This window comes from Manis javanica, chromosome 15, assembly GCF_040802235.1.
Source record: "Manis javanica isolate MJ-LG chromosome 15, MJ_LKY, whole genome shotgun sequence".
NCBI lineage: Eukaryota > Metazoa > Chordata > Mammalia > Pholidota > Manidae > Manis > Manis javanica.
Genome location: NC_133170.1, coordinates 50092059 through 50236237, shown reverse-complemented (window position 1 = coordinate 50236237; position 144179 = coordinate 50092059).

Below are 144179 nucleotides of genomic sequence, written 5' to 3'. Positions count from 1 at the left end.
TGTTTGTGAGCCTTTTTGTTTTCTTTGTAGAATTTATTTCTAGTTTTATACCTTTGTGGTCTGAAAAATTGGTTGGTAGAATTTCAATATTTTGGAATTTACTGAGGCTCTTTTTGTGAGCTAGTATGTGGTCTATTCTGGAGAATGTTCCATGTGCACTTGAGAAGAATGTATATCCTGTTGATTTTGGATATAGTGTTCTATAGATGTCTGTTAGGTCCATCTGTTCTAGTGTGTTGTTCAATGCCTGTGTGTCCTTACTTATTTTCTGCCCGGTGGATCTATCCTTTGGGGTGAGTGGTGTGTTGAAGTCTCCTAAGATGAATGCAGTGCAGGCTATTTCCCTCTTTAGTTCTGTTAGTATTTGTTTCACAAATGCTGGTGCTCCTGTATTGGGTGCATATATATTTAGAATGGTTATATCCTCTTGTTTGACTGAGCCCTTTATCATTATGTAGTGTCCTTCTTTATTTCTTGTTACTTTCTTTGTTTTGAAGTCTATTTTGTTTGATATTAGTACTGCAACCCCTGCTTTCTTCTCACTGTTGTTTGCCTGAAATATGTTTTTCCATCCTTTGAGTTTTAGTCTGTGCTTGTCTTTGAGTTTGAGGTGAGTTTCTTGTAAGCAGCATATAGATGGGTCTTGCCTTTTTATCCATTCTATTAGTCTGTGTCTTTTGATTGGTACATTAAGTCCATTTATATTTAGGGTGACTATTGAGAGATATGTACTTATTGCCATTGCAGGCTTTAGATTCATGGTTACCAAAGGTTCAAGGTTAGCTTATTTAGTATCTTACTGCCTAACTCAGCTGACTTATTGAGCTGTTATATATACTGTCTGGAGATTCTTTTCTTCTCTCCCTTCTTATTCCTCTTCCTCCATTCTTCATATGTTGTATGTTTTGTTCTGTGCTCCTTTTAGGAGTGCTCCCATCTAGAGCAGTCCCTGTAAGATGCCCTGTAGAGGTGGTTTGTGGGAAGCAAATTCCTTCAGCTTTTGCATGTCTGGGAATTGTTTAATCCTGCCATCATATTTAAATGATAATCATGCTGGATACAGTATCCTTGGTTCAAGGCCCTTATGTTTCATTGCATTAAATATATCATGCCATTCTCTTCTGGCCTGTAGGGTTTCTGTCGAGAAGTCTGATGTTAGCCTGATGGGTTTTCCTTTATATGTGACCTTTTTCTCTCTAGCTGCCTTTAAAACTCTTTCCTTGTCCTTGATCCTTGCCATTTTAATTATTATGTGTCTTGGTGTTGTCCTCCTTGGATCCTTTCTGTTGGGGGTTCTGTGTATTTCCATGGTCTGTTCGATTATTTCCTCCCCCAGTTTGGGGAAGTTTTCAGCAATTATTTCTTCAAAGAGTCTTCTATCCCTTTTACTCTTTCTTCTTCTTCTGGTACCCCTATAATACGAATATTATTCATTTTGGATTGGTCACATAGTTCTCTTAGTGTTGTTTCGTTCCTGGAGATCCTTTTATCTCTCTCTATGTCAGCTTCTATACGTTCCTGTTCTCTGGTTTCTATTCCTTCAATGGCCTCTTGCATCTTATCCATTCTGCTTATAAATTCTTCCATGGATTGTTTCACTTCTGTGATCTCCTTCCTGACATCTGTGATCTCCCTCTGGACTTCATCCCATTGCTCTTGCATTTTTCTCTGCATCTCTGTCAGCATGTTCATGATTTTTATTTTGAATTCTTTTTCAGGAGGACTGGTTAGGTCGGTCTCCTTCTCAGGTGTTGTCTCTGTGATCTTTGTCTGCCTGTACTTTTGCCTTTTCATGGTGATAGAGATAGTTTGCAGAGCTGGTATGAGTGACAGCTGGAAGAGCTTTCCTTCTTGTTGGTTTGTGGCCTTCCTCTCCTGGGAGAATAGCGACCTCTAGTGGCTTATGCTTGGCAGTTGTGCACAGCAGGGCTTCTGATACCTCCCCGGTTGGTTTGGAGTTTATCTCCGCTGTTGCAGTGGGCGTGACCTGGCTGGGGCTGCTCCTCCAAAATGGTGGAGCCCCGTTGGAGGGGGAGTGGCCGGGAGGCTATTTATTTCTGTAATTGGCCTCTGTGCTCCCTGTTACCCAGAGGGTTAGAGTGCCCAGAGATCCCCAGATTCCCTGCCTCTGGGCTAAGTGTCCTGTCCTGCCCCTTTAAGACTTTCAAAAAGCACTCTCCAAATGAAAACAACAACAGCAACAACGAAAGAGGAAAAAAAAAAAAGGGAGAAACATGCGATATTGTTTGTCCTCAGGCGCCAGTCTCAGGCACCCACTCACCAGTCTTGCTGCCCTGTTTCCCTAGTATTGGGGTCCCTGTCCCTTTAAGGCTTCTAAAAAGCACTCACCAAAAAAAGGGAAAAACACGTGATTTTCTTTGTCCTCAGGCACCGGTCTCAGGCACCCGCTCACAGGCCTTACTGCCCTCTTTCCCTGGTATTGGGGTCCCTGTCCCTTTAAGGCTTCCAAAAAGCACTCACCAAAAAAAAGAAAAAAATCTCCTCCGGTTTCTTTCCACCTGCCGGGAGCCGGGGGGAGGGGCACTCGGATCCCGCCGGTCGGGGCCTTGTATCTTACCCCCTTTGCGAGGCGCTGGGTTCTCGCAGGTGTGGATGTGGTCTGGATGTTGTCCTGTGTCCTCTGGTCTCTATTTTAGGAAGTTGTCTTTGTTATATTTTCATAATTCTATGTGGTTTTGGGAGGAGAGTTCCTCTGCTCTATTCACACCGCCGTCCTGGCTCTGCCTAAATTCAGTTTTGATGCAAGACATAATCAGAACTTGACAAATAATTTTCTAGATGCTTGGAGAAGCAGTATCAGACCTGGAAAAACATAGAAAAGTGTTACTATGATTTGAGACCTGCCAGGAGAGCATTCAGAACACGTGGGGCATCCTTTTCGTGACCCATTGCACCTGGAATCACTTGATGCAGCCCTTCAGATACACGCCTCCAGTTCCATTGTGGGGAGATATCTCCTATGGTATTTGAAGGATGGGTGGTGGGTCCTAAAATATAATTTTCCTTCCAAGATCTTTTTGGAGTTGACAAGAGGCCATCTTGAACACAATTTCCAAATTGTTTAGTTCTTTCTTTATTCCTTTTTATCTCTCCCTACTCAGCCTTCCAGACAGCTCTATTTTCCGCCTTGCATCTGCAGAGTGAACCAGAGGTCTCTGGAGGCCAGCAGTCATACTCTGTTTTGTGTGAGCAAGGGCCAATTGTACATCTGAATATGGTTCTCATGGGACATTTGCTTCTGGTTTTAATTATAAAGCTTGGAGTGATTACAGGGCCTGAACAAAGGCAAATTTCTCTCAGATTGCCCCTCAAATACCATTGTTTTGAAAGTAGTTATGCTTTAGATAAAAGCATTTTTATGCCTCTCACTCTTGTCATTCCTTTGTGTGTCCAAGAAAACAAGGAAGTAATACAGGGGCCAATCTGTGATGAATTACTTTTCTGATGGTATCACCAAGGGACTTTTGTGGGATAGTGTGGCTAATGTTTGTAACAAATATCTCAGGCTCTCCATACACCTCCAGACCTCTGATTTGAAGTTGATAATGACTTATGGTTCTCATACCCCTGAATTTATCTAAGCTTCTTTGTTTTCAGCTCATGCCAAATTTGGGGAAATGAATTTATTTATTAAGTTCCTACTTTCATCTTTCAGTATAATTTAGGATTTCCTTTACTTATCCTCTAAGGACTTCTGTTGTTTCTCCATTTAAAAAGTTTTCTTTCTTTTTATGGAAGGGAAAGTATCTCTTATTTTAGTTACTTCTCTGTCTCTTGAAAAGCAATCCACCCTTTCCCTAGTAAATGTGAGGTTTGGGGATTGTTAGGCAACTTTCTGGAAAGCTCTCATCAGCAAGTAGAGAATCTCTCTTGGGGCCCAGTTTTATAGTTATCTTCTCCACATTTAGTGTGAAACTCTCAAAATCAAACTTTGAAACAATTTTCTTACAGCTTGAGCAAAGAGTATGCTTTTTGGCCATCCTTTTCCTGGACGATGTAACTCAAACAAGAATTTTTGAAAACTTTTTAAAAGTGCCAAGCAAGGTTCCCATTTTTTGACTTTAAAAGAACTATATCTGGTCTCTGAAAGTAGCTCATGACAGTGTCTGAAAAAAACTAGTTTTAATAGTGAAAAGGGAAAGAATAGCAGGGACAAGTGAAAGAATGGGGAAAAATTCCCATTTTTGTTCCTTGATCTAGATGACCCATTAGGAATGTGTTATTAACCTCTGTCATGTCCATCCTCTTTGCATTGGTCCTTTTGCTACTGAAGCAAGAAGCAGTGGAAATAGCAGAAGGGGTAGAGGAGACTGCCTCTTCCTACTGGGTTGGGAGTGGGACACTGCCCTCTTCTGCAGACCTGTACCGCTGTTGCATTCTGCTCCCAATTCCACAATGTCAAATGTGCCTAGTAAACTTTTCCAGTTTTCTGAACAATCTCCTGGGAGGGATCATACAGGAGCCAAAAATAAATAAATTGTCTCTAATGCAATCAAGCAAAGACTTGTAACAAAAGCAACAGCCACCACTGTTGCCATTTTTGAGTCATAACTATTTAAGCCCTGTGTTTAATGAAACCCGTTATACCCACTGGCTCCTATAATAAACTCACCCCCAAACACTGCAGGGTTGAAGAGTTTTATTATTCCCATTTAATAGATGAGGAAACTGAGGTTCAGCAAGAGTGATAAATGACTTGGCCAAAGATCCACGGTTGATAAGCAGTAGAGCCAGAATTTAACCTGAGGTCAGACTAAACTCAAACTGCATTCCCTTAATTTTTATGCTGATGTGGCCACCATGCTGAGAGCCTACAATCATGGAGATTGGAAGGGACCTTCTCTACTCAGCTCATTTCACAAATGGGAGGCCTGTGGCCAAGAGATGGGAAGAATAAGCCTTAAGGCATTTAGTTTTGTAATAGCAAAGAGGTGGGTAATAGGCCTTTCCTGAGTTAAAAATAAATATATTTAAAGTGCTCCTGTTTGAGAAATTATAACTTAAATTTCCAATATGTATCTATTTACGTATTCACTTTAGTTATTTAAAAATCTTAATTCTGCATTTTATTTTTCAGGTTCACAAGTCCCAGTTTTCTCAAACACATACCTCAGACCTTTCTAGAAGACACCATTGTCTTCTAGATGTTCTGAATACAAGCACATCCTTTGGAGCATGTATTAGTTTTCCATCACTGTGTAACAAATTACCACAAATTAAGCAACTTACACAATGTACATCGATTCTCCCTCAGTTTCTGTGGGTCAGGAAACTGGTCATAGATCGTAGGTCTTCTGCTCAGCGTCCCACGAGGCTTAGATTTCGACGTGGGCTGTTTTGTTTCTGATAGTTTGAGTCCTCTTCCAAGCTTACATGGTTTGAAGCAGAATTCAGCTCTTTGTAGCTGTAGGATCAAGGTTCCTGCTTTCTGGCAGGTTGTCAGCGAGAGGGCCCCCATCAGCTCCCAGAGGCTTAGAGCGGTTCCTCGCCGTGTGGCTCTCTCAGAGATGGTTTTACCCAGTTTGGGCTTCCATAATGAAGTACTATAGCCTGGCTGGCTTATGAACAGAAATGTATTTCCTACAGTTCTGGAGGCTGGAAGTCTAAAATCAAGATGTCAGTATAGCTGGGTGAGTGCCCTCTTCTGGACTGCAGGCTGCTGACTTCTCCTTACATCCTCTCATGATGGATGTACCTTGGCCTCTTCATGTGAGGACACTAACCCCACTCACGAGGGCTCCACCCTCATGACCTAGTCACCTCCCAAAGCCACCTCCAAATACTGTCACACTGGGGAATAGATTTCAACATATGAATTTTTGTGGGGGCACAAATATTCAGTGCATAACAGACCTTCTCGCATGTGACAGTTTGCTTCTTCAAAGCCCACAGGAGTATCTCCCAGTCCACGCCGCTGTGTATAACGTGACACAGTCATGGGAGTGGTTATCTCGTCACCATCTTTTGGGCAGAAGCTGCAGGTTCCACCTGTATTCAAAGGGGCTTGATACAAGAGTGTGACTCACTGAAGTCATTGCAGGAGGGAATTGTCTTCTACAGGAGAGAAAGTACAGAGCTGATGTGACACAAAAAGGGACAGAATGTCTGAACAGTGTGACTTCAGGAATAATCTGGCCCCACAGGTCTGGGCTCTGGTTGAACATCAGAATCTCCTGAGGAACTTTAAATAAATAGCCTCCCTTGTGGAAAGGCTGATTTAATTAGTCCAGGGTAAGGCATGGGAATCACATTTTCAAAATTCTTCGCAAGTGATTCGAATGTGTTCAATTGAACATTTTATTTCATAGAGGAGGGAATTGAAGTCTAGAAAAGTTGTGTCTTCTTTAAATACATGCACCCAGTTAGAGGTAGGGCAACCCAGGACTCCAAAGTTACCGTCAGGCCTTCCTAACCCTAGATGAATATACGTTACCTGTGGAAATTGTCTACTTTGTCCAACTTGTCAAGAAGTCCTGAAATTGTAGGCAGATCTGACCAAAGCCAGGTCAGATTCTCTCTGTTCTATGTAGCCAACTTTTTTGTACCACAATAGATTTCCCAGACTGAGCTCTCTGCCACTGGTTTAACGAGTGAAAACTTAACATAAAATTCACTTATTTTTTGGAAAGTTGGTGTAAAAACAATGCCTGGTGTTTGAGGAAATGTATTTTCCATTATGGCTTAAATCATAACTTATTTGATGCTTATGTAGGATACAATTAATTTTCCAGACATGGTGAAATGGATACATAGGCTAACTGAGAAAGGTGATTGAGCCCCTTTGGCAAGATCCCATACATCTGAAAGGGCACACTATACCACTCAACGGGCTGATAGGTCCTGGTCTGATCAGTAGACGAGGCCTTTTCCTGGGCTTGGCCAGGCCTTTTTCAAAATGAGTTTTTCATTCTGTCTCACCATTCCCTCAGTTTCTGCTACAGTAGGGTCTTGTCATTCAGGTCCAATGTTCTCCGAGTTTGCGGAGTAAAGTCCCAGTCAATACAGAAAGAAACGGACCCTACAGAATCAGGAGCTGTCCTATTCCTCTGCTCCTCACTTGGCTTCTGGAAGACTAATATCTCCTTTTTGAAGGGGGTGTAGGGGCACCAAAGACCTGGACAGGAGATCCTCCTGCTTCTCAGACTTGTCGGGGATTATCTGTCCCTTTACTTGGCAGGTCTGGCTGTGTTGTATCCCAAGAAGATAATGAGAACCAGGAGGAGTCTGGCATTAGCTTCAAGTTACTCTAGAAGGATTTAGCCTGGTCTCTGTGCCATTTCCTCACTGGACACGTCTGTTCCTGAAGGTCAAGACCTAGACCAAGGGATCCCACAAAGTTTTCCCATTGCAGCCGGTGAGGACAGGATATCCATCCAAAATTCCCCCTGAAAAGGGCAAAGATGTGATCATGCCTTTAAGATGAACATAACCATATTGAGTTTAATACCAAGTAAGGGAGAGTGTGTTAACTCAGACTGAGAACTCCTCTAGCTAAGCTGAAATGCAGTTTCTGTAGAGACCTAAATGAACGATTAAATAGCATGTAATCATGATCATCGCCATGGAAAGACAGCAGGAGTTCCCAGGATCCTAAGGGCAAACGTAATTAATGCTCTTGCAATTCATGCAGGTTTTTTTTAAAGTGGTAATTTGCTCCTCTTCATTAAAAGAAATGGTTACCAGTTACTGAGAAATGCGGTCCTAACTCTAAAAAAACCACGGCAGCAGCTGCCTGAGTCTGAGAAGAAACTACTTCACGAAACCAGCTCTCTGGCCTGATATAGGACACTAGGCATAGGATATAGATCAGGCAATTGTACAAATGCCACATTCTTTCCTCCTGCCTGTCCTGTAACCAGCATTGGCCCTTGATGTTTCACGTTATCATCAATTGTAAGACCTGGAGGGAATCAGTGACCATTCTCCTGCCTTCAAGCTGCTTCTTACAGATTCTCTAACATAGAAGAAAATTTGTTCAGATGTGATGACCTTGCAAGAAGGAAAATCCATAACCTTCTGGTTGACAGATCAGTAATAATATTCACAATAGCAACTCCAGGGAGCACAGGTAGTGTGATGTTTAGCAAACAATAACTGCTCGGTAAATTGTGTCTTTGCTGATTTGCAGTTGGTGATAATGACTGAGGATGACTTCTTCCTCTGAGTTTCAGGTCCTGTCTTGTTTTACACACCTTTTCACATTTTACTCTTATGACAGTCTTAACAGATGAGTATCATTTTCCTAAGTATACAAGGAATGAGGGCAAGGCTAGGAATGTACAAGTAACAGGCCAAAGTGCCCCAGTAAGTGAGTGAAAGTGGCCAGGTTTGCATCTATGTCTCTATGGTTCTGCAGATATTCTTGGTGCTTCCGTGATAATTTTATTTGCTTGTCTGAAGTATCTCAGTTGGTAGCCTCTTCCATCATTCTCTTTGGTCCTTTCTTGCCCTACAGTCCAACATCAATAACACCAAGTTTATTTTTTTTCAACTGTTTTCATTTGAACCTAGTCCAATTTTTATGCCACCCTCCTCACGTCCCTGTGAAGAGACTGGTCCCTGTTTTGGAAAGATCTTTGGAGTCCTGTGACTTTGAACCTTAAGATCAAGTTTCTGTCTCGTGGCCAAGTGCTGTTCCAAATGGGAGTGTGAGGCTTTGCCTTTCAGTGCCTTTGCCCCTGTCAAGAACTCTGGTCTCATGCAGCACTGGGGCCCTGTGATTCTCTGACTTCCACTCACAGTGCTGTGAAGTAGAGCATTGAGTGAGAGATAGGTAGGTGAAATAGTTTTTCGATTTCTTCCAAATTTAATGTCATAAGTCTATGATCACCTTCTACCTTGGAGACACAGAAGGATCCTTTGTCATATCATGAATGGTCAACACTCTGGAAAGACTGTACGTTTGTTATGGTGCCATATCTATGTCTTTTTGCAGAGCGTATGGGTTCTTTCCTGAGTAGCCTCGATCACCTTTCTTTGGGCCCAAGAGTTGCTAAAGCAACTGCAACCCTGTTCTTCATCCTTCTCTTGTTATTCCCATGGCTGGTATTTGCTTTCTCTTTTTCTCATCTTACTCATGTTTCCAACTTTTTAATGGTGTTTCTATCCCCTTTTTTTTATCCTTTACTCATTACTTAAGCAAATATTAATTGCATAGCTCTTACTTGCCACATATAAAATCAGCTGTGGAGGGAAATGAGATAAATGCCATTGTCCCAGACCTCAAGAGTTCACAGTCTAATGATAGAGTAGTATGACAAATGCTACAGACAACCAAGGAAAGACACCCCGGGGCAGAGAGAGAATCAAGGAAGGCCTTAGGAGGGGACAGTGCCAGAGCCAGTGCTCCGAACAATGAGAACTGAGAACTTTTCACTGTTGTTGATTCAGAGAAATCCCCAGTTCTTCTTCCCCTTGCTTTGCACAAGATTTGGGAAGAAAATCCAATCCAAGTCCAATGGGAGATACTTAGAGGCTCTCCTGGAAGTGACCATATAATGCCTGGCTAGACATGAATGTTCTTACAGGACACAGGGAACAGTTAACTGACTTGGAATTACACTGTTATAAAAGCCAAAGTGTAGCAAGCCCAAGTTTGCATCTGCAGTGCAATATCACTGGGAATTGTGAACCTAGATGCACCGGAATTGAACCAAAGCCTCCTTTCTCTTACAGGAAGCACTCTTCTCCCTATATATGTCAGGTGATTTGGGGATCAGGAACCAAGAGAAATGAGCCATACTCTTGATTCTATCTCTAATTAGCTGAGTCCTTGGACAATCCGTTTGGCCTGCCATTCCATTTCTAAACAAATGAGAAAACTCCTGAGGTTGCTAATAGTTGTTATATTCTATGATTTTATAATTTAATTCTCCAGTGATATGAAATGAAAAGCAGAAGAATCATTCATTGTGTGGGAAGGTTTGAGAAGTGGGGTAAATAAGAGTTTCTTTCCAAAACGTTGAACTTCATTATTTACCCCAAACTCCAATTGCCATTAAACATATAAAGACATAAATAAGAATCTTGGATCCCAAGAAGAAATACAGACAGTGAAAAGAGACCAGATCATAGACTTATGACATTAAAATTGGAAGAAATTGAATTGTAATAACTCTATTACAAATGTATGAAACTACCTCATCAAAGAGGATAGGGTAAATACTTAAGTATTTTTGGAAATGAGTGGAGTTTGTAAGACTAAAGGCAAAAGGAACTACACATAGACCTGTACCCTAGTTGATAAAGTCATGTCCCATGGGGGTATAGGTTAACATAACAATTCTCATCTGCCATACATGTATAGTAGAATAGAAACATTAATTAAGTGAATAGCAGATGATAGGAGCCAATTTTCTCACTTTTGGAGTGGGAGGGACCAGATCAGCAAGGAGATGTAGCTAGAATGGTTCATAAGGCAATGGATTAGAGTCGGAAACATCAGTATGAACTATGTTTAGCTTCATATGGATATAGATGTTGACATACAGAAATATTGACATATATGTATATATCCATGGGTTAGGATAAAAACATATTTTTTGCTCTGTCAGTTGAGAGGTCCTAAAAGAGATGAAACTCTAATATCAATGAACACACCTAGAACCCGGATCTTGGTTTCTAATGCCATTCTCAATAAAAATAACCAGGGTTCCTTGGAGAATTGACTGATTGCATGAATGGAAGAGAAAATAATTAAGATGGGCCTGTATCATTTTTTAGCATAAGAAAGTACTCAAAAAAACAAACGACCTCCCATACCCCAGGCCCCCCGCACAAGTGGTAGGGATCTGCTAAAGGGAAACAGGAGCCAAATAAAAGAGCTGTCAGTGGCCAAAAGTGTATCTTTATGATGGAGAAACCTGATAAATGCTACTTCACCCAGTTGCTCAAGGCCAGCGTCAATGGTTTTAAATCATGTTGATAGTATGTGAGGAAAACGGCACTTTGTCTCTCTGGCCTTCTTCCCTGTAATCTGTAAGCCCAGTCTTATGATAAAAATACCAGACAAATTCTAATAGTGGGGTACCCATCAAAATATCTAACCAGTCCTCCATAAAATTCTCAAAGTTTTCTAAACAAAGTCTGTGAAATGGCCACAGCCAAGTGATGCCTAAAGGGATATAACATAAGTGTAATGTGGCATCCTAGAATAGAAAAATACAATTAGGTAAAAAACAAGGACATTTAAATAAACTATGAGCTTTAGTTTATAATGATGGATCAGTACTGGCCCATTATTTGTAACAGATGTTAATAAGTGGGGAAGCTAATGTGAAGTAAATGAGAACTCTATAAAAGAAAAAAATGTATGTATATAAGAAAAAAAGATCATCTCCCAGCTTCCCACCCATGATGTAACAGAACTATGGTGCTCCATCCTTTCCTGGCACCTGACATGTTTCAGAGTATAGTAAATGGAGCTTCCAAGCCTCTGGTTTGAAGGGCACCAACGGCAGGCAGGTTATCTTCCACCAGTTGCATAAGAAAGTGTAGTGATGGGAGGAGGGAGAGGAAGTACACTCAGATGTGAAAGCAGCCAGACTTAAGTATTGGACCAAGGTGTCTGTAGGCTGCCGAGAGCACCTGGGACAGAGGGAACCAAACCGCCATCACCCTTGCAGCAGACGGCTTTTGGTTACTGAAATAACCACATTCAGTCCTTATTCTCATTGAAAGGGGATGGAGTGAGGATGCATTGCTCTGAATCTTTCCAAATCTTCATTAATTGAATTTCTGATCAGTACACATATTATGTATAATGAGAGTCCAAGTAGCAGCTGCAAATGCAGCTCAGTTGAACATTCTGTGCCCGTGATATTTCTGTGTAGGTGGGATGGACAGAGAGTCATGGAAACTAGTACTGGCCTATATGCCCTCTTCCTGCATGCAGTTTCTTTCAGGTAATGAGATTAATTATTGTTCAGTGGAAGGTTTAAAATCAACCACAGCACTTATGCTTCCTTAATTCACTTTTCATGTGTCTCTCCATTTGTGGAAGAAATGAATGCATTTCTTTCTGTTAATACTTAGAATCACAAGATGTAGGATTCTGTGAGAAGACTGAGGCCTAGAGAAGTGATGTGACTTGCTCATGTCAGACAATGCCACAGATGGGTTAGCGTCTTGCTGTTCAACATGTAATGCACACTATCTGCAGAGTGAGGGCATTAGCATCACCTTCCTGTTAGAAATGCAGAGTATTAGACCCCATTCTAGACCTACTGCTTCCAAAATCTGCATTTCCAACAAAGTTCCCTGGTGATTCATAGGCACATAAATTGCCTATTGCTGGTTTAGAATATGCAATTGTTTCTATTACATCATTGTATTGTATGGGATGTTTTGGGGTACAAGTGATAGCATCAGATAAAAATAACATAAATAAACAGGGTTCTTATTGTTTCCCATAATAGGAAGTCAGAAAAAGGTGGTCCCATGGTTAATTTAATCAATGACTAAAATTCTTGATCATCCTTCTATTCCATCATTTTCAGTGAATTGAGATTGTTGCCTCATTGGTCCAAAATGGCTGCTACAGCTCATACATCTGTGTCCAGAGACAGGAGTGACTGAATGTGGAGAGAGGGTAGGAGAGGAGCCAGAAGACTTCTTACACATTCTTCTTATAATCTGGTGAAATATCTTTCCCTGGGTCTCCTTGGCCAACTTTTTGTCACATGGTCATATTCTAGCCAGAAGAGAGGCTTAGAAAACCTCACAAGGTTTCACTGTGACAGCTGGTCTCTGTCAGTAAAGAACTCAGGTAGGAAATAGCTGTTGGGCAAGTGACCAACGGTATCTACCCCAATCATGCTGTGTTAAGTATCCTGGATGTAGACAATCATAGAATAATAGAGATAGTTTATTTCATTATTCCATTTTTTTAAATGGGAAAACTGGTGTCCTGGAGGTTAAAGGGTATCTTCATTATTAGATACCTCATTAGATTAGAGGATTATATAGAGGCTACTCCTGACTCCTGGTTTGCTCCAAGGCAGACACTGTTCTTTTACAACCAAACATTATTCACAGTCCCCTTTCTTTTCCTTCCTCTAGCTGTATTGGAAAGCTAAAATATCACTTTGATTTGTTGTGTCTATGTGACAAAGCTCTGGCTTAATAAGATGTAGGCAGAAGTCACTGAGAAGTTTCCCTTGTGTCATACAAAGACAAAGCTTCATAAGGAGAAGGCTTTTGATGCTTCCCTCTTTTCTAATCTGGAATGTGAATGTGACAACCAAAGCAGCAGCAGCCATCTTGCAACCATGAGAATAAAGACTACATGCTAGCATTGGTGGAGTTGAAAAGACAGAAGAAAACTGAATCTTTGATGAAACCATTATAGTGAGTGTTCTGGCAATCTTTGGATTTTTATTATATGAGAGAAAAACAATGATTATTTAAGTCATTATGAATTAGATTTGTGATTATGTGCTGTAGAATGTAATCTAAACTGATATTAATACATCTAAATATATTTTTTCAAGAAAAAGTAATTTTCCTAAAATGCTGCATGGAGGAGACTGTAGTATCAGAATAATTCTTATGCAATAGGCATCTTCAAAGAAATTATTACATCACTTTTTTTCCTTCTGGAAAACTGATAGATATAGAACATGAAATGGAAGTGTGAGGCAGAGAATTTTTCCAGGAGGATTTTGACATTGCTATAGCAGTTACAGAATTTTGCTTCTCATCTTGATGCCCTTTCTGGGTCTGACATTCTTATCTTGTTGGCTAATCCCTTACTCCATACTGAAATAATGGAACTCCTCTGTCTTCAAAAAGACCATTAAATGATGCTGTCCAAGCCTCAGGGGTCTTGCCCATGTATTTTTCATCTAGGCATTATTGAGGATGTATCTTTTTTCTTGGAGTATGTAAGACTCCCTTCTCCCTTACTCTTCTCAGGTTCCATTATAAGGAGGAGAATCCTTCATCAAAGACTGTGACCACTGTCCTGCCTTTTGATATTCCCTTCATTTCCTGTTATACCATTCTCTGCAGTCCAGTAGAGAGTGGGCCTAAGTATTACTTACTTCTAAATCCGAGTGAGAGAACAAACGGCCTTCTAAAGAAGGTAGAAGTTCAGGCTCCTGGGGCTAGAGCCCCTGTGTTCTGACTGGCAGTGGAAATAGGATCTAGGAGAAAACAGAACCTTTCTGCATCATAGAGGGAGACAAATTTTGAGCTGTAAGGGGAGAAGGCAGTGAAGAGCTAGGACAGGAAAGGAAGAGAAGACAGTGGCCAACCAAATGATGGCATTATCCCTTTCTAGCAATTCAGACTTTCCAAAAATAACCACAAAAATGATTCTGGCCCCACATGCTCTTTTAGAACCTTGCCACTCCGTCAACAAGAGGGAGAAGCCTGCTTCTTCCCTTTGAAACTGTGGGACATTGCGACTTCCTTGACAAATAGGATATAGTAAAAGCAATGGTGGGTGACTTCCAAGGCCAGGTTAGAAAAGGTAATATCACTTCTATCCAGCTCCCTTTCTGCGGAAACTTGCATCAGAGACTTGCACTGCCATGTGAGAAGTCTGGTTACCCTTAAGCACGATGCTCAAGAAAAGACTGTGTGGACAGACCACCAAGAGAACGGCAGCACTGAGGAGCTCCAGTCCCCAACCATTTGAGTCTTCCCACCCAGGGCACCAGACATGTGAGTGAGAAAGCCTTCAGGCAGCTCCAGCCCCAGCCTGTGTAACTGCAGGACAGACTGAATGAGAAACACCCAGAAGAACCTCACCACAGTCAATACCATCACCATGAGGGGCTGTAACAATAATAATAATAATAATAATAATAATAATAATAATAATAATAATTGTTGTTGTTATTTTATATCACTAAATTTTGGGGTGATTTATTTCAGACAGGCCTTTCTTACAGAGATGGAACACATTTTTGCCATTCTTAAATTTCAGTATTCTCTCATACTCAGAAAATATGAGTAGGTGTGAAAAAGAGAGGACAAGGTATATTGCCTTCCGGTTGATGACTGTCATTAGGATAAAACAGAGAGAGCCTACTCATGGATACGAGCAGGAAGCCGAGGGAGCCGGGAATAAACTTGGTGCAGAAATTGTGTGCAGTGGGGTTTCAGCCAAAGGGCAGGGTCTGCCCCATTAACCTTTAGGGTACATTTGATGATGATGTATGCAAACTGTAAGTGAGGTATGCATGAAATTAACTGCATGTTCTTCAGTTCTTTGGTATCATTGAGAGCTCTAAACAGCTTCTGTAGACATTCTTTGGGTGCTCCCAATATTTAATCAAAGCAAGATCATTTGAATATTTGGGTCAAAGGGGTGGCCTCTTGAAATATATTGCCATGAGGTAGGCTAATCAATCTATTGAACCTTAACAACCAGATGAGGCTTAAATGCAAAGCTTTTTATATCATAACCAAGTGCACTGAATGCATTTCTGTAACTTATTTACTAGTTACTATGCACCAGGTCCTATGTTAAAATCTTTAGGTATAGTATTTCATCCTCAGTGCTACTATAATAAAATTTATATAATAAAATATCATAAAATAAAAATTTTTAGACATAACAGATATGTAATATGTTATATATCAAATATAATATTACATAAGTTATATACATATCTATACTTTGAAATAAATTCTTCATAGAAATATGTGAATGTAACTTTTATTTTTAAAGTTTAAATGTCCTTACTGACTTAGATTATTAAAAACATATGTTCCTGTGAAAAGCTTAAATTAAAATCACAGACATGTTTAGAGATATGTATTAAATTATTCAGTGTCCAGGTGATGAGAAATAAATGGTAATAAAAATGTGTCATAAACAAAACTGTGTTCCTTATGGAGGAAGAACTCTGACTCATACAAGGCATTAGTTAGGATTATAACTTCCTGAGAAGACAACATAGATGTTTGAAGACCTGGTTCTTTAAATAATATCTTTAGAGAGGTGGTCTATCAGTCAGACCCAGGAAGCCTAGGGAGGGGGAGTCTCAGAATCTTTTCAGACAAGGAGATTTGACTTTTTTAGTGTTTCCTTGTGCAAAATACTGAACAAAGTTTAGCCTCATTTAGCCCATGTTTGCTGAAGGTAGTTGTTTCTGCTGGTGCTTTGGGGGGCTGGATCTTAGCTTATCAAGGCCTGGGTCATTTTCATGACTATAACTCATTTTCTGGCTTTCTAATCAAGAAACTTCACCCGAGGACATCTTTTTCTATTGTGTTCCTTCAGTAGTAACTTGCTTTGAGGCAGAGTATTTAGGATGTCCTGACTTATTAATTGTATCCTGGGGTAGATTGAATTCATGGCACCAACACTTCTCTCTCCTCCATGAAGGATGGGGGCAATCAGTGCAAACCATCCATGTTTTTGGCACGTGTCCTTGCAGTTCTGCCCACCAAGAAGGGGACCGTGTTTCTCTAATTCATGATTCTAGGTTCAACCATGTGACTTGCTTCAGGCCAGTGGAATGTTAACAGATCTGATTCAAGTAGAGGCTTGAGAAAGTACTTGTGCAATGGTGTTTACACCTTTGAGTGTGTGCCATGGACGTGAGAAGGATATGCCCAGGTCAACATGTTGGACCCAGGAGGAGGAGGATGGACACCTAGAGCAGAGCCATTTCCAGTCATGCCCAACCTAGATCAGTCCACCCCTGGCCAATGCAAAGACTTAAGTGAAATAATAAGTAATTGTTATTTTAAGTCAATGAATTATGGGGTGGTTTGTAACATAGCAGTATCTAACCATTACATTCCCTTTTTGTTTTATAAATCCATCCCAGTTTGGATGATATATAATTGCACTAGGAATGAAGCATCCCTTGCAAGGATTTTTCTCCTTGACCTTTCTGTTAGCATCTTCTGGTTTCTTGGCACGGTATCTTCAGATATAACTTAAAACTAAGCATTACATTTGATCACTTGCTTTACTAAATCGTTTATGCTCACTCTTCATTGACTCTCAAGTCCATGAAAGGGACAGCAAAGTTTAGGACAGTGATAATTGTATCTAGTGAATTTTTCAAATGAAATTTCCCAGGAGGGTGATTAGAAATAGAAGGGACATGTTTATTTGAATATCACCAGTATTTGCATATGTGGAACTTCTGCCTGGACGACAGTGAGGTTAATCAACAGAACAGTTCTTAAGTACTCTTAGCAAGTAGTCTTATTTCCAATCAGTTGTTATTTCCCCAATGCATTATTCATCGTATTAATGCTTAGTTTGGGGAAAGCCAGGAAGGAGCTAGCAGATTAATGCATTCACTTTCTGCATAGCTTCCTCCTTCTCCCTAGGAACTGTCTATTTTATCTTTTTATATAAGTAAAATATTTTGGGGAGGCAGAAATGAACATTTGGAAGGCAATTCATCATTACCGATAAACTCCAGATGCAAACTGATAATGCCCTTTACTCTGTAGAGTAGAGCCAGCATAATTTCCTTACCCTTTTTTGAGCTGTTGTGAGCTGTGTTCTGTTTTGATAGGCTATTTTTTTTCCCAGGGTTTGTTCCTAGTCGCTGGAGACAAATTCATCTTTAGGGAACTGTTAAAAAGTTACAGGGGAACTGGCTACTTGTTTTCTGGTATTCTGATCATTAGCCTACCTTTGAATGGGGCTATGTTTTATTTACCCATCACCAATATTTAAACACACCCACTTATTGCTGAGCACTGCTTGAATGTACATTAAGATAATAGGGGTATTGCCAAAGGCATAAGTAGGGAAATTTTCCATAAAAATTGAAGGACCAGAAGGAAACTTTAAAACATTTTGGTCCATTATTTCCTAAAATATAAATAGCTGCCATGGGGGACCACAGTGAATGCTCTTCAGTGGTGTATGATGGCTTGAGTTAGTTTGTGGATAAGGCATTACATGACATTAAATCACCTACTGAATCGTCTTCCCTTTTCAGTGCTATGAAATCGTTTTGATTAGGTTAAGTAGTAAGTTTCTGGTTGTCTTGCCAATGGGTTTCAGCCCTGGACAAGTTCACTATGGATTCAATGAGATCAAAAAATGACAATGGAACATTCTTGGGGTGAAAGGGTTATACCCAACTTTATTCCCATGGTGGCAGGTCAGTCACTAGAATCCCATCCACTCAGAGCGAGTCTGCATGCAGCAAGCCGGTCTCTGCCTCTGGCCTCTCTGCTCCACAGACATCTCAGTCTCCATCCTCAGCACTAACACCACTCCAGCCTCTCGTCTCCTGCAGTCTGGCAGCCTGGCAGATGTGCAGCCCAGAGTACTGGGCGGAGCTCTATGAAGAGTCAGTAACAATGTATTACCCACATGTGGGTAGTGAGCAAGCCAACCAGGGCCAGATGAGACTCCTGACCATAGGAACTTTCACTTTCTCCACACGGGTTCTTACTAGTATGTGTTTACCCCTCTTGAATGCTTATTAATCTCCATTTTCACCAAAAGAGAGGAAGCAGTATGTAGCTGGGGTCTAATGTCACTGTTCGATTTTCTTTGTATATATTTCTATGAATGCCTTCTATTTATGGCAGGCCACACAAAACAGGCCCCTTACAGCTTTATGTGGAAACAGCAAAGGTCATCAAGGTGACACACACATGACTGGAAATTGGGAAGCACTAATCTAGTCCCATACATATGAAGAGTCTGCTGCCTAGTAAGGGGAACTCATTTGTTATGACAATACATCCAGCGGAGGAATCTTAAGTAGATATTAGGATTCATAGTTAGCAATCATTTACACTAATGGTAAAAAACAGAAGGTTACCTGTTTCTAAAATAGTGCATAATCCATATTTACCATTATACATGGAGTCTGCAATATCTACTGGAACAGCTGGACTTTTAAACTCAAACTGACCTGGGTTTGAATCCCAGTCCTTCTAATGTAAAACATGGGCAAACCTAAATACGGGTTAGGATTAGGGTTAGGGTAGGTAAGGTCAAGTCCAAGAGGACCTGGATGGTAATTCTGCCTCCAGATTTCTATTTCCCGGAAAACCTATTTCTCTACAGTCTACCCCTAACTCTGAATTTTGGCTATTTCAGTGGTTCTGATAGTGATGAAACTGGTATGTGGAACATGCAGAACTTGTGAAGTTCAAGTTCACAAATCAAAGTACATATTTATTTTCATTTTTAAATTTATTCAGGGGAGATAATTTCCTTTATGAATGAAAACTTTGGCAGGTCTATAACTTTTCTGTTCACTTTAATAGGTGAAATAAATGTCTGTTTTTAGTAAGTAAAGCGTCCAGTCTAAGATACTATTGGAAACACTATACCGAGCGCAGTAACAGCTCTGCTCGCCTGCCCTAGCTCTTGTCTGCTTCAGGAGGCAAGTCTGTGAGTGAGCAAGTGAGGTGTCCTGCCCTCCCCTATACTTCTCTGCTCTGAGCTTCCCGTTTTTCTCCAGCTGCTGTTTGGAAATCCAGTGGGCTGGTGGAATCAGGAGGAAGGAGGTGGGAGGGGATTAAGAGGATAGAATGGTTCTTACTTGAACCAGTACCTCCATCACCTTCTGTCCTCCTCAGGTTTGATTCACTTACTAGAGCTGCTCACAGAACTGAGGGAAACACATTTACCAGTTTATTAAGACATGATAAAAGATACAGATGAGCACCCAGATGAAGAGATACATCGGAGGAGGCCCCCAGGCCAGGAATTGCTGTCCCCGTGGAGTTGAGGTGTGTCACTCCACTGGTGTGCACATGCTCGCCAACCTGGAAGCTCTCCAAACCCTCTAGTATTGAGATTTTAGGGAGGCTTCTTTACTTAACCATGATCAATTTTTAACTCCATTTCCACTCCTCTCCTTTCTCTGGAGGATGGAGAGTGAGGCTGAAAATTCCAAGCTCTAATCATGGCTTGGTTTTTCTGTTTCTTCAGGCACCCACCCAGAATAAGAACAAGAATATTCCCAGTACTCTTTTCACTTAGGAAATTACAAGGGTTTTAGGAGAACTGTGACAAGGATGGGTCAAAGACCAAATATTAGAAAAGGGATGCTTCCTAGGGTTCTTAGGAATTTATAGAGGTTTTAAGGGCTCTGTGCCAGAAATTAGAGATAGCGACATATATGTGTGTGTGTGTGTGTGTGTGTGTGTGTGTGTGTGTATTATTTCACATAGTTCAACTGTAAAAGTTTATTTATCATGCATGCAACCATTTCAGATAGGTGTTACTGATCACTGGGCAGCTGGCCTCCATGTGGTGATTCAGGGACCCAGAATCTTGCCATATGATGGCCTTACCAATCCCAGAGCCCTGTGATGTGCATGCAGCTGGTGAAACGAAAAAGAAAACAAGGAGAAGGCTGTGGACCACAGAGTAATCCATTAATTTTGCTTGCTTTCCATTGACCAGACTATGTCACCTGGCCCTACCTGGGTAAAAGGAGCTCTGCAAAATCAATTTTTTTCTGGATACCTGCCTCCAAGCTATACTCTATGCTAATGAAAATCAAGATAGCATGGTGATCTGTTAGCCACCCCTTCATGTCATGAATTAACTTTGTTACTAAGGTGCTTAGATGAATTTAGATGATGGAGAGCCACCAAAGAATTCTAAGCAGTAAAGTGACCCGTGATATTTACATTTTAAAGATCATGAGGTTATCAGTGTGTCAGGAGGTTGGCTGTGGAGACTGGTTGGCTATAAAAGAATGTTCTTAACCATTTTACCAAACTACCTGGGGAAAGGTCTGTGATTCCAAATACACTTTGGAATCTTAGTGTATTTTTTTGTGTTTCCAGGACAATGAGATAACCAATGAGACATATACTTTTAACTTTGAACACAAGCCAGACAGCTGCAGCCAAATGGGTTACAACCATTTCTGAGGTTACCAGCTTGGCTCATTTACAGATTATATGCCTATTAAATGCCTAATTAGATAGCCTATTAGCTCAGGTGAGCTGAAGCAGGATAGATGGTTATAGTGGCTGCCCGATGGCTGTGTGGAGGGTGCAGTAAGGTGCCAAAATTCTCAGCAAAGCAGCTGTAACCGTGTCATTGATTCAAAGAATCCAGGGAGCAGTAGAAAGTCCATTTTCATGGAAATGCAAGGTTACTATGAAGCCTTTCGTGTCTGCTGCCTTCCCTTCTGATGTGGCTCTGAGAGGACAGTGCCAGGCTGGTGACGAGTTCTCAGTTGCTACTACTCCTCTGACAGCAGGTGGAATGACCCCAATTAAATGGTGTGAAGGTGTGGATGTCACTGGTCAGTGGTCCTGCCTTTGGCTCCCTCCCCAATGCAATGTTGGCATTGACGCCTGTGGGAGAGGCCGTGGGGAGGAAATCTTATACTCAGTTTCTTTCACTCACTTATACAGTTGCCTGAGGCTCAGAATGTTGGGACAAATGAGTTGTGACTTTGTTTTTCCTTCTCTTGTACTCTTTAAATACAAAGTGACCCCAAGTTCTGTTGCTAAACCCTTTTCTTATACTTGGTACAATATATCCGATGTCCAAACAGTGTATTAGGGTGAAAAAGAGCATTGTTTGAATAGCTGGCAGCAGAGTTTCTCTTAGGGTTGGAACAATATCAATTTAGACAAGTGCCTTGATCAAACACACAGGATGTAGAAGATAAAATCCAGAAGAGATGACTAGGAAGGCAATAGTATCATGAAGGAAAATATTCTTTTGTAAATATTTTGCACAAGAAATAAACCAGAATTTGGGAAAGGCCAGGGGTGAGGAGAGAGGAAGCTGGACAATATGGTGGGAAGAGAGTCTTGGAGGAAGACGGTGGCCAGTGGGAACTTGAGGGTATCTGAGGACTGAGAGAAAGTTAAAATTGGAGGTCTAACATCCAATTTTAATTTTCTCTCTCCCTCTCTTTCATTGCAATGTAAACATACATCATTGGCCCTTAGAATGTGTGAAACATACAAACCATCATGTGACTGGTTTGGACTGAAATTAATGAAAGGAAGTGAGTCTGTCGGGGTAAACCTGGGGCAAGAAAAAGTGAGTACCCCTACAGAGGAGAAGTGAAAATGAGACCAAGCATAAAACAGAAACAGAAATTTATCTCAGAGAACACTCTTGATTTCCCACAAGATGTGTGACCCTGGTATGGAGCCATTTTCTTCAAATCAAAGGATGGCTTCAGCAGACACCTGAGTGACGCAAGGGAAAAGTAGGCTGAACTCAGACCTGCAGGGAGTTCTCATTGATCTCTACAGAAAACCCCTCTTAGCTTATAGCTACTATTTCATGTCTCCCTCTATTTTCTTGGTGAGGTATAATTTGGGGATGTTTAGCTCAGTTTCTTACAGCACTAGATGCCATGAAGGACAAAACACAGGCTGTGGGTTAGAAACATAGATTGGAAGACTGCCTCAACTCCTTGTCAACCATGCACACTGAGGTTATTTATTTTTTAAGCACTTACCATAATTTGCAGTTATTTTTTTACTTGGTTTACTTATTTATTCTCTATTTACTCAGTAGAGAACAGACTGCAAGGTCCATGATGGAGGGACCATATCTGTTGTGTCATTATTTCACCTTCTGCATCCCATTTTACCAAATTGTCATGGAGGAGAAATTAGAGAGACAGGTTCAGGCAATCAGAAAAAGGGGTAGGAAAGGAAACAGACCTCATAAACGCAAAGCGACTCAGGGGGAAGGACCCACTGTTTGAGCACGGTACCTGGCCTTCCAAATGGAAGAGTGAAATGGCAGGCCCTAACTTCAAATTTACAAATAGGTGAGTGTCACCTCAGAGAGAGACTGATGTGCTCTGTGGATGGATTCTAAGATTAAGGACCAAGTGGCCCGAGAACCCTGGCTTCTGGTCAGTGTGAAGGAGGAGAATTCACCCAGTTTCACGAGAGAGAGAGTCAAATGTTTCCAGAGAGTCTGTCCCCCAAGAAATCACTTAAACTTTGGAATTACCTTCCCTGACTTTTAGGTTATTTCCTGTTTGTTAAAATATATATACTGCCAGTTACAACAATTTTGTGTATGTGTCTTATGCTCAGTGACCAAAGCCCTGAGAACCATGGCCCCGTGGCAAAAACGCAGAGCAGAGTGCAGGCTAGAACCCTGCTGGAACCTAGGATTCAGGACCAGGGTATCTGCCCCGGCAGCTGATGTGGCAAAGGAGAGAGCTTAGCAGCTTGGATCCTAGGTGTGGCTCTGTCTTCACCAAATTCTGTGATGGGAGAAAGTTGTAAGAGCCTCCCTGAACCCTTGTTCTTTCTCATATATAAATAAAGCATTAATGAAGTAAATGTGTCCCATTTGTCACAAGGGACCTTGAGATTTTCTTTCCGGCCCCTTCCATGTATAGGGTTCCATCCCTTTTTGTGAGTTCCCAGGTTCCTGGTGTATCACAGAGAGTACCCACTAGGAGTTGTCAGAAGTGGGCTGTGGTTCATGATTGAATATCACACCTGACGGCCAATCTTTGGGGCAGTGACGCATCCTGGTGAAGTTGAGTTCTCACTGGGCACCCGTGTGGAGGCACAGTTTGTAAAGGCACCCCAGATGGTTGAGGTTCACTTTCAAGGGAAGCCTTGGTCATGGGAAGTGATAGATGAGCTCCCAGGGAGTTCTTAAATGCTTGAATTACACGGTGCAATTCTCCCCTCAATTCCTATGTAGCTGGCCTCTCCTTCTCTCTATGGAAACGTCCTTAGGATCTTCCTCTTTCCCAATAAAGCTTGATGAGGTATGTAACTCGGGCCTAGAAGCATTACAATTGCACAATGTGTTACTGTGTTCTCAGTGGGGAGGGAAAACTTAATTTTAAAATCTTTCTTAGAGGAGTAGGGAGCATGAGCCTTGCATTCTGCAAAGAAATGGAAGAAAGCAGAGCAGGTAAGTCTCCATATTAAAACTCTCTGAACTAGCAACAATCTCAAGGCTAGACTGGGTCATCTCTAAATGCTCACCCAGCTCTAACAGACCATGAATTTGAAGCCAAGAGCAACAGAATGCTGTTCTTCCTTTTGGCGCCACTAAGTACAGTGAGAAAATCTTAGCCTCTATAGAATCTGGACCTATTAAAACTTTTTAACTCCAAAACACAAAAGGGAATGAAGCAGCATATAACTATGAGGTTCAGTGGATTTTTTTATACCAAATTGAGGTGGTGCAGCTATTTAGAAAGACAGGCATGGTCTTGGAGAGCCAATCTTTAAATAAAGTACTTAGGGATTTAATGGTTATCTAAATTAATTAGCATGCTAATTCCTTACTAGGAGAAATCCCAGGATTGTTTGAAGGGATTTATACTGGCAGGTGGGTTAGAGGAAAATGACAGAGAGACCACAATCAATTGCTACCCTCTGGGGTGGTCATAGCAAACATCTAAGACCTTCCTCCTGTGTAAACTGACATTTTCCTTCATAGCTCAGTCTGTTTAATTAAGTTTCATGATCCTGCTTGAACCATGACAAGCATTGCCCTTCTGAGTTTGTTTAGTCAGCTAAAATATTCCAGAAGCATCTGTGAGTCATTCCAAGATACCAAGAGGCTAGAACCTGGAACTACAGTACCTGCCCCGGTGCTTTATGCCTGACTCGAGGAGGAAGAGAACTTAGTTTTTCATTCATTTATTCATAAATCCATTCATTCATTAATCCATCTGTCCATCTGTCCACAGTTATTGGGCATTAATTATGCATCAGGCACCAGGATAGGCAAGAAAAGAATCTTACATACTTCTCTTTGGAAATACAGGTCAGGAAACAGGAAAGGGACATGTTTTTCATTTTAGGGTCAGGTGGTGCTGACCATCAGAGTGAATGCATTTGCAGCTGATTTTTTTGAGGAGAAGTGACTGCTGTGAGTAATAAAATGGGATTAGGTTACCCTTTCTGCCACTATTCGATGAAAGGGTCTTGATGCTACTTCTGGGAAGAGGCAGGAACCCCCAGGGAAAAAGGAGAACCCCCCATGATCTCTTTCTATTTGAGGCTCCCAGAATGTGGTATTGAGGACTCCACATGGAGCTCTCATCTCCCCAGGCTCTCCTATGCTTCTACTCCCGCACTGTATATTCTTAAGGGAATTAGATGCTGTTCCCATGCAAGGCAACATTGGTTAATAATTGAGCACACACTCCCTCCAAGGGAGGCACCCAGATGAAACCACCTAAATGTGTCTAACATCAAGGCAATTAACCTAGAAAGCACACTTCCATCTCTGATTTATTTTCATCCACAGAAGGGATTTATGAAGTTTCTATTTTGATTCAGGGTACTATTCATTCTTACTTCTCTTCCCCAAAGGTCAAATAATCCTTTGCTGGCCCAGTGGGAGAGCTATATTCAGTCTTTCTGAATGGATATTCTGTGAAAAGTCTTAGAACATTTTCAAAAATAAGGTAAGAACTCAAGTGTCCTGGTCAGAGAAAGCCCATGCGCCTTACTGGAATTTAATAGGTCCAGATCCTAAAGAGGCTAAGATTTTCTCACTGTACTTAGTGGTGCCAAAAGGAAGAGCAGCGTTCTGTTGATGGAAATCACAGACCTGCATGGGCTGTTGTAAGGAGTAGATGAGAAGACCTGCAGATGATACTTGAAGGGTGGCCCATAGGGAGTGCTCAGCAGTTGCTATCGCCCTTGAGGAAAACTTCATTCTCTGGGTTCTGGGGAAAGGCCAGTAATAACGAAATGCTTCTGTCGGATCAGCAGATAGGTTGTCTAACTCAGCCTGGGCTTCAAGAATGCTAATTAGATGTTCACTCAGAGCATAAAGGCTGGGGATGGTGAAGAAGGAGGAAGCAGCCTTCTAGGTGATGTTGGGCTTGCTGAGACAGACAGCTGAGAAACAAGGAACATCACTTGGGACTCACCCTTCTCTAGGGGCACAGGTGACATTACTAGTGAATTCACCTCTCCGCGGCCATCAGGAGGTCGTTCCAGGCTCCTGTGGTTTCCAGGATGGTGAAGCTGCAGGATACAAGATTCCAAGAGGGGCCAGCGGAGCGGAAGCCCCCCCCTCTCCATCCCCAGGGGGTCTCTGTCCCGTAGAGGGAGCCCTGCGGCTGGCGCACTCCGCCACCTCCAGGACTTTCTGCCTTACCAGGTTTTCAGACTTCTGTCTTCTCAGCACTGACAGCCCCTGAGGGCAGCCCGTTCCTCTGACCAGGGACATGGGAAGAGAACAACTGAAAAGAGGTCTAAACCCACTTGTTCCAACACAGCTCAGCCTAATACGACGTTAAGAATGTTTTCTCTGGATTATAACTAACTGGATTGAGTCCCAGGTCTGCTCTTTACTTAACCTTCTTAAAGCCTTGGTTTCCTTGTCTTATTCTGGAAATAGTAGCACCTCATTAGCAGTGCTGTTAAAGGATAGTGGTGCGTATAGAGCAGTAAGGTTGACTCACGGTAAGGACCCCATAGATGGGAGCTGTTACACAGGTGGTCTGCCTCTTCCTTTCATCTTTCTTCTGTGCACAAAACCTTGGAGGTTAAACAGCTCCGTGGATTTCGTGGGAAACAATGTTTGCAGCATCACCTGAAGAGGTGATGTTTGGAAGGGAGCCTATAGTTTCCTCAATGTGTCCTCAACTGGGAATCTCCTTTGCAGTCAGATGGGGGCTCCGGCAAGTCTGCAACTGCCGGGAGCTAAGGAAGGACAGCCTCACCATTAGAGGGCTGCTGCTGTCTGTGCTCGGCTCCTGTCCCTTGGGCCGCTCCACTGCAGCGCTCTTCAATTGAATTTCATCTGTCAACATCTGCATCTCTTGCCCTACCGCTTTCTCAGAGGCTGGAGAAGATCCATTTGCAAGGCAGGCTGGCAGTGCTAGGAATTATCACTGCCAAGGAAGCTGGTGTATAAGAGCCTCAGATTCATTCTGTCAGGTGGGTAACCCTGGCACGTGTATTTAACAGTTTCCCCCAAGATTTCCCACGGGATGAAGCTCCAGTCTATCCACTGTGGAGTGGGATTGACAACACATTCTACACTTGCTGCGTCTCCCCATGGACAGCACGCCTCCACTCCCTCCCCGGCGTTTCCTGTGCCTCCCAAATAAACTACGTACACTGGAATCTTTGATTCTGGGTCTCTTTTTGGAGGAACCCAACCTGAGACAGTAGGATTAAGCTCAGGGCAAACAGATCACTAGCAAGTGGTGCTTCTTGAGGGTTGACCATGTCTCATTTGGTTAGTCACTGTGCACTTCACTAAGGGAATGAGACAGAGCGGACACTATAGTTCTTGAGGGAGCAAAGTGGAAAACCATTTAAGCATTCCTTAAAGAATGAACTAGCATTCCTCTTTATAGCAGTTAACCATTTAGAATTTTAGAACTCACTTTCATATGTATTACCTGCAGATGTTAACAATTCCATTTTACAGATGAGGAAACCGAGTTGCAGAGCATTCCAGCAGCTTGCCCAAGGCCACGCTGCGGGTGGTAGTGCTGGTCCCCAACACAGTGTCAGGCCCTTATTTTCGCCGTCAGTGCCTCAGCTCGCCAGCAGCATGATGCCTCTGCCTGTGTGGGACAGGAAATCATGTTGGGTTGCTGTGATTCAGCAACAAGCAGCACGCTGAGCATGACCCAGGTTGCTTCCTTGCTATTGAATTCCTCTGACTCAGGGGCTCTGAACCTGGGGTCCATGGGTGGACTCTCAGGATTTAGTCTTTATATTCGTACGTGCTGTATTGGAAGGGGATCTTTAGTTTCCATCATATTCTCAGAGAAGTTTGTGACCGAAATAAAGAGCCGCTCTTCACGCCTCTGCTGCAAATAATGCCTCGCTCTTTAGGTACGTTTCTAATGGCAAAGGGCTCTCACCATTCCACTTGCCCTGCCTGGCAATTGCCCAGGCTTCCTTAATGAATTCGACAATTATCAGCAGGATTTCTTCTTTTCTTTAAAAAAAGAAGTGGGACAAATCACTCTGTGTCCTTACTATGCATATAAATACTCTTTTCCCTACACCTGCGTGTCGCTCAAGCCTCAGTTTGAATTCAGAACCCTCTGATACGGGGCAGCGACCAACTTTCCCATCTTATCCCCTCTTAATTCTCTCCATCTTCCCAAAATATCCAGAGAAGATGGGAATGACCAGTCTCATTTCCTGAGTCCTTCTCTTTAGCCTGTCATGCATCATGAATCCCACTTGAAATGCTACCCCTTAGACCTCTTGTTGGTTGAAATCCTACCAGTATGTCAAAGCCTAACTCAAATGCCCTTTCCTCAGCCAAGTCTTTCTGTCCTAATAATGAATGATATTTGTAATCATAGCTAACATTTATTGAGGGCTTGCTATGGACCAGGCACGATGCTAATAAGTTTTTGGTAAATATTTAAATCAAAACCTTTCAAGGTTTAGGAAGATTAAGTAATGTTAGCTTCTGTAACAAACTAAACAAAATAAACAAAAAATAATCTCAGTAGCTTAAGAGAATTGAAGTTCATTTTTTATGTATGTAAAGTCTAAGTGAGTGTTCCCGATAAGCAGAAAGACTGGGGATTTAAGAATTTGGCTTTTTATATCTTGCGGCTTTGCCATCTGAACAAGTCACTTTCCAAGCTTGCTGGCTTGCAGATAAAGAATAAATGATCTCATGTTGGGAAGCTTTTATAGGCCAGTCCTAGAATATGGGACATATCACTTCTACTCATATCCCAGTGTCTAAAATTTAGTCATACTGCTGGGAAATATAAAGTAGCCTATGCCCGGCGGGGAGAGGAAATCAATTTGGTGAAAGTTTAAATGTGTCTGCCACAAAGTGTACTGCTAGTAATTAGGAGAGCAGTGACAATGTTGAATTTGGCTCAGCCTTGTGCTCCAGGAAAACAGTAAAGATTAAGGAGTCCCCCTGATTCTTTTGTGTCCTGGGAAATGGCTTACTGCAAAGAAACACCTTTTCTTGTATGACTTACAAAAAACTCACAGATGCCCCCTTGTTTACCTGACAGGTCCAGAGACCCTTCAAATTCCCACTCATTGCCTCATGAATGATTAGCTGAGTTGTTGTGTCCCCAGTGATTAATCAGAACAAAATGCTTGTTAACCACACTTTGGTTAAATTCTCTCCTTCCCCAAGGTTCCTGAGCTTTGACCTACCCTCCACCTGAGCCAGCATACAATCCCTTCTTAACAGCCCCTCCTAGAAATGCGCTGATCTCACAGTAGAAGTTTGTACTGCCAGGTCACTGCCATGCCCAGTGATCCATCCTCTGCATCTGCCTTCTCACATCCACTGTTTTCAAGCCTGTTTATCCTCCCTGTGAAAGAGAAGCCTCTTCTGCTGGCTCAGACACTCACAGATCCCATGGCTGCAGCATTCTACCTGTTGCTGTGGTACCTTCCCTTTCTTGTAACAAGCCTTTAGAACAAAGTCTCTCCTGTTTGTTCTTATTCCACAGCAGGGATTTGAACCCAGGGGTTCTGACGTGGTCTCACTCCCATCCTGCTTCCCATGGACATGACCCTTGCCCCTCTCCACTGTGGATAGTTGTTTCACCCTCAGGCACTACAGTTTTCAGCCCCCTGCTTTAGAGGTGGGGACATGTGACTTATTATTTCTTTATGAAAAGAAGTTGGGGTGAATCACTCGGTTCCCTTCATATGCATATTACTATTCCCTATGCTTGGGTGTCGCTCAAACCTCAGTGGCGAAATGCAGAGACATGATGTGTCATTTCAGCAGACATGGTGGAGCAACTGCTGTACTTCACCCCAGTTTCAGTTCCCTCTATTCCAGGACACCTGGGAAGATGCCAGCATCACAAAATGCCAAGATGTGATGCCTGAGTCATTGTTAGGAAGGAGAGGCCCCCTAAGAGCCACCAAGCAGGACATCTGCATCGACCTTTTGAGATTTGGGGACATGGAACATACGACTCTGACTAAGACACGCAGAAATATTAATAGAACTTCGAGAGCAACATGTCCTATGATAGGGGGCTAAAAAAATCACTATTCCTCATCCAGATGCCTCTGTGTTTTGTACCCCCTTCACAGTCCTAATCACATCCTACTGCACTTGGTGATTAGGCATATTTGCTCTCTGTTCTTGTGGTCAAGAGCATAGACATAGAAACAATTATAGGATTTAGTGGTTTCTGGTACATATCAGGGTTTGAATGTTGGAAGAGTAAAAAATGAACTGTCTTACTCTATTTTCAAAACAGCATTTTTTCTGACAGGCAGGACAGGTATTTATTTTTATTATGAAAGTAACAAGACAAAACATTGGGAAAGTAAAGTTTAAAAAATCAATTTTGATCTCATCACTCTTCTCTGCTATCATCTTTGTTGACTATATTTTTTTCATATTTGCAACCAGGGTACCCATGCATTTTGGTAGTATTTTCAATTTAATTTTACAGCCTGGTTATTTTTGCATGCTGCTACTCTGCCTCCATAACCATTGTTTTTAATCCTTGTTCGTACAAGTGATAATTTATTTATCTGCTTTCAATATGTATTATGCAAATATAGCCTCAATAAAAAATACCCTTATGCATGGAGACTTTCCAAATAGTTATTTTTATAGTATTTCCTTAGAATAAATTTTCAAATGTAATCTGACCATGTCAAAAGGGTGTGAACATTGTATTATTGTTGATACATAATACCAAGAGCTTTCTAGAAGATTTGTATCTCTTTTCAGAGAATCACCATACCCTTGCTTGCATGATTAAAAATGAAACATATTTATTTGGATTTGTTATATAAAGTATCTCATTATTTTAAATCATACTAGGTTATTGCTCAGAAGAGGGAATGGTTTTGGATTGTTTTTTTTAGTTGTGTTTCTTCTTTTGTAAATGTCTGTTCCTAGCCAGTTTAATCATTTCTTTATATTAAAAAAGCACTTATTGTGCCATGCAATGTGCTGTGGGGTACAGTAGAAAATAAGAAGTCTTTTCCCTTAACATATATTTATCCCAGAAGAGATGGCGAAAATCACCAAGTAAATAAATAAAGAAGATAATTTGCATCGTAAGGTTTATAGAGGAAATTCATAGGATTGAGAACTTTACTTAAGGTGGCTGGAGAGTCCTCTCTGAAAAGGAGGTATTTTAGCTAGACCTGAAAAATGCGAAAAAGCCAATCTTCTAATGAAGTCACCATTCACATATCTGGAAGATGAGAATTATAGGCAAAGAAATGAGTAACTATAAAGCCATTGAGATGCAAAGAGTCTTAATACGTTCACAGAAGAAAGAAGGTGACAGGAGCTGGAATACAGTGAGGGGTGGGGAGTGCAATGAGGTGAGGTTGGGGGTTTGGGCTAGAACTAGAACATCAAGGACTGTACCAGCCATTGCTAGGAATTTATGTTTTTTCTAGGTGAAAAAGGAACCCCTGAAGGGTTTAAGCAGGGCAGGAGTATGATATGACTTGGAAAGATCATTCAGACTGCTGTGTGGAGAATACTGTTGAGGGAGATGAGGATTGAAAAGCATACAAAAGAGGCTAGATCGATGGAAAGAGGGATGGACACACAGATGGTTCTGCGCTAAACCTATAATAGCAAAATGTAAATAGAATCTATGTATCTAGTATAAAGGTATTTAGGGTATAATTCTTTCAATTTTTCTATATACTTGAACATTTTCATTAAACATAAGGCTGGAGAATGAAGAAGTCAGACCCAGGAGGCTCTGTAGTTGCACTGAGGAAACCCAATAGTAGGTGACTGTGTATGTAGTCTTTTGGTCTGTCTTCTTGTCTCTAGACATTTTCATATGCAAAGGAGACAAATTGATCATCCTCATGAAGGTATTTGAAAAAGTGAGCTTTTAGGCAGGGGCTTTTACTCCATCACTGTGATAAGCAGATTGATCCCCAGTACCCTGGAATCAGTGACTGGTACCTTACATGGCAGGAGGGACTCTGCAGATACGATTAGACCAAGGATTTTGCAACGAGGAGATAGCCTGGATTGCCTGAGTGGGTCCAGTGTAATCACAAGGGCCCTTATAAGTGACCGAGGAAGGCAAGGGAGTCTGAGCTCAGAGCCAGAGATGTGAGCGCAGAAGCAGAGTGTGGGGTGATGTGATTGTTGGCCAAAGGGTGAAGGGATGGGGTCAGAGCAGAGAAACCAGGCAGCCTGTGCAACAGGAAATGAAGGAATGCTTCTCTGGAGCCCCCAGCGGGAATGCAGTCCTGCCAACACCTGGCTTTTCAGCCTACAGTCAGATTTCTGTGACAGATTTTAACCAGTGTCAGGTTTCTGACCCATGAATCTGTAACATAATGTATTTGGGTTGCTATAGGTCACTAAGTTTGTGGGAGTTTGTTATGGCCACCATGGGAAACCACTTCAGTCACAGAAGGCAAGTTGTGTGTATTAGCATATTATTACAGAGGGAAAATGAGACTGAATGGTAGGTAAGCCCTTTCATGTTGATGATTATTTTAGGTAGATGCTGTAGATTGAAGGAACAGGCTAGCTCAGCATATCAGTTTTGGTGATTTATTTTAAGCATTATGTAAGAACAAGGAAAACAGGAGTCCCAGCCAAGCCTCATGGGAAGTACCTGAATCACAGAAGACCGGGGTTTCAAGAAGGGTGAACAGGAAGGTCACTTAGCAACCATACAAGCTTAGGGACCTCCTGGGTAAGACTTGTTGCACCATGAGCGGGGCTTAACTTTTTTTAGATCTTTGCTTCATTCTGAATCAGTCTGTATTTTTTCTTCCTGCCTGCAGCCAGAACCACCCTCCTCTGGTGGGTAGACTGACTCCTGAGCGGGCACAGCCTGGAAAGAAGAGTGCATCCTGGAGTTCCATCCTAAGTCCCCTCATCCGGGTACAAGGGGCGAGAGACACCTGCTTCACCTCATGTGTGGTCCAACCTGCTAGTTCCTCACCTTTCTGCATCTTTTCTGTTGCTGCAACTTTTTGCTTCTTAATAACTCTGCTACCTTCTAACTCTTGTTTATTTATATCCTCTGCTTACATGTTCCCCCCAAGTCCCCTGCAGGTCTTTCTGTGTGAATCCCTTTAATTTGGCTTTCATTGCTGACTGTTTGATTTTTCTTATTCATCCCCAATTTAATTCTTAGAAATGATATTCTGATTGATCAGACTGATCTCTCTTTGGTGGCAAGAGTTTTTCCCTCCAAGTGATCTTATAAGCCTAGAGGCTTGGCTGCTTTTGGATCATGATGTCATCCATGGTCTGGTTTAAAAAACATAAAAAAATCTTTGAATAGTGGCTGCAGCCATTTGGAACCCATGGTGGTTTTCCAAACCTGCTCCCTTGTAAGGAGCTTTGGGAAGGTAGGCCATCACTGACACGTCTAGTTCAGGTTTCAACTATAATGGATGCTATTTGTATTTATGTTTTGTCTCTCTTCATAGAGATTTTGGCAAAGCTGAAAGAAAAATTCAGCATGTATGATGATATGATCAAGCAGAAAAATAGAAGAAAAGAATCACGGAACTTTTTGTAGAAAAACACAAATGTTTTGAGAAGTGTGGTCAATATTGTTGCTCGATTGTGCTTCAGATTCGTTTCTGAGCTTCCTGGTCTCCAAGGAAGAAAGGGGAGTGGAGTAATGGTACAACTCTTATCACTGGAAAGGAAATACTTATATTTCTTAGTTTATTGGGTGGCAGAGGTCTGATGCTCCTTTAACATGTATCCCATCTAACAACAAGATAGGATTTGGGGAAAGAACTCTGTGGACAGATCTTGCAGGAAGGGAAATCTAAGCATACACAGATCATGGGTTTTTATTCCAAACTGAGTCTTAGTTCAGTGGACTCTACTTCTAGCGTGCTAGTCATTTGCTTCATTCCCTACAACTCAGAATAGAGCCCCTCAGGTAAGCAAATCCTCATGGGTACAAACTAGTATTTCCCCATGCTGAATATCTCCAAATGCTCACCACAAAACAGGTCTTAAACAAGTCAAGTACCACTATATGGAGTCACAGGGCAGTCCTGGATGGGCTGCCTCCACTGAGATCTTTGTTTTCAAGGTCTCAAGCATTTTCAGCTTATCCTGACCCTATGATCACTTATTTCTCTGAAAGGAGAGTTCAAGAACTTTTTGTTTTGGTTCATACTCTACAAATCGAGACTGTGGTCATGGAAACAGTATTGACCTGAATATCGAGAGAGCTGGATGTAAGTACAGATCCTGCCATCCATTTATCTGTGTGGCCTCAGTTTTTCCCCTTATGACTTAGAAAGGACTGGAGACTCCATCAGCATTTCTCAAGGTTGGGCCCAGGGTCAGTACTGGGGGGCTTGCTTATGAAAATGTGGATTCTAGATCATTGTCCAGACCTGTTGAATCAGAATCACTGGAGATGGGTCCTGATGTCTGCATTTTAACGACTCTCCAGGTGTCTGAGCTGCACATCCATGCTGGAGAATCACTCTGTTTGTTGATCTCCTACGTTCTTTCCAGTTCAATATCTATTTGATTCCATGTTTCTGAGGGTGGAATCATGTCCTTCCTCCTGGTGGAATTGTTTAGCCATCCAGGACTGGAAGTGGGTTCAAAAACAGATTAAACGCAATGCCAAGCTTTTCTCCCCATTTAGATGCACAGTAGACCACTTGACAGGATTATTTTCTCAAAGCCTCCAGGTAGTCTCTTCATTATTCTATTTAGTAGCATAAGCAGCAAGTTCCTCTTTGAAATATTGACACAAAGAATAGCTGGAGGCTTATGAGATGGCTGTAAGATGATTAAAAAAAATGAAGGTTCTGTCAAAAACATGTTCAATATGAAAATTAAAAATGAACTTCAAATATCTGTCTGAGGACCTGCGAGACAGAGTCAATTTGATCATTCACAGATAGTTAGCTTCCATGCCTATTAAGTTTCAGAGACCATTCTCCTTTCTGCTAGCTGGTGCTCATGTTCTACAGCACTTGTAGCTAATACTGCCTTCTGTACACAACCAGATGGGCATGGCTTTTCATTTTATCTTCTGGGGCACCACATGGTAAACTGGGGCTCAGCTCTCCTGGGTTTAGGCTAGAGTTTTGTGCCTGAGTGGTTGCACACACCTATGATGCTTAATAGGTACCAGGTCTCTTCTCAGCTTTACATATATTAGCTCATTTAGTCCTCATAGCTGCTTTATGAATCCATTCACCAGAAAGGAAAATCCAGACCCTGTGATCTTAGATAATGCGCCCAGGGTCACATAGCTAATTAAGCAGAGGAGTTGGAATGGGAGAATAATTTGATTTGCTTGTACTGTGAGAGTGTTCATAAGAAGAATGTGCTCATATAGGGCAGTTACAGGCTTAAGGAGTTAAACTGCCATTTTACTAAATGGTCAAGTCTCAACAATTAGTGGTGGTTTGCCATGAGCTCTCCATTGTCCTTACCTTGGCCTCCACCCAAAAGCCTGGGACACCTGTGAAGGAAGCATCACCTTCTCTGGCTTCCTTTTCCTTACCTGTAAGAAGAAATAAAATTCCTGGCCCTCCCAAACTCAGTTATGGTGAAGCTAAAATTCAGTCATCAAGGCACAAGCCAAAGAGGTAGTATTTTCAAGGGTCAGTTACTGTTATGACACAAACACCAAGCAGTGGTAAGTGATCTGCTATAGGGTCAAGAAGTGATGAGAAACTCCACTTCTAAGATGGTATAGGGAAAATGAAAGTTCCTATGACTAGGGTCCTCACTTGACCCTAAACTACTTGATGATGTAATTAGCCTACTGCATAGGCTAATACTCCCACACCCGTTGGCAATGTGCCATTATTATCTGTGCTACTATATAAAGAGCTCCAGCCAGCGTTGTGCCTGGAGGCAGAGACGGAGATGGATTGCAAACTCTCCGGAAGCAGATGAGATTCCAGCACTCAGACCTGGCATGGTGAGACTAAATCTTGGTATAAATACTTATACCCCTAATGTTCTGTTGTTATTCTGTCTCACCGAATCCAGAGTGAACTTGCCCTGGGGCCATCCTCTTTGGCGAGACAGGTGGGTTTGCACTATGTCCTTGTGAAAGATACAAAACCTCTCTGGTCCTTGGTCCCACCATTTTAAAAATAAGGGATTGAACTAGAATCAGTGTTTTTCACAAAGCATTTTGCTCTTCAAAAGAAAGTAGAATATGGTCAAATGAAATTGAGAAAATCCAAGTCATTTTTTGGGTGCATTAACTTATTAAATGCTTTGAGAAGCTCTGATGTGGTAAATATGACCTGTTTATTTTACTTTAATTAAGATCCCTAATTTTATTTGAATTTATGCTTTTCTACCCCTCCAAAGATGAGCAAATATTTGGAAAACAATTTGAGGAATGTTAGATTATTATGTGAGTTTTATGCTTTCAAACATAAAATGCTTTGATTTTTTTCACTTCCTATTATTGGTTCCATAGGGCTAAACGCATAGAAAGAAACCCTAACCCTGACCAATGGAAACCATTGCACATGGGAGTTCAAAAACAGGAAAAAATTGGAATGCCTCATTTATAGACAGATATTTTGAATTGAAATCTGTATCATGTTGCATTGAATGCTTACAGAGAATTTTTCTCACCTGAATACCTGCCTAACTGCGAGGCAAGAGTTAACACCTCCAGCTCCGTTTTGGAAAATAGAACTCATCAAACAATTAGCAAACCTCTGAGTGGGGCCAAACCTCTTAAAAATGCTATTGTAACAATTAGTCCAGCCAGTCAGTACCTGCATCCTTCCTCCTGCAATCAGAGAGGAGCCTCCACATCCACCGTGGTCTGTGTATTCCCTCTTCTTGTGGCTGAGCAGATTTAATGGCTAACTTTAAAAAACCCAGTTTATTGTCTAAGAGGACAGTGAATCAATTGCAATTTACTTGTAAAACAGTTGAGATTTCAGGCATAAAAACGACATGTGGCAAAGAGTCTGGAATTGAAAGTGTTTTGCAATTACCCACTGGAAATCTCTGCTACAGATTTGGATGTCAATTAGGAGCTGAGCTCTTGTAGGAACCAATGCAGACCCTCCGTGTCCATCACTGATCACCTGCAGAGGTGTACCTTTGACACTGTTACGGGCATTTTGTTTTGCCAGGCAGCTAATTTAACTTGTCCCTTGGTCCAAGAAAGCTGACTGCTATTGCCTTGCAGGTCAAATAAAAAAGCCAAATATGGTCTACTGGAAAAAGCTTTAAAGAAGGCTTTAGTGAATCTTTTTTATTGTCAAAGTTTTCATAACGTTTAACAACTCTGTATTTCCTCTCTTTACCTTGACCAGAAAGGTGATTTTTCCCAAATACTCAGGAGCTAAGCAGTCCTAATTGTATCTGTATGCCTGTTGTCTGCTTTTAAGACCATATTAAGCTTTTTTATTAAAAAACTTAAACACACATAAACAAAATAGGCCAATGGTACTATTTACCCATTTCCCACCTTTAACAATGATCAAATGTGGCCAATCTTACTCTTTCTATGTCTTCTCACTCTTCAAAGCTGGATTATTTTGAAGAAATTTCCAGACATCATATAATTTTATCCATTAATCCTTTAGTATATGCCACTAAAATACAAGATTCTCTCTTTTTTTTTAGGATTTCTTCAACACTGAACACTTATAAAAAGCTTCTCAGTAATTCCTTAACCTTAGCAAATTACTCATAAATATTTAAGTTTTTCTAGTTGTCTCATGACTTAATTTTTTTTTAATTTTACCAAAAGCAAAGTGCATGTATTGCGTTGAGCTGGTTTCTGAGTACTGTTTGCTCTGCAGCCTCACCAACATACAGAAGCAATCTTTTAAATGTGAGCCATTCAGGTGGGCCTATAGTGCAATCTCATTGTGGTTTTGACTTGCCTTTCCTTCATGACTAATGATACTGAGTGCTTTCCTTTGTGCTTAATTGCAGCAAAGGTTTTATTTCTCACTCTAGTTGTGGCTTGATACAGATAACAGGTTTTCCTAGGCAGGTCCCCTGAGGTTAATCAAGGATCTGAGCTGCTTTCTTTTTGGTACTTAGCCATTTTGGAGCACTCTGCTTCTATTCACTTTTGTTCTTAACCATCTTAGACCAAAGTGATACATTTCCATAGGCAAAAACTCAATTACAAGATCCCAACCTATTAGTGAGGCTAGATAGAATTTTCCTGAGTTTGCAGGAAGAAAAAACAGTGTAGTAAACACATTATTTCACTGCAATTATTGTTTGGCCTTATTTACAAACTTGGTTAATTAAACTCATTTGAATATTTTAAATTGCATCTATAAATTTAATTCTATTTCCTTTTAAGTACTTTGATTAAGTATTTAAGGGTTTCTTGTAGATCCTATAATTAAAATTTATATATATGGTGAATCTTAAGTTTTATTTAGTGTTCTAATACTATTCACAATAACTTAGAAAGATTTCAATTTAAAATCCTAAGTCTATGAATATATAAACAAAGTTTTAACATCATTTCCTCCAAGGGATGGACAAGGGTTGGAACAGAGAATACAGAAGAGGTAAGAGTTATGGGGATGTTCACTCTTTGTTCACCTACTTCTTTTGTGTTTTTTAAAGATATGACTTAACAGGTAAAGAATCAAAAGTATAACTAAGTTGCACATTAATTTTTGAATTAGAATTACAAGTCTACCCTTGCTTTAAAAGACCAAATTCTCCTGATCATTACATAAATAAATAATCAAACACCAAATATGCAGTATTTTATTTTATTTATTTTATTATATATTATATTGAAGAATAGTTGACATACAATATTATGTTAGTTTCAGGTGTACAGCACAGTGAGCCTACAATTACATTACAAAATGCTCACCACAGTAAGTGTAGTTACTATGTGTCACCATACAAAAATATTAATATTATTGACTATATTCCTTCTTTTGACTTTTCATCTTCATGACTTATAATTGGAAACTTGTACCTCTTTATCCCCTTCACCTAATTCACCCATACCCCCACCAACCCAACAACCACCACCAGTCTGTTTTCTGTATTTATGGGCCTATTTCTGTTTTGTTTGTTTCTCTTTGTTTTTAGATTCCACATATAAGTGAAATCATATGGTATTTTTCTTATCAGTATTAGGACTTAGATTCCCTTAAATATTTCTACACCCAATTCTGAATCTTCCCTGTGTTGAAAGATGCTACCCACTAATGAAGCGATTATGTAAACCAAAATGTTTTGGGCAACCTTTTCAAATAATTCTTGAAGTTGCATTCTCAGCTGGCTGAGGATTTTAATGACCTTAGAAGCTTCTGTCTGAGATGCTGACAGGATTCTCGCCCACAGTGCACATCTGCCAGGCTGAGCAATGTTTCTTACTTATCCAGGACTCATTTTCCACATCACCTATTAAGTACATCTTCACATGATTAGATTCAAATAATATACTTCCTGTGGATAAAATGAGAGTTCCTGTGGCCAGGATTCTCACCTGGCTGTGGTTGACTAGCTCACTGCACACCTGTAGGCAATACATGGCTGTTGACTTTATATAGAGAGCTCCGCCCAGTGCTCTGGGTGTGACACGGTGGCAGGGCTGCGAGGCTGCAGGAGAACAGAGCAGAGGCTGGAGTGGTGGCAGTGCCGAGGACAGAGGCCCAGGGCATGGCTGTGTGGGATGGCTGTGCAGAGAGGCCCAGAGGACAGCTGTGTGGACAGAGGGGCCCAGAGGCAGAGACTGGCTTGCTGCATGCAGACTGGCTCTGAGTGAATGGGATTTTAGTGACTGACCTGCCACCTGGAAATAAAGTTGGGTATAATCCTTTCACCCTGAAAACGTTTTGCTATCATTTTCTTTGGTCACATTGAATCCTTAGCAAACTTGCCCAGGACTGAAACCCATCAGCAAGACAATTGGCATGGTCGGCAGGATTCATTGTTGACCAAGGAAAAAGACAGTCTACCCTTATGGGAGGGGTGCTTCAGTGGGCTGCCCCTGTGAATGGGGAGACAGTGGATCATCCCCCAGTGGGTATGTGGTCTGAGGTGGCTTGCCTCCTAGAGGACTGGGCCCCACCCCAGGACTGGAGGCAAGTAGAGGTGATACCTGAGGCAGTAGGGGTGGCCCTTGGTAGAGTAAGCAGATCCTTGGAGAAGCAGAGTGCCCATGAGGCAGCAGGGACTGTGGGTTGGCTGCTTCTCACAGTATTAAAAAAGTCTACGGAGGACACCCAAGAAATGGCTGCACGAGAACATGAGCTGCAAACTTCTGTGGACTCCCTGAGGAAGGAGATGGCCTTGATGCAGGAGGAGGCAGCAGGAGAGCGCCAGCAGCAAGGTGCCATTAGAGACAAGACAGCAGTGCTGCCAGGTGTTCTGAAGGAGGAAGAGGCCATCAAGGAAAAAGATGAACTCCCAGGGGAAGCACAGGCGGAGGTGGCATGGGAATGTCAGCTGTGAAGCATTGAGCTGAAGGTAAGAGACCTTCTGAAGACTGAGCTGGCATCACTGCAAGGCACAGTAGCAGAGGAGGCACTTGGGGGAGTGGAGAGAAAGGTGCCATCAGCCCCAGAAATGGAGGAGCTGGAGGAGGATGAAGGGGTGGTGCTGGCAGCACTGGCCCCTCCTGTATTGAAAGCACGTCCAGTGGTTGTAAAGAATATGAAGACCCAACAGCTGAAAGTTCCCCAAGGAGAGGAGCAGCTCCCTCCCAGGGTCATGGAGCACTCTATGGTCCACCCCTACACTCAGGCTGAGCCAGTGGCTGTGGGACTTAGGGGTGGATGGAATTGTTCTGTCAGGATCAGAGATGGGAAAGCTGTCTTCCCTGACAGTGCAGCCCGCCTTGAGGCAGTGATTTCAAAATGCATGGTGACATGTACAGTGGCTGAAGCAATGAGAACCCGGAAAGAAATAAGACCTATTACTCACAGGAGGAATCTGAGGGGCCCCATGAGGGTTATGAGAACCCAGATGTGGGTTGATTTGATACAGGCAAGAGTAGATGGCAGGAAATTAGATGGGAAGCCAAATAGGATCTTACTGGAGCTATGGCAACAACTGAAACCAGAGCAGCAGTTCCAGCCATTAAGACCAAAGAGGCAGAGGTCAGAGACAGAGCCTCAAGTCCAGCCTGTGTGTCTGCAAGACTTTTTGCTGGAGAGGCTGGAGAACAATGTTTGAACTTCCTTGCACAGGGACCATTGCAGAGAACTAAGGGCACATAGATTGAGAGGACAGAATCCTGGAGGAGTGGAGTCTGGATAAAATGAGAGTTCCTGTGGCCAGGATTCTTACCTGGCTGTGGTTGACTAGCTCACTGCACACTTGTGGGCAATACATGGCTGTTGGTTCTATATAAAGAGCTCTGCCCAGTGCTCTAGGCACGACATGGTGGCAGGGCTGCAAGGCTTCAGGAATGCAGAGCAGAGTCTGGAGTGGTGGCAGCACTGAGGACAGAGGCCCAGAGGTTGGCTGTGTGGGATGACTGTGCAGAGAGGCCCAGAGGACAGCTGTGTAGGATGGCTGTGCAGACAGAGGGGCCCAGAGGCAGAGACCGGCTTGCTGCATGCAGACTTGCTCTGAGTGAATGGGATTTTAGTGACTCATCTGCCACCTGGAAATAAAGTTGGGTATAATCCTTTCACCCCGAGAATGTTTTGTTGTCATTTTTCTTTGGTCACATTGAATCCATAGCAAACTTGCCCAGGGCTGAAACCGATTGGCAAGATACTTCCTCTCCTCTAAATTCTATTTATATTCTTCCTATGTGTTTGTGCCACAATTTACATATATTTAAATGTTACTCAATTCTGTTGTTCATGTGACCTCAGAGTCAGGCAGTATAATGAGGTGGTTAAGAGCATAAATTCTTGCTCCAAACTATTTAGGTTCCAATCCCAGCTTGCTGTGTGACCATCACCCAGTTGCTGGACTGTCCTGTGTCTCAATATCATGTATAAAATGGAAATAACAATAGGGCCTACCTTATGGGGCTGTTGAACAGGTTAAGTGAGCTAGTAAATGAGGACTCAGAACAGTGTCTGGCACATATGTGAGCTCTTGTTATTATGCTTATTGCTAGTAACATTATTGTTACTTGTATGACTCTGAAGTTGCAGGTCTGAGGTCTTACCAATGACACCCAGAGGGAAGTGAGCAGACCTCACTTTCGGGAATCTGTCAGTGTTTATCCTCTCACTGAGTCTCTTTTTTTTTTCTCCCAAGGAATCCCTTTTGTTGTTTGGAGATCAGACATAGGAAGGAGAAATTACTCTTCTTGGGATGTGTTTGCCCTAATCTTTGTGTGGGTCCTGAGTTATTTTCCCCAAGGGTTCCATGTACAATTTCTATGTGCCCTTTGCATGCTTTGATGTGCTTTGCTCCCACACAGGTGGCTTACTCTCCATAGCCTGCTTCCAGGTCACAGGTGCTACTTTGCTCGCACAGCCAGAGAGCTGAACGCCCAGGAGCTTACCTCGTGGAGCAGCCCTTAGCCAGATGCTGACAGGTGTGGGAGTGAGAACGCCCTAGTACTTTGCCTCGGTTAGGGACGACTGCAGACTGACTGACACTCAGAGCTCCCTGCAGGACCGGGCTGAAGGCAACCTTCTCAGGACTGTCCCTTTGCTTGGCTTCTTCAGCTCCTCCTACCCTTACAACTGTTCCTGGGCACCCTTCCTTCAAAAATTCCATGCACAGGAATCTGTGCAAGGACAGAGCAAACCTCAAGTAAGGATACAGCTAACCTATCCTGTGTTGGGACAGAGCTAAGACAGAACAAACCTGAACTAGCAGTTTGAATGGGTAAAAGGGCCAAGGGGATAGAGAAATACCAGATTCAAATGATTATGTTAAAACAAACAAACAAACAAACAAACACTACCCATCACTCCTTTTACATGTTAACTTGTATAGTAAGGCTTCTTAAACTTCGGGGTACATCAGAACCACCTGCAGGACTTGGACAAAATGGATTACTGTGGTCCTTCTTTTGAGTTTGATTCAGTAAGTCTGAATCAGAATTCTTGGGGTCCCAGACTTTGCATTTCTATTGAGTTCCAGGTGCTGGTCCAGGGACCAGACCTTGAGTACCTCTGCTGTAAATGATGCCCAAAGGCCCAGTTGTCTCCCTACATTTGCATAGTAGTAGAAAACTGAGCCATGTTGTCAAATAATGAAGATCTACCAAGTTAGTGGGAAGTATTTTGGGGGAAGGATTCTGGGCATCCCTGAGATGACCCAAAGAGAAATAAAATTTTATACTTCCTTGTACTCTTTGATTTAGATCCATATCCATTTATTTTCTTTCTTTCTTTTATTTTTATTAAGGTATCATTGATATATAATCACATGAGCAACAGTGTGGTTACTGGATTCCTCCCATTATCAAGTCCCCACCACATACTATAGCACCATATGCTATTACAGTCACTGTCCATCAGGATAGTAAGATGCTATAGAGTCACTACTTGTCTTCTCTGTGCTATACTGCCTTCCCCAGGCCCCCCTATATTATGTGCGCTAATCATAATACCCCTTATTCCCTTTCCCTCCCTTACCACTCACCCTCCACAGTCCCTTTTCCATTTGGTAACTGTTAGTCCATTCTTGGGTTCTGTGAGTCTGCTGCTGTTTTGTTCCTTCAGTTTTTGCTTTGTTCTTATGCTCCCCAGGTGAGTGAAATAATTTGTTACTTGTCTTTCTCTGCCTGGCTTATTTCACTGAGCATAATACCCTCTAGTTCCATTCATGTTGTTGCAAATGGTAGGAATTGTTTTCTTCTTATGACTGAATAATATTCCATTGTGTATATGTACCACATCTTCTTTATCCATTCATATGCTGATGGACACTTAGGTTGCTTTCATTTCTTGGCTATTGTAAACAGTGCTACAATAAACATAGGGGTGCATATATCTTTTTGAATCTGGGATACTCTATTCTTAGGGTAAATTCCTGGGAGTGGAATTCCTGGGTCAAATGGTATTTCTCTTTTTAGTTTTTTGAGGAACTTCTATACTGCTTTTCACAATGGCTGAACTAATTTACATTCCCATCAGCAGTGTAGGAGGGTTCCCCTTTCTCCATATCCACACTAGCATTTGTTGTTGTTTGTCTTTGGATGTTGGCATATCCATTTATTTTCACTCACTTATATTGTCCTCAGGGTAAAAGCCCCTTAGCCATAAAAAAATACTGATATATGTAAGTCCCTTCTACTTAGTAGACACCCATAGATAGTATTTCCTCTTCTTGTGCTACCTCGCCGCCTTCTCATACTGGGCCACTCTGATTTCCTTGGGCCAGTTTATTGCTATATTTTGGAAACAAACATGGCAGGGAGGATGAGGTAATGATGAACTCTTACACACAGCTGTCTGTGACATGTTGTTACTGATGAAGTATTTGTCTGCTATGACATGAGATATAGTGGAAACATATTAGAGATGGAAATGCATCAATAAAATGTAATTTTTATTCCCTGTAGCATCTGTGCAGGAGTGTACTGTGCTTTTGGAACAAACATTTATTTTTAACCCTGGCTACCACCTGGAAAATATACTTGATCTGGAGGGAGATCTGTGGGAGGCTACGGAGGGCTCAGTCCTAATGCCTACTCACCTCTACAGTGAAGGCAACCCCTGAGCACCTGTGTTCTTGAAATGGGTCAGTGTCTCAGTCCTTAAGTGACAGAAAATGAAGAGTATGTGCTTCACTGAAATTTCACTTCCCCTTTTTTTCAGAAAGCAAAATGTATGATTGTTTAATTCAGATCATTTTAGGAACCTTAGTAAGTACCTGTTGAAAGAAGAAGTTAAGAATTTGAAAGATGTGGCTTATGTGTTTAGGAAAAATATTTCACAATTATTATCACTAAAGTAGAGGTTGTTTAAAATTTTTTTTAATCAAAGCAATTCAAGTGTGTTCTGGTTATTAAACTTAAAGCATTCTATTTGCAAAGATGCAGAAAAACTTTAAAATATAAGATGAATAATAAAAATTTCCTAAATTTCTAAGAGAACTACTGTTAAAATATGGCCAGATAGATTCCTCTTCACTTTTTAATATAACATATGCATTTATTATTTAATAGAAGTGGGACATGCATTAGTTGTCTACTGCAAATGTAACAAAGTGTCACCAACATAGTGGCTTAACCCAGTTTTATGAGTTTACAGCTCTGCAGGTCAGAAGTCTGACACAGGCTCACTGAGCTAAAATCATGACTTCAGCATGGCTGTATCCCTTCTGGAGCTTCAAGGGAAGAGCCCATTTCTTTCCTCTCCAGTTTCCAGGTGCTGCTTACATTCCATACTTCCTGTTTCCCATCCTCAGTCTTCAAAACTAGAAAATCTGACCTTCCTCCTGTTCTCACATCTCTTTTTGACAATAGCCAGGAATGGTTCTCTGTTTCGAACAAAGGGGTCATGCGATTAGATCTGGCCTACCTGGATCAAACAGAATAATTTCTCCACTGAAACGTTCTTTATCACATCTGCAAAGCCCTTACTGCCATAGAACTGAACACATTTACAGGTTCTGGGGGTAAGAGCATGGACATCTTTGGGTAGGGGAGGGGCATTGTTCTGCCTGCCCCAGGAAAATAGTCCATAGTGCACTTTGTAACTTATTTTTTCCCCACTCAACAGTAAATCTTGGACATTTTCTGGTTTCATTAAACATTTTCTTGAAATTACATTAAGAGTGGGATGAATACATTGATGGATGTGCCCACACAACATATAAGCAATTCTATTTTTTTGGCATATTCAAAATATTCTTAAATTCTTACATTAAAAATAACACCATGATAAAAATATTTTAAATGAAAGGGCACACTCTGATGACTTCATTAAATAAATTTCCAAAAATGGACTTCCTGAATCAGAGGACACACAAGGGTGCTTAAGGACTATGACACCCTTTGCCAAGTTCTCCCCTTCCCCAGGAGTTTTGCCAATTTAAACTCTCACCATCACTGTGCGAGACAATACATGCCCTGCCTCTTCACTGGTGCTCATATTGACATTGTAAAAATCTTTGTTTAGTGTTCATTGAAAGCTTTATTTTTCTCGTCGGTCTTTGGTTACATAATGAGGTAAAAAAAAGAGTGTTCATTCTGCAGCAGACTCACAGAACCCAAGAATGGACTAGCGGTTACCAAAGGGAAAGGGACTGGGGAGGGTAGGTGGGAAGGCAGGGAAGGGGAATAAGGGATATTATGATTAACACACATAACATGGAGGGGGGAGTGCTGGGAAGGCAGTATAGCACAGAGAAAACAAGTAGTGACTCTATAGGATCTTACTACACTGATGGACAGTGACTGTAATGGGGTATATGGTGGAGACTTGATAATAGGGGGAATCTAGTAACCACAATATTGCTCATATAATTGTATATTAATGGTACAAAAAGAGTGTTTATTGTTTAAGACAAACTGATTTTCATATTCATGGTTTCTTAGTTTCCCAACTTTTGTTACTTGCCAATTGCTTTTTCTTGAGACCAAAAAAAAAAAAAAACTGAATTTTTTTTCAATTTAACTAAAATTTACCCAACATACAATTGACATTTTGACAAAAAGTTACATTCATGGAACAACAGCCCACAATCAAGATACAGAACAATTGTATCACCCACCTGTCCCCCCTTCAGATCCCTTGGTAATCAGTCCTGGCTTCCACCCCAGATCTTGTCAACCACGGATCTCCTTTGTATTTATACAATAGCACCTTTCCCAGAAAGTTAGATGGGTTATATAACATATAACTTTCTAAAAAATCTGGCTTCTATTTGTTGAAATAATGCATTTGAGATCCATCCATGTTGTCATGCACATCAGTTCTGTCGCTGACTGGTATGCTATTCTATGGATGCACCATGTTTTGTTTCCAATTTTTGTAAATTATTAATGAAGTTTCTATAAACATCTGCTTGCATCTTTTTATGTGAATATAAATTTTCATATCTTTGTGTACCGAGAAGTGGAATTGCTGGGTCACATAACAAGTATAGGTTTAACTTTGTAAGAAAGTGTCAAACTAGTTCCAGGGTAGTAGTACCGTTTTATATTCTCATCAGTGATACATACAAGCTCTGGCTGGTATTGTCAGTTATTTATTTATTTTTAAGATTTTAGCCATTTTAATTGGTTTTAAAATGTTGAACAAGCCTTACATTCATGAAACAAATATCACTTGATCATGTTGTATTACCTTTTCTTATATATAGCTGGATTTCATTTGTTAATATTTGTAAGTTTTTTTCTTCTTGTAATTTACTTAGATTAAGCTTCAAGATGATGCTGACATCATAAAATGAATTGGGAAATGTTCACCTCTATTTTTTGGAAAAGTTAATTTAGAATTGGTATTATTTTTCCAGTGTATGGTAGAATTTACACAAGGGTATGGAGTTTTCTTTGTAGAATGGTTCTAACTATGAATTTGGTTTCTTTAATGCATCTATAGCTCTTCAGATTATCTATTTCATCTGTTTCAAATTGCTGGGCGTAAAGTCTTTTACAATATTTCATCATGACCTTTTTAAAGTCTGTCGGGTGAGTAGTGATGTAGTTTTTTGCATTCTTTCTCTTTTCTTCTTGTTACAACTGTTCTAAAGGAATGTCAAATTTCTCAATTTTTTCAAGAATCAGCCTTTGTTTTCATTGCCTTATCCTATTGTTTTTCTATTTTCAATTTCACTGATTTATACTTTTATTTGTATTATTTCCTTCTTCTATTTTCCCTGCATTTAATTTGCTCTACTTTTACTAGTTTGATAAGGTGGAAATTTAAATTATTAATTTGATTATCAGTTTGGAATTTGGTCAGTTTCTCTGTATTTTTAAGCTATAGTCCCCAAGTTCTACATGTGTGTCTCATTTGCTTTCAGTTAAAAATGTTTTATAATTTTCATGATGAATTCTTGTTTAAACACTGTCATTTAGAAGGCTTTAATTTCTAATTATTTGGGGGATTTTCTTGATATATTTCTGTATTGGTTTGTACTTTAATTCTGTTATGATTAGGAGACATAGTTTGTCTGATTTTAATTATTTTAAATGTGCTATGGTTTGTATTCTCACCCAGAATGTTGTCTATCATACTTATTGATTGCACTGGAAAAGACTTGCATATTCTGCATTTGTTGAATGCGTGGCATGTTACATAAATTTAATTACGTTAAGTTGGTTAAGTTGTTCAAATCCTCTATTATCATTACTGATTTTCTGTCTACATGTTATATTGATTGCTGAATCTCATTAGAATGCTTATTAGAGAGGAGAATGCTGAAATCTACAACTGTTATTGTATATTGATCTATTTCTCCTTTTAATTCTGTCAGATTCTGATTCAATAGTAAGATGTGTTGAGGTGCATACACATTAAGACTTAATTATACTTGTTTGGTTGCCCTTCTTTATCATAATATTTCTTCTTTTAACATCTACTTCATCTGATATTATGGCCAGTCCAGCTTTCTTTTGATTACAGTTTTTGTGCTATATAATATTTACTCTTTTAATTTTTGTGTATCTTTATATTATGTACATCAGAAAAGTAAATTTCCAATAGGCAGCATATAAAGGGTCTTCATTATTTCTTCAGTTAGATGATTTAGCTTTCAATTGTTCTGATTAGAAAATTTATGTCTAATTAATTTATGTTGGATTTAGATCTATCAGTGTACTATTTATTTCCTTTTTTTAAAATTTTTAATTAAGGTATTAATATACACTTTTAGAAGGTTTCACTTGAAAAAACAATGTAGTGAGAATATTGAGAAAAGGGGATTAAAGATGGCAGCCTAAGAGGTGAGACAGAGGCTTCCTCCTAAAACCACGTATAATATGAAAATATGACTAATACAACTAATCCTGAAAGAGTAACAGGAAAGAGGACTGCGCCAAACTGCATACACCTGGAGGAAAGAATAATCCTCAGGGAACAGGGCAACATACCAAAGCCATGGCCCGGCAGGACCCAAGCCCTTCCCCACACCAGTGCACTGGTGGGAGGAAGAGAAACAGACTAGGGAGGGAGTGAAGGCTGCAGATTGTGGAATACCTAACTCTGGAGATCTGCTCTGAGAGCACAAACCTACATTTCATGGTGCTTGCATAGTACTCTCATAATTTGGAGTTTGGAAAGTTAAGACAGGCAGAATTCCTGGAGAGACTGTGATTCCAGCTGCTTGTGGAAAGCAGGGATCCATATCCAGCTGCTCTGGGACAAAAGAAAGTGGGGCAGTCTGATAGACTTCCTAACAGCAAGAGGGCTGCTAAAGGGGCAAGGATTTCACAGAGCTTACTGCTCAGGAGAAAGGACAGGTAGACAAAATTGTCCAGGTGCACACTACCTAGAAGATTGGGAGCTTTCACAATCTTCAGGTGCTCCAGCTCCCTGGATGGTTACACAGCTCCAAGGACCCACTCCATGATATGCAGCCTACTGTGCTGTTCTCCCAGCCAGCCCCACCTGGCACACAAACCAGCAAACCCTATCCTGGCATTAGCCAGCCAGAGGGAATACCTGTCTAGAGGAACTACAAATGCAAAGCATAGAGGCTTATACCTGTGTGTTCGACCCACTGGTTCTGGCAGTGGAAACAGGCATAGCATCTGAGAAGCAGGAAACAGCTCTTTTCTCCCCCCAGGCACCAATAAGACTCCCCTGTGACCCCCGACATTGCTCCAGGGGCTGAGCAACTCCAGAGAGTAGAGCATGTGGGCACTAGAGGTCACCATATAAAAATATGAAATGCCAAAGGAACCTGGTTCAAAGTAAAATTATGAAAGACCTCCCAAAAAAGATTTAAATGACTGCAACTTCAAGAATCTTCCTGAAAGATATTTAAAAATAAAAATCATTAACATGCTCATGGAGGTATAGAGAAATATTCAAGAACTCAGGAATGTATTCCAGTCAGAGAACCAATCATTGAAGAGCACAATGGAGGGTATTAAAAGCAGATTAGATAAAGTGGAGGAGATGATAAATGAAATAGAAAATAGAGAAGAGGAATACTAAGAAGCTGAGGTACAGAGAGAAAAAAGGATCTCTAAGAATGAAAGAATATTGAGAGAACTGTGTGACCAATCCAAACAGAACAATATTCATATTACAGGGGTACCAGAAGAAGAAAAAGAGAGAAAAAGGGATAGAAAGTATCTTTGAAGAGGTAATTGCTGAAAACTTCCCAATCTGGGGAAGGAGATGGTTTCTCAGGCTATGGAGGTGCACAGATCTCCCAACACAAGGGACCCAAGGAAGACAACATCAAGACATATAGTAATAAAAATGGCATAGATCAAGGATAAGGAATGACTATTAAAAGCAGCCAGAGTGAGAAATAAGATCACATACAAAGGAAAGACCATCAGGCTATCATCAGACTTCTCAGCAGAAACCTTACAGGCCAGAAGGATGTGGCATGATGTATTTGATGTAATGAAGCAGAAGAGCCTTGAACCAAGATTATATTATCTGGCAAGATTATCATTTAAATTTGAAGAATGGATTAAACAATTTTGAAATAAGCAAAAACTGAGAGAATTTACTTCCAACAAACTGTCTCTACAGTGTATTTTGGAGGGACTGCTATAGATAGATGCAAGTGTTCCTCAGGTTTAATAGCTCTCACCAGAGGTAATAAAACCACAGTAAAGAAAGTACAACTAATTACTAAGAAAATGCAAAATTAAATTAACTACCCCCAAAGTAAATCAAGGGATAGACAAAGAGTACAGAATATAATATCTAATATATAAAGAATAGAGGAGGAAGAAAAAGGAGGAGAAAAAAAAGAACCTTTAGATTATGTTTATAACAGTATACTAAGTGAGTTAAGTTAGACCTCTTTGATAGAGTAATGACATTAACCTTGAACCTTTGGTAACATGAATCTAAAGCCTGCAATGGCAATAAATATATACCTATCATAATCATCCTAAATGTAAATGGACTGAATGCACCAATCAAAAGACATAGAGTCACTGAAAGGATAAACAAACAAGACCCATCTATATGCTGCCTACAAGAGACTCACTTCAAACCCAAAGACATACACAGACTAAAAGTAAAGGGATGGAAAAAGATATTATATGGAACTAATAGGGAGAAAAAAGCAGGAGTTGTACTACCTGTATCAGACAAAATAGACTTCAAAACAAAGAAAGTCACAAGAGAAAAGGAAGGACATTGCATAATGATAAAAGGGGTCAATTCAACAAGAAAATATAACCATTATAAATATCTATGCACCCAACAAGGAGCACCTACATATGTGAAACTAATACTAACAGAATTAAAGTGGGAAATAGAATGCAATGAATTCATTCTAGGAGACTTCAACACTCTACTCACTCTGAAGGACAGATAAACCAGACAGAAAATAAGTAAGAACACAGAGGCACTGAACAACACATTAGAACAAATGGAAGTAACAGACATCTACAGAACTCTACACCAAAAAGCAGCAGAATACACATTCTTCTCAAGTGCAAATGGAACATTTTCAAGAATAGATCATATATTAGGCCACAAAAAGAGCCTCGGTAAATTCAATAAGATTGAAATTGTACCAACCAGTTTCTAAGAGTACAAAGGTGTAAATCTTGAAGTAAATTACATAAAGAAAATGAAAAATCCCACAAACACATGCAGGCTTAAGAACATGCTCCTAAATAACCAATGGATCAATGACCAAATATAAAAAGAGATCAAATAATATATGGAGACAAATGACAACAATAATTCAACACTGCAAAATCTGGGGGATGCAGTGAAGGCCATGCTAAGAGGAAACTATATTGCAATACAGGCCTAACTCAGGAAAGAAGAACAATCCCATATGAGGAGTCTAAACTCACAGTTAATGAAACTATAAAAAAGAAGACCAAATGAGGCCCAAAGTCAGTAGAAGGAGGGTCATAATAAAGATTAGAGGATAAATGAATAAAATAGAGAAGAATAAAACAATAGAAACAATCAATGAAAGCAAGAGCTAGTTCTTCAAGAAAATAAACAAAATAGATAAACCCCTGGCCAGACATGTCAAGAAAAAAAGAGAGTCTATTCAAATAAACAGAATTAGAAATGAGAATGGAAAAATCATGATGGACACCACAGAAATACAAAGATTATTAGAGAATACTATCTAAAATTATATGCCAACAAACTGCGTAACCTAGAAGAAACGGACAACTTTCTAGTAAAATACAACCTTCCCTGGCTGACCCAGAAAGACACAGAAAATCTGAACAGACCAATTACCAGCAACGAAATTGAATTGGTAATCAAAAAACTACTTAAGAAAAAAATTCCTGGACCAGACAGCTTCACTGCTGAATTTTATCAAACCCTTAGTAAAGACCTAATACCCATCCTCCTTAAAGTTTTTCAAAGAGTAGAAGAGGGAGTACTTCCAAACTCATTCTATGAGGCCAGCATCACTCTAATACCAAAACCAGGCAAAGACACCACAAAAAATGCAAATTACAGATGAACAATATCCCTGATGAACATAGATGCAAAAATACTCAACAACATATTAGCAAACCAAATTCAAAAATACATCAAAAAGATCATCCATCATAATCAAGTAGGATTTACTCCATGGATGCAAGGATGTTACAACATTCAAAAATCCATCAACATCATCCACCACATCAACAAAACAAAGGACAAAAATGACATGATCATCTCCATAGATGCTGAAAAAGCATTTGAGAAAATTCAACATTCATTCATAATAAAAACTCTCAACAAAATGGGTATAGAGGGCAAGTATCTCAACATAATAAATGCCATATATGACAAACCCACAGCCAACATTATACTTAAGAGCAAGAAGCTGAAGCTTTTCCTTTAAGATCGGAAACAAGACATGGATGCCCACTCTCCCCACTTCTATTCAACATAGTACTGGAGGTCCTAGCCACAGCAATCAGACAACACAAAGAAATAGAAGGCATCCTGATTGGCAAGGAAGAAATTAAACTGTCCCTGTTTGTAGATGACATGATATTGTATATAAGAAAAACCCCAAAAATCCACCCCAAAACCACGGGATCTAATATCTGAATTCAGCAAAGTTGCCAGATACAAAATTAATACGCAGACATCTGTGGCATTCCTATACATTAATGATGAACTAGCAGAAAGATAAATCAGGAAAACAATTCCATTCACAATTTCATCAAAAAGAATAAAATACATAGGAATAAACCTAACCAAGGAAGTGAAAGACCTATACTCTGAAAACTACAAGACACTCATGAGAGAAATCAAAGAAGAAACCAATAAATGGAAACACATCCCATTCTCATGGATAGGAAGAATTAATATTGTCAAAATGGCCATTCTGCCTAAAGCAATCTACAGATTCAATGCAATTCCTATCAAAACACCAACAGCATTCTTCAATGAACTACAGCAAATGTTTGATAAAATTCAGTGGTGAAAACATCTGGTCCAATAATTTTGTTCTTAGGTAGGATTTTTATTACCAATTCAATTTCATTCCTGGTAATTGGTCTGTTCAGATTTTCTGTGTCTTTCTGGGTCAGCCAGGAAAGGTTGTATTTTTCTAGGAAGTTGTCCAGTTCTTCTAAGTTATCCAGTATTTTAGCATATAATTTTTCATAGTATTCTCTAATAATTTTTGTCTTTCTGTGGTGTCCATCATGATTTTTCCTTTCTCATTTATGATTCTGTTTCTGTGTGTAGACTCTCTTATTTTCTTGACAAGTCTGGCTAGGGGTTTTTCTATTTTGTTTATTTTATTGAAGAACCAGCTCTTGCTTTCATTTGTTCTTTCTATTGTTTTATTCTTCTTGATTTTATTTATTTCTACTCTAATCTTTATTATGTCCCTCCATCTACTGACTTTGGGCCTCATTTGGTCTTCTTTTTTATAGTTATGTTAATTTTGAGTTTAGACTGTTCATATGGGATTGTTCTTCTTTCCTGAGTTAGGCCTGTATTGCAATATAGTTTCCTCTTAGCATTGCCTTCGCTGCATCCCACAGATTTTGCAGTGTTGAATTATCTCCATATATTGCTTGATTTCTGTTTTTATTTGGTCATTGATCCATTGGATATTCAGGAGCATGTTTTGAAGCCTCCATGTGTTTGTGGGGTTTTTCATTTTCTTTGCATAATTTATTTCTAGTTTCATACCTTGGTGGTCTGAGAAACTGGTTAGCACAGTTTTAATCTTTTTTAATTTACTGAGGCTCTTTTTGTGGCCTAATATATGATCTATTCTTGAAAATGTTCCATTTGCACTTGAGAAGAATATGTATTCTACTGCTTTTGGATGTAGAGTTCTGTAGATGTCTGTTAGTTCCATTTGTTCTAATGTGTTGTTCAGTGCCTCTGTGTTCTTACTTATTTTCTGTCTGGTTGATCTGTCCTTCAGAGTGAGTGGAGTGTTGAAGTCTCCTAGAATGAATTCATTGCATTCTATTTCCCATTTTAATTCTGTTAGTATTAGTTTCACATATGTAGGTGCTCCTCTGTTAGGTGCATAGATATTTATAGTGCTTGTATCTACTTATTGGATCCACCTCCTTATCATTATATAATGTACTTCTTTGTTCTCCTGTGACTTTCTCTGTTTTGAAGTCTATTTTGTCTGATACAGGTAGTGCAACTCCTGCTTTTTTCTCCCTATTACTTGCATGAAATACCTTTTCCATCCCATCACTTTTAGTTGTCTGTGTATGTCTTTGGGTTTGAAGTGAGTCTCTTGTAGGCAGCATATAGATGGGTCTTGTTTTTTTATCCTTTCAGTGACTCTATGTATTTTTTTTTGAGAGGACATCTCTCATATTTATTGATCAAATGGTTGTTAATAACAATAAAATTCTGTATAGGGGACTCAATGCTCAATGTACAATCATTAACCCAACCCAAGCCTAATTCTCATCAGTCTCCAATCTTCTGAAGCATAATGAACAAGCTCTTACATGGTGAATAAGTTCTTACATGGTGAACAGTAAAAGGGCAGTCATCACAGAAACTTTCAGTTTTGATCACACATTATGAACTATAAACAATCAGGTCAAATATGAATATTTGTTTGATTTTTATACTTGATTTATATGTGAATCCCATATTTATCCCTTATTATTATTATTATTACTATTATTATTATTATTATTATTAATAAAATGCTGAAGTGGTAGGCAGATGCAAGGTACAGGTAGAAAACATAGTTTAGTGCTGTAAGAGAGCAAATTTAGATGATCAGGTGTGTGCCTGTAGACTAAGTGTTAATCCAAGCTAGAGAGGGGCAATAAAACATCCACAGATGCAGAAGATTTCTCTCAAAACAGGGGGAGGTGAGGTTCTAAGCCTCACCTCTGTTGATCCCCAATTTCTCACCTGAGGGCCCCCCTGTGACTGTGCCTGTCTTAGGTTGTTCCTCCCTTGAGGAATCTTACCTGTCTCTGGCTAACTGGTCATCTTCCAGGGCCATACAGGGAAATGTAAAGTTGGTAAGTGAGAGAGAGGCAATATTGTTTGAAAAGGTTAGCTTTTTACTTCTTTGCAGATTTATGCCCTGTGGCTTTTATGCCCAGTATTTGTCTTGAGGTATCTTTACCGCTTGAAAGAATTATGATACTCAGTAAATTCGACATGAGGCACGAATTCTATTTAAGGGTTGTAATTAGGAAGGAAGAAGAAAAGCTATAGGAGTAGCAGAAGGAAGATTGATTATTTCTTCGACATATCTTCTTGTAGAGTAACTTAAGCATGTATAGGTTTTAAATTACTAGTTAAATTGCGCACACACATGAACATAATAGGAATACAGTTACATAACCAAAGCAGATCTATAATTACCAGTCATCTCCAGTGAAACCAAGAAAACCAGTTAGGCACCCTAGGCATTTGTGAAAACTTATCTATGATATGGTGGATATTGTCCAAGTGAACTTGAACAGTCTGAGAGAAATCAGACAAATTAAAACAACCCATTCCTGTGGACTGTTCACATCCCATATGTTCTTTTAACAGTAGATAGTCTGTAGTCATAAGATTTTGGAGTGCTACAACTTGCACTCCTCCTAATTCTTGGTTGAGTTCCAACAGTACAGATCCAGCCAAATTTGTTGTTTTACTGTATTCACAGGCCAGCTTAGATATCTCCTTCTTCATTCCAATGGCAAGTCCAGGAACCAGTGGGATGAATGCAGCTACAACTGCAGCATCGCCTGGATCTTTGTTGAGGTTTTTTGGTGATCATCTTCTGGTATGACTCTTCCAGAGAGTGCTGATGTTGGAAGTTCTTCTTCATATCGTATCTTAGTTCATTTTCTGGGTAGCCAAATTAGGCTTTGATCCTTTGTATAAACACAAACAGACCCTTTGCCCACACTTTCATATGCCCTTTATACCATTGTGTAGAACTCATTGGAGGTCACCACACAGGAACTGCTTTTTTTTTAAGAGAAAGGAATATTATCAGAAAAGTGTACCACCATAGCCGATCATCTGACACCCTTTAAGTGATCAAAATTAAGGATATTTAAAGCATGCATTAACTGTTGATTTACAGTTAGTTTTACCCTATCAGGGAGTAATCCCCCTTCCCTTTCTTTCTTTCTTTTTTTTTGTTATCATTAATCTACACTTACATGAAGAATATTATGTTTACTAGGCTCTCCCCTATACCAGGTCCTCCCTATAAACCCCTTTAAAGTCACTGTCCATCAAGATACCATAATGTTATAGAATCACTACTTGTCTTCTCTGTGTTGTACAGCCCTCCCCTTTCTCCCACCCCCCACATGCATGCTAATCTTAATACCCCTCTTCTTCTTCCCCCCCATCTCTCCCTACCCACCCTCCCTCCCCTGTCCCTTTCCCTTTGGTACCTGTTAGTCCATTCTTGGGTTCTGTGATTCCACTGCTGTTTTGTTCCTTCAGTTTTTCCTTTGTTCTTATATTCCACGGATGAGTGAAATCATTTGGTATTTCTCTTTCTCCGCTTGGCTTATTTCACTGAGCATAATACCCTCAAGGTCCATCCATGTTGCTGCAAATGGTAAGATTTTCCCTCTTCTTATGGCTGAGTAGTATTCCATTGTGTATATGTACCACATCTTCTTTATCCATTCATCTACCGATGGGCATTTAGGTTGCTCCCAATTCTTGGCTATTGTAAATAGTGCTGCAATAAACATAGGGGTGCATCTGTCTTTCTCAAACTTGATTGCTGCGTTCTTAGGGTAAATTCCTAGGAGTGGAATTCCTGGGTCAAATGGTAAGTCTGTTTTAAGCATTGTGATGAACCTCCATACTGCTTTCCACAATGGTTGAGCTAATTTAGATTCCCACCAGCAGTGTAGGAGGGTTCCCCTTTCTCCACAGCCTCGCCATGGTTTTTTTTTTTTTTTTCTTGAACCTTATCTTCACCTTCCCCAGCTGCTAATGTCTATCTTTCTACCTAACATTCCTAACAGTTTTATCCAAAACTTCTAGTTATAATCAGCAGAAGAGATGCACCATAATAGGCTCATATACCTCCGTGTTGGAACTGGTAATTCTCAAGGAGTCTGTTTTTATGTCTGCAAGACAAGTAAGACTGCATGTAAAATAAGTAAACAAATACAATTAACAATTAAATCCTTTTACAGCATCAGAACTGAATTCCAGAGAACTGAAATAGATTGGACAAGTTGGCTCCACTAATTAGTGAAGACATACAATACAAAAAGCAATATATTTTATAACTATAAATATATAACTATAACTTTAACATCAGTGAAAGAACTATGGTCCCACCATTTATTAGAGTGTAATTAATAGATTTCTTTGAGCATCAGTTTCCTGCCCCCAAAAGTGAATGAAGTCAATAATGATAAGGTATTCTATACTCCACTCCCCACCAACCATCACTCCCTGACCCCCACCCCGTCTAACTTGGAGATGCTATTGACAGCTGAGTGCAGATATGGAATCAGCTTTGTGTTCAGGCCAGTGAGGCTTGCCTGTCTTTACTCAACTCCCTTGTCTGGTCCCATGCTCTGGAAGAAAGCTCAGCGCTGTTAGTTGGCTCTGGAGATAGCTTGTTTTCAGGGAGAGAGTGTTTCTGATAATACGGTATGAGCTCCCACACTGGCAATTGTAGTTTTGATTGCATTTTCTCAAATTGATATTCTGGTTTTCTACAGTTGTCTTGTAAGATTTGTCAGTTTGATTAAGCTTTATAGAGTTTGAGCAACTGGGAGGTACTGACAAGATCTGAATTTGTGAGTTTCTGAGCCAGGCAAAAGATCAGCTCTGGAATACACTGAATTTTCTAGGAAATTCACTTTTTGGAGAAATTGTTTAACAATTGGGGCTCTTGGTACAAAGTGTAGTATGAGATTTAAAAAAAATGTTTCATTTATAAACATTTTTAAATTTAATAGTTTTTATTTCTTTTAAGTATATTAGAAAAATATAACTGGTATAGGAAACCTCATTGTTTCCAAGTAGGAAAAAACTTGTCTTCCCTCTTTTTGTGGGAAAAAAACTGTCTCCCCTACTGTGTCTTTATTTCCTATGAGTTTTCTTTACTGTTTACACAGCACACTTCTGATGCTTCTAATCACCAAATTGGTGGAGGTTTCTCCCCACATCAAGTAATTCTCTAGGATACCAGCTGACTGTCTTACAATTTAACTCAATTCCTTCCTATCTACTTGGAAATAGTGTCAGGTCCCACAGGTTGAGGGCTCAGTCCCTGAAGACTGCTCCCAATCACACTTCAGATGCCAGTTGTAAGCCTTCAAGTTCCATCTATACTGTCTCCATGTTGCCTGCATTTATCTCTTGTCTTCCTGGTTATGGTCACTTGAACAGGCATGAGTTATATCTCATTGTAGTTTAATTCAGCAAAGCTAAAAGGAGAACACTACCTTAAGGGAGTCATGGAAAATTAAGACAGGGTATTTATAGAGTTTTAGGGTTTGAAGGGGTAGCTTTAAGGTGGGTCTTAGAGGCAGCGACTGTTTAGGGCTGCACAGGGTTTATGATGTAGTGGCTTTAGACTGGTGGTAATAGTGAGATGAAGGTCTTAACATAAGCCATTAGTTTTGATGAACCAGCTACTTGGTTGGCTAATAGCCTCAATTTCCAGGTGCTGGTATGTCTGGGAGTGACTAAGTTACCTTGGTTGATTCTAGTATTGTTTACTGAAGAGTTAAGACAGTATGTCCATTCCATCCTAGTGTGGTATATATAATACTTGCACCAATCACTTCTCTTATTATTAACTAGGCCTTACTTTTAACATATGAAATCTACATAGTTGTAAAAAAAGACCCTGCAGAAAGCGGTAAGGTGTTTTCTGAGAACAGCACTTTTCTTATTCTATGATAGTTGCCTATTTTCCCCTCAGTAAATGGACTGGCATTCCTTATATTTATTCTCGGAACTTTCTTATGAAAGAAAATGTCACCACAATCCTCTGGAAACCTACAACCAACTCTTAGTTCTGTCACTACTGTCTTCTATTGAAATATGGAGCCCACACCAACTTCAGAACTCCCTGGGTACAGAAAGCAGTAGTCTGTCACTGTCACTTAACACAGCCCAAATCTGTCAGCCTTTGCTTTTCTGATGCCATCACTGAAATCTGCGAGTCACTTGTGTAAGCCTTCCCATCTCAGGCACTCCTTCCAGGGCCCCCAAACCCAGGTGACCCATGGTAGTGAATGAATCCATATGTGAGGGGCATGGCTGTTCAGGTTATCAATGGGTTAAGAGTTTCTCATAAACTTAGAGACAGAAAGCTGATTGATAAATAAAGCAGGGCAGAAGTCATCCATGTGGAAAGAGACTCTGGAGCTCAAAATTGGTGGGAGAGGAGCTAGAAGTATATGTGCAAGTGTTGGGTTAGCAGGACGTTCCAATCTGGGGGAGCTGTGAGTTAGTGCTTCCACTGCCCCAACACGTGGCCCCCATTGTAGCACTGGGTTGTGTAGCATTTTGCCCCAGCCCCAAAACACAGAACTCATCCCCAAACAGAGAACCCAGTGGGAAATTAGGGTTGCCAATGCCATGGTAGAGCCCCATAAAAGTCCCCCTTGTTCCCCAGCATAACCCCCAACTGCCTGCCCACTTGTATATGCCAAACAGAAGAATTCCACATCCCCTGCCTGGATTAACCAACCGAGTCCTTTCCTTTTAAGTATGAGCATACAAAGATCACCAGGCATATGAAGGCCAAGGGCAACAAATATAAAAACTGACTCCAGAGGAAAAGGAACTGGAGCATAACAGACCTAAAGCAAAGCCAAACAACAAAATCGACAATCAGTGTGCATAGATACGAGAAGACATTGACTTTATTAAGTAAGAATTAGATAGCTTCTATCACTGTTTCCCTTAAAAATTAGAATAAGATATTTTGAGCAATTAAAAGTGATTTCAGGAATTAAAACATTCAATAGGAGGGTTAGAAGTTACAATTGAGGTGCTCTGCTACAATGTAGAAAATATGAAAGAAAAGATACATGCCATCAACTGCACTGTCAAATATGGTAGCCATTATGACATGGGGCTGTGGAGTGCTTGAAATGCAGTGAGTCTGAAGTGCTGTAATTATTAAATACACATCAGGTTTTCAAGGCTTAAGGCAAAATAAGGAATGCAAAATATTTCAGTAGTATCTTTATATTGGTTAAATTTTGAAATAATATGTTTGATATATAAACATAAATGTAAACTGCATACAATACTATAAATATTAATGTTCATTAATAAAAAAATACTATTAATATTAATCAAAATATCCCAAAGAAAATCTTGGTGGCCCTCAATAGAGGAAGCATGGGATCCAAATCTCTCTGTTTTGGGCACCTCCAGCATTCCTGTCCACTCTGGGCTTCTTGAGAACCCAGCCTGAAACCCACCAGTTTGGATAAAGTGCAAAGCATTCTTTTCACTACCAAAACACTGAGTTCCTATTTCTGATTTAAGTGCTCAGATGGGCCCCTTTCTCTGTTCTATGGACACAGACTTTAGACTCCCCATTCAGTCCCACATCCCTTTAAGACAACAGTGATTTACTGGCTGTGTCCACCCCCTGCTGCTTATTTTCCTTATTAGTGACTCCAACCATCATTTATGAGAAATCAAACTCAGGCTCCCAGTCCATTTGTGTGACTGCAGGTTATTGCTTTGCTTGTTAAATAGGAAACTGAGTTGTGTTTCAAAGTGTTGTTTCCCTCATTAGGCATTGTTGGTGAATCTGCTGCTTTGCATTTGTGAGCTCCTACCTCCTTTTCTCCAAGTGTCATACATTTTTCAGTGGCTGGACACCTAATGAGACACAGTCAGAAGATGTCTCCCAGCAGTCTGACTTCCCAGGCACAACAAGCCTGGCTTGGATATTCAATTAAAAGAAGGTTGAAAAGAGAAAGAAGAAAGCCAGCGAGTAATTAAGCAGTAACAGGGTCTTGGCAGAAGTTGTTAAATGAATTATTTAATGAAGCAGTTTGGAGCAAGGGGACCTGGCTCCCTCTGGCTCCTACTTCCTCCCCTCTTTGACATCCTCTGACAGAAGGGCCAGGTGATTCTCTGGGACTTGGGGAAGGAAAGTGGGGAACTGTGTGATCATCATTTTGCTGTGAGTTGTCAGCCTGAGTAAGGCCCTACCATTAGGATTGCTGGGAAGGGGCTTTGCTGTGGGTTCCCAGCACCCCCAGTGAGGATCCATATAGAAGAGCAGCTCTCTATGAAGCAGCCTGGTGGGACATCAGGGTTTCAAGGTCCAATACATCCTGGAGCGAAGCAAGTTGCAGTGATTGCAGAGGGAATCTGGAATTTTAGATTTTCATATTTAATCTTCATTTTTTTAGCAAGTAATCCAAAACACATTATTATACCCTTCTGGCCATCTACTGGCCAGATTTAACATCTGAGCCACCAGTGTAATTTGCAGCCTCTGGGTTCAGTGATGTGAGTGGGGGAGCATTGTAAGAGGCAGAGGGGTGGCTGTCAGAGTAGAAGGTGCTGAACCTTTCCTCCAGGCTGTTGGGCACCAGTGATGGAGTGTGTCAACCCCCCGAGTCCGGAGCACTTGGGTGTGTCCATCCCTGTTCTATGTCAGGGAAAAGGGGCCTTCTGTTCTGTATGCCTGGGCTTAGTCATGCTGACTTGAAACTCCTGGGATGGAAGCAAGCAGGGAGCTGATGTATGTCTCCACTTGCAGATTTCTCACCAGTGATACCTGTGTGTGTATACCACCTCGTGGTGTGTGTGTGTGCGTGTGTCTGTGTCTGTGTGTACCCATGCACAGCAGGCTCATGCAGAGGAGACAAAAATGTCTGAATAATGCAATGGAGTAATGGAATGTGGTATGAGTGGCTAAGAGGAAAAACAATTTTCCCTCTACCCTTTCCAGTTCTTGGCTGAGACATCCCTGTAATAAAAAGACAGATTAACAGAAGAAAATGAACAGAAATTTAATAACCTGTATACCTCCTCTGCACATGGGAGAGGCCAGGGAAAACTTAGTAACCCCCAAATGGCCCAAGTCATCACCTTAAATCCCGTCTTCAGATGAAGACAAAAGATGTTGGGAGTTGGAGAGGCCAATTAGGGAAGGTTTTCAGGAAAAGCACAGTAAATGAGGGTGAGTTACGCAAATTTAAGTTGCTGCCTTCTCCACTGATAAAAGCTTCCAGAGGGAGAGAGTCATCCCTCCCTTCCTGGGACAAAGAGGGAGACACCCTTACAAATGGACATTTCCTCAGTTTTCAGAGCTTTTCACACCTCTGATGTTTCTTAAAAATAGCAGTTCTCAAAATAATCAGTACGTCAAAGAGGCATATTTTGTGGTGGTATACTTTGCTCCCCTTCATTTTTTCCCCTTTCTTTTTGCTATTTAGTTTCCTTGCTCCATGAACTTTAACTAACTGATAATCTGCAAGGCTTGCAAAAAGCAATTCTTGGAAAATACTGTTCTCACCTTTTTCTTTCTTTCTTTCTTTCTTTCTTTCTTTCTTTCTTTCTTTCTTTCTTTCTTTCTTTCTTTCTTTCTTTTTTTTTTTTTTGGTTTAGGTGATTTTATTCCTATTGCATGGATTGATTTCATAAAATAACTGAATTAGAGAATTTAAATATTTGTGTTAGAATCAGTCAGTTCTAGATTTGGGTAAAAGCCAAATTGTCCTTATTGCCAACAAAAAGTCATACAAAACATGCTTAATATTCTTAGAATAAATGATGGGTTGAAACTAGAAAAGCTCTCTGAGATAATTTCCAACTTCTTAGACATGATTAGATTTAATATTTATTTAATTTTTTTTGTATCTTCTTTTTTTGTTGTTATTAAGGTATCATTGATATACAATCCTATGAAGGTTTCATATGAGCAACATTGTGGTTACTACATTCACCCCATTATCAAGTCTCCCCCACATACCTTACTGTAGTCACCACCCATCAGTGTAGTAAGATGCTATAGTCATTACTTGTCTTCTCCATGCTTATATACACTGCCTTCTCTGTGCCCCCCCTACATTATGTGTGCTGATCATAATACCCCTTAATCCCCTTCTCCCTCCCTCCCCACCCACCATTCCCACCCCCTCCCCTTTGGTAACCTGTAGTCCCTTCTCGGGGTCGGTGAGTATGCTGATGTTTTGTCCCTTCAGTTTTTGCTTTGTTGTTATATGCCACAAATATGTAAAATCATTTGGTACTTGTCTTTCTCTGCCTGGCTTCTTTCACTGAGCATAAAACACTCTAGCTCCATTCATGTTGTTGCAAATGGTAGGATTTGTTTTCTTCTTATGGCTGAATAATATTCCATTGTGTGTATATACCACATCTTCTTTATTCATTCATCTACTTATGATCATTTAGCTATTATAAATAGTGCTGCAATAAACATGGGGGTGCACATGTCTTTTTGAATCTGGGATCTTGTTTTCTTTTGGTAAAATTCCTAGGAGTGGAATTACTGGGTCAAATGGCATTTCTATTTTTAGTTTTTTGAGGAACCTCCATACTGCTTTCCACAATGGTTGAACTAATTTACATTCCCACCAGCAGTGTGGGAGAGTTTCCCTTTCTTTGCATCCTCACCAGCAATTGTTGTTGCTTCTCTTTTGGGTGTTGGCCATCCTAACTGGTGTGAGGTGATATCTCATTGTGGTTTTAATTTGCATTTTCCTGATAATTAGTTATGTGGAGCATCTTTTCATGTGTCTATTTGCCATCTGAATTCCTTCTTTGGAGAACTGTCTGTTCATATCCCCCGGCCATTTTTTGATCTGGTTATTTGCTTTTTGGGTGTTGAGGCATATGAGTTCCTTATATATTTTGGATGTTAAACCCCTCTCAGATATGTCATTTACAAGTATATTCTCCCATACTTTAGGATGCGTTCTTGTTCTACTGATGGTGTCCTTTGCTGTACAGAAGCTTTTTAGTATGATGTAGTCCCATTTGTTCATTTTTATTTTGTTTCCCTTGCCTGAGGAGATGTGTTCAGGGAAAAGTTGCCCATGTTTATGTTCAAGAGATTTTTGCCTATGTTTTTTTCTAAGAGTTGTATGGTTTCATGACTTACATTCAGGCCTTTGATCCATTTTGAGTTTACTTTTGTGTATGGGGTTAGACAATAATCCAGTTTCATTCTCCTGCATGTAGCTGTCCAGTTTTGCCAACATCAGTTGTTGAAGAGGCTGTCATTTCCCCATTGTACATCCATGGCTCCTTTATCATATATTGATTGGTTATATATGTGTGTGGGATTATATCTGGACTCTGTATTCTATTCCATTGATCTATGGGTCTGTTCTTGTGCCAGTACCAAATTGTCTTGATTACTGTGACTTTTTGGTAGAGTTTGAAGTTGGGGATCATAACCCCCCCACTTTATTCTTCCTTCTTAGAATGGAGATATAAATTTTAGAGCTATTTGTTCTAGTTTGTTGAAGAATGCTGTTGGTATTTTGATATGGATTGCATTGAATCTGTATATTGCTTTAGGCAGGATGGCCATTTTGACAATATTAATTCTTTCTACCCATGAGCATGGGATGTATTTGTTCTCACCTTTTATGAAAGTTTGAGTAAGGAACACAAAAACTAGAACAACCCGTGACCCCCAAGTGTGGTTAAAATAAACAGTCTGCTGTCTATGCCCCTACAGCAAGGACAGCTACTCAACTGTCCCCTTCCACCCTATTGAAAGTGAGCCAGCATAGGGAAGAGTAAGAGAGACTCCATTTTAAGTTAAACCTCCATATTGAGGCTTAAAGTTTAAAAAGTAAAAGCCTAAAATGTATTTTAAGAAGAATTTATGGTAAGCCATTAGCCAGCATATAGGCAATAATCAACAAACCATATATTAATCCAGAACAACACACCCAAGGATCAGTGACCAGTCCCTGTTTACACTGGAGAATGACTGACTTGGGGTAAAGGAAAAATTACAGAAATTCTTTGTGTCAGCTTAATTTATGGAAACATCAAAAAGGAGGGTCCCTGACCATGTTTTGGGAAAGCCAGTGAGTCAACATTTCCCGGCCATACCAGCGGTGGCACCAGAAGCTGAATGGTGGTGATAACTGTAAGATAAATTCTAGCCGAAATAAGCAGGTGATGAGAGGCAACAAAGGGCCAGGCAGTTTATTTGAGGGCAATTCCTGGGTGATGTTCCCCGGTCTGGGTATCACAGGCTGGGGAAGTAACACTCAGCAGGGCAGGCATCAAGTTTTTAAAGAAGGCAGGGGGAGGGAGAGCAAAGGTATACAGTGGCGCAAGGATTGGCTTGCCTAGAGTACGTGGGGATCTCTCATTGGCCTTTAGCCAGGTATTGGAAAGTTACCACTACTCTTCTAGCTTGGGAGAAGGGCTCTAGTTAGGAATGTTATCCGATCAGGCCCTAGAATGTTGTCAAGCCAGAACCTGTTGGTCTCTTCACCTTGTTTGGTGAGGCCTGAGCTTGTCCAGCAGGCTAACCCCTTCCCATGGTGCCTCCAGCCTTATAATAACATCATGAAAAAATTCATCAGCACCATTCCTCTCAAACCCCTCATCTTCTGAAACTGCCTTGGTGAGCCCTCTGCACAACTCCTTCGAGGAGTTCAGCGTTATTCTTGCTTGTTGGCTCCCTTGCATACAAGCTGTCTCTAATAAACTCTGCCTGCTCTCTTTCTTTTGACTTTGGTGTTCATTCTATAACACTGAAACTCAAGAACCTGGTCTTCAGAGATCAGCTGACACTGTCGTTGGGCAGCTGCATCTCAGAGGTCTCTCCCTGTGCACTAGGTGAAACTTCAACTTGGACAGGGGAAGATTCTTGACTCTGTTCAAGAAAAAAGTCTCAAACAAGTCAGGGGAGTGTAGGTAAGGAGGGAATTCATTAAAGTGAGAGTAGCAGTGAATGGCAGCAGCCGTGCAGGCAGCAGAGAGCAAGAAAGAGCAGAAGGAGGAAAGGGAAGTTAATTGAACTCTTGCTCAACATAAGCCAAATCTCTTGCCAACTCTTGAAGCCAGAGTCACCTGGTGTCCAGGGTCCAGCTGGATCTGCATGGCATGGGGACTAAGCCTCTACCACCCCAGGATTTGGGAGGGCCACAGAGCACTGGGTGGAGTAGGATTATGTTCTGAGAACTTCCCAAAGCAAAGAAAGGAGAATTTGGGACAGGCTACTAAAGAGCATGATCATGTGGCTGCAGTCTTGTCTGGGTCGCCCAGGGGACAGGAACTTGCAAGCCCAAATCAGAGATCTTAGTAGCCCCTCCCTGCTTGTCTGAAGTAGAACAGAGAAAATGAAGACTTGTGCTTAAGTCTATAAAACTGAAAGAAATAGCAAAGTAACAAAGATTCTTACCACTGAGAAAGGGGGTCTTTCATTAATTTCTCAAGAGGCTTGGAAGAGCGCAGAGACAAAACGCAGTAAGTTGACAAGTGAGGAGGCTTTTCTTAAGGCAAAGAGCACACTCAAAGAAAGGGGAGGGCAGGCAGTCTTAGTGAGAAGGTGTGCTTAAATGCTTAGCATTACTGTCTTTTAAGGATTTCAAGAATGGATCAAAGGACCAGCGGGTGAGTGGGCTTGACATGTGGTCTCATGATGTCTCTCTGGTGAGAGACATTATGTCACCATCCATAGTCAGTCCTATAGAGAGAATTTATTGATCCTGTTCTTTAAGACAGTGGTTACCCTCACGAAGTAGGAACACATAATTTAGGATGGCTTGCTCTGCCTTAAGATAGGGTTGGCTATTGGCTGATTACTATAAAATACGTAAGGAATCTTGCCTCATAACTCCCTGGTTTTTAAATTGGAATCTTAGCCTTAAGATGGAGTCACTCCTGTTCTTACTATAGTATTTATATCTCAACATTTTTCATCATAGGCAGGAAAAATTAATCATGATGCTTGCCCCATGTCCCTGCTCCACCTCAACACTTTAAAACCCTGGCTGGGCTCTAGACAGGGTGAGTTTCCATCAGCAGGTGCAGCCCGCTTTGTCTCAGCTGAATGGAGCCTTTACCCTTGGTTGAGTCACTTAAGTCATTTTCTCTTAAAAATTATCAATTCCTCTGTTGTCCTCTCTATTTTCCAGGTTTTGGAAGGTCACCTGCCTCTTCTGCCCTTTTTCTCCCTCAGGAAATACATTCCTAAGCCTCACTTTCCAGGTTCCACTAGTTCTCTGTCTTCCCCTTCATGCTTCTTCCAAACACACACCCCCTCATCAGCAGGTGCAGCCTGCTTTGTCTCAGCTCCCTTTCCAAACGGCTCCCCCACCTCCCTGCTCCCTTACTTCCATCCCCTAGTCTTCCCTCAGCACTGCCGCCTGCTCCCATCCAGCTAGATTTCTGTCACACTTTCAGAACTTAAAAAAATATATGTATTGACCTTTCCCCTCTGGTTAGACTTTTCTGCCTATTCCATCTTGCCCTAAACTGCTCCAACTAGGTTTCAACCCTGCCCCACTAAGAAAATATTCTCCTGTTAATGAAAAGAAAATTCTTAAGCAAAACTCCAGAGAAGAGTTATGAGCATTGTATTTGAGCCCAGGTTTAGGACAGCTGCCCAGGAAACAGTACTTCTGAAGAAGAAAAGTGCTCCGGAGGGCAGTGCTTTCTTTCAAGGTCATACACATTTCCTAACAAAGATGTCAGTCATGACGTCAATAGCTATGGTCTACAGGTTAGTACATTCAGAATTTGATGGTACAGCATATTTCTTAGGTCATTCATTACCTAGGCACAAGGTAATATTGTAAACCTATTCAGATGTAAAGCAGATATACAATGTTTTCCCTACAGACCATACATCAGGTCTTTGCTTCAGATAACCCAAGTGTTAAGGCCAGGGACTTCTCAGAAGTGCGTATTCATAACATTTCTTCTTGACACCCTCAAAACATGCCAATGATCTTCTGGAGGCTTTATGAGCCCCACAAAGGGGAGCTTGTGCCCGCTCTGATGCGCTCCCTGCCCAGATTCCTGCAGCCCTGCGTTATCACCATGGTGCCTGTTCAGATGCCCTGTGAGGAGTCCTTGTCCACCTTGGCATCGCTCTTCCCCCTACATGCTTTCCCTTAGAAATGTATGTCCTCAACACTGAAACCTCAGCAGTGGACTCTTGATATCTGCATCTCCATCTAATCTCTTAATGTCATATTTCAAATTGCTGTGACTTCGATCTGTTTAAAATGGAGCCTATCTTGTCTTCCTTTTGGTACCAGAAATTTTCCAATTTCTGATAGTCCTTTGGGCCCTTTTCATTGGTCTCGTGCCCTGATCCTTATCAAAATTCGAACTCTTCTCTCTAGCTTAACAAAGCAACAGTAGAGGGTGTGTCCCAGAGCCCAAGTACTGTGTCTGCAAGGAATGGCCTTTTAAGTCCTGGAAAGCCTTGTGTTAATCGTTGCCATATTCTCCCTGCCAGCCCCCGAATGAAGCCCCTCTTCAACTACTTCCATGCTGTTACGATAGTTCTCTAATCAGTCTTCTGGTTTCTAGGACTGACATTAACAATCTGTGTTGCATACCATGGATTATAATGCCCGGCTACCTAGATATCTCACTTATGGAAAAGCTAAAGAACACATCCGGGTTCCTTTCTGAACATCCTATTTATTCTAGCCTCAAATCCTTATCATCCTTCCCACCTGTCTTTGTGGTTGGCCCATTGCTGCCAAAGTCATTTACTGGCTGCTTTTCAAGCACATTTTAAATTCAGGCTCTTTTTCTTTTCTAAAATATAGCTTCTAACCCTGTTTCCCCTCTTAAAGCCCTAGCTTTCCTCCAAGGCCCCTTAAAAATGCCAGCTCCTTCTGTAAGCCTTCATTTTTAACTTGGGGTGCAGCTATTTTCCCTATCCTCTGAACTTTTATGTTTTTTTTCCACAAGGTTTTAAAAATGTCAGTGAAGGATCAGCATTTTTTTCCTCCCCAAACCACTGCAGACTAATATATTTGTAAATTACAATAGAAATAAAGTGCTAGAAAAACATAATAAAAAACTATAGAAAACATTGCCCCCACTGCCACACACAATTTTTGCTATTGGGTTCAATATTCCAGACCACTAATCATATAGAATGTTGCAATAATGTCAAATGCTATCAAAGTTTCTACACTGTTGTAAATAATCAAATTTGGTCCTTTTCTCATCGTTAATGAGTGACAAGCATTTTCCAGACCAGCCTGGGTCTGCAGACCACACTGAATAGCAATGCTTTACACTAGAGCTCCCTCTCAATCATATATCATTGGCCGACTTATACTGAATTATATGTATACTTGTCTTATGTTGCCTACTGGATTAAGCATCGAAGATGGCACATACAGTCTTAAGTATTTTTATATCTCACCCAACCGAGTACAGTGTCTTGCAATAAATATTTGTGGAGTGACTAATTAACTGAATAAATGAGAGACTGATATACACAGAGATACATAACATTCCCATTATTTGAAATAGATGAACAAAATGACCCCTCACCTTCAGTTCCCAGGAGGCATTTTGAATTTGGAGACTAACTCTGAACTACATTATACATTTATCTTTTCCCCTGATTTCTATTTTTCTTGTCTTCTCTCTTGTCTAAATTAGGGTCTTGACCTTCCTTTATTACTAGCACTCTCAGCCACAGCTCATACTCATGTTTTCATTGAAAAAGCAAATTCTAGTAAATGAAGTCTGATTTCTATTAAAACTAGCATGATAGCAGATACTGATATCAAACAAGAAATGGTCTTTGCTTGGCCTTGAACCTCTTACATTCAATATTTTATTTCTGCCTTATGATTCTTATTACAGCTCTATTGTAAATTTAGAGACTGACATTCCCATGTATTCTAAGCAAATACTGATTTTTTTTGTGTTTGTTTTGATAAAACACATCTGTAGTGTAAAGAAAGTGATTGAAATTTGGAGCTTGCCTTATTTCAGTGTTGCTGCTATTAAATTAGAGAGGAATAAAATTAAGCAATTTAGCAGGAAAGATGATAGTTCATCTAGTTTAAAAATTCAAGGCAGGGCAGGAAAAATTGTTGGTTAATTCCCATTACAGGAGGAAGTCAGAATGAAAGGAATTTAACCCATGCTAGTACCCTTCCCCAGGCATCCAAAGATCAGATATTCAAGGCTTGAAGAGCTTTCTGGGACTTTTGTTGGCAACTGGAGACAAAGCAGAAGTCCTAGAAAGCATAATGTCAGAGGCCTTATGACTCCAAGGGCTGCTTAATACCTGCTGGGAGAAAATCATCTCGCCTCTACCATGGATTATACCGGAGTACGTCTGAAAAAACAACAATACACATGTTTGTCTTCAAATGATATGTCTACAGATTTTCTGCTAAAGAGACTCTGAGGTTCAGTTGGCTCTGGTAGGAATGCTGAAAAGAAAATAATCTCAAGAGTAATATACTGGGACTTCTCTTTTTCTTTTTCCCCTTTTAAATAGGCTTTATTTTTTAAAACAGTTTAAGGTTCAAAGCAAAGTTGAGTAGTAAGTACAGAAGGTCCCATATACCCCCTATCCCTACATGCATTCACAGCTCCCCCACCATCAATGTCCTGCACCTGAATGGTCTGTTTGTCACAATGGAGAGAGTTCACACATTACACTTGATGAATCTGCAATGATACGTCGTTATCACCCAAAGCTCACCATTTCATTAAGGTTTACTCTGGGTGTTGTTCATACTATGTTTGGACAAATATACAATGACATGTATCCACTATGTATCATATGGAATATTTTCACTGCCCTAACAATTCTCTGTGCTCTGCTTATCCGTCCCTCCCTAATCCCTGGCAACCACTGAACTCTTTGTTGTCTTTATAATTTTGCCTTTTCCAGAATATCATATAGTTGGAATCTTTTCTTTTTCAGGAAAGAGTACCTAGCCTTTTCAGATTGACTTCGTCCACTTAGGAATATACATTCAAGTTTCTTCTATGTCTTTCCATGGCTTGATAGTTCATTTCTTCTAGCACTGAATAGTATCCCATTGTCTAGATATAACATAGTTTATTTATCCATACTTCTGTTGAAGGATATTTTGGTTTGCTTCCAAATTTTGGCAATTATAAAAAAGTTGCTATAAATATCCATGTACGGGTTTTTGTGAGGACAGCTCCATTTTTCAACTGTTTTTCTTGGAAAGTACCAAGGAACGTGATTGTTGGATTGTATGTTAAGAATATGCTTAGTTTTGTAAGAGACTGTCAATGTCTTCCAGAGCAGCTGTACCATTTCACATTCCCACCAGCAATGAGTGAGAGTTCCCCTTGCCTCACAGCTTTGTCAGCATTTGGTGGTGTTGGTGTTCAGGATGTTAGCCAATCTAATAGGTGTGTAGTGGTATCTCATTATTGTTTCAATCTGCATTTCCCTGGTGACATACAATGTGGAGCATCTTTCACATGGGACTTTTCTTGCTGGATGGAAGAGGATTTTTCAGGATGAAAGACTAGAAAGAAGGGCCAAATGTGGGATTAGGACTCATGTTGTTCCCTGTCCTCCTCACAAGAGGGCTCCTCTTGTGGGCCTTATCTTTGCGAGACCTAAGAAAAAAACCAAACCAGGTTCAAATTTATCCTTTGAATTTTGTATGGTATTAGCAATTTCCAAAATTGTTTGACCCTGTCAGCAAGGAGATTTCCCTATGCCCAGAGGGGCTTATGGAACCGAAAAGTACAGAACGGTGAGGATAGCTTGCTGGCCCTGCCCTTTCCTAAGCTCCCCAAACTCGCTGCGGCTTGGAGTTCCATGTGGCAGTTGGTAGCGCTGAATGAAGGACCAGAGGGAAATTGGGGAAGGGGCTGAAGGATCCACAGCCTTACAGAGTATCCAGGAAAAGGAATTTGCAAGACAGGATCTTGTCCAAAGTTCTAATCACCTCATTAGTTGGTGAGGTTTCTCCCTGAAAAAGGAAGAAGGGACAATAACAACCTCCGGGGCACGGAGACATGTGACAGAAGTTTTTAAAAACAATGTTAGAAATATCTTACTGATCAAACCAAGCATAGTTCTGGTCAGAGCAAAAAAGAAATGGCATCAGTATTTTAGTTAATTCAAAAACACAGTGCACTGCAGTGATGATTATACAGGTAGACTGGAGCCAGGGTGATGAGGGGACCAGGAGTGTGACAGTCACTGAGTGACACATAGCAGACAGCAAGGTGGAAAAGTGGTGGAAACTCCTAAAGGAAAGACAAGAAATAAAAACCAGGAACATAACCCAGTAAAGTTTTCCAGAGTATATTGAAACATGGTGAGGGTTAATTTTTTTAAGGTAACAATACTTTAAACTGGAAAGCCTTGATATAAAGAGAGTGCACCACAAGAAAAAGCAGAGTTTAAGGAAACATGCTAAAATGAAAGTAATGTTCCAATACTATGTAGCAGAAAATGACAAGGGACATATTGCTTAGTTTTGTCTGAGGTGGAGTAGAAAGTGTGTGTTTTATGGTCAGGCAGATAGGGACTCAAAATCAGCTTTCACTCTTACTGGTTATGGGAAGTTGGCTTCTTTATTTTAACTTCCTCATCTGAAAAATGAAATGAGTAAGATCTATTTCCCCCCTTAGGGAGGGAGATATTACTGTAATCAATACACCTAGTTGCCTGATATGCTGTTAGTGTTGGTATTAGGATTAGAGTCAGTACTGGTATTAAATTTGGTATTAAAGTGGGCGTTAGTCTTCATAAGGTAGGCATTCACTTTTCTTGGTGTCCTTTTCTAAACATTTTCAGGAGAGGGGATACACATTTATCTATATTGCCTCAGAGGAATTATAGGCCCCTGACATACTGATTTATACTAGATGAAGAGTACACAGGTGAAGTCAAAGTGGTATAAAATTTTGATAGACCCATATCCCCAACACAGAAATATAAAAAATACAAGGAGAGGGGAGTTCAGTTATTGTTATGTTTAAAGGAATATTAGCACAGTTAGCAAAAAAAAAAGTGCATAATTTTACTGTTTAGAAAAAATTAAAACACCCAATTGAGACATGAACAGATATTTAAATCATTCACTCTATCTTTTTGATTAACCTGGCAAATAGAAATAATTGGCCTATTATTCAATAGATATTTTCTCAATAAATGTTTGCCAATTGCTAAACATTATGCATCATAATATTGATGCCAAAGTTCAACAGTTTAGATGATCAACATAGTTTTCAAAAATGCTTTTTTCTTCATGTTTTGTACAAACTGGTTTAAAATCTACCAAATATGATCATAAAAATCTATCAGACAATAATCAAAACTGAAAGCGTGCTCATATGTAGTATTGTATGTGTGTGTGTGTCTATTGAACAATACGCATTCTGGAAGTTAAATGGATGCTCCTTGGGTCATGGCATATAGGAATTACACCTTGCACAATTTATTCTATAAGGCTTACTACTTCTTAGAGGTAGACAATACTACATGATGTACAGAAAATCAAAGTTGTCAGGTGCATGAAGCAAGGCCTTCAGGTGAGTTGGCAAGTGATGGCTAGGTAGCATAAGAAGGCATTTCTTTCCCAACTGTTGGTGATTTCTGAAACCCAGGAATGTGGAGATGGTGCGTGGATGCAAGTTAAGAAAGAAGTCAAATGAGTTCAGGTGAGTGTGGTGTACACATTCTACAGTTTCTCTCATGTTCCTGAACAGCCTCTACCTCTTTGTCAAAAGGGTGTGATCCGAACTCAGGCTCTTCCCTGAAATTCTCTGATTCCCCAGCAATCTCTGCAGAGTTTATCCCTGTTTGGCATTTCTCAGCTTCCGCTCTGTACCCCAGAATCATCATGAACTTAGAGTACATTAAGTACATATTTTTTGACCTTGGAAAATTTTAGTTGCAAGTAACCTTGTAACTAAAAGGAATGATTGCACAATTTGAGAAATATTAAGCAGTTCTCAGTCAAATAGTGAACATTAGCCATAAAATACATGATTTTGTACTGTGATAAAAATGTAGGGGAAGAGAAATTTACAGCATATTGACAAGCTGCCTGGGAACAGCCTGCACAGGGACCTTTGCATCAAATGGGAAATATCTATTCATCTCTTGGGCAAAAACTGAACATTAGCAATGATACATATGCTTTTTTGTGGTGGTAAAAGTTTTATGAGCAGATAAAATTACTGTACATTGACAAAATAGGGTTCTTCTTTCTTTGGGAAATTCATTCAATTCTGACCAATATTCTCATTACACGTCTGGCAGTTATTTTTGGCACTGGACTCTAATAAGGGCAGACCACAATTAATTATTTAGGAGTTTCAGAATTAGACCATCCTTCCTGTCTTTGATCAGCTCTTGTCCTACCCATCTTCACTCTCCAAGTGAATATCTCATTTCCAGGCAGAGCAGTGGGCACTGATATATCTTCTTTCTTGAAAAGATGCTAATTTAAAGGAAAGCCTGCAAATTCTTTGCAAGCCTGTGGTAACTTTGGGTCCCCTAAAACAGTGTCTCACGTGAGAATAAAGGAGAAATTTGAAAATTGGTCACATTTTCATTTCCCCTGTGTTTAAGAATGATATCAGAGATGTATTTTTGGAATGAGAGCTCTAACAAGAAACCACCATAAATGAGAATCAATGTTATTTTGCTGTCTGAAATTTGGTTGCCTGCCCTCTGCCCCAAAGTGTGATAGCTGCACAGATTAGATGTGGAATTCTTTGAGATTATTTTAATCTTTTCTGACACACTTCCTAGACTTTTAAGTACAGGATATAGAGAGTTAAATGTGGGGAATGGGGAAGAAGATTCTACATGTACTAAAATTACTAAGAGAATAGTGTCAGTCTTTGTCCAAATGTTTGGCAAAACTGTGTACCTGATGTGACATTCTGAATTAGACCACAATGTTCATGTCTCCATTTCCAGGGAAGAAAATGGAGTCACTGAATACATCTATGTCTCATTTTCCTTAATGGTAAAGTAGCAATGATTATCTTCTCTATCATAGGAAAGGAATTCATGCTGATTTAAAGAGATGATTGAGAAATAAACAATGATTTTGAAGCACATAACACTTGATTAATGATAGCATAAGAACGGTCAAATTAAGAAATGTTTTCAACACCATTAAACATTTCTCATTTGCTCCAATGAAGTTGAAATTTAGTATAGAAAAGTTCCAGGAAGATAGTGCCAAATTGAACATCAACAAAAATTCCCTAATGCAAGACTCTAAAAGTTAATAATTTGTAGGCAAATCAACCACAATGAAATGTAACAATTTGAACCACTTGAGGGCAAATGAAAGAGAATGAAAGAACAAGCTTTCTAAAATTCAGAAATGACAGTGAACTGCATCTAGGTTTTGATTCATCATAGCTATATAATTAAAATGATTCTCTGTCTAAATTAACTTCTGTAACTCAGTGAGGAAATGTTGAAACTCAGAGCCATTCAAATGTGTTTTATGTTTTTATTATGACACCTCTTCATTTGGATAAAATAAAATTTGTACTGAATGCTTTTTATTACTTTCACATACTTCCAGATGGGCAGTCAAATACTGTGTGTGCACTTTATGTTACCAGTATTGTCATTTCCCCAAAGAGGACTTGTACTCAGTGAAGGCTGCTAGTACTCTTATCAGAAAGTCCACACTTAAAAGTTCAATTACCTTTAGTTCTGATCATCACCAGTGGCACTGTTACCTAACATTTGGGTTTCCATTGGTGACATTACTGGTTTATTAATTGGCATATGGGTGTTGTAAATAAGCTTTCATTAGTGAAGTTGGTTCTATTCATGAACAGTGGATTGGATTGGCTAAGGCAGTTAACAAAGTCTCTATATTGTGTGACGAAGCATAAAAATCTAGAAAGACATGGTCTTCATATTTCTATACTTGTTTTGCCTCCCTATCTTCCTCTCTTCATCCCTTTCCTCTTTATCTTCTTCCCTTTCTCTTTCTGTTTTCTTCTTCTCTCTCTCAATTTCACTGAATTTTCTGTCAGTTCAAGAACATCTTAGGATGTAACAAGTCTATAAAAAACATAAAACAAGTTTTTGAAGCAAATTTTTCTAAGGTTTTACTTTTTTCCTTAGCTTTATTGAGGTATAACTGACAAATAAAAACTGTATATATTTAAGGTATACAATGAGATGTTTTTGTATCTGTATACACTGTGAAATGATTACACAATCCAGCTAGTTAACATATACATCACCTCACACAGTTACAATATTTTTGCGTGTGTGGTGAGAACACTAAAATCTACTTTCTTAGCAAATTTCAAGTATGCAGTGCAGTGTTACGAAGTATAGTTACCATGCTGTACATAAATCTCCAGAACTTATTCATCCAACGTGACTGAAACTTTTCACCCTCTGACCAACATCTGCCCATTTCCCCACCCCCAGTCCCTACTAGGGCTGAATCATGAAGAAATAGAAACTCTGAACAATAAGTAGTAAGGGGATTGAGTCAATAACCAAAGAAAATTCCAGGAACAGATGGCTTCACTGGTGAACTCTACCAAAAATTGAAAAAAGATTTAACACCAATCCTTCTCAAATTCTTCCAAAAAATTGAAGAGAAGGTAATATTTCAAAACTCATTTTATGAGGCCAGGATTACCCTGATACCAAGGCCAGATGAGTATACAAGAAGATTACAAGGTAATATCCCTGATGAACGTAGATCTAAGTTTAATTTGGATTAAGTATATGCTCCCACCAATTTTCTCTGCTGCTTGTTATCAGAGCAGAGAATTAATCTAGCTCTAGATTCTGTTAAAATTTACTATGTGTGGAATCACTTGTGATATCAGGGCTTTGAAGATAAATAGAGCTGAGTCAAAATTAAACTCTCTTACTAGTTCTGTGTTTGGTGGAGCTAATATTTGAGCTTCAATTTCTGTATATTGGATGATAATGCCTTAGATGCAGGACTGCTCTGCTGACTAACAGAGATAGCTTGATAAAATCAGTAGGATGGTATTTTTCCCTTAGTAGGATTTTAATAACTATAATCTCATTTCTGCCCCTGTAATATTGATGACTTTAAGAATATAAACGAGATATTTAGGAAGGTCTGCCTGCTTTTTATTCAGCTATCTTGAAGGAGAATTGAGGCACAATAAATTGCACATATTTAGAGTGCGAAACTTGGTGAGTTTTGACATATGTATATACTTTGAAAACCACCTGCTTTTATAAGACACAGTTCTCCCATCTGTAATGCTTTCTACAAATTGTGGTTAGCTAAATATTTCTATCCCAACTTTTATCTTATCTACTTAAATGGCATCCAGCATATATAGGATCAGAGCTGAGCTTTTATTTCTTCCAACATTTAGTCTTTATATTCCTCTATAATTTTTAATCTCCTTTGGGCTCACTGTTTTTCATTCTTCAGGCATGCCTTGTACTAGGGTTATATTTTTGTCTCTTGAATTGTATCCTTCCCTATACCTACCTCATCTGTTAAAATCTTACCCTTCCTTTAAACATCAGCTGAAATCTCTTATTTATGAAGGAGTCTCATTAACGTCAATGTTGCTTCCTTTGATTTCCTTCACTGCTTTGTACCACTGCCATGGTGTTTACTGCATGAATGAGATCCTGCATGAAGAGCTCCCAGCTTAGTGCCTGGAACAGAGTAGGAATTCAGTAAGCGTTATTTTAGCATAATTAAGAAGTATATAGCTTATCTAGGTCAATACACACTAACATTTCAAAAGGAATATACTGTGTAAGTCAAGGTGGGAGGGCTACTGGAGTAACAGTCTCACTCCATAATCCGGTAAAAAAATAAGTGAGCAAAGAGACAATAAAGACAGCTTTTTGTATGATTTATGTGACACAGATGAGTATGGGGGTTATGGGAGGGAGCTCCTTGAATTCAGCTCCAGCTATTTATTGCCATATGGGAAGGCATCCCCAGAATTATCAGATCTTCTTATTTTTTCCAGATGCACTAGAAACCTGTATTTTTTAATGTACCCTCATTTTGTTATGTGTGCTCAAGTTTCTTAAACATGATTTTGACCAAACTAAATGATTTTGAGGAGTTCAGTCTGCAAGACATCAGCTTATGAATTCTGCTCCAGTGTCACATGCAATGTGATGCCATATTCACTTGTGAAGTGGAAGGGCACCCTGTGTACAAGAAAACACACCCACATTGAGAAGGATGGTCCCCCTGCGTGTGCCAGTATCTGGGACACTACTTCCCAGCCAACTTGCTCTCTTCCTCTTTTGCTGCCCTTTTCCTCTAGTGTCAATGAATCTCATCTCATGGTTTCATTGTGAGTTTTCCACAGTCCACACCATGCCTTACACATGTCCCAAGCTGAGGCCAATTGTCAGATGTCAATTAGCACCATGTCAGCACAGTGTTCTTTAGTCTCAGAGTAGAGAAAATGTTCTATAATATGCCTATTAAAGAGGAGAAACAAAAGATACACCAAGAATAGACCATTTTTTCAAAAAGGTAAATACCATGTTATTCTGTGGAAGTAGAAAATATTTGTTAAGTATTTAACAGGCATCATGAGGTCCTTGTCACTTACTTATGGCTCCTCCCCTGGGCCCTTATATATATGAATCATTGCTCAGTTGAAGGTAATAGAAACTACTCTAGCATTTTAAGAAGGAAATAATTTAATACAAGGAATTTGGTGTTGACAAAAATCATTGTCCATTTGAAAGACCAGATCTCCAGGATTGACTCCCAGTCAACAGCACAGAGCTGAGCCCACAGAGGGTTGACTGACCTCCACCACATTCAGGAGGCAGCTGTTGCACATGGCATCCTATAGTCATAAGGGGGCTGCTACCAGCTCAGAGCCAAGCCATGCCTATTAGAGTTATGTCAGAAAAACAGATCCCTTGCATTCCACTCTCCCTCCTCCACTTAAGACGTTTCTGAATTCACATGCATGAAATTCATAGAGGCATCTTATTGGTGAAACTCAAATAATATTTGGAATCCTCAAACTCAAAAGATTCTGGGAAAGGCAGATATTTTTAAAAATGCAATTTTGTTTTATATTGTGGAGTTTCAGAACATTTTTATTGCTAAATTTATGTCTGATTTTTAAAATAACTTAATGTAATACAGTAGTTTGTACTTCAGAATGAATGTGTGGCTCCTGAATTTCAGAAAGAGAATATTGAGAGCATCCACTTTCTATCCTGGTCACTTTCGCATCCATATGTGCCTTTCTTTCCATAGGTAGACTTCAAAACAGCAATAAAAAACAATTGCTTCTTGGAAAGAAAGAAAAATCACATTCCGCAGATGTCAGGAAGACTGTTAATTTGTTTCAGTAAGGTTACCCTACTTGGAACAGCAGTGGTAACTGGAGTCATTACTCAGTTAAGTTATATATATCGTTGTTAAAGGCTTACCTGTTTTTTTTAAAATAAACTTTCTGTTTTAGAATAGTTTTAAAGTTACAGACAAGCTACACATATAACATATATAGAGAGAGCTTTCTTTAACCCAAAATTCATTCCCCTATTATTAACATCTTACATTATTATGGTATTTGTCACAATTAGTGAATGAATATTTGTGGTGTTTTTAACTAATGTCCACACTTTATTCAGATTTCCCTAGTTTATTACCTAATGCCTTTTTCTGTTCCAGCGCCCCTTTCAGGACACCACATTACATTCAGTCATCATGTCTCCTTAGGCACTTATTTGCTGTGAACAGTTTCTCAGAGTTTCTTTGTTTCTAATAACTTTGGCAATTTTGAGGAACCTTGGTCATCTTTTTAGAATCCCTCCATTTGGATTTGACTGATTCTTTCTTTTCATGATTAGACTGGAGTTGTGGGTTTTGGAGAGGAAAACCACAGGAGTGAAGTGCCATTCTCATCATATGATACAAAGGTTTATACTCTTAACAACTCATCACTGTTGGTGTGAACCCTGATTGCCTGGCTAATGTAGTACATCTGTCTATTGCACAGGTCAAACAGATCCATTAAATGGGGATGTTACAAGGATTGATACTCCTGCATCTTTTAACTTTTTTTCATGGTGGCACTAATCTCTGAGATCCTCCTATATGCAGTATTGTTCTTGGTTCTCAATTTTGGTGGAGAGGAACTTGGCACTTCCTGCATAAGAACCTTTAGTTCACAGGTCAGAAAACCAAGGTGGAGTCTGACAGTTTCTGAGTACATCTGTTCAACTGTGTACTCAAGAACTGGGAAATAATCACAGAGTGGATTTATGGACCAACTGGTTCTACTTTGAGAAAAACTCAGGTCAAAACTCCATTTGTGACATGATCCCCATAAACTCCAACTCTCTCTGACTGGTGGGCCATTGTGGTTTCCTTTTCTAGGTCTCCAGAAGATATCATTAGTTCAGAGACAATGTTTAATAATCTCCCCAAATCTGAGTAGTTCTGGGCATGTCCTACTCTTCAATGTACAGACGTTGAAGTAGATGTTTTCCACGTTCCATATCACATCACCCTGTCCAACTAGCGATTCATTCTGGCCAACACTCTCTGTAGCTCATCAACTGACCAGCTCTCCCTTCTTGCCCAAAGAGAGCAGGTTTCCTACAAACAGTCATAGTTCATCCCACGGCTTGGTCTTTTGTACAAACTTGATGTTGAAGTCACCAGAAATTGGTGAGAGTGTGTTTGTGAGTAATACTTTTTTTAGTGAGAAAATCTTATTCTCAATCACAATAAGTTTGGTAACTAAGTGAATGGTCTAAAGATCACAGATTTTATGTATGCTAAGAAAATACACAGGTGAAAAGAAGAAAATTATAGCACTAATATTCTGTCACCAGAGAAAAACCCTTCATAATACACATTTTCATTTTTGTGTAACTTGAAAAAGTTTCATGTTATTCATAATCTGATTATTTTTGTCCTTTCACCTACTAATATTCATTTGACTTCTTACTACATCAGTAGTACAGTATATAGATTAAGACCCTGGGCTTGGCTTATAGCCTTGAAACACTTACATGCCACATAATCTTGGGTTTAGCCTTCTGGGTCTGTTTTCTTGTTAAAGTGAGGAGAATAAATGTATCCAATGTAAAGAGTTATAAGGGTTAAATGAGAGATAATATATAAAGCACATAGGAAAGTTAATACCTATCATTTAATATGTACATTAGGTGTTGCCATTATTCCATGTCAATCATTTCTGCAAAAAGAATCCCTGGCTTATGATGGTTCCATGTAGGATTTTTCAACTTTATGACAGTGTGAAGTGGTACATATTTGGTGGAACCTGTACCTTTTTTGTACAAAATTTTGTACAAAGTTTTGAATTTTGGTCTTTCCCTAGGCTGGCAATATGTGGTATGATTGATGTGGTATGATATGCCATATAGAGAACAGTAATGGGCTGCAGCTCCCAGTCACCTAGACAATCACAAGGGAAACCACTGATACACTTGCAACCATTCTAAACCCATACAACCATTCTGTTTTTCACTCTTAGTACAGTATTCAGTTAATGGCATGAGTTACTCTACATTTTATTATAAATAGGCTTTGTATTAGATAATTTTGCCCAACTATAGGCTAATGTACATGTTTTTAGCATGTTTAGGGTAGGCTAGGCTAAGCTAAGCTATGATGCCCAGTAGGTTAGATATATTTCATGCATTTTTGACTTGAGATATTTTCAACTTATGATGGGTTCATTAGGGCATAACCCCATCATAAGTCGAGGAAGGTCTGTATTAGACTTTGTAAAGACTTAGTTCATTAGAGGCCCGTACCTTGATTTACTTCACTAATAAAATGTATTTTTTATTCTATCTCTAATTTTTGTTATTATGAATATAAATTTAGTGAAAAACATCCAGACTATCACATGGCAACTCATAGGTACATGATAAATACTATGTATAAATACATAAACATATAGTTAATAAATTATGAAAATGAATGCATAATGAATGAACATTTGTGGGCTTCCTTTGGTACTTTGTTGTGATGAGGTTTTAGAAATAGAACACATGATTATTTTCATGTTTATTTATATGAATGGCATGACTGCCACAGAAAGATTTTATGAATTTCCATTTCCTCTAGATGGTCTCTTTCCCTGCATAGAAAACAGGTTTCCCTTTTTCTAACAGAAGTGTATGTGTGAGCTCAAATAACCATGACATGTTATTAAAGCAAATGATATAAAGACTTCCTCTTTGGCTTTCATCATGTGGTTTATTATTGTCTAAAATAACCAGCAGAATTTCTAATCAGTGGGGGTTTTCCGAACTTTATGGGAGGGAATCAGGGGTAATCAGTTGTGCTTTCAAGTATATACCTTCTCTGGGGCCACAGGATATCTGCTGAGTGAAATTAGGACTCATGGATATTAATAACATGGAAACAAATTTGTGAAAATAGGTAACAATAGCTGGTGCATCTGAGGGAGGTATGTTGATTTAGTTGGAAATAAAATGATTAGTCATCTCTGTGTTGGGGTTATATTGAGAAATTTTGTAAGTATCTAAATTCATGGACACTTGCAGCCTACCCCTATTTTTACCAGCTGGGAATATGCATAATTTTTACCTCATTGAAGTTCTTAATGTTGGCATCAGCATTATGTAATCATGGAGGTGGGGTGGGGGCTAGTTAATGTGAACAGCTATGAGTCTGTTTATTTGATTAAGTTACCTCGATTCCTTCTACAGTGAATCATGGGGCAGAGAGGAACAGGGTTATTTCCTACCTTTCAACAGCCCGCACAAACATGCTCCACATCCTTGCTGCTGTCTGCAGGCCAACAGCATCACCTGGCCCTTGGTAGAGATGCAGAATTTCAGGTCCACCCCAGGCTTACTGAATCAGACTCAGGATTTTAATAATATCTTCAGGGGATTCGTGTGCACATTAATGTTTGACAAGCACTGTTTTAAGCTGCTCACCAGAAAATCTGGAGTACACTAGTCTCATTTCTGTGACATTTGGTAAGGTACTGTACCCTATCAGCCTGAGTTTTCTCATCTCTAAGATGATATTAACAGCATTTCTTTATAGAGCTCTTGACAGAATTATATAACGTGATGTGAGTAACGTGCTTAGCTTGGAGGGTTGTATTAACTGTTAGCCTGCATTATAAATCCAGCACTGTTAACACTCACAGCTGCTATTGGCTGAAGTATTGCTCTTTGATGATGTATTGCATGCATTATTTCTCTGCAAAGTAAATACGAATGAGTCCCATTTCACTGATAAGGACTCTGAGGTCAGAAGGATTAAGTGGCTTATCAAAGCCATATATCTGATAAATAAGGGAGCTGTGATTCAAGCCTAAGTTTTCATGGCTCAGATTTCTAACCTTCATCTCAATTTCTGGCTGGAAATTGCTTTTTCTTTTCATTACAGAGAGAATTTCCTTTACATTCGGTATTGTTTGTTTATCCCAACTACGTGCAGTATCATTGACGAGTTTGAAGTTGAAGAAAAGCTGTATTCTCAGAGCAATGTTTCCTCCCTAGTTGCTGCTGTTTCTTGTATAAACAAGTGAAATTAGTTTCATTTGACATAATTTTCTTTTCTTTGCAGGGTTATTCAGAGTTGGTGTCATTTTCAACTCATTTATGAAAAAGCTTTAAAAAAGTTTACAGGTGAGCTGCTATCACCTGGCATTTCTAACATAAGGAGTGTGACAAGCGAAGTAGCAATGCCAGATGAAGAGGCAGGCTTTGCTCATCGCGACAATTGACAAGGGACAAGGCTCGGTATCAGAATGCCCATAACAACAACAAATATACAAAGAGGCCCCCCTGGTATACAGAGTCGTGTGATTAGACAAGTCATTACTAGCCAATTATGAAACTATTCAAAATTCAGTTACACCATTTGTGAAATAGGGATGGTAGTAATACAGACACCTGGGTCATAGGATTATTGTGAGGTTCAATTGAGGACCTTTATGAAAAACATAAGTGCATTATTAAAAAACCTCTTTATAAATATTATTACTGATAATGATGTTCATGTCTTTGTCATTTTACGAATTAAACTTAGGTGTAATTTACATACAATAATTCACCATTTAAAGTGTACAGTTCCATGGGTTTTGACAAATCTATATAATTGTGTAAGCACCACCAGAATCAAGATTTAGAGCATTTCCATCCCCTCACAAAGTTTCCTTGTGCCCATTTGATGTCATTTCCTTCCTCCTTCCCCAGTCCAGGTAACCACTGATGTTTTCTTGGTCAATGTAGATTGGTTTTGCCTGTCTAGAATTTCATATACAAAAGGAATAATGGTGTGTACTGATGTGAGTCTTGCCTCACCTGCTCAATATAATGTTTTGGAGGTTCACTCAAGTTATTGTATACATCAGTGGTTCATTTTATGATTATATTTATCACTTAACAAAAAAAATCCAGTAAATAAATTACCTTGATAATTTTAAAAGTGGAGAATTAATAAAATAAACCTAAAAAAGACATGAGAAATAATCAAGATAAATAATGACAGAAATTATACACCATAGCACTAATGGAACCCTTGTCACTACTGGGATCCCTGTGGCCTTCCTTGTTCTCATCATACATTTTCAAAGAGCCCGTGGCTGTGTACCAGCAACATTCTCATGGAGCCATTGAAACAAAGCAGATCATTCCATGTGCTCTGGGAACTCAATTATGATAAATAATATCATCACTAACATAGAAACTTGAGGGGCAATTTTCCTTAAGTAGCTGTAATCATATATAATCTTGAGTATATATAATATACTAAAATTTTATATGAATAGCTCTACTCAAATAATGAAAATAATACTTAATTTGAAATTAAAACACTGGGTTTGAGCCTGCTAATGAATAGCTGATGAGCCTTAATAGGTCACTTAACTAATCTGAAATTCAATTCTCTTACAAGCCAAATAAAGATAAAATGTGAACCTTTGCCCATTGCTTGTGAGAATTAATAACAATATATAGCGAATGCACTTGCTGAACTATAAAGGAGTGTACAGTGCAAGGTATTAAACACAGCATTGTGCATCTGCTTGATTTAAGGTACTCAAATACAGTCTCAGCTTTGGACTGTTGGGGATACTGATTTTTTTTTTTTGGAAAAGGAGACAGAATAATGTCCTGTGCTTTATTTGAGATTTGGAGAAAAGAATCTGCAGCCTGAGTGGTTTGCAGAGACAAACTTGTCCTCGTGCATCTGTTGCTACTATTTTTTTCCTTTTCGATGTTAATAGGCATCTGCTTCATTCCCGTCTCTTTTTTATCTGTTGCTCTGTGATGTGATTGAATGATACCCTTAGGGTGAGCCTTGCTTTCAGTGGACTGAGAAACCACATGATATAAATATACTAATATTCAGTGAGGAGAGGTGAAAACCAATTAAAATTTTGCTTTGGATAAATACCAGAATCCATTTACAAAAATTAAACACCTTGAGGCTGACTTCCAGGATACTTCCATTGAACATTTTTATGTATTATAATATTTATATATGCCACGACTCTCAAACTTTGAGAACCACTGCTTCAGTCCACTGGTTCTTAAACTTGGCTTCACACTGGAATTGCCTGGGATCTAGAAAATACTGGTGCTTGTGGTCTTGGCATTGAATATTTTAAAAGCTCCCTAGGTCTAGGTGATTCAATGATCCCATCCAAGTAAAAACCACGTTTCAGTCCCAGTATTTAGGGTTTCTGGCTTATAGCAGGCACTCAGGACAAACCTTGCTAAGGGAGTACAATATGAGTTATAGGAAATACATGTTTAGTCATTCAGATGACAAAATACATTTTTCCCAGGTATATTTGGTCTTTATCCACAGTTCCTGAAAACACTGCAGAGACCTAAGGGTGAAATGGGTGTCTCATCATGTTGATGAGAGTATTGCGGACCCCACCCAGGGGCAGGAGCTGGAGGCTGAATCAGCCAATGGCCAATCAATTGTGACTGTAATGAAGCAGCTTCCACATGCCACCAAGTAAGGCCCCAAGCTTCCTGAGGATAGAAGCTCCTTTATTTGGGACTTGCCCTCTGTCTCCTCATCTGGCTTAACTTGTATCCTGTATGGTACCCTTTATTAAACTGACAAAGTTAAATGTTTTCCTGAGTCTCCTGTGAGATGCTCTAGTAAATTAATCAAACTTGAGTGGGAGGTCGTTGGAACCTCCTATCTGTAGCCAGTTGGTCAGAAGCACAGGTAACTGCCTGGGGCTTAAGACCGGCATCTGGAGTTGGGGATGGAGGGTAGTCTTGTAGGACAGAGCCCTTAACCTGGGGAATCTGGTGCTGTCTCTGGTCAGATACAATGGGAACTGAGTTGAATTCTATGACACCCTGTTTGGTGTTATGCATGAGAAAACCCCCTTTCCTCTACACACATGTATTGGAATCTGGGAATCTGAAAGGAGTGTGTCAGAAACAGGGAGAAACTCTTTTTACTGGTGTCTGAAACCACACAGGGCCTAGAACAGCACTGGCACTTAGTAGGACCTCAATAAATATCTGTTGAATGAGTGAATGTTACATAGATTTGTCATGCTTCATAAAGTATATAAAATAATACAGTATTATAACATTTTTTATTTTTCATGAATATTCAAAATCTTTTTCCCCGATGAACCCAGACTGTTCTAGATGTGCCGTTTTTCCTTTGAGCCTTTGCAAATCAGTTGCCTCTGTGTATAATGAGTTCTCTTTCCCTCCTTCCAAACATTTCCTGTGTGGGGAAAATGGAAGTGCCTATGGCCAGGATCCTCACCTGACCCTAAACTACTTGATAATGTAATTGGCCTACTGTGAGGCTACTGCCTCCATACCCATAAGCAATAAGCCACTAATGACTGAGTCATTCTATGAAGAGCTCCACCCAGTGCTCTGGGCAGAGGCAGAGACAAGGTGGATTACAGACCTGCAAACTGCTGGATACAGACATGATTAGTGCTCAACCTATTGCCATGGGAATCAAGCTGGGTCTAAACCCTTTCTCAGTTTCACTGAATCCATAGTAAACCTACCTGGGGCTGAAACCCTCAGGCAGGACACCTGGCTACCTTCTACTTATCATTCAAGTCTCAATCCCTCAACATTCTCTTCTGAGAAATGGGCCTTGGCTGAGAAAACCTGCTTAGGATATGTCCTCTCTGCTCTCTGGCTGCACCCACTGTTCATCCCGGTACCTTTTTTAATCACATGAATTGAAATTTCCCCTTTACTTGGCTGTTTATCCTCACTGGCCTGTGGTTCTCTCCATTGAAGGTACTGCCTTCTTGTCACCGGGAACCTCCAGCTAGAGTCAGTTCTTTGCTCACGATAGCTGCCCAATAAACATTGTTCAAAAGGGTGAATTACTTCTTCCTGCAGGATTGCTCCCTATTAGGCAGGCTCCTGGCCACCAAACCAGGCCTCCTTTGATCAGATAATAAGACAATCGGCTCCATCACATGGACACCACCACTGGTGGGATGTGCTATGCTACTTTTAACTGCTAGTCATTCCTGGGTCCAATATCTAAGCCCCAGAAAATGGGTTGGCTGAAGTTTTTGGTTCTATTTGATTCTACGGTTGGACAGATGAGCTGTTTGGAAGCTTCAGTCAAAATACCAACTTGTTAAACCTGACCATCTGCTGGGGAAGATTTTATTTTAGAAGAGAGCATCTGGGTCCCCATTTCCATGTGCTGAGGTTAATGGACCTGACAACCTTTCTCTGTTCTCAGCAGGGAGCGCATCCTGGAAGTGCTGAGCAGGAGGAGGCTGGGCTTTTCCCTGCTGGTTCCCAGGCACACCCTCCCCACCTGAAGGTACTTTTATATTCCATCTTCATAGTTTCATTTCTTAAAATTATAGCTTTCTAGTTCATAGATGGCACAGCTCATCTGAGAAGCTGTCTCAGCTCATCTGAGGTTATGGGGTGTTATGGGGATGCAGGGGAATCATAGAGATGTCAGGCTCAACCCCAGGGCCTGCCACTTCTTATTTAGTTGGGTGACCTGGGGCAGAAAATGTTGACCTCTCTGAGCTTTAGTCCTGTCACTTGAAAATAAGGGAGAAAATATCTATTTAGTGATTATTGTGAGGATTAAATAGTCTTTATTAAAATGCTAACACAGTGCCCGATAAGTGGTCATCATTATTTGTACCTTTCAGTTGACTCAGCAAGAATTTCACATATGTTTGATTTGATTCTCATAACAACCCCATTGTAGGTTATATTTTCTGGGAAGCAGACTCTGAAATGGTTTAGTGGGCAGGATATTGTGAAAGATTCTTGGGATCAATGTTGAGGGAAGGGTGGGTAGGGAAGGAGGCAGTATGGGGCTGAGCGAGAGGGTGAAGCATGCTGCAGCCTAAAGAGCCTTGGTTGGTTCCATCGGACACCTTGGGCTGGAAATGTGCTGAAGAATTGTCCTGAGCTGGGCCTAGAGGCCAAGGGCTTCATACCCCTGCATGTGTCAGTCACTGAGTGATGTGCTTTGCATCTGGTGGACAAGGGGTTGTAGGAGAGGGTGTTCTCCAAAGTGGGGCAGTTACTGAAGGGGACAGCCACTGAAGGCTTTCCACCAACAGCCCTCCCTGCAGCTGGATGACCGGCCCTCCAGTGCAGGGGGATCTGGTTGTTGTCATGTATCCCAGGCCTAGAGTTTCTTTCCTAAATAAATAAGAGGTTTACATGCTTCTTTCTAATGAGGTAAAGGGGTGTGTGTGTGTGTGTGTATGGTATAGAGAGGAGAGAACCTAACACTTAAAAATTTTTTTTCTAAGTGGAGGTAAAGGAAACTTGTTTTACAAAGTGCAACTTGCTTTAGGCACGACTTTTGAGCATGCATCTAAGGGATCTCCTCAGCTTCCCAGGGAGATGAGCAAGTCAGCTAAGAATTCTATTTCCCCTTATTAAGAAAACACTAATGATTCATAAACATAAAACAAGTCTGGGAGAAAGCAGATGGTATCAAAGTAAGAATTGCACTGGAAAGAGTTGAACAGGCAACAAAACTTTATGTAAGACTACTGCAGTAGGGGAGAAGGATTGAATCAACTAATGTTGCAGGTGTCAAACACAAGTTCACAGATATTTCTCCCTGGAGGGTTTTTGAGGTATGGAACAGGGAAATCATAGCCACCTATGTTTGCCAATTGGCTCTACCCAAAGGAAAGGATCTTCATGACAGGTGGTAATTTTGCAACAGGGAGTAAGGTACCCTCTGGAGTTCAGCTCCTACCTTTCCCAAAAGACTGGAAGATAGGGAGCTAGCCCCTGGGACTTTTACATTTCCAAGAAATGGTTCCCAGGTCCTTGACATGCCTTGTGTCCTCACCCCAATGAGAGGCTTCCAAGGAGATTTATGTATGTTCCAAAGGGGGCAGAGAAATAATTTGCAAATACTAGTTTTCTAAAGTAAATTGTCTAAAAAAAGGGAGCTAAGGGGCCTACAATCAGGAAGAACCTTGCCCAAAGTTTAGTCATGTGAAGGGGAACCTTCAAGCCATCTTGGGTAGGGCTTTTCATGGGAGCTCAAGAGCCAGGGCATGGAGGCCTGGCTTTGCCCAGGCAGGCCAGTTATGCGGGCTCTCAGCATTCTGGGACATAGGTGTTTGCTGAGCTGCCTTGAGGTGGATAATCAGATGCTACATATCCAGAAAGGATCTATGTGAATCAAGGTCCAACCAGGAAAACAGAAAGCAGCAAATATTCCACATAGCATGGATTATAGTGCCCTATCTTTTAAAACATTAGGAAGTAAACAAAGTAACTATACTTCCGAAATTGCAGAAATTTCATGCATCTAGATTTTCCCAGGCATCATCAGTCTAGGGGGGATGCAGATCCTATTTCACTGACTTTGCCTCCTTGAGTGCTGGAGGAACTTGAGCACCCCTGCTTCCTTATCCAGAAGGCAATCTAATATAGCCTTTATCCTTCAGGCTAGCTCTTGTTCTCCCTGGGGAATCCCACATTGGAAAAAATTTTCTGCAGTTTCAGAGTCCCTCAGCCACTAAGGATAAAGGAGGTACCGTTGTGCCAGCTGAATTCATGTTCTCCCCTTGGCTAGGTTTACAGCAGAGATTGGAAGAAGGAAATGCATGAAGTTATCTGCCAGCCTTTGGAGGTTTCCTTCTCTTTTTTGAGAGGAAAAGAGGTGATAGAAATTTGGTGGCTTACAGCAAGGTCCTTAAGAATGACCACCAGCACCATATTTCTGAAAGGAATATGTGATGAAATACTTCTCATTACTTATGACTTGAAAGCATTCATTGCTTCCTATATTGCAAGTACCTGAGGCAATGGGAATATGCTTAAGTGAGTAAATAGCTTGAATGTTGTGTTTACAGGTGTACTGTTTTTAGTTACTTCTTTCTGATCAGTTCTTCAAAGGCAATCCTGTGCTCATCTTGTCATAACATAATGAATATATTGAACACAGTTCAATAAACACATGTATTAAAGTTTGATTACTGGAAACTGCAAGTAATTATTAATGAAAAGCATTCTCATTATTTGTGATGAACTGAGGAAAAATGTTATTCAATGAAGTTTATATAAAGTATTTAGCATAGTAGTCTCTTGGTATACATCCTTCTCACTTCAAATAACAATGGCGTTTTCCTTGTTTTGTCTTGCTCAAACCAATATTAAAATCGTTTTGTGTGCTCTAAGCACCCATCTATTTTTTGTGTATCTCCAGTGTCTTAGCCTTTCTTGAGTTCATCCTGGTAAAGAGCGTGGATGAGCATCACCAATGATTACCTCTGTGACTCATTTTTTCCTGGGGCATTCTGATCTGTTTTTTCAGGGCAATCCCTTTTGTATCCATCACTTAACAAGATGCTTTTCTCCCTTTGGTCATTGGAAAATCCCTCAGTTGCCCTTGAATACAAAAAGGATAATGCAAATTAATTGTAATGTAACAGCTAAGATTTCAACATAAGTAACATTTGAAACAGAAGAGTATGACTCTTCTTTTAGGAATGCATTTTAGGATTAATGGATGTTCTCTACATGGATATCTGAGTTATGTAATGCCTGACCACTCATTGTAAGAATTGGGAAACTTAAAAGAGATTGTCTAATGGCCATCTCTCTGGGGCTTCCTGAGGTAACTGGGCAGAGGTAGAGACTTTCAAGTAGAATTCTTCTTCTTTATTGATGAGTTTCTTAAGGGCACATGCCACATTTTTCCATTTTGTTTGTATCAGGTCCCTTAGAAATTGGTCTTGCACTCATTGTACAGTGGAAGTTCAATGAATGAAGGTTGCCTTTGTGAGCTTATTGATGCTTAATAATTGATAGCAGAGTTTGCCACATGTAGAGACAAGAGGCAACACCTCTTCCATGAGAACCATGCTCGGCTACTGCTCATCTGAGGAGCAGGACCTAGGGATGAGTCCTAACTTCGGAGCTTACTGACTGTATGACCTCAGGCAGATCATTTTACCTGTTCGAGTTTTAGCACTTTTATTTATAAAATGGGAATAATAAAGTAGTCAGTATTTCACTACAAGCATACCTCATTTTATTGTACTTCACAGATATTGCATTTTCTTACTGGTTGAAGGTTTGTGGCAACTAAGCAAATCTTTTGGTGCCATTTTTCTGAGAGCATTTGCTCCCTTCATGTCTCTGTGTCACATTTTAGTAATTCTTGCAATATTCCAAACTTTTTCATTATTATGTTTGTTATGATGACCTGTGATCAGTGATTACTGCTTGCTGAAAGTTTGGATGATGGTTAGCAAATTTTTGCGATGAAGTGTTTTTTAATTAAGATATATATACTGTTTCTTTAGATAGAATACAATTGCACACTTAAAAGATTACAGTATATTACAAACAACTTTCATATGCACTGGTAGGAAGGGGTTTCCCCACTTGGCATAAGTTTGTTATGAATCTTGTGAGACCAATGGACGATAAGGGAAAGGGGGATGATTAACGGTTTGTTTTTCACGGCTCAGTCTCTCTCTCCCATGACAGTCTATGCCCCCTGTCCCTCAGCTCCACTAGCTGGCCCTGTCAGGCTGTCCAGACATGGGGTGTGCCCTGCTTCCCCCTCTACTCACCACCTTCCTGCAGGAGAAACTCAGTGGTGGGTCCCTTGTGACTGCTGGGCACCTGACCAATTACACAGCAGGAAAAGAGGGGAGGAGAGAACGGCTGCTCTTCTCCACCTCTTACCCCTGACTGGCAATCCTGTGTAGGACTGGTGGCACTGCCATGGTAAAATCCTATTGATGTGCAAACAGGCCTTTATGTACATTTCACTATCAATCCAGGTGAGAAATTCTGGCTGAAAACTTCCATTTACCCAACAACTAGGAAACAAAAAAATTCATTTGTCTTGCTTTATTGTATTATTGCTTTATGTGGTGGTATAGAACTGAACCCACGAAACCTCTGAGATATTCCTGTAGGTGTTTTAAGGATCAAATTTGGTATTTATATATGAAAAAGTCATGTAAATTGTAGAGTGCAAAGCAAGTTTAATCAAATGTTATTAATTTGCAGAGAATTGTGAGATAAAATATTGGGGAAGGAACATCTTGGCCAATCTGTACTTGAATATTCAGACTCATTGCTCTGTATTTCAGGGTAGTCTTTACCATCTTCTTTTACCCTGAATTAAATTCATTGCCATTGAGCATCTCAGTGTGCATCGTCTTCCACTTGCTTTGTGGTTAACAACTCCAATTTACATACAAACGTCCAGGAATTCATGGAAAGGAGAAAGTAGGTCATGGGGTTCCATCTCTTCTCATGGAAAATGTCAATCTCAACATCCATCAACTTAAGAGTCATTGATTTGATTAATCCTCTCTTGAGCCCTAAAGATAAACACACTTCAAGATGGAAAATTATCATGAAGAAAAAATTTAAAAACCATGAAGACAGGAAAAAAAATAAATGAAATAATGTTGTGAAAGAAATTGAAGCCAAAAATAATCCCATTATCTTTTTGTGTAAAAGTGCATAACTCTAGCACATTTATTCATTTTTTTCTTTCAAAGGAATAATTGACAAGCTTTCAACTACTTTGGGGTTTGTACACTGGAGAAAATGGTCTAAATTTTATGGTAAATAATGCATATATGATGTAGAAATTATAAGACTATTGTGTATGTGGGAGAACTCTTGATGACTTATCATAAAAATCCAGACCACTGTTTGTAAATGTACTACCTGTTTGTTATTGATAATAATTATATATTTATTGTCTGTTTCATACTAGGCACTACTTGTGTATACAACACTACAATAATAGATTATTATAATAACAATAGCAGATAAAGAAACATTTCATCTGTCAACTGAATGTTTCCTCTACACCTTGTCAAGTTCACTGGACAAATTGTTGAAACAATATATAGACAGAATGAATTTTGACAGTTTTTCACATGACACAGACATAACTGGTCAAGTTTATAAAAATATTAAAATATAAACTCATGCAAGTTACATGTTTTGAAGTTCCATTTTATCTGATACATGAGAGTAATTCTAACTAACTTGCAGATTGATCCATGTACTTCACCAACTACTAAGATGTCAATGAGACAGGATCATGGTTAGAGTTGCAAAGATGAAATGAGATGTTATTTCAAATTTGGCAGCACTGTGGGACCACACAGTAGCTGTATGTTATATGTTAATTCTATTTTCTGCTATGAAACTCACCGAGCTGACTGTCTTTTTTTCTCAAAATACCCAATACCCATCCTTGGGCATGAATTATATGGAACCATTCTGTCTTGGTAATAAATTGGCCAGGACTCCAGCAACAGAGACAAATTGTGTTATGGGTAAATACACAGATAGCATCCTGACTATCTGAATGCTAGAACAGTACCTACCAAGGTCACCTAGATGCTATCCCAGTTAGGAAACACATGCCAGAAGAACTTTCACTCTGCAGTGCTTCAGCCCCCAATCTTCATTTGATCTGATCTGAACTTGACCATGGCAAAACTCAAAATCTATTTTGTGCTAGACATTCTGTGTCCCCTTTTTGGAGTATTCTTGTTTCTTTGTTTTATTCTATTTTATTTTTGGCCTATGGGAAGCAGGAGGTGGGCAGGCACACCTGCCCCTGGCAGCCTCCTTCCAACCAGCTTCATAGAAGAGGGGAAAGGGTAGAGAAGTGAAATAATTCCAACAAAAGAGGATTGTGGTTACATCTTGTTCTACTTAGAATCTCTTTACTTCTTCTGTACATGTAAAAGAAACAACATATTATGCTGTTTCTTATGATGACTCCCACTTTGTGACCTTGAGACTGAAATTTTTCCTTATCTCAATAGAGTTCTCACTCCCTGGGGGCAAGGTATGCCTGTACTAGGGGAGAGAGAACAAGTGGAAGGTTTTAATGCCTTATAGAGGACAGGAACTTTATATTTGGAACATGGAGTCCCAAATATGTAAAAAGATGATTGAAATTAACAAAAAGGGATTGAAATTTTGCTTTGGTTTTGACAGTCTATGCAGATTTTGTGGTTACCAATGTCCTAGGGAATAAATAGGGAAGTTCACAAATAATCATGCCTACAAACTGGGAGCTCTTCTGGGGTCTGATCCATGGGCATGTGGTTAAATGAAATGCTCTGCCTAGGAGCCTATGTACTCACTGTGGATGGCAGGAGGAAAGGGGGCTGGTGGGAGGGGGCTCATTTGCTGGCCAAGCTGTGTGGGCAGAACCATTTTGAGGAAACTCCCATAACATTCACCAGCTGTAGAACACTGTGTATTCATGAAGGGCCCAATTTACACTCTGTTAAAATAAACTTTACAGAATCAACATGCAAGAGTTTTCAAATGAAGCCCCCTCCAAATTCAACAACCTATAAATCTAAACCAACCTAAGTGTAAAGAAGGAGGAAAATATTTTAGGAGGTACTACCCAGATAAATCATGCCTGGAAATCATAGTAGCCAGTGCATTAAACAAGAAAGATTGATGATAAATGATCAGAAAATGCATTTATTTTTGGTTCTCACTCACCCTTTAAAATGAATTCAGTGGGAAAAATCCTTCCTCTGTTCCTTAATGGAAACATAGTCAAAACTTGGGAGAAACACCAGGATTTTTCCAGTCACTTAGATAGTAGTTTCACAGTCACTTCACATCACAATTGTAATTTCATGTTAGCAATTAAAAATGGTCTGTTGCAAATAATTATCAAAGCCCAGAACTTGACTGTCAGCTCGCCCCTCTCCCTGACCCTGTGGTGGACCGAGGTGAGACAGAGCATACGGTCCTTTGCTCCTTATAGCTTCACATTCTGCTTTTGTTGGCTACTGATTATGATCTTGCCAGTGGCCAGGGTGGAAGAGAGGTGAGGCGCGGGGGGGTGGGGGGGGTGCAGAATATTTGAATATTTTCACCTGACCTTCAAAGTCCCAGGTTGGCCTTCAGCCCCCGGGCCCTGTCTAACACTTGAGGCTGACGCCTCACCATTGCCTGCTGGTGTCTCAGGAGACTGCTTGCTGGGCCTCACTGACAGTCACCGCCTTGACTCAGTGGGGCCTGTCCTGCTAGCCAGTCCCTGTGGCTTTTGCCCCATGGTTGGGGGGTCATCAGTACCCCACCTCTTGTGGCTGGGGGGCTCCTTTTGTCCTGCCAGGTCACCTCTTAGGTAGTTCCTAGTTATTTCTGGCTTATGTCATCCTTTCAACATGAAAAAATGAACAGCAAATTCATCACAAAACAGCAATTGAAGATAAAATAGGCAAAACCAAAGATGGGGGGGAAAAGGCAATAGCATAACAAGAAGGTGGAATATTATACATGGATGATAGTGCTCTGCCTTCTTCCTCTGGAGAACTTTCTCACCAGGAGTGCAGTGAACCCCCTTCCTTCTGATCTGGCTGTTATTCCTGACATTTGGTGGTGGGTGATGGGAGTGGGGGATGGTAAGTAAAGGAAGATAGGGGCTGGGAGGCCCTTTCTGAAGGTGAAAGGATAAAGGCAGGTCCTTTTCTTCCTGCTTCCTGGGTGGGGGACAAAGGAGTCCAACATGGGAGGGCAGTAAAGAGAGGAGGGAAGGGTGCCACTTGACAGCGTGGGGCAGAACCTTCCAAAGGAAGTTGGGAGCTCAGGAGATGCCTCAGAGCAGAAACAAGAAATGGATATAACCCTGTGGATACCTCCTCCTGCAGGTGAGCTGGGGACAGAGGTGGAGGGCAGGTAAACAAGAGATTATGAGTGACACCGGCTAGAGTCTCATCTCCAGAACCTCTAGAATGGAGTCATCCCTCCCTTCCTCTCCATGATTCACCAGTTAGCTCGGCTCCTGTTTTCTCTTGGTCACTGCTTGCCTGGGTTTGGGATGGTGGCCACCGGGGTTTAAGCTCTTGGTGGAAGCTTTGGATAAGATCCAATTAAGTAAGGAATGTAGACACCAGAAGGACACACAGAGCTCCCCAGATGAAGCTCCTTTTACTACAACTATAATCCTGTATTCTTTCACGGCGTTCCATATCTGATCCCTGAGTATCAGACACATTTGATCCATGCACAGACAGATCTGGAGTTAATTGTCAGATGCAGCTCTCAAATCAGCTGCCGTAGATTTCCTCAGCCTTCTCAGGGTGAGTTCTCCACCTGCTAGGACACAGACCAAACTCTTCTGGGGCACACTGATGCCCCATCATAAGGCATAGAGTGAGGAGATTCCATACCTCTTTCTTACTGGGATGTGGGTGTGAGATTCAAACCAACTCTCTCTCCAAATAAATCCTCCTCATAAGTCCCCTTTCTCCTTTTTATCTTCCTTGGGGATTAGCTGTCTAGCTGGTCCTTTTGAGACAAGTGCCAACATTGATAGCCCTCACGCTTTACTCAGAGCTGAGGTACATCACTGGTGCTGACTTATAGTGCCCAGTCCCCAGGTGTGCTTGGCTCTGATAAACCTCTTAGTGTGGGTGGGAGGCAGGTTGGATTTCATTCAGTCTGCTTCACCCTCCCCAGCCCCCTCCTAAGACACTTCCTCTGATCCAGCAATTCCCTGTACTCTACACACAATTGAAATGACTCATGTTTCCTTATCGTAATGGCAGAGTAAATCAATGGCCCTCCTTTCCCAAGACAGACGCTGTGAGTAACAAGGTGGGGTGGGCTTCACATATGTTTATAGACACCAGAGAGCCTGGTTTCCTTGCTCTTTCTAGTTTTCTTCAAAGGAGATTAGATCAGTACCATTATAACAGAGGCAGCCCTGGAAACCCCAGAAATCACTCTGAACCTTTTCTTCCCTGCCAGCAGATTACCTCGGGAAGGAGTTTTTAGCAGTGATATGAGTGTTCAGGGAGCTTTTTGTTCACAAATTTTCTGAAAGATTTCACCTGAGGCCCTTTAGACATTTCTTGATGTTTATTAATGCCTTGCCAAGTTAGAGTGTCTACATTTCCTCTGACTAGATTCATACCAGATTTTTCAAACCACTATCTGTAATTTTGCTAAGGGAAAGGAATGTACCAAAAGGAAATAGGACATCAGCTTCATATGAGCACCTGCTCTTCTAGTGATACCTTCTCAGATGTGTACTTTCATTGCACACCTGTATTCTATGATAGAACATAAGCCCTCCACCACCCCTAGCATCTATGTGGGTCCATTTGTTTTATGCTTAATATCTATTTTATGTTATTTTAGCACTCTCTTATGAAATTGTCCTCTATTTAAGTTTTTAGTTTCCTGCTTTGAGAAATGTCTGACAAAGCAGGTGAAAGATTTGCTTAAAATAGATCATGTTTAGGGGAGGAGGAAAAGATGGTGGCATGAAGAGTGTGGCAGAAATCTCCTCCCCAAACCACATATATGTTGAAAATACGGCAACTATTCTTAAAAGAGTGACCAGAGGTAATGGTACACCAGCCAGTCTACAACTGGGAGAAGTCAACATCTCACAGAAAAGGGTAAAGTAAAAAGCCATGACCCGGCAGGTGCTGACCACTCTGCACACCCCAGCTCACCAGTGGGAAGAAAAGAATCAGAGCGGGGAGGGAGTGGAAACACAGGACTACTAAATAGTCAGCACTAGAAATATGCCCCAATGCACAGACCCACATTGCTTGGTGTTCTGGAGATTAGAGGAGCTAAAAAGCAAAGTCTGAGACTAAGACTGCAAACAGGTTCCCACAACTGGCTGCCCTGGGACAGAAGAAAAGCAGGCACTTTAAAAGTTTTAAAGGGGCAAGGGTTTAAGAGGTGGACAAAATTGTCCTGACACACTCAGCCTAGCAAGATGGGAACTTTCAGGAGCTTCATGCACCCTATCTCCATGGTAGGCAATGCAGCCCTGAAGCCCCTCACCATGATAAGCAGCCTGCCATTCCTTCCTCCATGCCAGCACCTGCATGCAAACCGGCTGTCCATGCCATTGCTACATACTGGCCAGAGGGCAGCCCCACCTACAGGAACCACACAGCTCAACCCAGAGGCTTCTCCCTGCATGCTGCTAACCAGGCTAGACCCAGAGGCTGCTCCCTGCACATGGTTGACCAGCACAGACAGTGAACAAGGGCTCTGAGACCAGGAACCATGAAGGGGCTTTGTTCTCATGGCAGAACATGTGCTGCTCATCTGCGACCCCCACCAGTGCCCTAGGCCATCCTGAGGACCACCCGCCCATGGCAGCTTAGGAGATTAACCCAGAGGCAGCTCCCTGTGCGCAGTTAACTGGCACAGGCAGCAGAGACAGGGGCAGCAAGGAAGGAAGCAGGAAGGGACTTTGTCCGCCCACCTGACACCCCTGCCACTCAACAGCAACCACTCCCATCACTCCAGGTCCATGAAAAGGCAGAAGAATCTTGTTCATTCCCAAACCCCTCAAACACCAGAGAGAGGGTTTGGTGAGAACTAAATCACCAATCTTCCTGAAAAAGAATTCAAAATAAAAGTCATAAGCATGCTGATGGAGCTACAGAAAAATATTCAAGGGATGAATTCAGGAAAGAGATAACAGATATGAAACAAACAATGGAGGGATTTAAACCGGATTATATGAGGTAGAGGAGACCATTAATGGAATAGAATTCACAGAACAGGAATACAGAGAAGCTGAGGCAGAGAGAGAGAGAAGGATCTCTAGGAAAGAAAGAATATTAAGAGAGCTGTGTGACCAATCCAATGGAACAATATTCACATTATAGGGGTACCAGAAGAAGAAGAGAGAGAAAAAAGGATAGAAAGTGTCTTTCTGGAAAAAATTGCTGAAAACTTCCCAAATCAGGAGAAAGAAATAATTCTCAGACTATGGACTTCCACAGATCTCCCAACACAAGGGACTCAAGCAGCACAACACAAAGACATACAATAATTAAAATGGCAAAGATCAAAGACAAGGACAGAGTATTAAAAGCAGCCAGAGAGAGAAAAAAGATCACCTACAAAGGAAAACCCATCAGGTTATCATCAGACTTCTCAGCAGAAACCTTACAGGCCAGAAGGGTGTGGCATGATGTATTCAATACAACAGAACAGAAGGGCCTCGAACCAAGAATACTCTAGTCAGCAAGATTATCAATTAAATTTGAAGGAGGGATTAAACAATTGACAGATAAGTGAAAGCTGAGGGAATTTACCTCCCATAAACCATCTCTGCAGTGTATTGTAAAGGTACTGCTCTGAATGGAAGTGCACCTAAGGCCAAACAGCTGTCACCAGAGAAAATAAAACCACAGTAAAGGAAATAGACCAACTAAATACTAAAAAAATGCAAAATTAAATCAGCTACCACAAAGTCAGTCAAGGGATACACAAAGAGTACAGAATATGACCTCTGACCTACAAAGAGTGGAGAAGGAAGAAAAAGAAGGGAGAGAAAAAAGAATCATCAGACTGTGCTTACAATAGTATAATAAATAAATTAAAGTAGTCTGCTAGAAAGGAAAGAGGCTGCCCTTGAACATTTGGTAACCATGAATCCAAGGCCTGCAATGGCAATAAGTACATATCTATCAATAATCACCCTAAATGTAAATGGACTGAATGCACCAATCAAAAGACAAAAAGTTACAGAATGGTTAAAAAAGCAAGACCCATTTATGCTGCTTACAAGAGAGTAACTTCAAACCCAAAGATATACACAGACTAAAAGTGAAGGGAATGGAAAAAGATATTTCATGGAAACAATAGGGAGAAAAAAAGCAGATGTTGCAGTACTTGTATCAGACAAAATAGACTTCAAAACAAAGAAAGTAACATTACATAATGATAAAGGGGGCAGTCCAACAAGAGGATATAACCATTATATATATCTATGCACCCAACAGAGGAGCACCTACATATGTGAAACAAATGCTGACAGAATTAAAGGAGGAAACTGAATGCAATGCATTCATTTTAGGAGACTTCAACACACCGCTCACTCCAAAGGACACATCAACCAGATAGAAAACAAGTAAGGACACGGAGGTGCTGAACAACAAATTAGAACAGAGGGACCTAACACACATATATAGAACACTCGATGCAAAATCAACAAGATACACATTCTTCTCAAGTGTACATGAAACATTTTTCAGAATAGAACACCAACTAAGCCACAGAAAGAGCCTCAGAATATTAAAAAAGATTGAAATTATACCAGCTAACTTCTCAGATCACAAAGGTATGAAACTAGAAATAAACTGTGCAAAGAAAACAAAAAGGCTCACAAACATATGGAGGCTTAACAACATGCTCCTAAATAATCACTGGATCAATAACCAAATTAAAACAGAGATCAAGCAACATATGGAGACAAATGACAACAACAGCACAAAGCTCCAGCTTCCGTGGGGTGCAACAAAGGCAGTTCTAAGAGGAAAGCTTATAGCAATCCAGGCCTATTTAAAGAAGAAAGAACAATCCCAAATGAATAGTCTAAAGATGCAATTATCGAAACTGGAAAAAGAAGAACAAATGAGTTCCAAAGTCAGCAGAAGGAGGGACATAATAAAGATCAGGGAAGAAGTAAATATAATTGAGAAGAATAAAAAAATAGAAAAAATTAATGAGACCAAGAAGAGCTGGTTCTTTGAGAAAATAAACAAAATAGATAAACCCCTAGCCAGACTTCTCTTGAAAAAAAGAGAATCTACACACATAAACAGAATCAGAAATGAGAAAGGAAAAATCAGGATGGACATCACAGAAATACAAAGAATTATTAGAGAATACTATGAAAAACTAATGCTAACAAACTGGATAACCTAGAAGAAATAGACACCTTTCTAGCAAAATAAAACCTTCCAAGACTGACTCAGGAAGAAACATAAAATCTGAAATCTGAGCAGACCAATTAGCTGCAATGAAATTGAATCAGTAATAAAAAAAAACTACCCAAGAACAAAACCCCTGGACCAGATGATTCACCACTGAATTTTATCATTTAGAGAAGACATAATACCTATTCTCCTTAAAGTTTCCCAGAAAATAGAAGAGGAGGGAATACTTTCAAACTGATTCTATGAAGCCAGCATTACTCTAATACCAAAACCAGGCAAAGACACCACAAAAAAATTAAATTACAGACCAATATCCCTGAAGAACTTACAACAAAATATTAGCAAACCAAATTAAAAAATGCATCAAGAGGATCATACACCATGATCAAGTGGGATTCATTCCAGGGATACAAAGATGGAACAACATTTGAAAATCCATCAACATCATCCACTATATCAATAAAAAAAGGAAAGAATCACATGACCATCTCCATAGATGCTGAAAAAGCATTTGACAAAATTCAACACCCATTAATGATAAAAACTCAACAAAATGGATATAGAATGCAAGTACCTCAACATAATAAAGGCCATATATGACAAACCCACAGCCAACATCATACTTAACAGTGAAAAGCTGAAAGCTTTTCCTCTAAGATTGGGAACAAGACAAGGATGCCCACTCTCCCCACTTTTATTCAACATAGTACTGGAGATTCTAGCCATGGCAATCAGACAACACAAAGAAATAAAAGGCATCCAGATTGGCAAGGAAGAAGTTAAACTGTCCCTGTTTGCAGATGACATGATATTGTACATTAAAGACCCTAAAGAATTCACTCCAAAACTACTAGAATTAATATCTGAACTCAGCAAAGTTGCAGGATACAAAATTAATACACAGAAATCTATTGCATTCCTATACACTAACGTGAAGTAGCAGAAAGAGAAATCAGGAAAACAATTTCATTCACCGCTGCATCAAAAAGAGTAAAATACCTAGGAATAAACCTAACCAAGGAAGTGAAAGACCTATACCCTGAAAACTACAAAGCACTCTTGAGAGAAATTAAAGAGGACACTAAAAAATGGAAATTCATCCCATTGTCTTGGGTCAGAAGAATTAATATTGCCAAAATGGCCATCCTGCCTAAAGCAATGTACAGATTCCATGTGATCTCTAACAGAATACTGACAGCATTCTTCAACAAACTGGAACAAATAGTTCTAAAATTCATATGGAATGAAATAAGACCCCAAGAGCCAAAGCAATCCTGAGAAGGAAGAATAAAGCAGGGGGGATCTTGCTTCCCAACTTCAAGCTCTACTACAAAGCCACAGTAATCAAGACAATTTGATATTGGCACAAGAACAGACCATAGACGAGTGGAACAGAATAGAGAGTCCAGACATTATCCCAAGCATATATGGTCAATTAATATATGATAAAGGAGCAATGGACATACAATGGGGAAATGACAGTCTCTTCAACAGCTGGTGTTGGCAAAACTGGACAGCTACATGCAAGAGAATGAAACTGGATCATTGTCTAGCCCCATATACAAAAGTAAATGCAAAATGGATCAAAGACCTGAATGTAAGTCATGAGACCATAAAACTCTTAGAAGAAAACATAGGCAAAACTCTCTTGAGTATAAACATGAGCAATTTCTTCATGAACATGTCTCCATGGGCAAGGGAAACAAAAGCAAAAATGAAAAAGTGGGACTATATCAAACCAAAAAGCTTCTGTATGCAAAGGACACCATAAACAGAACAAAAAGGCACCCTACAGTTTGGGAGAATATATTCATAAGTGGCGTATACAATAAGGGGTTGACATCCAAAATATATAAAGAGCTCATACACCTTAACAAGCAAAGAGCAAATAATCCAATTAAAAAATGGGTAGAGGAGCTGAACAGTCACTTCTCCAAGGAAGAAATTCAAATGGCCAACAGGCACATGAAAAGATGCTCCACATCACTAATCATCAGAGAAATGCAAATTAGAACCCCAATGGAATATCACCTCATACCAGTTAGGATGGTCAGCATCCAAAAGACAAACGACAACAAATGTTGATGAGGATTTGGAGAAAGGGGAACCCTCCTACACTGCTGGTGGGAATGTAAATTAGTTCAACCATTGTGGAAAGCAGTATGGAGGTTCCTCAAAAAACTAAAAATAGAAATACCATTTGACCCAGAAATTCCACTCCTGGGAATTTACCCTAAGAATGTAGGATCCCAGTTTCAAAAAGACATATGCACTCCTACGTTTATTTCAGCACTATTTACAATAGCCAAAAAATGGAAGAAACCTAAGTGTCCATCAGTAAATGAATGGATAAAGAAGAGTGGTACATATACACAATGGAATATTATTCAGCCTTAAGAAGAAAAGAAGTCCTACCATTTGCAACAACATGGATGGAGCTAGAGGTTATTATGCTCAGTGAAATAAGCCAGGTGGAGAAAGACAAGTACCACATCATTTCACTCATCTGTGGAGTGTAAGGACAAAGAAAAAACTGAGGGAACAAAATAGCAGCAGACTCACAGAAGCCAAGAATGTACTAACAGTTACCAAAGGAAAAGAGACTGGGGAGGATGGGTGAGAAGGGAGGGATAAGGGGATTAAGGGGCATTAAGATTAGCAGACATAATGTAGGAGGGGCACAGGGAAGGCAGTATAGCGCAGAGAAAACAAGTAGTGACTCTATAGCATCTTACTATGCTGATGGACAGTGAATGTAATGGGGTATGTGGTAGGGACTTGATAATGGGGGGAATCTAATAACCACAATGTTTGCTCATGTGATTGTATATTAATGATACCATAGTAAATAAATAAATAAATCATGTTTGGCTTCTCCCTTTTCTGGTGATGTAAGTGTGATTCAATATCTCTCAGACTCAATGTCCTCATCTGTGAAATGGAGATTATTTTAACTGTCTCTCCCAACTGGGATTGTTGCATGACATAAAAAAAATGTTAAGTCTATGGTTGGGGGGGCTCTAAGAATATTTATTCAATATATGGTAGATAAAATTACAGGCTGTTTTGGAAAGCATCTGCCAGGTTAGGCAGTCTGGGACCAGGGGATTGCTCATCGCTGCGATAATCCAGGTTCCTGGGAACGTGCTCACTAAAGTGGCATGGTTTATCACAGTCACATGGAAAATGGGATAGATGAAAATGCTAACCCATTTCCTGCCCATGCTCACTGCATGCATTCTTCTTTCCATCCCATCTTGCTATTGTTTGCTAAACATCATGGTTTTAAAACATCAGTACTTTTCACCTTATCCTTCTAATAAATAGGGTATCCTATAGCAAATGTTCTAAGTAACTTTATTTAAGACCTATTGTGAAATACATTTTGTGTATAAATTACTAAAGGGAAAAAACCCTATGCTATTTCAAAGTCCTTTGATTGCTCTTAAAGCAAATAGTATTTACTCATACATATATTAATTTTTGCAGCTAATCATTTAGGGACGTTTTCAGAGGAGCTAAGCTATTTCTTTTCTTAGTAAGTCCAAAAGCTTCACACTGGAAATGATGTTATTCTTTTTTCTGTGAGAACATGATAATCCCAAACGATTATTAGACAAATATGTTCTCATAAGAGTCATGGTGGAGATCTAAACATTCTACTGACATAAAATAACTCTTACCCACTAGGAGCTCTCACATGCAGAGGTCAAGAGGAATAAAATGCCTGTAAAATGGTAGGTAGAGTGATACTGCTAATGTATAGTATTTCTCAAGCCAACAAACTTATAACAGACATCTGAGAGAAAAGGGAAAAATAATATAAGCTAAAATAATAATGTCCAAATGGAATATTTCTTTGAGAATTTTTGTTTGGAATATTGTACCTGGACTTTTTTTCCCCTGAGTTATGGTAAAGATAATCTGTTTTAAAGTAGTAAGAGTAACCTCCTACATTTTTTTACTACTTGACTAATGTGGCCAGGAATGTTTTCCCATATATTATCTCAGTTTTTCTTTTTTTATGCCTAACTTGGTTCAGCTTAATTGTACTCTCTTTAAAGATAATGCAGGTGAAGCCTAAGGGAATGAAGTAATTTTGGGATCCATTAAAGAGCTGAATGAAAAGAGCTTGTGTAAAAGTTACCTGCTCCTTAGAGACCAGGGTACCTAGATGTTTCCATTTGTGAGCTGGACTAGGAAGCTGAGGCTATTTGCACCTGACACAATCTGTCACTTGGGAGACAAAGTCATATTTGGATAAAGGATGGAACAATAGAGGTTAGGACATGAGGAGAGAGGTGAATGGTGGCAGAGTCACAAAAACCTAACTTAGAGCATCCAAGATAAGGATAGGGTTTCAGGGTCAGAAAGGAATAAAATCATCTCTCTCCAAGTACTTCCTAAGGTCAATTATTGCTTCAAAATAGCATTCTCTGTTCTTCCTTGTTTTCCCTAAAAATCTTAGAACTCAGATCTCATTGTGATTAATGTTATACTTTTCAACATAACACTTTGGGCCTTAGGTGTTACAACGGAGCACAAATGATGCTGCAGGACTGAGTGAAGCAGCCCCCTTCCCACCAGAAGGAGTGTGCTCTCCTGAGGACCTCAGTGGCTTCCGTGGTGTTACGCTCCATCAGCAGCCATTCTGTGGGGCTGAAACACCTCACCTTTTTCCCACCCTACAAGGAATCCATTGAGTCCTCCAGTCTCATATAATCAGAATGGCCTGGTTCAAGCATCCCCAGCCTGGCCCCCATTTCCTCTGTGCCTTAACTCAACTGGTCCATAGGTCGTAGAGCTGGGAATTCAAGGTTTGTAGAGTCAAGAGATGAGACAAGGTGAAGAGATAAGATGAAAGAAGATTTGAGGAATTGTTCAAGGGCATGAAGAATCAGCACATCACAGTGGAAAGTCTCCTGAGGGGCCCCCCCTGAGGGACCAAATAATATTAAAATGATTGGATGGACATTTCCTCCCACTTAAAATCCTCTTGAAGTCAGGGTTTAGTTGTTAAAGGTACATGGGCCTTGGAACCAGACACTTGCTGCTCTCCTAGAAGATCCAAAAGGGAATGCTGTACTGTTTAGTACCGGCAGAACACTCAGCTTTAGATGGCTTAGACAGGAAAGGAGATTAATTGGGTGTTTTAGATGGACGTTCAGGAGCTGGTCATACTTCATGGTTGGTTTAATTCCGTAGCTCAACAATGACATCAGGACCCAATTTCCATCCCCCCTCTCTGTTTTCCATGGGGTCTAACTCAACCAAAGACACCAGATGACTGGCTGTGATTCCCACTTAGTTGTGACTCCCTCAGGGGGGACATCTTAGAGAAGTTACATTGAAGTCCCCACATCTTGAGTTCCTTATCTGTATATAGTGGAAAATGTCAGGGCTGATATGAACCTTGATTAGATTAACCTCAGAAAACCTCCTGGTGTAGTGCTGTAAGTTAGTCCTTTCTCTCCCTATTATAATGCAGTAGTATGTGGAATAATGAAGCACAGATACAGGATTGCATGAAATAATATGCGAATTACATTCTAGCTCTCATATTTCATACTTCTATGATAATTTGTATCATTCTCCTTCTATTTCATTACCTTAAAAATCCGAAGGATGTTAGGACAACTATTAGTGACAGAGAGTGCTTTTTCAGTCCTTCCCTTTTTCTTTTGCTTTACATATTTAATTATAAAATATAACATGCATTAGACAATCCTTGCCCAACTTTGAAGTTCTTCTGTTTAACATAATCTGTGAGGGTAATAGAAACAAGTGCATTTCAAGTTAAGTTTTGTACACGTGCATGAAGTAGAATTCAATGCAGTGTTGGTACGCATTTACTTTGTTGGTTATGAAAGCCATTTTTTTATTTGTCACGAAGCTGGATACACAGCTATGTGACAGAGAAAAAAGAAGCAATGAATCTGAAAACTTTCTATGAGAACCTTGGAGAAAATTCTTAACCTCCCCATTCTTTCATTTTCTGATCTGCAAAGTTAGAAGGGGAAAAAAAAGACAATCATGAGTTACGATGTTTAAATAGGGAGTGTGAAGGGCTAAAGCAGTGTCTGCCGAGACAGTGTGACAAATAAATGATCATTATCATCACCACCTCTAAAATTAATACATTTTCTTTTAAATATTCTTTTAAATATGTGTTTAGTAAAATGAATCTATGTCATTGAAATTCAGCAAAGAGGCTACGCACAGGAAAGTAGGAAGTGCATACCGGTCAGGTTCTCTGGAGAAACAGAACCAGTAAGAGATACAGGGTGGATCCAGGAATAACACAGGTTTGAACTGTGCAGGTCTACTTATATATAGATTTTTTTTTTTCAATAAATTCATTGGGAATGTTTTTGAAGATATGCAACAATTTGAAAAGACATTTTCTTTTCTGCAGCTTACTTTGTTGTAAGAATACAGTATATAATACACATAACATACAAAGTATGTGTTGACTATGTTATTGATAGGGCTTCCAGTCAACAGTAGGCTATTAGTCATTACGTTTTTGGGGAGTCAAAAGTTATATATGGATTTTTGACTGCATGGGGGTTGATGCTACTAATCCCCGTGTTGCTCAAGGATCAACTGTATAAGTGTACTTTATATGTGTCCACACACACACACACACACACACACAACCCTGAAGAGATTTAGTTCAAGGGATTGTCTCATGCAATTGTGGTAATTGGCAAATCTAAAATCTATAGGACAAGCCAGCTGTCTGGAAACTCTCAGGCAGAGCTCAATACTTTAGTCTTTAGGCAGAACTTCTTCCTCAGGGAAATCTTAGTTTTGCTTTGAAGGCCTTTCAACAGACTGCATTAGGCCTACCTACACTATTGCAAATAATCCCAAGTAACCCCAGCTGATTGTAGACCTTGTTGTACAACAACATCTAAATCACTGTTTTATTAAATAGCCTAGCCAGGCGGACACATAAAACTAACCATCACAGACCGGAAAGGAACAAGAAAGGGGAAATGGGCAGTAGCACCCTATTTCTTTGAGTGGGTGCTGGAACTCTGAAAATTCTTCCAGCAGCACATTTATCTATGTGTATTTTTCCACATACACGTTATACCTTAATAAAAAGCTTTTAGACTATATTTGTTTATACTTTATCTATAACATATCAGAATTACCAAGAAATTTTTTCTTATGGAAATTTGTCTGGTGGCTGCTCCTGACGTTGAACAGAGAAGCGTGGATTGCATCCAGACTTGCGGAGGGTAGTTGTGGTCAGGGACAGCTCAAATAAATGAGTTCAAGAAGGCAAAGGTCACCCAGGTATTGAGCATCTCACCAGCTACTGCAGTTTAAAGGTACACATCGACCCCATGAAGCACTAAAATATATAGGAACTGTATGAGGTTATGCATTTTTACAATAATGATATTGCTAACATTCTGCCTGTAAGTATAGCAGTGATTAATTTAACATTTATTTCACTATGAGAATCCTAACATGACTTTCTTGTCCAGGCTTATTCATCTTCAAGTCTGCCTTTTCTATTGTTCTCTTCATTAGTTACAAATGATGAATAAAATACATATAACTAAACATATGCCTATGCTGGATGGTCATTTTCTCAACCAAGATATGGTTGGAAAATAGCACCATGTAAACACTACTTTGATCGGGAGGTAGGAACCTAGTATATATTCTGCCAAAAAATTGCATAGCTTTCTGCATCCTGATTTCAGCTCTGCCTTACTTGAAGAATCAACCTCATTAGGGCCTGGATTCTTTACTCTTCCTGCTGACAAAGGAAATAAAAAAGTGTGAGAGAGTGTTCTCCTCTGACCCTTCATACTTGGCCTGATTTTGCCAAAGATCGGGTTGAAATGGAAAGACATTTCCAGGCAATTCCCTCCTAGGTGAAGACAAAATTTTGTTAACCAAGCGCTCTTGAACTGGCAGTGTCCTTAGTGGTGGCTGCTGGCAGTGACTGTCCTTAAGAAGGTAGCTTGGAAGGGAAGCTCAGGCTGGCTGTCCCCTGCTTTCTGGTCATGTCAGATTATTTGTATATTTATACTTAAACAGTGTACAAATGTCATGTCCATCTTTGAGCGAGTCTTTGCCACCCTCTCTGTGTCCTGTGGGCAGAAGAGCCATTTTATGCCAGATAATCCTTTTGTAAACAAACGACCAGGCCATGTGTTTATCTGGCTTTGGGTAGGAGGGTTAGGGCCAGGGTGAGGAGGGAGGCACTGGCCTTGGGCACAAAATTTTTAAGGTCTCCAAAAATTTAGTAGTCTGGATAATACCATTTTAAAAATATTACATTTAAACAGTATTTATCTTGATTAATGAGTTGGTTTTGGCTTCCCTTAAATATTCCTGAAGCAAGCTGGGGAAAACACAACTCTGAGATTTCTAGAGCCCTTTCTTTTTTGTTCTGTTTCTTAAACCCAGATTGTTTGGAGTTTGCCCTTTTCCTTGAATACATAGTTTCTCTTCCATTAAATATTTTCACTTCAAATTTATCTAAGCTTAGAAATTCCCAGGTGGAACCAGCAGCCAGGCTTTTAAGGGTAACAGTGGTAATTCAATAAATAAAAGAGAATCTGAACTGGCAAAAGAAAATACAAAAGGAACATTGTGGGAAAAACTGTGTAGAGATGTTTTCTGATTGCAAAAATAGTATGTATGCAATTCTTATGAGATTTGAGATTTTTAAATTTCAGAGAACATTTTAGAGAAGGAATATCATCTTTCAGTCTTTCCTGCCAACAAATGTGTTGGTGAGTAGCTTTACATTTTTTTCATATCTGTTCTCATTCTCTCTCTCTCCCCCTTCTCTATACATCTATCAATCGGATCAGTAGATTTAGCTACAGTTTCCATCTATTGCTGTTTCCAACTAAAATTTTATATGCATTTTCCTATGTCAATTCAAATCCACATTTTTAAGTTCAGAATTTTAATAAATATTTATGCTATAGGGCACCCTATTGGTATGCAAAATTTTAGCTAAATATTTACCTGTTGCTATAATTTAACTCTATTTCTAATTTTTTGGTTACTGTGAATATTTGTACGTGTAAGTCTTTACTCATTGGCTAAGGACATGTTCCTAGAAATTAAATCATAAAGTCAAATGCCTTTAGATAGTTAGTGATGCAGACTGCCAAATCATTTTCCAAGAAGTCTTTTTATAGAATTATTGACATTACATGTTTTTCCATTATTTTTAATTCTTAGAAAGTCCTTTCCAAATCTGAGATGTATTTTTCACTTATGTTTTCTTTTTTGTTTGTTTTTTAAATAGTTTTGTTTTGGACATTTAACATTTTAACCCATTGGGATTTAATTTCTGAATAAAGAGTGAGTATTGCATTTGCCTGCCCTGGTCCCCTGCCATCTGTATTCACAGTGCTTTGGGGTCTAACTTAATATAAGAATGCAGAGATCTATATATGTATTTCTTTTTTGGTCTGTTTGGTAATGAAAACTCCACGTATGATTTTTGATTCTTGATTATTATTATTTTTTCTAGTGGAAATTATTCTCTTTGCCCCATTTAGTGAAGTTTACTTTGCATTGAGTTAGTCGAATGTAAATCACCACTCCTGCTTGTTTTGGGTTCGTTTTTGCTTATTGGTGCCCATCTTTTTGTTTTACCTTCAGAGTCACTTTCTTCTCAGTTCTGCATCTTATAAGCAGCATATAGTTAATAAATCTTTTAATGGAATATTTAACCCGTTGGCACTTATCTGAATTAATATTTGGCTTTTGTCATATTTTTCCTCATATTTTTACATAGCTTTTTGTTTTGTCTGTTGCTATGTGGGATTCTAGGGGTTTTAATTTTACAAATGGTTTTATTTAAAATTTCAAAAGGCATTACTGAATCCGTATGTATTTGTTTATGGTCAGTCAAGAATAAATGAGTTTTAGGATTTCTTCTTCCAGCTAATATGGAATAATAGTTATTTTCCTGACTATAAAAATAAAAGGAAACCAAAAACCAAAATATATAAACATATGTTTTTAAGATGCTGGGTGTACCATAACAAAAGACAGTGATCTCTGAGAGAAGAGATGGAAAAAAAATAACAGTGGCCCTCTGACTGACCCAGGGTCCTGCCTTGAGTGTTTCCAGTCTGTTAGGCTGGGAGGGGCAGCACAGGCATAGTCCAGATTTCATTTGCTGAGCAGACAGAGCTGGGATCTGGGCAGACAGGGCAGTTAGAGCTAAGGACAGACTACAGGGTAGGACAGGTTTTCATGGAAAGAGAACTCTAGAGGTCAAAAAGAGACCTATTTCTGTACACCACTGATTGGTGCATGTATGTGAGGAAAACTACTAGAGGCTGTGGAAGTATCCAGTCTAACAGGTAGAAGAAGACAATATATTATAGTCTATAACTACAGTGACCAAGATGTATATTAGATTCCTGGAACATACTCATCTTATGATTGAAAGTTTGTACTCATTAACCAACATCTCCTTATTTCCCTCATCCTCACTCCAGGCAACCACCCTTCTATTCCCTTTTTTTTCATGTTATTTGTGTTTAGATTCTACATGTAAGTGAGATCATACAGTATTTATCTCTCTGTGTATAACCTATTTCATTTGGCATAATGTCTTCTGGTAAATTCATATTGTCACAAATGGCAGGATTTCCTCCTTTTTAAAGGCTAAATAATATTCCATTGTATATATACATATCAAATTTTCTTTATTCAGATCTCCCTCAACTTACAATGTAATTATGTCTGAATAATTCCATTATAAGTTGAAAATATTGTAAATCAAAAATATATTTAATGCACCTAAACTGCTGGGCATAATAACTTAGCATACCCTACCTTAACATGCTCAGACTTACATTAGACTACAATTAAGCAAAATCATCTAACACAAATCCTATTTTATAATAAAGTGTGGACTAATTCATGTTTTTTGAATACTGTACTAAAAGCAAAACAGAATCATTTTAAGTGTATGGGTTATTTACCTTTGTGATGGTGTGTTTAGGAGCTGCAGTTTGCCGGCACTGTTCAACATCAAGAGAGAGTATAGCAATGCATATTTCTAGCCCAGGAAAAGATCAAAACTTAAAAATTTCAAGTACAATTTTTGCTATATATGTGTTGCTTTTGCACAACTATAAAGTTGAAAAATTATTTAAGTTGAAACATTTTAAGTCAGAGACCATCTGTACATTCAACCATCAATGAACACATAGGCTGTTTCCTTAGCTTGACAAATATGAATAATGAGGCAGTTAATGTGGGCATGCAGATATCTCTTTGAGATAGTGATTTATTTACTTTGGATATATACCCAGTAGTGAAATTGCTTGATCATATGGTAGTTCTATTTTTATTTTTCTGGAAACCATCATCTTTGTCAATACTTGTTATCTATAATAAGTTGACTATAGTTAATAATAATGTATTGTACCCTTGAAATTTGATAAGGCAGTATATCTTAAGTATGCACAGCATACACACAAAAAGATAACTAAAAGAGGTGATGGATATGTTAATTAGCATGATTGAGATAATCATTTCACAACATATCTGTATATCAAAACATCACATTATATACCTTAAATATATACAATTTGTATTTGTCAATTATACCTTCATAAAGCTAGAAAAAAAATAAACATAATTCTTTTAGGCCAAAAATTAAAAAATAAAGGGTAGAAGAAACAGTATTTGATGCTCACACAGAGCCAGGAACAATGCCTGTTTTACCAACCAGACAACAAAATCTCATAATTCATTGGAATATTGGGTAGATTACTCAGAACAGTCTTGCACCCATGGTGGGAGAAAAGTAGCCCAAGATTAATCCTGTTGTAGTTCCATGTAAAAATCTTAGAAACAAGACTTGAAAAGTCCATAACCAAAGAGGTGGAAGAGCTATACTCTGGAAACTATAAGACACTCATAAGAGAACTTAAAGAAGACACCAATAAATAAATATCTATCTCATGCTCATGGATAGGAAGAATTAATATTGTCAAAATGGCCACTCTGCCTACAGCAATTTACAGATGTAATGCAATCCTTATCAAAAGACCAACAGCATTCTTCAATGAACCAGAACAAATAGTTCTAAAATTCATATGGAACCACAAAAGACCCCAACTAGCCAAAGCTATCCTGAGAAAGAAGAACAAAGGTGGAGGAATTATGCTCCCTGACTTCAAGCTCTACTACAAAACTAACAGTAATAAAAAAAAATTTGGTACTGGCACAAGAACAGAGCCATAGATCAATGGAACAGAATATAGAGCCCAGATATAAACCCAAGCATTTGTGGTCTATTAATTAATGATAAAGGAACCATGAGTGTACAATGGGGAACAGACAGCCTCTTTAGCAACTTATTTTAGGAAAACTGGACACCTACATGTAAGAGAATGAAACTGGATTATTGTCTAACTCCATACACAAAAGTAAACTGAAATGGATCAAAGACCTGAATGTAAGTGATAAAACCATAAAACTCTCAGAAGAAAACATAGGTAAAAATCTCTTGAATATAAGCATGAACAATATTTTCCTGGACACATCTCTTCAAGCAAGGGAAACAAAATAAAAAATGAACAAGTGAGACTACATCAAACTCAAAAGTTTCTGTATGGCAAAAGAAACCATCAGCAGAACAAAAAGGCATCCTACAGTATGGGAGAATATATTTGCAAACAATTCATCTGATAAGGGGTTAACATCCAAAATATATAAAGAACTCATATGACTCAACACTCCAAAAACAAATAACCCAATTAAGAGATGGGTAGAGGGCCTGAACAGACACTTCTTCAAATAAGAAACACAAATAGTCAACTAGCACATGAAAATATCCTCCACATCACTAATCATCATGGAAATGCAAATAAAACCACAATGAGATATTACCTCACACCAGTTAGAATGACCACTATTCAAAAGACAAGAAACAACAAATGCTGGTGTGGATGCAGAGAAATAAGAACCCTCCTACACTGTTGTAACTGCAAATTGGTGCAACCACTGTGGAAAGCAGTATGGAGTTTCTTCAAAAAGCTAAAAATAAAAATACCAGTTGACCCAGTAATTCCTAAGAGCTTACCCAGAGAAAATGAAATCCCTGATTCAAAAAGAAATATGAACCCTTATTTTTATCATCACACTGTTTGCAGTAGCCAAGATATGGGAGCCACCTAAGTGTCCATCAATAGATAAATGGATAAAGAAGGCATGGTACATATGTACAATGAAATATCATTCAGCCATAAAAAGAAATCCTGCCATTTGCAACAACATGGATGGATCTAGAGGGTATTATTCACAGTGAAATAAGCCATGTAGAGAAAGACAAATACCATATGATTTCACTTATTTGTGGAATATAAAAATGAAGCAAAACAAAAGCAGTAGACTCACAGACAGTGGGAAGTGACTAGTGGTTACCAAGGTGATCGGGTTGGTGTGGGAGCAGGGGGGTATGGGAGGAGGGGGATAAAAGGGCATAATAATTTGAAATCACAATATAAATTGATCATGGGGACTCTTGAACCACTGTGATGTACATTTGAAACTAACATAAGATTATATATTAAGAATACTTTAATTTAAAAAAGAGAGATAACAGATATGAAGTGTATAGCATAGCTGTTGCCATATAGCAAATTCTCAGTGATGGTATATATTACATTTTTATTATATTTAATAAATATAAATGAAATCATATAAAAAGACTTGAGAGGTCCAAACTATTTCCAAGTAATTAAACTTTGTCCAAAAACAATGCTCAGGAATATGGAATACAAAAATATCCAGTATCCAACAAGTTCACATCCATTCACAAATATTTGGCATCCAATAAATAAAAAGTTACCAGGTATACAAACAAGCACAATGTCACAGCCTACAATGTAAAAACATTAGTTCAAACAACCACAACTGATACAGATGTTAGAATTAGTTGACAAGGACATCAAAGTAGTTATTATAACTATGTTACATACACTCAACAAATTAAGTTGAAATACAGAAGATATTGAAAAGACTCAAGTTGAACTTCTAGAGATAAAAAACATCATGTCTGTAATGAAAAATTAACTGGATGGGATTAGTGTTAGATTAGACAACCCAGAAGAAGAGAGTCATGAACTTTAAGATATATCTATGGACATAATCTAAACTGAAACACATAGAAAAAAAACAAAAAATAATTCCAGCAGTGAACTGTGTAACATACTGAAATAGCCTGATTCATATATTATTGGATTCCCTGAAGGAGAGGAAAGAGAAAGGTGAGGACAGAAAATATCTGAAGACATAATGGTCAACATTTTCCATTTCATGAAAACTGTAAACTCATATTTCCAAAGATCTCAGTGAATCCTAATCACAAGAAAAAAGAATTCTATCACAAAACATAACAAATTCAAATTGTTCAAATTTAGTGCTAAAGAGAAAATCTTAAAAGCATCTAGAGGGAAGAGACACATGCTGTAAAGAGGAACAAATATAAGGATAAAACAGATTTCTTGTTAGAAACAATGTATGGAAAATAAGTGGAACATCCTTAAAGTACTAAAATAAAAAAAAAGACAAAATAAAATTGCAACTTAAAATTCTACACCCAGCAAAAATATCTTTCAAAAACAAAGGCAAAATAAAGACTTTCTAAGACATTCAAAACAGGAAAGAATTCATCACCATCTGACTTGTACTATAAAAAGTATTAAACAAGTCCTTCAGGTAGAAGGAAAATATTAGTATGTGGAAATAAGAACATATGCAAGAAAATGAGGAGCTCTGGAACTGATAATTATGTGGATAAATATGTACAATTTCTATCTTATTGTTTAAAAGATAATTGACTGTTTAAATAAAACTTATTACAATATACTGTCAGGCTAATAACCTATGACAAAATAAAATAGTTGATAGTACCAGAAAGTTAAAAAGGGAGAAATAAAAATACACTATTGTGAGGTTCTTATACTATAAATAAAATAGTCTAATATCCACTGAAATTAGATTGTGATAAATTAAATATATGTATTCTAAGCCCTAAAGCAACCACTAGAATAACAGAACAGAGTTATAACTAATGAACTAACAAAGGAGATAAAATAAAATCATAAAAAAATACTTTGTACAGAAGAAACCTGAAAAAGAGAACAAACAAAAGGAGGACATAGTATAGATGCAAATAGAAAACAAATAGGAAGATGTCAAAATTAAACTTACTATAAAAATAATGACATTAAATGTAAATGCTTAAACATTCCAACCAAAAGTTAAGAGATTGCCAGCCCAATATCTGCTAAAGAAATTGAATGCTAGGTAAAGCCCTTCCCACAAGGGAAATTCCAGAGCCAGATAGCATTACAAGTAGATTCTACCAAATGTTTAAGGAAAAAAATAAAACAGCACCAATTGTGTACAAACACAGAAATTCAAAGAGTAGGGAAACTAGCAATTCATTCTATCAGGCCAGACTACCCTGATACTAAATCAAGACAAAGACAATATAGAGAAAACTACAGAAGATTAAGACTCATGAACATACAAAAAATTTATGTTTTCATGAACATAAAAAAAATTTAGAAACTTGCACCCAACAATATATAAAATGACAATGCGTCATGACCAAGTGATGCCTTTTTTTAAAAAGTAGACTTTATGTAATTTTATATTTCTTTATTTAAATAAACTTTACTGTTTTAGAGAAGTTTTAGGTTCACAGTAAAATTGAGCAGGAAGTACAGAGTTTCCATATATCCCCCACCCCATCTTCCACTTACAGCCTCCTCCACTATCAACATCCAACAGCAGAGCGGCGCCCTTGTTACAACTGATGAACCTGCATTGGTACATTATTATCACCTGAAGTCCACAGTTTATTTTAGGCTTCACTCTTGGTACGTGCTATGGGTTTTGATAAATGTATAATGATATGTATTTACCATTAGAGGATCATACAGAATAATTCCAGTGCCTTTAAAATCTTCTGTGCACCTCCTATTCATCCCTCCTTCTTCCCTCACCCCAGGAAACCACTGATCTTTTAACTGCTTCCATGGCTTTTGCTTTGCCAGAATGTCATATAGTTGGAATTATACAATATGTGGCCTTTTCACACTGGCTTCTTTCCCTTAGAAATATTAATTTAGCATTCCTCCATGTCTTTTCATGGCTTGATCGCTCATTTTTTAAGACTTTACTTTTTTCAGAACTATTTTAGGTTCACAACAACATTTAGAGAAGTTGGAAATTTCCTATATATTCCCTGTATAGCCTTCCTGATTACCAACATCACTCACCAGAATGGCATACTTGTTACCAAAGATGAACCTACATGAGCTCATTATAATCACCAAAGTCTGTGGTTTACCTTAGTGTTCAATCTTGGTGTATATTCTGTAGATATGGGCAAATATATAAAGACATATACTCATATTATTATATCATACAGAGTATTTTCACTATTCTAAAAATCCCCTATACTCTCCCTATCATCCCCTCCCCCTACTCCCAGCAATCATTGGTCTTTTGATTGTCCCTTGTTTTGCCTTTTCTAGAATATTATGTAGTTTAAGTATACAGTTTGTAACCTTTTCAGCTGGCTTCTTCCACTTAGTAATATGCATTTAAGTTTCTTTCATGTCTCCTCATGGATCACTAACTTATTTCCTTTTAGCACTGAATAATAATACATTCTTTGTACCACAGTTTATTTGTTCACCTACTGAAAAACTGCTATAAACATCATGTGAAGCTCATTTTTTTAGTGCTGAATAATATTCCATCATATGGCTCTACCACAGTTCATTTAACCATTCACCTGTTGAAAGACATCTTGGTTGCTTCCAGGTTCTGGAAATGATTAATAGAGCTGCTATAAAGATCCATGTGCATGTTTTTGTATGGACATAAGCTTTCAAGACACTTGGGTAAATACCAATGAATGTGGTTGTTGGATCATATGGTAAGATATAAGACAGATATAAGAGAGTCTGCCAAACTCTCTTTCAAAGTGGTTGTACTATTTTGCATTCCCACCAGCAATGAATGAGAGCTCTTGTTGCTCCACATTCCCATCAGCATTTGGTGGTGTCAGCGTTCTAGATTTTGGCCATTCTAATAGGTGGGTAGTGGTAGCTCATTGTTGTTTTAATGTTAAGTCCCCTAATGACATATGATATTGGGTATCTCTTCATATGTTTAATATCACATTTGTCAGTATGATTTTTGCAAATATTTTTGAAAATCCAGTTTGTAGCTTATCTTCTCCTCTTTTGGATAATGTCTTTCATTTCCCAGAGCAGAGGTTTTTAATTTTAATGAACTCTAGTGTATCAATTATTCATTTCATGGAAGAAATGTATCTAAAAAGTCATCACCATACCTAAGGTTGTCTAGATTTTTTTCTATGTTATCTTTTATGAGTTTTATAGTTTTGTACTTCACGTTTAGGTCAATGATAACTTTTGAGTTAATTTGTTTATTGGATTTAAGGTCTTTGTCTAGATTCTTTTTTTTTTTTGCATGTAGATATCCAGTTGTTCCCACACCATTTGTTGAAAACATCATCTTCTGTCCATTGCATCATCTTTACCCCTTTGTCAAAGATTACTTGACAATATTTATGGAGTTTTACCCAATAATTCAAAGTTGGTTTAGTATTTTAAAATTTTAATAAAAATTCACAGTATTAACAAATTAAAAAAGAAAAACCATATGGTTCTTTCAATAGCTGTAGAAAAAGCATTTGACAAAATTCAGTATCCATGTTTGATAAAAATTCTCAGCAAGTTAGGAATAGAAAGAAAATTCTTTAGACCAGTAAAAAGCATCTACAGAAATCTTACTGTCGTCATGGTCAAATACTAATGAAACACTAAGTGCTTTCCCTTAAAGTCAGGAATAAGTCAATGAGAACCACTCTCATCACTTCTAGTTAACATTGGACTAAACATTCTAATAAATGCAACAAGACAAGAAAAAGAAGTGAAAGATATCCAGATTGGAAGTAAGACTAAAACTGTTTGCAGATGATGTAGTTATGTAGAAAATCCGATGGAATCTACACAAAGGCTACTAAAACTAAAAACTTGTTGTAGCAAGTTGGCAGCCTAAAATATATGTTAAAAAACTGTATTATTATACTTAGTGATGAAAACATAAGTATTCAATTAAAATAATAATACCATTAAAATAACACAAAGAAACATGAGATAGCTAGGGATAAATCTAACAAAAGATGTTCAGTAACTATATACTGAAAACTATAAAACATTGCTGAGAGAAGTTGAGCAAGAACTAAATGAATGGAAAGATATGCTATGTCCATGGGTTGGATGACTCAGTATTGTTAAGTAGTGAACTCTCCCTACACTGATCTGTAGATTCAGTGCAATTACAAGTGAAATTACAAGAATCTCAGCAGGCTTTTTGGCAGAAGCTGCTAATCTGACTCTCAGATTCATATTTATATTCACATGAAGATTATATTCATAAATGCAGAGGACCTAGAATAGGTAAAATAAAGTTAAAGAGATAACAGTACCCAATTTCAAGACTAATTTCATATACTTTATACCATACTGGTTGTGGTGATAGTTTTGAAAGCATATTCAAACTGAAAACTTACCAATTTCTGTCTTTTATTTATGTGCAGTTTATTGTATTTCAATTTTATTTAAATAAAACTACAAATAAAATTAATTTTCTTGACATGCTTTAAAAAGATTTAATTAAGAAGCTTTATTTTAATTCACTCATATTTTGAGTTCCATTGACATAACCTAGAATTTTAGATCTAATTTATTATTATTGAAGAGTTAGTTTGCATTCAGTTTGTAATGTTAATTCAACAAGTATTTAGGGTTAATATTTTAATGGTTTACCATACGTATGATTAAACTTTTATTCCATAACATCTCAATTTTTGAGAATTATTATTATTCACATGTTGCTTCTCTAAATTGTAACTTTGAACATTCAAGGATGATGAACAGATGATGTATTTTCTGAGACATTTCAGCATCAAACATTTGTTTTCTTAGATAAAATTTGAGTATAGATTTGGGACACATAACTTTTGCCTTCAGAAGCCTACAATCTATTCCCTGTGTCTTCTGTTTTTTAAAAAGAGAAAAGTTTAAGGATCATCTGAGTATTGATCTCATGTAGGTAATTTTTTCTTCATGTAGGTTCATGAAATAAGTTTTCCTTCATTAAAGATATTAATCATGGAATGTCTAGATATAGGCTTCCTTGCAGTTAAGTTTGGTATAAAGTGGGCCCTTGTGATTTTAAGACTTTCCATGATTTGAATAATTTTTCTTCTATCCTTTTTTCTTCTGGTTCTCTTCTATTGTTTACTTCTACTCTATTGGTTCTTGGCTTTTCTCCAGAAACTACAGTAATTTATTCATTAAATCTCTATCTTCTGCTGTCTACTCTATCATCTCAATTAATATTAACTTATTCATCATATTTTCTTTTGTCTTCAACATCTTGATTTTTTTTTTGCCTATAGTATTAACTTCTCTTTTCATTACTTGGGAAGCAAAATTAAAATCTGCCTCAAAAGTAGGAAACATTTCCTTTTCTTATCTATTTCTACTTTTCATCTCTTCCTGCACTTTCATTAGCCCCTTTTCATCTCATGTTTTCTATTAGCTCATAATTTATCAAATGTTACTGATATTACAAAGCTGAGGACTTAATATTTTTATGTTAGTTTCCTATAGTACCTTCTAAAGTATGTTTCTCTCAACTTGAGTATAGGTTTTTAATTTATAGTTAAAAATATGCTACCAATTATCATCTTCTCATTGACACTTTTTGAATTTGGTATCAACAATAGCTATGAATTCTTTGAAGTTAAAAAAGTAACAGTACTGTTCTGAGCACCGAACATGGATTAGTTTGAATTCTTACATTATCTCTGGGAAGTTACCGCCTCAATCTTGAATGAATGAAATCGTTTCAGGCCTGGTGTTTGCCAAAAAGCCAGGGTGGGTCAATTTTTCCTGGTCTCCGAAATTGTTTAGCTTGTTTTTTTCAGGTTCCCTTCCCATGATCTTGAATTGGAAAAGTGACTATTGTCAGTGTACTGGATAAATTTCCAGCATTTAAGAGTTTTTGTGTCTCTACCCAACTGAGAAAATGCCCTCTTTGTTTACCAAACTGAAATTCTGGAACCTGAATTCATTTCTAGCTGTTTTGAAGTTATCTGTACAGTATGGAATTACTATAGTCTCCATCTATCTTTGATTAATAGATCCTGACATCTGTACACTTGTGGATCTTTATTCTTAGATTCAGTCCTTTCCTTTGTCATATATATTTTAATAGGCAGGTATAAGAGGGTGAATGGGTCTCTGCCATTTAGGTCCCCACAGTCTGAAACTACTTTTAAAGTATTTATCTTTTTTCCTTTCTTTTCCTGTTCTTTAAATGTCACATTATTCACAGAATGATTGAAAACAGCTCTACTTCTTTTTCAAATACTGCTGCAGAGATGTCATTGCAAAGGTCCTCTGATGAAGTTGTTTAAAAAAAAAGTATTTTGGAATCCCCACTGAGCCAACCCAGGGCTGGTAGGTGGATATGTATTTTCTCTGAAATTGAAGTTATAATGAAGACACAGGCTTCCAATTTTGTTGTCAGCTTTCATTATTATGACTTGTGACAAGCCCGGATAGACGTTTCAGACTTGAAAAGGGCTAACTACAAGTGTCTGACTTGCTTCCAAAAGTTATGACACATGCATGCTAAAAACAAAACCATCCTCCTCCTCAGGGTACTCCTCTCAAAGGAGACCTGGAAATATGTTCATGCTGAATGATCATTTCATCTGTAAGAGTTGAAGCCTCCTAGTTTTGAATGGCACTTCATAACTACTCATAGGACTTCCACTTTCTTTAACTCATTCATTCAACGAATATTCATGGACTACCTATTATGTTCCAGGTAAAAAAAATCTCAAGCAGAAGATTCAGTGATGAAAAGGCTAACAAGGTCATCTGCTCTCACTGAGTTCACATTTGGTTGAGGGACACAGGAAATATAATGTAATCAAATAAGGTAATTTCACAGATTTTCAGCATTAAGGAGAAAGAGAGACAGAATGGCTAGAGAGGGAAGGCACCATTAGGTGCGGTGGCCAGGGAGGCCTTTCCAAGGAGTTGGATTTTGGCTGAGGTTAGGATTATAGGAAGAAGCCATTCAAATACAAACGGAAGAAGGCTTCCAGGCAGAGGAAACAGCAATGCAAAAGTCTGAAAGTCCTGAGGCAGGTACAGTCTTTGCATGTTCAAAGAATAGAAAAGCCCATGAGGTGGAAGTATCACGTGAAAGGGACACCTAAGGAGTAAATGAAATTGGAGGGGTCAGCAGGCAGATGCAGGCACATGGAGGATCTTGAGCCAATGATAAAGATTTGGAATTTTTAGTTTGGTCATAAACCATTCAAGGATTTTAAAGAGAAGGGTGTCATGATCTGATTTACAAAATATCACTTTAGCTGCTCTTTGGGAAAAGGATCAAAAGGGGAGGGAGAAGTAAAATTTGGAAATAGTAGTTTGTGGACTATTGTGGAACTCTGTGATGCTGGCTATTGTTGCCCTGGAAAAGGGACACAGTGGGCACACCTAAGATGTATTTCAGAGGCAGAGCTGATGTCATCTGGTATCCAGAGATCTTTTAGTTGAGAATTATAATCACCTTTTATTTTTGAAACAAAATTAAAGGAAACTTTAAGGAGAATATTTGCCTGTTTTCCCCACCCATTTGTGTTGTATTTCTGTTTCCATCCACAGAATGTTTTCTTTCTTTGTTATAGTCTTCATTATTTTCTTAATATTTCCATACATATTATTTCATTTGATCCTTACCCCAATACTGGGAGACAAGCAGTGTAGATCTTTTATTCCAGGTTTTATAAGGAAACTGAGCTCCATATAGTACAAAGTGACTCATCCAACATTGCCTGGCCAGTGAAGCTACAAATGGGGATTCAAAGACTGATGCATCAGGTTTGTCTTCCTATAATGTAGCCCCACTGAGCATGAGAAAGATCAATCAGGTGAATAGAGTCTCCATCTCACCCTTTCATTTGTAGTATTTAGAAACCCATTGTCCCCCTTTACATATCCATGCCTGTTGGACTGGTTTGCAGAGACAGAATGAAGAAATATGTGTTTCTCTTGTAATTTTACTCATCAAAGCTGCTAACACACTGGGATAGAGCATTTTCCTCATTACTCAGTTCCATCAAGGCCAGGAGCTCTCTCTTTAACTCATTGCTTAGGGCAGATATCTACAGAAACAAAGAATCCACAGAAGAGTAGACCTTCAGGAAAAGACTGGGGAAGTGAGAATGCAGAACAGGGGACATCAAGAATAATTAGTGTTTCTCCAAAAGCCATGGGGCACTCAAGAGATCAGACTTATGGGGAAGAAATTAAAACAGTTGAAGAAGTTTGAAATAAGTTAAATTGAATGAGTCATACTTTACTATTGAATATAGCATGCCTACTCTCCAATAATCTGATGCATAAAACCCCAAACTGTCGAGAAATATGAAAGAGTTTGTGACAAACTCTTCATTTTACAGAAGGAACAATGGTCCATTTACCAGAAAGTGCAGTAGATTGATTAGGTAAAAATAACAGTTTACAAATCATATGGAGTCCTGCCAAATTTATTATTAACTTTATTATTTATTTTATCACTCAATGAATAGTACCTTCTATATGTTATGCATAGCACCAAAGTGAGCATATTCTACTCTTGCTCTCTTTCCTCCCCAAAGATGCTGGCTATCTTTTTGTTCCTTGCCAGGCACACACAGTCCTCAGAGCCTTAGCAAATGTCATTCCACTTTTCCCAGAATTTCATTTGACTCTCTCTCACCACCTTCAGGTGTCCCTTAAATATCACCTTTCCAGTGAGGCCTTCTCTGGTCTAAAACTCCATCCCATCTAAAACTCCATCCCCAACCCCACTACCATAACACAGTAAACATCTCATATTCTCCCCTGTCTTCTCTAAAATAAAAATTTCATAGGAGTTGGGAATTTTGTCGTGATTTTAACTTCAGGACCTAGAACAGTGCCTGACACCCAGTGGGCAGGAATGTATTTTGAGCAGATGAATGAATGAAATTAATTCTCAAATCAAAGAACTTGCCCTCTACATTGTAAATTTCTGTACAATGTGATCAGTGCCATGGGAAGGTCAGCATAGAGCATAATGGGGCACAGAGGAGGAGTCTGTAACTTGCATGGGAGAGAGGGTCGGGGAAGCCTGCTGGGAGGTGTTGCTAAGCTAATACCCAAATAATAACTAAGAATTAGTCAGACCAAAGAAGAACATGGGTTAAGATGTAAAAACCCAACTTATATTTGATCATGGCCGTGAAAGAAATTATTCCTATTCATACATACACATAGCTATAGCAAAGGCTTTAACAGGTACACATCCAAAAAATAAAAATAAACAACTAAAAAGTACTTATCAAGTTATCATGAGACAACATCATATTCAAATCCCTTGAATTGTGATCTGATACAAATGAGATACTGACATGAGATCATTGTGGGTATTAATTTGTAAAATTGCCATGAGACTTTGCTTGATTTAGAGTCACAAGTTTATCACTCAAGAAGATTTTATTTCTCCATTATAACTAGGGTTGTCAGGAACCCTTGCAGGTATGTGGTCTCAAGCATGTGTTAGAAGCTGAGATTCAGATCAAAACCATAGATTTCCTAAATCTTTCTGTTTCAAACCACTTATTAATAACCATTTATTGTCAAATACTGAATGGCAACACTGAAATAATAAATACAGTGTTTGTTAGTGTGTGTTGTTATATAACATGGGTGATACACATTTAGAGTAATATTGTAGTTTTGTATAGTAATTTTAGAGTAAAATTATAATATAAAGAAATAAAAAATTATGTAGCAAAAAATTTTCCTTTGCTGTTTTTTAATCCTTCACTTTGCTATTTTGCCCTTAAGAGGAAAAACACTGATTCTGCCCTCACTTATTTCAGCATCTAACTGGGAATGACATCGCCCATCAGAGTTGAGAACTGATCTGTTATCTGAGTCTCAGGGTTCCCTGAGGCCCTTCCTAGTGACACATACTCCTTGTCTGAAGAAAAAAGAACTGGAATGTTTTATGGGGTGAAGGACAGCAGACAGAAGTAAAAAAGGACAACCTCTGCTTTCTGGCTTCTACCCCTCTGTAGGGATCATACTGTTCTTTGTGACAGAGGCAGAAAACAGAGATCTTGGTTACATGAATGGATCTTCAAGCAAAGGGTAAAATGCTCTTTTTCCAGTGGTAAAGGACAATTTCCACTTAAAGAAACAAAGAGAGCATGCCCTTCTACAGGTAACGCTCTGGCTGTGGGCCGCTCCCCTCAGAGCTGTCCCATGACTCCGCTGGTTTCCCTGGTGAACCGGACGCCCCCAGCAACCTTACCTTCTTCGCAAACTGAAGTCTTTGGCAGAGTTAGAAGTTATAGACCTCAGCTCATACTGGAGCAGGGCAGAATTTAAATGGAAGACACAACACAGTTATGAATGTACTTTTAATAATTCAAGGCTTAAGAATTATTTTTTGTCTCTGATATTCAAATGGTATTTTTTCCGAACTGTACTTCTCAACTCTGTTTATATTTTTAAACTACCTGGGGTGCTTCTAAAAAAAGATACCAATGCTTGGGTCCTTCCCCAAGAAACTCTTATTAGTTGGTCTGGGTATGACCTGATTCCATTCCTATTTCTCTGACATGGTCAACCACCATCAATATACTATAATGGTGTTGTGGGAAGTCGTGCATCTAAGAATTCAGACCACTCGGCTTTCACTGCTGACAGTATCCCCTTCTACTCCATATATCTGGCCCTACACATATCTCTGAGCATCCCTGAGCCTTACTTTTCTCACCTTAAAAGTGGAAATACCAATATCCACTTGTTCTTTGAGTGTCAGTTTGCTTGTGGGAAATCAGACAAAATAGCTCAAATATACTTTGGAAATATGTTTTAAAATGTAATGCATGATACTTGAGAATATATGTGGAAATTCAGATTTTTAAAAAATGTGCTGAGGTGGTTATTTGTTATTTTTAACCGCTTGCCATCTATTTCATCTTGGAACTATAGGCAGGAGGCCAGACACCATCTCCACACATGACTCAAACCAGGCCAGTCAGAGGCTCCTTCCCTGCAAGACCAGAGAGTTTCTGTGGCCGGGTTTCCATTCAGTCCTAGTGACAGAAGCGAGATCTGTCCTCCCTGAGCTCTGCCCTGGCCTTGCTCCTCAGTCTGCAGAGATGCCCCAGGGCCTCCGAATTTCTGAGCCTCATTCTTCACCTTCTTTTTCTCATTACACAATTGCAGCTACTCTCTTTTACACTGAACGGAAGGGATTCAGCCCTGACCTTTAATAAATAGCTCATTGCCCTGACATTTTCTGAAAGACCCCAGTTCTGCAGCCTCAAGCTGTCTGAGAAGGACAGGGATGCTGGTCGTGCCACCCACCACACTGCTGGGGGACCTGCCTTTCTTCATTCTTCATTCTGCATGGGCTCCTCTGCCCCAGGCGGTTCTGTGCCTTTTTTCATAGTGTACATTCTCTCCTTAGAAGTGCCCAGGAAGAGAGAGAATGATCTCTTGGAGGGAGAGATTAGGAAAGGTCAGGAATTTTCTTGGTACGGGAGGCATTCGGTCAAGGAAGGCAGGGTGCGGACGTGATAGAGGACCCAGCGGGCTCCTGGGCCCAGCCCTGGATCCGTCACTGTGTGACCTTGGACAAGTAATTTAACCTCGCTTGGTCCCAACTTCAGTGTCTGCAAATGGAACCCGTGAGTTTATTGTGTTAAACAATTATGAAATGTTGTAAATTAAGTACTTTATAGATACCCCCAAACAAAAAATGTGGAATAATGATGATGATACTAATGAAAAGAAGAAACCGGGCTATTCACTTAGTTTGAAGAATTTTGTGTTGTGTTTTGTTTTGATTCGAGTAACTACTTCAAATGGCCTGGGAGCAAATGCTTTTTCAAATCCATGTTCAGTAGCCACACCCATTCAATGGAGAGTTGTAACACAGAGCTGTGGATTACTAGAAAGTTGCCAATTATATGGATCTTTTGTTCTTCTGAGAAAAGGAATTTATTTTGTGCCAAAAAGGATTTACAATTACTAGGTTGCGGTCATCTTGCTTGAAGACACTGTTTCTCTTTCTCATCATTCTGTTGCATATGTGTGTATACATAGGTACATGCACACTACACACCCGGGTTAAGGAATGTTAAATCTATCGCCTTCTAGACCAAAATGGCCCACTGTGAAGCAGCAGAATGCATCCCTGGGAACTTGTCCTCACACTAAAGCTTTTCTTTGTCTGCTGTGGAGCTGGAGCTCAGTTTGGAGAAAAGTAAAAGGACACATCCTCAGTGTTCAACTTCCACAAGTGACAACACAGTTTTTGTTGATTCTGATGCCAACCTGGAAAGAATGCATCTTTTATTCTCCTCTTGGCATGATGCACTGCAAAACACTATCTGAATTTGATAAGAATATATGGTGAAGTTATTGGTGACTGACTCTCTCCGCCTCCCCTGATATTTGCCTGGGTCAAACAGGTATTGATTCTGGTTGCTGTTTGACAGGATGGTGTTATAATTACAGAATAAACATTGTTAGTGTTGTGGGTCCTTGGAGGAAGTGCCCAGAGGGTTCTTTTGCCTGAACTTTAATTGCAGGATATGGTAGGGTAGTCAGGCAATTGGGACATGTATATTTTTCTTAGGACAAGGTTAGTATCTGAATGGTCCTGGGGGAGGAAAAGAAGCTTAGGGATTGAATCTGAGGCTTGCGTGGGCTGAGCTTGCCCAATATTGTGCAAACAGCTAGGAGTCCATGAAGGCACAAAACAGAACTTTGAACCTCACCTTGATCTTCCAGGTCTGTCTGTGGCCTTACCTAGGCAGAGTAGCTATTGCTCCTGATAGGATGGGTTGGCACCTATTACTTTTGAGGCATTGGATAAAAACTTCACCGCTTTCAAGCTTCAGTTTCAAAGGTGAGAATATAGTACTTACAAGGCAGGCATATTTTATAGGAAAGAAAGTTCCTAAAGGTTATATTTAATTCAAAATGCACTTAATTCAAGACTAATTATGAAAAGTATAGCAAGGCATTGATTAAGCCTGGAGCCAGGTTGCCTAAGCTTAAATTCTACCTCTGCTGCTACCCTTTCCTCATCTGAAAAATGGGGATAATAATAGTTCTATCACATAGGATATTTTTGTGAAAAATAAAGAGGGTGAGAAATGAAGTGCTTGGTCAGTGTTCAGTAAGGGTCACTTTTCATCCTAACAATTATTATTTTCCAGCCAAAATGGCACACCCACATATGACCAAGGCATAAATATGATGTGACATTCTCTAGGCTTGCTATTTAAAGCAGGCAGTCACTCATACATTTTAAAATTTGGAGACATTTTCTATATCTGAGATTTTGTAAAGGGAGAATATGTTGATAATTTTATATTAAATTGTTTAAGATTTGCATAATTAAAATTTGCATGATTCCAAACTGTATAGTATGTGACTAGCCCTGGATCTCACTGGGCTGTCAGGAGCATTAAATGTGCTTATGCTTATGTGCACCAGCCTCACTTAGCCCCATGCCTGGAATTATTAATCACAATGATTTCCAGGCAGGAGAAATGAGATGGGGCACTTGGGATAGGAAAATTACTGTTTTCCCATTGTATCTTGCAATAATTCACAAATAATTGACTGTCTTTTTCCATGTGAGCACAGAAATGGTTAGTTTAAGAGCATGAGGGAGGAACTTGATAATTGTCTACATATCTCCACATGGGGAGGTATTTGAGAAAAGTAGGACAAATTTGTGAACATTATCAGACTCTCTTCAATTTCACACTGAGGGATTGCTAATATCCAGGATGTTTTCTCATCTTTACAACCTGGACAAAGAGGATGTGATAGTTCAGATCTTAGAGAAAAACATCATAGTATATGGAAGTTGGCAAAAAGTCCATAAGACTTCTTGGTTCCCATATCACACTGCCCTGACCAATGATATCAGTTTTTAACAAGGACTCCAAAATCAATTTACCTATTGTGGACAAAAGTCTGTTGAGGGTTTATGCAGAGTCTAAAGGTAGCCCTGCCCCTCTGATAAATCTTTTTCCATCTATCATCTATCTATCTATCTATCTATCTATCTATCTATCTATCTATCTATCTATCTATTTATCTATCTATCAATCATCTATCATCCATCTATCTATCTATCATCTATCTATCATCTGTTTTCCTAGACTTCTTTACTCATTTACTCATTGAACTTATATTAAGGCTACCAGATGTTAAGCACATCACTAAGTTCTGGAGAAAAATAAATATAAGTGAATGTCACAGGCTCTAAGCTCACACACAGTCCATAGTATGAGGAACTGATAGTCAATTATAAAAGAAGGTAATAGAAAGTACAGCAGTAAGGGATGTTACGAAAACTAGTGGAGGACCACCTAACTCAGCCTTGGGGATGAAGGAAAGTTAGAACAATATATGTTAGAGCTACTGGGGAAACACTGACCCCTAAAAGATCCTAAAAAGACAAATGACTTTTAATGAACTACCATAGTCAAGTTAGTCTGTTAAGATGTGCCATTTGTAGAAATTAAAGCAGAAAATGTATCAGGTCTACAAAGAACCAAACATTAACCCACATTCAAATTCAGATAGTGTTTTAAAAAGAAATAGTCAACAACTTGTGGAAAAGCTCCAACCACCAAATAGCAAAACCAAAATTATAAGGATAGTGAAAGACAGACTAATTCAGAGCCCAACACTTAGAAAGTGCCATGGAAATTAAGTCTGGTTCTCTTTCTAATCTTTTCATTCCAGAAGCTTAACACGGTTTGCACAACTTTGGAAGCAAATCAACTACCCTAGAGTTATTTGTTCATTTATATACTCAACAAATTTGTTTCTCTACCATGTGTACTAGGTGTTTTGCTGGGAATACAGTACTAGTCGAGTAGGGTATGCTCAGCTGCCATTCGAATCCCTCACAATACTGCATTAGCAAAGCGATAAAAGGAGGTGGGTGCAAGTTGCTTACTCGGGGTGTGGAAGTGAGGCACTGGGTGATAATGGAGGGACACGTGTAGGTAATCTTTGAGTGTACATTGGATAGAAAGCTGGTTGACCCTGGTTAGGTCAGTGTAATAAATTATGGTGAATTGCAAAGATGTGGACGCAAGATGTTGGGGGAGTCTTGAGTGAGTTGTGCTCGGATCAGAACAGCTGAACAGGCTGATAATGAAATACAGTTGGTTTTGCTCTTTCAGAGTTGGGAGAAGGAGGAGTCAGTCAACAGGTGAAAACTCCAAGAAACTTCATCCTGATGTTAAACATCTTGCTTCTGCAACCATGCCCGGAAGGATGAATTTCATTATCTAGATAAATTCCCTTTCTGAATGATGGTAGGCTTTCCAATAATTTCTTTCTTCCTGATAAATAAGAGCATCCTATTTAAAGACAACCTGAAGCTTAAGATCCTATGGCAGAATATAAACATATCCATAATATTTAATCTGAGAACAGCTCTCTTTTATAACTCGTAAGATGCTGCCTTCTCAATCTGGAGACCAAGCAATGTTTGATTTCCTGGCCACACTGAGAGTTTTCTTTCCCCTCTGACTTCATCTGTTGTCACAGATTCTAAAAAGGCATTTTCAGACCAAAGGATATAACAGAAGACAGCCTTGCAAATAAATTTCTGGTGACATGTTTCATTAATACCATTCAGTGGCAGCAGAAAGGAGTGGTGTCAGAGTGTAGTTTCACTTACAGTCAAGCAGAAAATGAATTTCCCATTGTGGGAGTCTGTACTGGTGAGCGTGACGGTTCAGAAGCCAACTTCTGAAATCAGGGGAACTGGTTCAGAGGAGCATTAAGTTACCACGAAAAGGGAAATCAATTTGCATCATTGAACTTTAAGAGGCGTAGGGGAGGATTTTGCAAGAAGAGCAACCTTTGTTTTGTAAGAGACAACTTTAAAGCTACCATAATACTACACTACCCCTCATGTCCTGGATCACCATTAGTATCCAATTACCATTCAGGCTTTAAAAATACGAGAATATTCCTGTTAGTGATAAGAAATGGACTAATAATCATGGAAAACTGGTATACACTCCACGTCCCGGGAGGTCTACTAAAAGCCAGGCAGGATTCTACCTGAGGGTTGCTCACAGCATGAAGAATTCTTTCTGCAGTACCTCAGGAAGAAGATCTCAGCCTTTTGGGCCTTACTGTCTTGGATTAAAATCTCAACTCCGCCATTTACTGGCTAAGTGACTCAGGGCACTTTGCCATACATTCTGAGTTTCAACTTTCTTATTTGGAAAATGGAAAAATATAAATTTATCTTGTGATTTTGTAGTTAAGATAAATGAGAGGGCATATATAAAATACTAACATGGTGCCTTACTGACAAATGATGCCTATTTCCTTGTCACGGAGTCTTTCCACATTTAAGTGTCAGGCCCACTCTTTAAAGGGCGTTTCAACCAGTGAGTGCTGTGGTCCCTAGACAATGAGGCCAATGGCTTATGGACCATTTCCATTCCTTCAAAGAGGTCATGAAAAAGTAGAACAAATTATCAAAGTTAAGAGAAAAGAATGTGAAAAAAAGATAGACTGAGAATATCACACATTAGTTACATCATTTAGAGCCATTATTGTGACTTTCACAAAAGTGATCTTTTCCCAAAACTGTGTACCTTGAGTTTTAATGACTATCTCCAAAGTTCCTGGATTCTTAAACTGTATTAGGTGTCACTGGATGGCAAGGACCTCCCTTTGCCACCAACCATTTCAATTGTCCTTTTCTGTGACTTTCTCCCCCCAACTGACTTGACAAAATCATGTTCAGTCTCAGTTATATTTCACCTTGTCTTATCTGGATATGTTGTTCTACACTGTTGTATGTCAGAAAATATAGACCAAATTAGAGTGGCGTCACTGGACTCTGTTTTCCACGTATGCTGCACTCAGGGTGAGCTAAAACACAGAAGTCAATTGAGGAATGATGTTCCCCATGTAAAACCTTCAAATGGATCTCTTAAGAATAAAGTTAAAGCTTCTTATTATGGACAAAACAGGGCTACTACTTCCATTTGACCTCATTACCTTCTACTGTCCTTCAGCCACCATACTTTAGCAACACTGGCTTTTCTCCTCCTGGATTCTTTTGCCAGCCTTGTTCTGGCCTCAGGTCTATCGCCTCCAGGATTTAGGGTGAGCTTCCCCAGAGCATTACACAGCTGGCTTCTTGTAGTCATTTAGCTTCTAGTGCAAATATTTATGCCTAAGAAAGACATTCTTTCATCTCAGGTAGTCACCCTCTCCTTTTCACTCTCTTTTGTTTTCTTCTTAGGATGGATGAGTATATGAACTTATTTGTCCTGTTTATTCATTTTATTTAAACTGTCTCTGTCTCCAATCCCCTAGCTCTCTATTAAAACACAGGTTCCATAAAGGGAGGAGATCTCCTGCCTGGAATAGTGCATGCCACTTATTCAATGAATAAATACAATGAATGATTTTTTTTCTCTATATTGTAAGCATTCCTGTTGGTGTTTTTGTGTTCAGGACTCGTTCTAAACACTGGAATAAAAAATACTTCACTGGAAAAATAAAAAACTGAATAGCTACCCCAAAGTTTTCCCTGCCCCCTCAATAATGATAAATGGACCTGGGCTGAGTGAGAATCAAAGGATCTGGATTCTAGTCACTGACCTGCTATGAGTTATCTATGGCACCTCAAGCAAGCTACTTTCCCGCTCTTGGTCTCTGTTTCTTCATGCATCAGTGAGGAGTAGATGATTTATGAGATGTCCTGTACTTCTAACATCTTATGATTTTTAATGGAAATACCAGAACTACTGTAGATTTTGATAAAATTTTGCATGACAACATGGATGGAACTTGAAGGCATTATACTAAGTGAAATAAATCAGAGAAAGATAAATACGGTCTGATCTCACTTATATATGAAACCTAAAAAAACAAAAACAAAAGTCAAACTCACAGATAGAGAAGATTGATGGTTGCCAGAGGCAGAGGCATGATGGATGAAACATGAAGGAGACTAAAAGTCACAAACTTCCAGTTATAAAATAAGTAACTCATAGGGATGTAATGTACAGTATGGTGACTATTATTAATAATACTGTACTGCATATTTGAAAGTTATTTGCTAAGAGAGTAAATCTTAAAATCTCTCATCACAAGAAAAAAATGTAACTGTGTGAGGTGATGGATGGTAACTAGACTTATTGTGATCATTTCACAATATACACAGATATGGAATCATTATGTTGTACAGCTGAAACTAATACATTGTATGTCAATTAGACTTTAATAAAAAAGTTATCTATGAACATTATATATTCTGATCCTAAAATAAAATATCTCACAATAGTTAGGTAAAAAAAAAATGTTTGCATGAGTTTGAAGATACTGGAAAGATTAGCTATTGTTAAATTTCTGAACTTCGCTGTAGGTTAATGTTAAAGTTTCTTACAAACTTCTTAGTGCCAGAATGGGAGGCAGGCAGCTGTAAATCTCCCCACCATCTTCTGCCTGAAGGAGACAATCAGACCTCACAAATACCATCGGCAACTTGTATTTCATCTACACAGATGCACTGTAACTAGACAAAAGTGCTAGTTGACAGAATCTTTCCTCTCTTCAGCTGACTTCTCTAACATTACATAGATAGTCCTATAAAAGGTATGAACAATTCTGATACATTCTATAAGGCCTGAGTTCTAGTTTCACTTCCCCAGTAAGTCATATATGTCCTTAGACACTTCGGGCTACAGTGAACTCATCTTTGAAATAATCTCACAGACCCTAAAAATTCCCAGAAAATGGTTTTCTAATTTTCTGAGTTAATATCTACTGTAATCAAAATAACTTAAATATATCCTTAAAAATCTGTAGAAGAGATCAGTCAAAACTGGAAGCCAGTAGGATTCCAAAGTACAGGCAGTAGAATTTTTAGTGAAGAAATGTCATCTAATGGTATTTATTAAGCATAACAACTTTCTTCAGGGTGGAGAAGAGAGCCACTATAGCAGGTGTTTCTCCCTGCTTCTCATGAAAGGCAATTTAGTGCAGGGCAGCCAGAAGGCAGGATTATTATTATTATGGGCCAATTGTTCAGTGATGTGTGTGAAATGAGATGGTTATTGGTCTAAGGAGTATTTGCTAATATAAAGGGAAGGATACAAAGAATGATCACATCCAAATTGGGAAACCTATACTCTTTATAAAAATAAATATATCTCTAGCTTTATGGTGGAACCAGTGGGGAGCAACTGACTGTTTCAAGAGAAGCAATGTGGTTAGATTAGAATTTCCACACACCTGAAAAAATATTTAATATGTTTTTCTCTCATAATTCTTTAACAGAATGAACTATTTGCAACCACATCTTATTAGTTACCCTCTTCTCTGTTTGCTTTCCTTTTCTTCTTTCTTATCTCTTGTTTGCATAAAGATTTCTTTATATCCAGCAACTATCCCTCCATTCCATTTGTTATTTTGAAGACTGTTGTCATCATTTGAACCTTCTATTGGTTACTCTTAAACTTTTATTCCTAGACTCATGAGTAATAGAATTAGAATCATAAATACAGAGCATTAAGACACGAAGGTCATGTGTATGTGTGTATCAGTGGGCATGTAAGAATTTTAAGTCAAGAAAACGCCGTAAACTTGAGTTTTCAAACTCAAAAACTCAAAAAGGTGAGCTTCAATGGCTTTCTCAATGTTGTAAGGAGGACTTATGGAGGTTTTTTTTCCAAAAATGCTGAAAGATAACTTCCTGACCCCAAGCTCTTATTTCACACCACTGCATATTAAACAAATTGATGGTCATGAACAGATAATTAGTAGCTGTTCTGATTATCTATGGCTGTGTAGCCAATTGCGCCAAAATCTAGTGTCTTAAAATAATTATTGATTAATTGATTGAAGGTTATGACTCTGCTACATTTGCTAAATTTGGCTGGTTAAATTTATGCCCTGCTATGGGTTTTGTGTGGTGTTTAGTGTTTGTGGCATGGACATATTATACCTACTGCATAAACTGTGAGGTCCTTCATAGGGAAATACATCTCTTAAAACTCTACACAATGGACCTTGAATTAAAGTTGGCATCATGAGAGGTGAGACAGAGACCTCCTCCTAAAACCACATATAATATGAAAATATAATTAATACAACTAATCCTGAAAGAGGAATAGAAAAGAAGGCTGCATCAGACTGCATATACCTGGAGAAAAGAACAGACCTTATGGAACAGGACAACATACCAAAGCCATATCCTGGTGGGACCCAAGCCCTTCCATGACCCCAGCTCACTGGTGGGAGGAAGAGAAATGGAGTGGGAAGGAAGTGGAGACTGGGGACTGCTGAACACCTAGCCCTGGAGATCTGTTCTGGGAGCATGAACCTACATTGCATGGTCCTCCGGTGATTAGTGGGGTTGGAAAGCTAAGACAGGCAGAATACTTGGAGAGACTGAGATTCCAGCTGCTTGTGGAAAACAGGGATCCATATCTGGTTGCTCTGGGTAGGCAGTCTGAGAAACTTCCTAAAAGTGAGAGGGCTGCTAAAAGTGCAAGGATTGCACAGAGCTTACTGCTCAGGAGAAAGGACAGGTAGACAAAATTGTCTGGGTGCACTCTGCCCAGCAGGTTGGGAACATATAGTACCTTCAGGTGCTCTATCCCCTTGGAAGGCTATGTGGCTCCAAGGCCCCCCACCATTATATGCAGCCTGCTGTGCCTTCCTCCCAGCCAGCCCGCATCTGGCTTGCAAACTGGCAAACCCTGCTCTGATGTCAGGCCAGCCAGAGGGAAGCCCTGCCCACAGCAGCTACAAATGCAAAGCATGGAGGCTTACACCTGTGTGTACAGCCCACTGGTTCAGGCAGTGGAGACAGGCATAGCAGCCAGAAGCAGGAAACAGCTCTTTCCTCCCCTCAGGCACCAGCACCTCTCCCCTGCAATGCCAGACATTGCTCCCAGTGCTGAGCAGCTTCAGAGAGTAGAGCTTCTGGGTACTAGAGGGTGCCACATACAAATATGAAATGCCAAAGGAACCTGGTTCAAAGCAAAATCTCACCAACACCAGAAAAAGGAACTAATCAATCTTCCTGAAGGATATTTCAAAATAAAAATCATAAACATGATCCTGGAGGTACATAAAAACATTCAAGAACTCAGGAACAAATTTAGCACAGAGATCCAGTTATTGAGGAACACAATGGAAGGTTTTGAAAGCAGATTAGATACAGTGGAGAAGACGATAAATGAAATAGAAACTAGAGAAGAGGACTACAAAGAAGCTGAGGTGCAGAGAGAAAAAAGGATCTCTAAAAATGAAAGAATATTGAGAGAACTGTGTGACCAATCCAAGCAGAACAATATTCATATTATAGGGGTACCAGAAGAAGAAGAGAGGGAGAAAGGGATAGAAAGTGACTTTGAGGAACTAATTGCTGAAAACTTTCCCAATCTTGGGAAGGAGTTTGTCGCTTAGGCCATGGAAGCCCACAGATCTCCCAACACAAGGGACCCAAGGAGGGCAACACAAAGACATATAATAATTAAAATGGCAAAAATCAAGGATAAGGACAGAGTACTGAAAGCAGCCAGAGAGAGAAAAAAGATCACATACAAAGGAAAACCCATCAAGCTATCATCAGACTTCTTAGCAGAAACCTTACAGACCAGAAGGGAGTGGCATGATGTATTAAATGCCATGAAGAAGAGGGCTCTCAAACCAAGAATACTTTATCCGGCAAGATTATCATTTAAATTTGAAGGAGGGGTTAAACAATTTCCAGTAAAGCAAAAGCTGAGAGAATTTATCTCACACAAACCATCTCTACTGTACTGTATTTTGGAGGGACTACTATAGATGGAAGTGTTCCTAAGGTTAAATAGCTGTCACCAGAGGTAATAAAACCACAGTAAAGAAAGTAGAGCAGTTAATTACTGAGCAAATGCAAAATTAAATCAACTACCCCCAAAGTCAGTCAAGGGATAAAGAGTGCAGAATATGATACCTAATTTATAAAGAGTGAAGGAGGAGAAAAAATAAAGAACCTTTAGATTGTGTTTGTAATAGCATACTAAGTGAGTTAAATTAGACTCTTAGATAGTGAGGAAGTTACCCTTGAACCTGGTAACCTGGTAACCATGAATCTAAAGGCTACAATGGCAATAAGTACATACCTGTCAATAATCACCCTAAATGTAAATGGTCTGAATGAACCAATCAAAAGACATAGAGTCACTGAATGGATAAAAAAACAAGACCCAACTATATGCTGCCTACAAGAGACTCGCTTCAAACCCAAAGACATACACAGACTGAAAGTGAAGGGATGGAAAAAGATATTTCATGCAACTAACAGGGAGAAAAAAGCAAGAGTTGCAGTACTTGTAAAAAAAACAATAAACTATACAATGTATATACCTCTGCTGCATCACTCCAGATGTTGCCGTGTGGCCTGACCAGAGCAGACGTATCTCCTAACAGGTCACAGCTAAGGTGATCATCTGTCCTCAGTATGTGCTCTTCCTTTTAAGCACCAGATGGCTCATATCCAGAGTTGGTGACTCTAACTTCTTTTTTTCAAAAAAGGTGTATGAAAGAATTCAACGGTTCATATCACTTACACTAAACTTTTTATTTAATGAAGCTGTATCATTTTAAGTCACTTAATTCTAGTCAGCATTTAGTTTATTTATTTATTTATTTATTTATTTTTTGAGAGGTCATCTCTCATATTTATTGATCAAATGGTTGTTAACAACAATAAAATTCAGTATAGGGGGGTCAATGCTCAATGTACAATCATTAATCCATCTCAAGCCTAATTCTCGTCAGTCTCCAATCTTCTGAAGCATAACAAACAAGTTCTTACATGGTGAACGAATTCTTGCACAGTGAATAAATTCTTACATGGTGAACAGTACAAGGGCAGTCATCACAGAAACTTTCGGTTTTGATCATGCATTATGACCTATAAACAATCAGGTCAAATATGAATATTTGTTTGATTTTTGTACTTGATTTATATGTTGATCCCACATTTCTCCTATTATTATTATTATTTTTATTTTTAATAAAATGCTGAAGTGGTAGGTAGATGCAAGATAAAGGTAGAAAACATAGTTTAGTGCTGTAAGAGGACAAATGTAGATGATCAGATGATCAGGTGTGTGCCTATGGACTAAGTATTAATCCAGGCTAGACAAGGGCAGCAAAACATCCACGGATGCAGAAGATTTCTCTCAAAGCAGGGGGGGTGAGGTTCTGAGCCTCACCTCTGTTGATCCCCAAATTCTCACCTGATGGCCCCCCTGCGACTGTGCCTGTCTTAGGTTGTTCCTCCCTTGAGGAATCTTACCCGTCTCTGGCTAACCAGTCATCTTCCGGGGCCACACAGGGAAATGTAAAGTTGGTAAGTGAGAGAGAAGCCATATTGTTTGCAAAGGTTAGCTTTTTACTTCTTTGCAGATTTATGCCCTGTGGCTTCTATGCCCAGCACTTGTCTCGAGGTATCTTTACCACCTGGAGGAATTATGATACTCGGTAAATTTGATATGAGGCATGAATTCTATTTAAGGGTTGTAATTAGGAAGGAAGAAGAAAAGCTATAGATGTAGCATATGAAGGAAACATGGGAGGATTGATTATTTCTTTGACATATCTTCTTGTATAGTACCTTAAGTATGTATAGGTTTTAAACTACTAACTAATTTGCACACACATATTAACATAATAGGAATACGGTGACATAAACAAAGCAAATCTATAATTACCATCCATCTCCAGTGAAGCCAAGAAAACCATTTAGGCACCCTAGGCATTTGTGAAAATTTATCTATGATATGATGGATATTGTCCAACTGTACTTGAACCATCAGACAAATTAAAGCAGCCCATTTCTGGGATCTGTTCACATCCCATATGTTCTTTTAACCATAGATAGTCTATAGTCATGAGATTTTGGAGTGCTACAACTTGCACCCCTCCCAACTCCTGGTTGAGTTCCAACAGTACAGATCCGGTCAAATTCGTTGTCTCACTGTATGCACATGCCAGCCTAGACATCTCCCTCCTCATTCTTATGGCAAGTCCAGGAGACGGTGGGCTGGATGCAGCCACAAACGCAGCATCGTCCGGATCCCTGTGGAGGCTTTTTGATGATCATCCCCCGGCACAAGTCCCCCAGAGAGTGCTGATGCCGGAAGCTCCTCCTCATATCGTATCTTAGTTCATTTTCTGGGTATCCAAGCTAGGCCTTGATCTTCTGCATAGAAACAAACAGACCCTTTGCCCACACTTTGACATGCCCTCTATACCACTATGCAGAACTCATTGGAGGTCAGCACACAATAACTGCTTTTTTTTTTTTTTTTTAATTAAGAGAAAGGAATATTATCAGAAAAAAGTACCTCCATAGCTGATCATCTGACACCCTTTAAGTGATCAACATTAAGGATATTTAAAGCATGCGTTGATCTTTGATTTACCAATAGTTTTATCCTGTTAAGGAGTAATCCCCCTTTTCTTTCTTTCTTTCTTTTTTTTTTCTTTTTTTAATTTTTAATCTACACTTACATGAAGAATACTATGTTTACTAGCATTTAGTTTATTTTTAAATAACCAAGGGAATTGGGCACAACAGGAACCTTTTCTTCCTTGCACTTTTCCTAAGCAAGTTGTCTGTTTAAATTCTGAGATTTATTAAGCTCGTTTATTTATGAACTGCAGGAAACATTTTCTCCCTTCCTCCTTCCTTTTTTCCCTTCCTTCTTCTCTCCATCTTTCTCACCCTCTATTTCTTTCTTTCTTGATCTATCATCTCTATCTATCTATCTCTTTATCTCTCATCTATGGTCTATCTCTTGTAACCTGCCCTTCCTTTTCACTGATATTAAATGCCTCACTTTGCTCTGTAACTAAATATTGCAGAATAATTGGAATTTTCTCTTAATCTAAGGCTCTTTTAATATAAAATGTAAAACACACCATCTTCCTTTTGCTTCTCTAATTTTGCTGTTTAAGCATGGGCAATTGAAGGGAGAAGCTAAAGAACACCCATCAAAATATCTTCTTACTTATTTTAGTTGCATTGTTGATAAAACATGAAGAGTGTATTATTTGGAGCCTTTATCTATGCAATAGTTATCTTCTATTATTTCTCCTACCATATACTATGTTAGTGCAAATGACCAAAAGATATTAAAAAGCAAAAGAAATATAATAACACCAAGATTGAATCACTTTTCCCTGGCATATACAACACATGGTGCCACTTAGCTACTGTTCATGTAGCCATTACATATCCATGATGCCACAGTAGAAGACTAAGCACCAGCTAAGACCCCTGGTAGTTAATGACTTCTTATCTTAGTTGCAGCACTTATGATGAAAAAATTAAATATTTCTCTATTTTTTGATCCGGGCAGTCTTTATACAAAGTGCAACTGAAATTTCAATATTAACTGTATTTTAATATTTGTACCTCTTACAAATACATTATGTCTCCTTCAGGTGAAATAATTTCTTTCTTCTTTTGACATGCAAAATCCGAGTCAACTTTAAAACATGCAACTTCCTCCTTTGTTTCATATAGAATGAAGTCACATTCTTTTACAGAGATTCTTGGTTATAATCTGGCAGATGGTTGATTTTACTGATAATGAAGCACTTCAAACTTCTGATCCTGGTCTTGGTTGCCATTGGGTACAAGCTGTACTGGATGTATAGGCTCATGCATGCATATGGTCACACTATTTACAAGATAATGATTTTTTCCCCTCATTTGCATTCTAGCTTCTTGCTTAATTAGACTCATCTTAATTTTTATGAACTTCGATCAACTTTCATAAATCTCTGTTTCAGTTCCTCTTCTTGGCCCTTAGAGTTTCTTAAATCTATTATTTCTAAGATGGTGTAGTTCATCTGGTCCACTGACTATAGACTGTTTCTAACACCCATTGAGTGAGTAGATGTTTAAACTCCTAATGTTTTTATTTATCCCTGAAGGCAAAAAAATACTATTTTGGCACCAAATATACTGGATTCATGCATATTAAGTGAAACTACATGTTACCGGTTCAAGAAAAACAACTCCCACAGAAATGTGAAGGGCTTTTATGCCATTAACATGATTTTTCAGCAGAGAAATCAGACCCTTGCCTTCATGCCTTCATTCTTCCCTCCTATAAAAATGGAACTTCTTTACAGACAAGCCACACAGCACTCACAACACACCCTCAGATCATGCCCTTTGCAAAACTGGAAGGACTTTGGGACTCATGATGGCCCGTGGTAACCTTAGCCAACACTTCTTGGAAAATAAAACGATTTCTAGCTTCTGTTAAATGTAGTGGTTTTAAACCACGTGTTTCCCTCTGTTCCACTGTGAAATCCCACTGACTTACATGAAAGAGGTAAGCAAGAAAGGAAAAAGGCTACCAGGACAAAGAGAAGTGTGAGGAGATGCAGTAGGGGAAGCAGGGCCTCAGTTGAAAATGTGATAACTGATATCAAAGAGAAAGCTGAGTCCTCAGAGCATGCAGAATGGATAAAAAGGAGAAATTCATGTCCCTTGCTACACCCTGGAAAATTTCAAGTATTGGAGAACCAAGGGAATATGGACAACGGTATGGGACTGAAAAGAGGGATATTAGTTAATTTAATGTATAAAATGTTTGCTATCCCCACCTTCTGCAAGCATCTTTTTCCATCCAAGGGAAAAGTGGAGGTTTATTGTCAGGAAAAACTGAAACAGTCTTGAGGCTCTGAGACACACACCATAGGTAAAGTCAGAGGTGAAAAACAAAAATGAAAACAGGAAGATTGTATTAAATTGTGAGATTCTCAGCAACTTCTCCTTCCTGCCTCAGCATGCCAGTATCAAGGCCTATAATTCTCCATGAAGGAGATAATAGGATTCTCCTCGAAAAACTAATGGGTCCCCCAATAAAGACTTAGAGATAATGACATTTGCAGCTCCACAATGAAAAAGCTGTCTGTGCGTGGCAGGCTGAAACTGTACTAAATCTGCTCTGTTTACAGCCCTTTTGCGATATGGTCTCTCTGGTCAAGGCATTTTGGCTCAGCCACTAAAAGTAACAATTTTATAATGGAAGTCAAGAAATGCCAAGTCATTCCATTTGGGAAAGTTAAATCTCAGGACAATTGCAGGATAGATGAGTCACGGTTCCATAATGTGTTTGTATCCACTAGAGGTGAATCCTGTGACAGGGATTAAAAACAGAAAGTCGGTTTGGGAGGGTATTGAGGAGGTGAGACAGAGAAGAATGGCAGCCGATAAAGGGTTTAATATGTAACTGCCACTGTGGGGAAATGCACCTTATTCCTTCTATGGACCACGGGAACCAGTGTGAAGCACACTGCAGAGTTCTCCCTCCTGAAGCATGCGCAAACTGGGGTATTTGTACAATGACTCCCATCTTGCTTTGGTGGAGGGCTGCTTGAGGAGAGCGTTAACTCTGGCACTTGCCACCTATCATACGGGCAGCAAAATGAGCTCCAAGAGCCAGGGAAGGACTTCAAGAAATTGTGGAACACAGCTGGAAGCATGGAGTGGTGGGTGCTAGGGATTTGGGGTGCAGCACCAACAGCAGTGCTACACATAATGATTACTAACTTTCTTAAATTTGCTGCATGGGCTGTGATATATTTAGGCCCCACCCAAATCAGAGGGTTAAAGACCATTATGGTACACAATACACAACAGACCTCATTACCTTGTTTGTTTATTTTTTCTAAATAAATCGATCATCTTTGCATTGGAATTCTAATGCATCTACTCAAGTTTCATGGAAAGGACTGACTTCAGTTATTTTCCATAAGATTTTCCCCCCAAGAATATTTGAAAGCATATTTTAAACCATCTGATAACAAATTTTCTCTTAACATTTTATTTCCAGAAAAATGATATTTAATATCAAAGAAGGTGGTGATCCCAACTTTGAATTTATATTAAAATGAAAACCTTAGAAACTCGTCTTATAAACAGAAGAAGGTTCTAACGATCAAATAAAACTAGAGGAGAAAAGAAACACACCTCCCTAATATTGCACAGACAACTAATAATGTGTACACGGGAGAAGCATCAGTTAATAATCTTTGCTGCAGCTGAGAGGCAAGCAATCTACCTAGAAAAGACAATGATTTCTTAGGGCCCATGCATACATAAAGCACATCAAATTTCTAGCTGAGGGCAATATATTTTCAGCACATATGCCAATATTTATGTCTTGTCATTGATTACATCCTAGGCAGGCAAACGGCCTTTATTTTCGTTGCTTACCAGTGGAAAAAACATTTCCTGGGGAAAGCCTGAAAGGTCAGGAACCAAGTCCCTTTTTCATATTTTCAGCCTTGCCGTGTGTGCTCTGAATATCTTAGATACAAGACTGGAGGAAAGAGGTTATTTTCTTCTTGAAATTGAGATCTATTTTAGGGGTATAGAGCAGACTGTATATGTCC